General features: G+C 44.6%; 4 protein-coding genes across 6 annotated transcripts; 2 read left to right on the forward strand and 2 right to left on the reverse strand.

The window, feature by feature from the left end:
* The first annotated feature begins 13,664 nt into the window (after nucleotides 1-13,664).
* nr2c2ap (nuclear receptor 2C2-associated protein) lies at nucleotides 13,665-34,068 on the forward strand. Its single transcript, XM_078556087.1, has 4 exons — nucleotides 13,665-13,730; nucleotides 21,870-21,960; nucleotides 29,461-29,566; nucleotides 33,099-34,068. Exons 1-4 carry the CDS (start codon nucleotides 13,693-13,695, stop codon nucleotides 33,251-33,253), a joined length of 390 nt encoding a protein of 129 aa, XP_078412213.1. The 5' UTR covers nucleotides 13,665-13,692; the 3' UTR covers nucleotides 33,254-34,068.
* A 1,531-nt stretch (nucleotides 34,069-35,599) lies between these two features.
* Nucleotides 35,600-56,836, reverse strand: rfxank (regulatory factor X-associated ankyrin-containing protein). The gene is made up of 9 exons (XM_078556086.1): nucleotides 56,703-56,836; nucleotides 50,299-50,644; nucleotides 47,215-47,322; nucleotides 46,564-46,629; nucleotides 43,542-43,642; nucleotides 42,192-42,317; nucleotides 41,177-41,243; nucleotides 37,756-37,836; nucleotides 35,600-36,092 (listed from the first exon to the last, which is right to left on the reverse strand). The coding sequence occupies exons 2-9, from the start codon at nucleotides 50,627-50,629 to the stop codon at nucleotides 36,037-36,039; spliced, it is 936 nt and encodes a 311-aa protein (XP_078412212.1). The 5' UTR covers nucleotides 50,630-50,644; nucleotides 56,703-56,836; the 3' UTR covers nucleotides 35,600-36,036.
* Nucleotides 39,424-77,038, forward strand: LOC144688997 (uncharacterized). Of its 2 annotated transcripts, XM_078556084.1 has the most exons (9): nucleotides 39,424-40,411; nucleotides 62,180-62,332; nucleotides 63,335-63,440; nucleotides 64,961-65,087; nucleotides 67,684-71,121; nucleotides 72,115-72,277; nucleotides 74,603-74,762; nucleotides 75,969-76,098; nucleotides 76,837-77,038. In XM_078556084.1, exons 2-9 carry the CDS (start codon nucleotides 62,298-62,300, stop codon nucleotides 77,007-77,009), a joined length of 4,332 nt encoding a protein of 1,443 aa, XP_078412210.1. In that variant the 5' UTR covers nucleotides 39,424-40,411; nucleotides 62,180-62,297; the 3' UTR covers nucleotides 77,010-77,038. The 2 variants fall into 2 exon arrangements, with proteins under 2 accessions (XP_078412210.1, XP_078412211.1); XM_078556085.1 differs by lacking the exons at nucleotides 74,603-74,762; nucleotides 76,837-77,038 and having other exon boundaries at nucleotides 75,969-76,076.
* A 9,850-nt stretch (nucleotides 77,039-86,888) lies between these two features.
* abhd8a (abhydrolase domain containing 8a) lies at nucleotides 86,889-108,488 on the reverse strand. 2 transcript variants are annotated; one of them, XM_078556091.1, is made up of 5 exons: nucleotides 108,270-108,488; nucleotides 94,831-95,619; nucleotides 93,052-93,222; nucleotides 90,476-90,692; nucleotides 86,889-88,883 (listed from the first exon to the last, which is right to left on the reverse strand). In XM_078556091.1, exons 1-5 carry the CDS (start codon nucleotides 108,272-108,274, stop codon nucleotides 88,716-88,718), a joined length of 1,350 nt encoding a protein of 449 aa, XP_078412217.1. In that variant the 5' UTR covers nucleotides 108,275-108,488; the 3' UTR covers nucleotides 86,889-88,715. The 2 variants fall into 2 exon arrangements, with proteins under 2 accessions (XP_078412217.1, XP_078412216.1); XM_078556090.1 differs by lacking the exon at nucleotides 93,052-93,222.
* Between the last annotated feature and the right edge of the window lie 11,119 nt (nucleotides 108,489-119,607).

The raw sequence follows: 119,607 nt of genomic DNA on the forward strand, positions 1-119,607 counted from the left end.
ATTTCACCCCACTCTCACCTTCACATGGTCGATCTCGAGACTTCCCTTTCCTTCCTTGACTTCTCTGTCTCCATTTCTGGTGATAGACTATCTATCAATATTCATTATGAGCCCACTGACTCCCACAGCTACCTTGACTACACTGCCTCACACCCTGCTTCCTGTAAGCACTCAATTCCCAGTTTCTCCATCTCAGTCGCATCGGTTCTGATGATGCTACCTTCCATGATGGCGCTTCTGACACATTTTCCTTTCTCCTCAGCCAAGAATTACCCCCGCCACCCCGGCCACTGTAGTTGACAGGGCACTCAATTGTGTCCAATCCATTTCCCAACTTCTGCCCTCACCTCTTCCCCTCCCTCCCAGAACCACAATAGGGCCCCACCTTTGTCCTCAGTTTCCACCCCACCAGCCTCCATATTCAAAGAATCATCCTCTGCCATTTCCGCCAACTCCAGCATGATGCCACCACCAAACATATCTTCCCCACACCTCCCCTTGTCAGCATTCCAAAGGGACCGTTCCCTCCGTGACACCCTGGTCCACCCCTCTGTCACCCCCAATACCTCATCCCCTTCCCACAACACCTTCCCGTGCAATCACAGGAGGTGTAACACCTGCCCCTTTACCTCCTCCTTCCTCACCGTCCAAGATCCCAAACACTCCTTCCAGGCGAATCAGTGATTTGCTTGCACTTCTTTCAACTGAGTCGACTGTATTCACTGCACACGATGCAGTCTTCTCTACATTGGGGAGACTAAACGCAGACTGGGTGACTGCTTTGTGGAACACATTCACTCAGTCCGCAAGTATGACCCCAACCTTCCTGTTGCTTGCCATTTCAATTCACCATCTTGTTCTCATATTTTTGTTACCAAACAGCACTGACCCTTTTTCTGCTACTAAAACATTCTGCTATTTTGCTTTCAAACAGTGCTGATCTTTATTCTGCTATTAATACCTTCTCTGGGCCAAAGCTTTAGACTTTACTACTATCATTACCACTCCCTTTGTCTTGTGTTCCATGACATCTTTGGAATTTAAATTCTCTTGCCCTCCAACCTGTCGCTGGTTTTCTATTTTGCTCCACCTGCCCCTCCCACCTTTTTCAAAAGCATAAAACCCGTCACATTTCTACCTCTCTCCAGTCGCAGAGAAGAATCATATTGGACTCAAAACATTGACTCTGTTTCTCTTTGCGCAGATGCTGCCAGATTTGCTGAGTTTTTCCAGCATCTTTTGTTTTTATATCAATTATTCTGTACCTTTCATCTATTGTACTGTTCTTCCCTCTTTGTGAAGTACCTTGGGATGTTGCTTTTTTCTCTGTTAGAGGTGCTACTGAAATGCAATTTGATGTTTGATCCCATTCATCAAACTGAATTGACATTCCTGCATGGAATTTCCTCCATGACTGTACTTTAGATCTCTGGGTTATCGCAGTAGAAAAGATTGCTTTGCAACGCTTATGATGTTTAGAATTGACTTTCTGCTCTGCTGTGTTCTGCTTTTGCTGCATTTATATTGATTCCGCTTTTGTTATAAAAAAACTTCTTGTCAAACAAGATTGCACATCTAAAGGGCTCTTTATAGCTCAAAGGATTTGCATCTATCTAGCACCTTTCAAGGCCTTAGACTTCCCCAAAGTGCTAGACCACCAATGAAGTACTTTTGTATGCTCTTATAATGCAGAAAATATGGCAGTCAATTTGTGCACAGCAAGCTCGCACAAACAGCAATTCATTTAGTAATGTTGGTCGAGAGATAAATATTGGACAGAACATCAAAGAGAATGAACCTGTTCTTCTTTGAATAATGTTATGGGAGTTTTATCTCCCCTTGAGAGCACATGGGCCCTCAGTTAATATTCATTTGAAAAATGACATCAATAATAGTGGAATACTCCCTCAGTGTCAGCCTAGATTTTAAGCTGGAGAGGGGTTTGAACCCACAACCTTCTTCTGTTATCGTGGTTTTACCTTGGAATTCGTCAGCTTCTTGCTCTACAAGAGATCTTGCTGGAGGTAATGGTCTTTTGTTGAAAACACATTTATTTACATACAAACTGTTTACGGAGGTCAAGTAAGACCAAGACTTTGCTGGAGCTACTCTCTAAGATGCTTCACACTCACCTTCTCTCAGTGAATGACATCACTGTGACACAGCTCCTTACACACATGCTCAGTAGCTCGCATTAGAGTTAACCCTTTACTCTACACTTCTGACTCAAGAGGCCAGAGTGCTACTCTTTAAGCCACAGCTGACTTTGTGAATGGACTAGCCAGTTTCCCTGAGACATACAGGTCCTGAGGTCAAATCTCACAGATCAGCATTTGGTCAGAGCTGGGGCATGGCCCCTGACCCCAATGTCCACTGAGCTAATTGTTGGGGGCATTGGTGGGCAGGGGGGGCAGCGATAGAATTGTCCAGGGTTTCTGCTATGGAGCTACTGAGTGAATTGTGTACTTGATTATGTTGAAAGCTCCATAACCAAATAACCTGCCGTCCCCTCTACAGCTCCCACATGAAGGATAAGCAATGGGTCAGAAATGGAAGGATTGCCCGTTCCAACGGAACAACGCCCCAAAATAGTGTCTGTACCTTCTGGAGTGGGGGGGGAGGGGAGAACATGAGAGCAAGAATTTTGGGCACTTTGGAGTGAAGGAGTAATAGGCCTTGCACCACTGAAACAGGTAGCTGCTTGTTTGTTCCAGGAACAAAGGTGATGTTGTCCTTTCTGAAGGAGATAATGCAGGAACAGAAGAAGGCCATTTAGCCCCTTGAGCCTCCTTCACCATTTAGTCAGATCTGTACCTTAACTCCATCTACGTTTCTTGGCTCCGTAACCCTTAATACTCTTACCCATCCATCATTCTCAGTTTTCAAATTTTCAATTGGTGCCCAACCTCAACAGCTTTTTCTGTAGAGAGTCCCAGATTTCGTACAATCATGCGCCACAGAAGGAGGCCATTCATTCCATCATGTCCGTGCAGGCCCTTTGAAAGAGTTATCCAATTATTCCCGCTCCCTTGCTCTTTGACCATAGCCCTGCAGATTCCCACCATCCATTATGTGAAGAAATGCTTCCTGACATAATCCTGATTGGCTTGACTTTAATATTAAGGTTACGCTGCCTTGTTCTGGGTATAGCGTGGATATAACAGAGTAACTGTAACAAGCTGGAGCAAGTGCAGGGCCTACTGGTCAATTAGCCATGCAGGCTAGAGCTTCCAACAACAGAAGCTCGTGTCTTTAAGTGCAGCAATGAATGAGATAGTAACAGGGATTACTTTCCAGTCTACAACTTCTCACTCTCAGCTCCTTCCTCTCCAAACTCCTCTCCACGACTGAACTATTTTCCTGCTTTTTACCTGCACAGCCTGGATGTTGTTCTTTATTAAAGGCAATGATTTCTTCAAGACTTTCCTCAGCCATTCTGACATTTTATTTAACTCCTTAAAGTTGTACCCCTATCGCAGATTCAGAGCTCTTTGACCCCTCTCTCATTCTGTTACATAATATATTTTAGACATGGGAAAAGGCCATCTGTCCATGTAGCCTTCCTTTCCAAACCTCCCATTGAGTTCCTTTACTGTATTTCTGGAACTAACCCTCTTCCTACCAGGAATTAATTCAGTCTTACTGTGAACCCCTCCATTATCTTCCCATCCACCCTTCCTGCTAATAATCGGCCCCACATGCTATCATCCCTCCCACCCTAACACTCCTAGCTCACTTAAACATCAGCTGTGGCTCAGTGTGGAGCACTCTCACCTCTGAGTCAGAACACTATGGGTTCAAGTTCCACTCCAGAGACCTGAGCACATAATCTTAGAAACATAGACAGTAGGAGCAGGAGTAGGTCATTGGGCCCTTCGAGCCTGCTCCGCTATTCAGTATGATCATGGCTGATCCTCTATCTCAACGCCATACTCCCGCTCTCTCCCCATAACCCTTGACACCTTTAAAGTCTAGAAATCTGTCTATTTTCTTCTTAAATGTATTCAGTGACTTGGCCACCACAGCCTTCTGTGGTAGAGAATTCCACAGGTTCACCACCCTCTGAGTGAAGAAATTTCTCCTCATCTCAGTCCTAAATGGTCTACCCCGTATCCTGAGGCGGTGACCCCTTGTTCTAGACCCTCCAGCCAGAGGAAATGTCACCCCTGAATCCAGTCTGTCCATCCCTGTCAGAATTTTATACTTTTCAAAGAGAGCCCTTCTCATTCTTCTAAACTCCAGTGAATACGGGCCTAGTCGGCCCAATCTCTCCTCATACGACAATCCTGCCGTACCAGGAATCAGTCTGGTGAACCTTCACTGCACTCCCTCTATGACAAGTATATCCTTTCTTAGGTAAGGAGACCAAAACTGCACACAATACTCCAGGTGTGGTCTCACCAAGACCCTGTACAGCTGTAGTAAGACATCCTTGCTCCTGTGTTCAAGTCATCTCACAATGAAGGCCAACATACCATTTGCCTTCTTAACTGCTTGCTGCACCTGCATGCTTGCTTTCAGTGATTGGTGTACAAGGACACCCAGGTCCCTTTTGTACATCAACATTTCCCAATCTATCACCATTTAAATAATACTTGCCATTCTGTTTTCCCTGGCTAAAACTCCCAATGGCAGTACTGCATTGTTGAGGGTGCTGTCCTTTGTATGTCATTAAACCAAGACTCCATCAGTCTTCTCGGAGGCCCCTTGGCACCAGGGTGACCAACCAGCCTATATTGTACGGGATTGTCCTGAAATTTCTCTTGCTGTCGTGTATCCCGTATGATGACGTCCCAGGATGCCAGTTATACCAGATTTCTGCGGGCAGTGACTGGGGAGACTGCTGGAGCTTCCATTCGCTGCTGCACGAACATCTTTGGCGTCTGCATATGCGCACTGGATTGCTGTATTCAGCACACGCACAGCCGCAAGAGGCAGGAGGATTGTCCAGCCGCACTGAAAGAAAATTGTTCGGCGGGTGGGTGAGGGGGAGAGTCCGGGGTCCTCAGCACTGATGGCACTGTGAACACTGTCCACACACTTCAGAGTCACAGCATGTGCCTGTAGTTTCTTTCTTTCTAAGTGGTAGATTTGTCTTCAGTCTATTGCTATAGCGCTGCTTTGGAACAGGGGAACAGCACCATCATGTGGTGTGCTGAACCATTAAACAACATTACACAATGTTCGTCAGAACCAAACAGTTCATATTTGCGTAAGATTGTCTGTGTGTCTTCTCCAATAAATGGATGTGAAAATTTTGGCTATTTACACATTATATGTACAAAGTGTCTGTTTGTGTTGGTGGTAACCCGGAATGAAAAAACAGTAAAAACTGGGAAATAAGAATACTGGTTCGAACTGGCCTTGTATACCTTAAAATGTAACACAAGTAAAATCTGGGAAATAAGAGCATTGTTTCTGAACTGTTTTTCCCTTCTGGGAAGGAGCCAGGCTGCATTTGGGATGGGAAAAACATGGCCCCAGTGGCTTCCTTTCCACCCTCTCCCTCGTCTCCACGCTCTCTTAGGGTTGCCAACTCCGGCTGGACGTATCCTGGGGCACGTCGACAGAAGTTGTAATATTAGGATGTTCAGCGCTGAAAGGGTTAACGTGTGGGCCTGGGAAACAGTACCACTCACATGATGATGTAAGAGAGACACACATGACCAAGAGTCAAGAAGGAGAAAGCTCATGGCTTAGACTGAGTAACACCTGTAGCCTTGTATATCTGTAAATAGTTAACGTTCATCCAGTGAACCAGTTATTGTTCAGATATATATGTGTCTCTGCAATTGTTCCGTAGCCAGTCATAACCAACATGGAACAAAAGTGACATCCTGGAATCTCGGCAGTGTGGTGCAAGTGGGTGAGTCCATTCAGGGGGCGCATAGTCTAAAGCCCTGGACACTAGAGGGAGGGGATGGGTTTCTTGGATGCACATAAATGAATAACTATCCTTTGTGTAACTATCCTATTTGTGTAACCATCCTCGTTTAGAATTTGCTTGTTCAGGCACTGCTGCACCCGGCCGCCCGCTGGAACCACAATCAGGCAGCGGCCCTTTAAAGCAGCTGCTGCTAAATCCTCGGTCCCTCCCCGGCTCAGACCCCAGTCCCTCGGCTTGCCCCCTCACACACACACACACCCAGGGTCTCCTGAGGGGTGATCCCCTGAGCACACACACACACACACACACCAGACACGGACAAGCAGCCACCTCGGCTTCCTCTCTCTGGCGGCCCTGACCTGTTCCCTCCTGATGGTTCCCGGTATTCTAACATTTGCTGTCCCCGGTTGCGACGTTGCAGCAGATGGAAGCCGAGCCCCGGTGGAGCGAGCCGCCTGCACCCGTTCCATCCTGGGATCGCGGCCTTGCAGCTGCTTCCTGCAGAAGGGCCGATCCACGCGCCCCTCCCCCCCACCGGTTCACACTTCACTCACCTCACAGGCCAGGGGCAGCCGCTGAGCGGCCCCCTCCGAGTCCCCTTACTGAGCAAACCAGCACCCAGAGGCACGACAGTCGCCATTCCGTTACTCATGTATAATCTTGTCCACTGCACGGGAGGGCTCACCTTAACCTTCTCAGCGGGAGAAAACAGGCAGCAACGCTTATAAACCATGCACGGCCAGCATCAGTACCAGTTTACATTTTATGTCCCCGTGCTACCAGGTTCGCCATCAGTTCACCGTTTTACAATGAATGAGGAGCTTCTGTTACCAATTATTGTGCATATTAATTTTTTTAAGACGGTGCGCTTGCACACGAACAGGAGAGAGAGCACAGCCAGAGTGATTCTGTGAATAACATTTTAAGATCTCCCGGATTGCGTTCAATAGCCGCTGGGAGGTCGATGCCGATTCCTGCAGATTCCCAGCCATTCCGGAGGGTGGGCGATCCTACACTCTCATTATGTCCCCTTCACCTTCCCACAGCCTGTTCTTCTTATCCCCTCTCATTGCAATTACTATCTCTATCTCTTCCAGTTTCACCCACCCGTTCAACCAATATATCCCCACCACTTGTTTGCTAAGTTATCAGTTCACCCTTAATCCTCCATTCAGTCTCCCTCACTCATGCACCTCCCCCGCTCTCAGGCAGAATGCAAGAAGGTGAAGCCAACTCACCCTAAACCAGTTTCTCTCCACTCCTCCCCTATCTGTTTACCTCATAAAAATTGACAAAGATGTCATAAACAAAAGGACAAAGGGGGTGTTAATGGTAGTGGTATGGGCTAAAGGAGGTGCTGATAGTGGCATTAAGGTAAGAAAGCAGAATGTGATAGTAGCAGGACAAGGGTAAGCGCTCTGAAAAGAACAACACAAACAAGTGGCAGATGGTCCTTGTGGGGGTGAGGTTGGGGGAGGGGACGGTGGTGGGGAAAAAGGATTGAAAATAGGATAAAAGGCGGCGATAAAACAATGAATAAATGAATAAAAATGAAAATAAATAAAAATTAAAAATATGTGGCTAAAGAATAAAAAAATAAAAATGAATATTGAAAAAAGGGATAATAAACGGGGTGGGGATGGAGGAGAGAATTCATGGTCTGAAATTGTTGAACTCAATGTTAAGTCCGGAAGGCTGTAAAGTGCCTAGTCGGAAGATGAGGTGCTGTTCCTCCAGTTTGTGTTGAGCTTCACTGGAACATTGCAGCAAGCCAAGGACGGACATGTGGGCTTTAGAGCTGGGTGGAGTGTTGAAATGGCAAGCGACAGGGATCTCTGGGTCATGCTTGAGGACAGACCGAAGGTGTTCCACAAAGCGGTCACCCAGTCTGCAACTTTGCATTTCTACTTTGCATTTCTCTCTCTCTCTCTCTCCCTCTGTCTCATAGGGATTAGAATTAGAATTTCCATCTCACAGCTGTAAGCAAATAACACTGACCATTTCCCATCATCAACAAAACAAACTTCAATTGGCATTCTTTCTTCACAGTGAAGAAAGACAAACTGGCAGTTAAATTTGTTACCACCAGAAACCAGGGCCTGAATTTTCAGCTCGGCGGGCAGGGTTGGCGGTAACCGGGGACAGCAAATGTTAGAATACCGGGAACCATCAGGAGGGAACAGGTCAAGGCCGCCGGAGAGAGGAAGCCGAGGTGGCTGCTTGTCAGCGTCTGGTGTGTGTGTGTGTGCTCAGGGGATCACCCCTCAGGAGACCCTGGGTGTGTGTGTGTGTGTGTGTGTATATGAGGGGGCAAGCACAAACTGGGGGGAAAGACAAACTGGCGCCTAAATTTGTTACCACCAGAATCCAGGGCCTGAATTTGCACCACGTCAGCCGGGCGCGGTCAGCGAGCCCGGGAGCAGTCGGGAAACAGACCGCCGACCACAATCAGCCCCTGACCGCGGTTTCATGCTGGCTGGCCAATTAACGGACAGCCAGCATGGAATGTGCGTTGAAAAGCTCAGCGCTGCCAGGGTAGGGCCGGGAGGAGGAGGGGGGGGCGATGATGTTTTCTGCGGGCGAGCGCTGAGAGAAAGCTCCCTGAAAGCAGAGGGCTGCCTCAGGGAGCTGCTGACACAAAAATCATGAAATAACGTTTTGAAAATCAGGAAAAAAAATGTCCAAGCATCACAATCAGGCACCTGGAACATGTAGATGTTAAAAAAAATGCTGTCCATAGATGTTTATTTTTATTTTATTTAATAACGGAAACCTCATCCCGCCCTTGGATGAGGTTTCATGGAATATGCAGAGCCCGCCAAGCCAATTCGCCTGTCCGCCAACTGTAAGGTTGGGCTGACCACGAAAAATCGGAGCCAATTGCACCGTTAATGGGCTTAATTGCCCTCTTAATTGTCGGCAGCCACGCTACCGACTGTTGCGCGCGCCCACTGGGCAAAGTATCACGCGAGTGCTCGATGATGTTGGGACGCTCCCCCGAGATCTCCTCGTGCGATTTTAAGCCCAATCAGGTCGGGCAGCGCCTGCCCACGGGATGTAAAATTCTACTCTAGGTGTGATTTCAGTGGCAGCCAATGATAGCACACAGGGAAGGAGAAAGACCAAAATAAACACTTCTGTTTAAAAAGTATCTTTCACAACCTCATGGCATCATTAAGCACTTTACAGCCAGTGAAGTACTTTGAAGTGTAGACACTGTTATAATGTAGGATATGTGGCAGCCAGGAAAGATGGAATCTTTTCTGACCACCTGAGAGGGCAGATGAGACCCCTGTTGAAAGGGAAAAGACTGGATCTAAGACAAGTATTTTAAACTTAAATAAGGGCAACTACGTGGGCATGAAAGCTGAGCTAGCTGAAGTGATCTGGGATACTAAGTGTTACAGAGTTGATTTTCCGAGCAACTTTTCTTGATGGAAACATTGAACTTTATTTACAAGACAGCAACAGCAGCTATGTGTGTGCAGCTAACTCCATAATTAAAGAGTAACTCTCTCCTAGAGGTTCCCCGCACTGCTAACTGATTGGTTTACACAGATCATGTGATCTTACAACACAGGTTATTCTTAAAGCTACAGTCCTACGTTTATCAGAAATATAATTACTACATTCCTCCCCCTTTAACTTTTCTGTACATTTTGTATTTGCAAGGATATTTATCTCATGACATTACAATATTTACACAGGTCATGAAATTACAAGTTCAGTCTTTCGGGTGGTTTCCTGATCCGTGTGGAACATCGTAGCTCCACAGCTTCCAAATTTTTGGCAGGAACCATAGAACCATATTCTCTGGAACCGCATTAACATCAGGTACCTCATTAGGCACTCGCAGTTCAGTGTCTTCCACTCCAACAGAGACATCGGGCATGTCTGTCCTTGGTTGACAAACTTCAATAGGGACCACAGGTTCAGCAATGGTTACAGGTGAAACATCATTTTGTTGGGGTATCTCCCTTCTTCTTAAATGGTCCACATGCTTACGGGTGATCCGGCCCTCCACTTCCATGTGATACGACAATGGTCTGGTCACAGAGCTTCCTTTCCCAGGATCCACTTTGGTCCTCCACCAAAATTCTTCACATATACTACTTCTCCAACAGTAAATTGTCTCTCATGCAAATCATGAGTCACCTTTTGGTTCCCTTGACTTTTCTCCACCTTCCCCTCCAAATTGGGAAGTATCAGCCTTAGTCTTGTTCGAAGGTGGCGCCTCATCAATAATTCTGCAGGTGTTGCACTTGCCGTACTTTGGGGGGTTGTTCTGTAGTGAAATAGGAAACGGGCAAGTTTAGTTTCCAAAAATTCACCTGTTAAGTTTAGTTTCCAATTATTCATCTGATAACTTTTTCATTTCTGCCTTAAAATTTGTACTGCTCTTTCCTCCACAGAGTTTGGTCTCGGCCTTCTTTTCTTGACTTCACTGTCGGCCAGACTTCTCTCAGGTGAAATCACAACTTGTCTTAGTTCAGTAGTTGAGCTACCCATGATTTCATTATCAACTCGCATCTTGGAAAGATCTTCGACTTTTGCTTTCAAAGCCTCCTTAGCTTCATTCAGCTGATTCTTCAGCTCTTCTGTCTCCTTCTTATATCTGTTGGCTTCCTCATGGAAACTTGAACATTGCTGCGTCTTCTCTGCCAACTGGTTCTTCAGTTTGTTCAGAGAGACAGTAATTCTTCCTGTTTCTCTTCGTAATTTTCCAGAAACACAAACTTTGACCTGAGGGAATCTTGTAGTGTGCGAAGGTCTTTCAAGAGGTTTTCCTTTCCTTTGTGAAAATCACTCACTTCATCTTGAATTCTGTCATTCAGCAGAGTCTCCTTGAATTTTTTCTGCTATTCTTCCATGTCGTTGTTTAAGGCAGTCTTCATTTCTTCAGGTTGCTGAGTGGCTACACACTCTTTTTTCATCCAATTGAGGCCCTTGAACTTTCCAGGCTCTTTCTGAAGTGCTTTGCCTTGTTCCTTTTTCAACTCAGGAACTCTGCTTCCTTTTGAAATCTCACTGGCCAATCAAGGTTAATTTCCCTAAACCAATTTCGACCTAGAAGGCCTGGTCCTTCTAGGGTTTAATACCATCACTGGTAGTTGTGTTGTTTGGTGTCTATAATAAACAGTTGCTCTGGTGATACCTTTTACCTGGATTTCTTCGCCTGTGTACATTTTCAACTTGGCAGAAGTTTGTTCCAAATTTAATTGTTGAGGGCCTTTATTTAAATATCAGAAAGTGTGTCCCCCTACTACAGTAGTAGAAGCACCAGTGTCTACTTCCATTTTTAAGGGTTTACCATTCACTTGCAGTGTGACAATTATTGGCTCTGTCTTCCCAACTTTCATGTTGAATAAGGAATAAATGCCAGAGTTGATTGTTTCTGGCTCTTCCACACTATAGACTTCATTGGACGTCGTCTGTTACCTGGAAGTCTGTTTAAGTCTCATTTTGCAATGTTTCAATATGTACCCACTTTTGTGACAAAAGTAACAGTCCATTTTTTTAAATCACCAATCTTTAGGAGTACGATTGTTTCCACGTTGATAAAAATTAGTTTTTGAATTTGCTGCTCAGCTGTTTCCTCCAAATTTTCGGTTTTCCACTTCGTGGCAGAGTCCTGGCTTTCATGCCACTTTCAGGTGACCGATCCCACCCAACTAGGAAAACGACGCCATTTTGCACGCCGTGAATTGCCTTTGAATCCCTTACAGCACTTTCCACCCAGGCGTTATTTCTAACACTTCCTTAAAATTAAGATCCACTTCAGTCAGCAATCTTCACTGAATGGCATCCTCTTGCACGCCACAGACCAAACAACTCCTGAGCATATCATTAAGGATTTCACCGAAATCACAATATCCCGTTAGTTGTTTTAATTTCCCCACGTATGTAGCAGTGGTCTCCCCCAGGGCTCTATTCCGCAAATTGAACCTGAACCTCTGCATTGTGACTGAGGATTTGGGTTGAAAATGTTGCCTAAAGAGGTCCACTAATTCACTGAAAGTCTTCGAATCAGGGGCACTGGGGGCCATGAAGCTTCAAATTAAACTGTAGATCTTGTTCCCACAAATACTCAGGAGAATCACTCTCCTCTTTTCCTCCCCCATGATTTTGTTGGCTTGAAAGTAGAACGCGAGACATTCTATATATTGAGACCAGTCGTCTGTGGCTGGCTCAAAGGGATCGATTCTGCCAAACTGTGGCATCTCGGATGAGTATATCTTTCTTTCTTTTTAATTATCTTCGATTCTCACAATCACTGGCGAGGGACAGCACCAGTTCTGATTTATCCTCGTCACCAGTTTGTTATAGAGTTGATTTTCTGGGCAACTTTTCTTGGTGGAAACATTGATCTTTATTTACAAGACAGCAACAGCAGCTACATGTGTGCAGCTAACTCTATAACTAAAGAAGAACTCTCTCCTAGAGGTTCCCACTGCCGCTAACTGATTGGTTTACACAGATCATGTGATCTTACAACACAGGATTATTCTTAAAGCTACAGTCCTAGAATTATAATTACTACACTAGGCTAGGGGATAGATCAATAGAGAAGCAGTGGCCGACATTTAAGGGGATATTTCAGAATACTCAGGATAAGTATATTCCTACTAAGAAGAAAAATTTTAAGGGGAGTACCTACCATCTGTGGTTAACTAAAGAAGTTAATGAAAGCATCAAACTTAAGGAAAAGCATATAACTGCACCAAGATGAGTGGCAGGTCAGATGATTGGTCAGAATATAAAGAACAGCAGAGAATGACTAAAAGGTTAATCAGGAGAAAGAAGTTAGAGTATGAGAGGAAGCTAGCTAGAAATGTAGAAGTGGGAGCAAGAGTTTCTACAGATATTTAAAAAGGAAAAGAGTAAGTAAAGTGAGTGTTGGTCCTCTAAAGAGTGACAGTGGGGAGTTAATAGTGGCTACACTTCAAAAAATACTTAATTGGCTGTCGAGTACTTCGGGTGTTCCTCTAAGCGCTTAATGCAAAGCATTTTCCTGCTCCTTCCAGCTTCAAAAAAAATTTAGACGCTTTGGGGCCTTTGTTGAGCAACCTTGAATCAGAAACTTACAGATTCAAGTCACACACTCTGAGTTATGGGCATAATCTGGGCTGCAGTGCAATAACTGTGGCAATGTCTATGTTGGGTTTTTTTTAATAAAGCATTAAACCGAATGCCCATCAGTCTGGATGCAAGAAAAGACCCTATGGCACTATTTTTAAAGAACAGGAACATTCTCCCTTGCCAACATCTATCCCTCAACCAACAGCTCTGAGGAAATTGATTCACAGCTCTTTACCTCAGTGCTTTGTGGAACCTTGCTGTGGACAAATTGGCTGATGTATTCATCTCCATAACAACGGTGACTAATTTAATTCATTGGATGTGAGGTGCCTCAGTATGTTGTGAGGCAGCATTAAGCCACTCTTTAAATATAAGTCCCTTGATCCTTGGATAAAATATCTTTACTTTGCTCTCTTCAACTGCAGCCCAGAAATCCTATTAATAAAGAATTCTATTTCTAACAAATTATTATTGGTATTAAAGGTTCAAAGCATATACATTTCTATTATAAACATATTTAGTTAATTTAGAACCTGCTCCTGTCTATAGTATATTAGTACAATATGGATAATGCCAGGGTTTTTGCTGTGCAGTTTGCACCCTGTGTGATTGACAAGATCACCAGGTCAAGCCTCAACCCGCTTTACGGCGCTTGCCCGAGGTGTCGTGGAACGGCTGCCAGCACCGTTGTGAATGGTCGGCGGGCGGGTCCGCTTTACGGCAAGATGGCGGAGTCGCTGGTGTGTGAGGAGACGGGATGCAGGTCAGGGCGGGGGAACAAGGGGAGATTCAGGGAGAATGGAGACCCCGGGCCCGGGGAGCGATAACCCCGAGCGCAGGGGGATCTGAGCCCAGCCCTGGGGAGGGAGGGAGGGAGGGAGGGGAACCGGCGGTTGTTTTGGGGAAGGTTTCCTGTGATTGCCAAGGGCTAGGGGTCCATGTGGTTGCTATGGGTCAATGTGGTTACTATAGAGGGTCTTTGTTGTTGCTATGGGTCAGTGTGGTTACTATAGAGGGTCTGGGTTGTTGCTATGGGTCAATGTGGTTACTATGGAGAGCGCCTGGGTTGTTGCTATGGGTCAGTGTGGTTACTATAGAGGGTCTGGGTTGTTGCTATGGGTCAATGTGGTTACTATAGAGGGTCTGGGTTGTTGCTATGGGTCAATGTGGTTACTATAGAGGGTCTGGGTTGTTGCTATGGGTCAGTGTGGTTACTATAGAGAGCGCCTGGGTTGTTGCTATGGGTCAATGTGGTTACTATAGAGGGGGTCTGGGTTGTTGCTATGGGTCAGTGTGGTTACTATAGAAAGGGTCTGGGTTGTTGCTATGGGTCAATGTGGTTACTATAGAGAGGGTCTGGGTTGTTGCTATGGGTAAATGTGGTTACTATAGAGGGTCTGGGTTGTTGCTATGGGTCAATGTGGTTACTATAGAGGGTCTGGGTTGTTGCTATGGGTCAATGTGGTTACTATAGAGAGGGTCTGGGTTGTTGCAATGGGTCAATGTGGTTACTATAGAAAGGGTCTGGGTTGTTGCTATGGGTCAATGTGGTTACTATAGAAAGGGTCTGGGTTGTTACTATGGGTCAGTGTGGTTACTATGGAGAGCGCCTGGGTTGTTGCTATGGGTCAATGTGGTTACTATAGAGAGGGTCTGGGTTGTTGCTATGGGTCAATGTGGTTACTATAGAGAGGGTCTGGGTTGTTGCTATGGGTCAGTGTGGTTACTATAGAGAGCGCCTGGGTTGTTGCTATGGGTCAATGTGGTTACTATAGAAAGGGTCTGGGTTGTTGCTATGGGTAAATGTGGTTACTATAGAGAGGGTCTGTGTTGTTGCTATGGGTCAATGTGGTTACTATAGAGAGGGTCTGGGTTGTTGCTATGGGTCAATGTGGTTACTATAGAGGGTCTGGGTTGTTGCTATGGTCAATGTGGTTACTATAGAGAGGGTCTGGGTTGTTGCAATGGGTCAATGTGGTTACTATAGAAAGGGTCTGGGTTGTTGCTATGGGTCAATGTGGTTACTATAGAAAGGGTCTGGGTTGTTATTATGGGTCAATGTGGTTACTATAGAGAGGGTCTGGGTTGTTGCTATGGGTCAATGTGGTTACTATAGAGAGGGTCTGGGTTGTTGCTATGGGTCAATGTGGTTACTATGGAGAGCGCCTGGGTTGTTGCTATGGGTCAATGTGGTTACTACAGAGAGGGCCTGGGTGTGCTATGGGTAAATGTGGTTACTATAGAGAGGGTCTGGGATGTTGCTTTGGGGAGGGTCTATGTTGTTGCGATGGGTCAATGTGGTTACTACAGAGAGGGTCTGGGTTGTTGCTATGGGTCAATGTGGTTACTACAGAGAGGGTCTGGGTTGTTGCTATGGATAAATATGGTTACTATAAAGAGAGCCTGGGTTGTTGCTGTGGGTCATCAAGGCTACTATAGAGAGGATATGGGTTGCTATGGCTAAATGTGGTTAATATAGAGAGGGTCTGGGATGTTGCTTAGGGTCAATGTGGTTGCTATGGGGAGCGTCCATGTTGTTGCTATGGATCAATGTGAATGCTATGAACAGGGATGATTTGCTCACCATGGACGATGCCGGGGTTACAGCGACTTCAAATTTAAGAACATACGGAGTAGGAGTAGCCCATATCGCCTTTCGAATCTGCACCACCATTCGATACGATCGTGCCTGGAGTTCAGTTTCAACTCCACTTACCCACCCACTCCCCATATTCCTTGATTCCTGAGAGACCAGAAATCTGCCTATCTCATGTGTAAATACATCCAATGACAAAGCATCCACAGGTGTCTGGGGTAGGGAATTCCAAATATTCACGGCCTTTGAATGAAGAAATTGCTCCTCATCTCAGTAGAGAATAATCAACCCTTTATTCTGAGGCTGGCCCCCCATGTTCTAGATTCCCCAGCTAGGGGAAGCAACTTATCTGTGTTGACAACCTGACAACCTTCAGAATCTTGCACCTTTCAATGAGCTCACCTCTAATTCTTCTAAATTCCAGAGAGTATAGGTTTGATGGACAATCCTCTCATCCCAGGAACTAATTTAATGATTCTTCACTGTACTGCCTCCAAGGCAAGTATATCCTTCCTTCAATGTGCAGGCCAAAACTGCACACAGTTCTCCAGATGTGGTCTCACCAAAGCCCTGTATCATTGTAGCAAGACTTGTTTATTTTTGTACTCCAGGTCCCTTGCAATAAAGGCCAACATGCCATTTGCCTTCGCAATTGCTTGCTGTATCTGCATTCTAACTTTCCATGTTCCTTATACAAGTACACCTCAGTCTTTCCGAACATTTAAAAGTTTCACATCTTTTTAAAAATATTCTGCTTTTCTATTTTTACCAGAGAGAATAACTTCACACTGCTCCATATCATACTCCATCTACCACTTTATAGCCTACACACAACCTGTCTATATTTCTCTGCAGCCTCTTTGGGTCCTCCTCACAATTTACATTCCCGCTTCACTTTGTACTTCCTTCGGATGACTAGGGATGGGCAACAAATGCAGACCTAGCCAGCAACACCCACATTCCATGAAAGGATAAAAAAGACTTGGTTACATTACTCTCAGTCACAGAATTGTTACGGTGCAGAAGGAGGCTGTTCAGCCCATCATGCCTGCACTAGGTCTCTGAATGAGTCTTTTTCATGTAATCGTTAATATAGATTGTAAATTGCTGAGGTCCCTGCAGCACTCCACTAGTCACAGCTTGCCAACTGAAAATTCCCCATTTATCCCTAACTTCTGCTTCCTGCCTGTTAACCTGCATCCATGCTAATAGATCACCCCCAACTCTATGAGCCATTTTCTTGCTTATTAACCTTTTGTGTGGCACCTCGTTTAAATCTTTTTGGAAATCTAAGTATACTACATCTAGTTCCCTTTTATTTACCGTACTAGTTGATTACTCAAAAAACTCATAAATTAGTCAAACACGATTTCCCTTTCGTAAAACCACATTGACTCTGTCTGATCATACTATGACTTTCTGAGTGCATTGTTAAGACTTCCTTAATAATAGCTACCAGCACTTTCTGACAACTGATGTCAGGGTAATTGGTCTGTCGTGCCCTCTTTGTTGTTTCTCTCCTGCCCTGAATAGCGGTTACATTTACTAACTTCCGATCTGCTGGGAGCATTCCAGAATCTAGGGAATATTGGGAAATTGTAACCAGTGCATCCACTATCCCTTCAGCTACCTCTTTTAGAAGTCTAGGATATAAGCCATCAGATCCTGGGCTTTTAGTCTCTCAAGTTTCTCTACTTTATTTCTGCTGTTATTAATTACTTTAAGCTCCTCACTCGTATTAGCCCCTTGGTTACCTTCTGTTTCTGGTGTGTTATTTGAATCCTCTGCTGAGACTCATAGAGGTCTATAACACAGAAAAAGGCCCTTTGGCCCATCGAGTCTGTGCTGGTCAAACAAGTATCTAACTATTCTAATCCCATTTTCCAGCACTAGGCCCATAGCCTTGTATGCCATGGCATTGCAAGTGCACATCCAAATATTTCTTAAATGTTATGAAGGTTTCTGCCTCTACCACCCTTTCAGGCAGTGAGCTCCAGATTCCCACCACCCTCTGGGTGAAAAAATTCTTCCTCACATCCCCTCTAAACCTCCTGCCCCTTACCTTAAATCTATGCCCCCTGGTTATTGATCCCTCCACCAAGGGGAAAAGTTCCTTCCTGTCTACCCTATCTATGCCCCTTATAATTTTATACACCTCAATCATGTCCCCCACTCAATCTCCTCTGCTCCAGGGAAAATAACCCCAGTCTATCCAATCTCTCCTCATAACTAAAACTCTCCAGCCCAGGCAACATCCTGGTAAACCTCTTCTGCACTCTCTCTAGTACAATCACATCCTTCCTATAATGCGGATTCCAGAACTGTACGCAATACTCTAGCAGTGGCCTAACCAGCGTTTTATACAGTTCCAGCATAACCTCCCTGCTCTTATATTCTATGCCTCGGCTAATAAAGGCAAGTATCCCATATGCCTTCTTAACCACCTTACCTGCCTGTCCCGTTACCTTAAGGGACCAATGGACACCAAGGTCCCTCTGATCCTCAGTACTTCCAGGGTCTCACTATTCACCGTGTATTCCCATGCCTTGTTTGTCCTGCCCAAGTGCATCACCTCACACTTATCCAGATTAAATTCCATTTGCCACTGATCAGCCCATCTATATCCTCAGGCTATCCTCCTCACTACTTACCACCCCATCAATTTTCGTGTCATCCGCGAACTTACTGATCAACCCTTCTACATTCAAGTCTAAATCGTTTATATATACCACAAACAACAAGTGACCCAACTTGGAACCCCACTGGACACAGGCATCCAGTCGCAAAAACACCCCTCGACCATCACCCTCTGCTTCCTGCCTCTCAGCCAATTCTGGATCCAATTTGCAAAATTACCTTGGATCCCATGTGCTCATATTTTCATTATCAGTCCCCCATGCGGGACCTTATCAAAAGCCTTGCTGAAGTCCAAGTAGACTATGTCAAATGCATTGCCCTCATCTACACACCTGGTCACCTCTTCGAAAGATTCAATCAAATTGGTCAGACATGACCTCTCCTTAACAAAATAATACTGACCGTCCTTGATTAATCCCTGCCTCTCCAAGCGTAGATTAATTCTGTCCCTCAGAATTGCTTCCAATAGTTTCCCCACCACTGAGGTTAGACTGACTCGCCTGTAGTTGCCTGGTTTAACCCTTCTTCCCTTCTTGAATAGCGGTACCACATTGGCTGTCCTCCAGTCCTCTGGAACCTCTCCTGTGGCCAGAGAGGTATTGAAAATTATTGCCAGCGCCCCTGCTATCTCCTCCCTTGTCTCACTCAACAGCCTGGGATACATTTCATCCAGGCCAGGAGATTTATCTACTTTTAAGCCTGCCAGGCCACTTAGAACCTCCTCCCTTTCTATGCTAATTTCTTTAATTATATCACAGTCCTTCTGCCTGATTTCCATACCCACCTTGTCCCTCTCACTTGTGAACACCGACACAAAGTATTCATTTAGAACCCTAGTCTTCCGGCTCCGCACACAAATTACCACTATGGTCCTTAATGGGCCCTACTCTTTCCCTAATTATCCTCTAACTCTTAATGTACTTGTAAAATAACTTTGGATTTTCCCTTATTTTACCTGCGAATGATTTTCCATGCCCCCTTTTTGCTCTCCTAATTTCCTTTTTAAGATCCCTCCTACACGTTCTATAATCCTCTAGGGCTTTTGCTGTTTTGAGCCCTCGGTATCTGCCATCAGCCTCCCTTTTTCTCTTTATCCAATCCTCTATATCCCTCGACATCCAGGGTTTCCTGTATTTGTTGGTCCCACCCTTTGCCTGTATATTAGCCCTGTACTTTCCCTATTTCCTTCTTGAATGAGTCCCAATGCTCTTGACGCAGATTTACCTAGAAGTAGCTGCTCCCAGTCCATTCTGGCCAAATCATATCTGATCTTATTAAAATCAGCCTTCCCCCAATTTAGAACTCTGATTTCTGGCCCATCCTTGTCCTTTTCCATAACAACCTTGAATCTAACGGAGTTATGATCGCTATCTGCAAAATGCTCCCCCACTGATACCTCTACCACTCGCCCAGCTTCATTCCCTAAAATTAAGTCCAGGACCACCCCCTCTCTTGTAGGACCTTCTACGTACTGGCTTAAAAAGCTCTCCTGGATGCATTTTAAGAATTCTGCTCCCTCTAAACCTATCACACTATGACTAACCCAGTTAATGTTGGGGAAGTTGAAATCCCCCACTATTACTAACCTATTATTTTTACACTTCTCTGAAATTTGCCTACATATCTGCTCTTCTATTTCTCTCTGACTGTTTGGGGAAAGGAGGGACAGACACAAAATATTTGTTCAACATCTCTTCATTCCCCATGATAATTTCCCCTCTCTGCCTCTAAGGGACTATGGTATACCAAATTTCTGCTGATGGTCATACAGAGTATGTATTAGATATCTGCCCCATTTTATTATTTCAAATAATACAAATTTAATCCTTTGCTGGGAACATTTTGTCTATCTGGCTCAGTTTATAAGTACTCCACCCAGTGTGATACCGAGCCCCAAGGAGCAGGAAGCCCCCCTCTCCATCCACACACCACCCCCACCCCACCCCACTCACCAAGCTCCATCCCCTGGCCCTGGTGAGTTAGTCTGTCTCAGCTTTGTGGTTGTGCTGAAGGCTAAACAAATACCCTTTACATCTCTGGATTAGAGAGAGAAGCTGCTTGGAGTCCCTACTCCTTGTCATCATCCCGTCATCCCTGCTGTGGAAATGACCTCTTTGAGCATTGGTGCAGGGCAGCGGGATAACCTGCTCAGTATCGCTGCACTCATTATTTTTTTAATTCATCCACGGGATGAGGGCGTCGCTAGCAAGGCCAGCATTTAGTATCTATCCCAGGTGGTGGTGGTAAGCCACCTTCTTGAACCTCCGCAGTCCATGTGGTTATAGGTACAGCCGCAATGCTAACTTCTCTGTAGCAGTGTCATACAACTGAGTGGCTTGCTAGACCATTTCAGAGGGCAGTTTAAGAGTCAACCACATTGCTGTGGGTCATGTGCAGGCCAGACCAGGTAAGGACGGCAGGTTTCCTGCCCTGAAGGCCGTTAGTGAATCAGATGGGTTTTTACAACAATACAGTAGTTTCATGATCACGATTAGCGAAACCAGCTTTTTTAATCCAAATTTACTAATGAATTGAATTTAAATGTGCCAGCTGCCATAATGGGATTTGAACTCAGGTCCCCCAAGTACTATAGCCCAGACCTCTGCTTTACTAGTCCTGTAACATTACCACTGTGCTACTGCCCCCCCAAATAATGCCCCTGAATTATGCCACTTCATCGAGGTACCAGGGGAAAAATTCAAAATTCCACACCTTTGAGGTTGGTAGAAAGTAAGGAATGTAACCCGGATCAGTAAAGCTCTTTTCTTTTTAAATAGCAATTTATTTTATTACCACCTGTGTGGCATCTTGTCACCATCACACATAACCATAGACTTGTACGACACAGAGGGAAGCCATTCGGCCCATTGTGTCAGTGCCAGCTTTTCCCTGGGCAACACTAATCCCACTGCCCTGCATCTCCCTCTGTTTCAAATATTTATTAGATTTGCCTTTAAAAAGTGCAACACTTTCTACCTCAATCAGTCCCTGAGGTAAAGAATTTCATACTGCTAAGGCCCTCTACGTAAATCTCTCCCCTTGTTCTTGGTGATTGATGGGAGACAGATTTAACCTTGACACATAATCATGATGCAGTGTGTGATTGGCAGGTTCTGGCAATTCTGTCAAAATATCCAGTTTTGGACCAGTGGCAGCTCCATGTGGAGGTGCTGTGGCTAATGAGGTGCTTTTATTTATCCAGTGAATTTAATACAGCACTTTGATCAGAGATGGGAGACTCAGCTTAACTTCAAAAAACCAGGCCAGAGGTGGGAGGAGGCTTTCCTTTGTAATGTGAGGGAGTGCTGCACTGTCAGAGGTGCCATCCTTTGGTTGAAATGTTAAACTAAATCCCTGACTGCCTTCTCAGGCGGATATAAAAGATCCCAAGGCACTGTTTTGAAGAAAAACCAGTGGTGTTCTCCCCTGGCCAATATTCAGCCTTCAACTAAGATCCCAAAAACAGATTACCTGGTCATTATCACATTGTTGGTTGTGGGAACTTGCTTTCACAAATTGGCATTCTCTGCGTTGCAACGGTGACTGCACTTCAGAAGTATTGGTGGCTTTGGGGTGTCCTGAGGTTGTGAAAGTTGCAATATAAATGCAAGTCTTTCTTTATCATTTCTGACCATGTTATCAAGCCTGCGTTCTATTCTTTGTCCACAGGGTGAGTTCTGTCCTTAACCGTGATGTGAAGCAATTTGGAAAGAAGTTCTTGTTTGACCGTAATGAGGAGACCTGCTGGAACTCAGATCAGGTAATAATTGGGGATGGATTGGGAAGAGCTGGAATCCCAGGGAACTGTTTTACATTGGCTTGCTATGTTAGTTAACTTAATTTTTTTTTAAATTTGCATTTCTGTAGTGTTGCTCACGAACTAAGGATGTCCCAAACAGTTTACAGCCAGTTAAGAACTTTGTGTTGTCACTATTGTAATGTAGGAAACACAGCAGCCAATTTGCGCACAGCAAATTCCCACAAACAGCATTGTGATAATGATCAGATTTGTGATAATGATCAGATTACCTGTTTCGTTATGTTGATTGTGGGATAAATATTGGTCAGAACACCGGGGAGAACTCCCCTGCTCTTCTTCAGATAGTGTTATGGGGTCTTTTATGCTCACCTGAGAGGTCAGACGGTTTCACGTCTCTTTTGAAAGGTGGCAGCCCCAGTATCACGTTGAACACCACTTGGAAGAAGCACTGATGATGGAAAAGGCACAGAATGTACTCTGGATGGAGACTTTGATGTCCGTCACCAAGTGTGGCTTGGAGGTACCACTGCTAACTGGTCTGGTTTACCCTGATAACACATTTCCGTAGTACAGAGAATGAGGGGAGATGTGAAAGAGTTAAATAAGGAGGAACTATTTTCAGTGTCAAGGGGGCCAGTATACAGAGGACTCAAAAATTCAAGATAATTAGCATAAGAACCTGAGCTGAGATGATGAGAATTTCTTTTTTACACAGCGAGTTGTTGTGATCTGGGATGCACTGTCAGAAAAAGTCGTGGAAACAGTTTCAATAGTGACATTCGGATAAATGTTTTTGAAAAGGATATAAGATTGTAGGCCAGTGGGACTAACTGGTAATTCTTTCAAAGTGCCAGCCCAACCATGATAGCCGACCTGCTGCCTTCTCTGCTCTGTGATTCTATTCCGAAACATCATCACTGCAGCTTCTGTGGCAACCACCAAGAGGCGCAGGAGAGCAGCCGAGCTTTGACCCACTTCGGATCTTAACTGAAAGGACACAAATCATGTTGTCAGTCATATAACAGAAAATGCAGAACAAGTCAGGCAGACACTGAAAAAGAAAAGGCAGTTTAATGTGTCCACTTTCCTCAGAATTTAAAATTGAAGGATAAATAAAGAGTGGAACAGAAATTTTTGAAGTTTGTTGACCAAATTGTTATGCTTTCTCAAAGTTTCATACACCTGCCCAAACTGGCGCTCATGTTTGGCAGCCCACACAAATCAGTTGTTTCCAGTTTCTCTGTGGTCTGTTCTGTTTTGAATTTAATTAGCCTGGAGGTTTAGAAAGAGCTTGTAGCTGTTCTCCCACTAAGTTTCAAATCCTAATCCAAACACCTAAAATCTGTTTAGATCAGCAATTTGAGATGTTTGCAAATTAATGAAGATTATTAGTCTGCGACCTGATGTGTGGTACATACCTGAACAACCTATGAAGACAAAATTCTGGACACTCCTACAATAAGAGATGGCAGACTGAGCTAAACTCAATAACTCACAGACCCTTTTATTTAACAGGACATTCTTAAAACAAGACATTTTAAAATTTATTCATTCATGGGAATGGAAGCATTTATTGCCAGTCCTTGTCCAGAGAAGGTGGTGAGCCGGTGCAGTCCGTGTGGTGAAAGGTATGGAATTCCAAAATTTTGTCCCAGCGGCAGTGAAGAAACACAATATATGCTCAACTTAGGAAAAGTATACTTCCTACCTCTCCCTCTGAATTCTCGCTGCATCAACATCCTGTTTTGAGGCCCAATTTTTTTTATTTGCCTTTGTTCAGAGGGCATTTAAGAGTCAACCGCAAGAGCTACCCTTACCTGGCCTGGAGTCACCTGTAGGCCAGACCAGGTAAGGATGGCAGATTTCTTCCCCTAAAGGGGCATTACTGAACCAAATGGGTTTTACAACAATCAGCAATGGCTTAATGGTCATCATCAGACATTGGATTTCAGATTTTTATTGATTCATATTTCACCATCTACCATGGTGGGATTTGAACCTGGGTCCCCAGGGCATTACCCTGGGTCTCTGGAATACTAGTCAATGACAATACCACTATGACACTGCCTCCCCTTATTGCAAGCATCACTCCCCAACGGTATCTTACTTTGCTTCATTTTAAAGATTCATTACATCTAGCTCCAGTCTTGGTTCAGTGGGTCACACTCTCAGTCAGGAGGTCATGGATTCAAGTCCCACTCCAGAGGCTTGAGCACAAAAATCTAGTCTGTGGCACCGAGGGCATGCTGCACTGTTGGAGGTGTCAGCTTTTGGAAGAGATGTTAAGCTGAGAACCCATCTGCCCTCTCAGGTGGGTGTAAAAAATCCCATGAAATTACTGTGAGTTTGGTGTAAAATCTAGTACTGCTTGCTTGCAATTTAGCATTTTACTTAAGTGTACTGGTTTTAAGTTTTAAGTTTCTTAGAGGCTTGGGCAGAGCTAGTCAAGCAATTGAAACCCTCTGCTGGAGAGCAAGTGAGATCAGCAAATTAAGTAACTGGCCTAATATGGTTCTGTAACTGCCAGATTCATCTGAACCTCAAATATATAAATTATTAATTAATAATTAGGTGCCCTGTCACGGAGTGCACTGGCACAGAGTGGAAGTACTGCGAGTTTGGTGAGAAGGGGAGGGAGCTGCTCATTTCTTTTTCTTTACCTATCTTTCTCAGCCTGCAGGAGACCAGGATTTGAAAAGCTGCACGAGGGCTGAGTTTTGAAAACATCCAAGAGCGACATCACAGGAGAAACAAAAATTCATTGGTTGGCGAGAAACTGCAATTAGGTCTTTGTGTAGCTGAAAATTAGAAAACACATTCTTTTTAAAAAAGGAGTGACTTACATTTCAGTAAGAAACACAAGCAATAAGGAAGTAAAATTAAGTCAAAGCCAGGTAAAATAAAGTAGTGCAAGTAAACCAAAGTAAAGTAAAGTTAACATAAGGAAGATAAATTGATGCCATGGCAGGACAGCTCGGTCGTGTGGAAAATGTGCCCTGTCGTATGTGGGAAGCCCTGGATGCTACTGCAGTCCTAAGCGACCACATGTGCAGGAAGTGGCACCAGCTGCAGAACCTAGAGCTCCGGGTTTCGGAGCTCGAGCAATGGCTGGAGTTACTGTGGTGCATCTGCGAGGCTGTTTTGGATACTGGTAAGGGTGTTGTTTCCTCGGAGGAGTGCACTCAGAGCCAAGTCGGCACCACCGACGGCTCTGCTGTACAGGAGGGGAGGAAGAAAAGGGGCAAGCAGAAGTGAAAGGGGATTCATTAGTTTATGGAACAGACGGGTGTTTCTGTGTCCTTAGATGTGATTCCAGGATGGTGTGTTGCCCCCCTGGTGCCAGGGTCAAGAATGTCACGGAGTGGCTGCAGGATATTTTTCTGGGGGAGCGTGATCAGCCAAAGGTCATGATCCATGTTGGTACCAATGACTTAGGTAGGAAAGGGGATGCGGCCCTGAAAGCAGATTTTAGGGAGCTAGGAAAGAGATTAAAAAGCAGTAATCTCAAGATTACTCCCAGCCTCACATGCTTGTGAACATAAGAATAGGAGAATTGAGCAATTGAACACATTGCTGGAAAGCTGGTGTAGGAGGGAGGGTATCAGATTTCTGGCATTGAGACCAGTTCTGGGGAAGGTGGGACCTGTACAAGCCGGACAGTCTACACCTGAACAGGACTGGGATGAATATGCTCACGGAGAGATTTGCTAGTGCTGTTGGTTTGGGAGAGTGGGGTTTAAACTAGATTGGCCAAGGGCTGGGTACCTGAGGGCAAATTGAGAGCAGCGTACGGAGATGGAGAATTAGTGAGTGACCCTGAAAGACAAAGGAAGCATAGGTTAAAAAATGTACAGCACAGAAATTAGGCAGTGTTAAAAAGTGAATATCTAAATGCAAGGAGTATAGCAAATAAAGCCGATGAGCTGAGGGCACAGATAGACACATGGCAACATGATATCATCGTTATCACAGAAACTTGGTTTAAGGAGGGGCAAAAATGGCAGCTCAACATCCCTGGATATAGAGTTTTCAGACAGGATAGGGAGGGGGATAAAAAAGGTGGGGTATAGCATTATTGGTTATTACAGCTGTGAGGAGGGATGATATACTAAGTGAAGCATCAAATGAGGCCATATGGGTTGAGCTCCAAATAGTGGAAGGGAGTTAGAAGAGCAAATATGTAGGCAAATTTCTGAGCGCAAAAACAATAAGGCAGTAATAGTTGGAGACTTCAACTACCCTAATATCAACTGGGATACAAACAGTGTGAAGGACACAGAGGGCACAAAATTCTTGAACTGCATTAAGAAGAACTTTTTCAGCCAGCACGTAACAAGCCCAACTCTAGATTTAGTCTTGGGAAATGAAGCTGGGCAAGCGGATGAAGTAGCAGTGGGGGGATCATTTTGGACATAGTGACCATAATACAGTTACATTTAGCATCATTATGGAAAGAGACAAAGATAGAACAGGAGTAAAAGTTCTAAATTGGAGGAAGACGAATTTTACAAAGCTGACAGGTGAACTGGCGAAAGTGAACTGGATACAAATACTAGAAGGGAAAACTGTATCAAATCAGTGGGAGGTATTTAAAAGCGAGATTCTACGGGTCACAGTGTATACATGCCCCCACAAAGGAAAAGGGTGGCACTGCCAAATTTAGAGTTCTCTGATTATCCAGAAGCACACAGGGTGCGATAAAGCAAAAAAAAGAAAGCTTATGATAGTTACAAAATGTTTAATACTGTAGAAAGCCTAGAGGAGTATAGAAAGTACAGGGGTGAAGTAAAAAAAGAAAACTAGGAAAGCAAAGAGAGGATACGATAAAATATTGGCAGATAAAAATCAAAGAAAACCTAAAGATGTTTTGCCAACACATTAAGAGCAAGAAGAATAACTAAGGAAAGGGTAGGGCCTATTAAAGATGTACATCATAACTTGTGCATTGATGCTGAAGATGTGGGCAGGGTTCTCAATGAGTACTTTATCTCTGTCTCCACTATGGAGAGGGATGATGCAGACATTCTAGTTAAGGAGGAGGAGTGTGAAATATTAGATACAATAAGCATAATGGGAGAGGAAATACTGGAAGGACTGACATCTTTGAAGATGGATAAATCACCAGGGCTGGATGGATTGTATGCCCGGTTGTTAAAGGAAGCCAGAGAGTAAATAACAAATGCTCTGAGAATCATTTTCCAAACCTCACTGGATACAGGCGAGGTGCCAGAGGATTGGAGGTCTGCAACCATTGTACCAATATTTAAAAAGGGTGCAAAGGATAGGCCAGAAAATTATAGGCCAGTCAGTCTGACTTCAGTGATGGGAAAACTACTGCAGTCAATTCTGAGAGACAGGATAAAGTTAGTTAGAAAGGCACGGGTTGATCAGGGATAGCCAGCATGGTTTTGTTAGGGGGAGATTGTGTCTTGCTAACTTAATACAATTTTTTTGAGGAAATAACAAGGAGGATTGATGAGGGTAGTGCAGTGGATGTTGTCCATATGGATTTCAGTAAGGCATTTGACAAGGTCCCACATGGCAGACTGATCAGAAAAGTGAGATCCCATGGGATACAGGGGAAGGTGGCAGGTTGGATCCAGAATTGGTTCAGCAGCAGAAAACAAAGGGTAATGGTCGATGGATGTTTTTGCGAATGGAAAGCAGTTTCCAGTGGCGTTCCACAGGGCTCAGTGTTGGGGCCCTTGTTGTATGTTGTAAATATTAATGATTTGGCCCTTAATGTGGGAGGCATGATTGGGAAATTGTGCAGGTGACACAAAAATTGGCCGTGTAGTTGATAGTGAAGAGGATAACTGTTGTCTCCAGAATTATATCAATGGTTTGGTTGAGTGGGTGAAAAAGTGGCAAATGGAATTCAATCTGGAGAAGTGTGAGGTAATGCATTTGGGGAGGGCAAACAAAGCAATGGAATACTCAGTAAACAGGAGAATATTGAGAGAGGTTGAGGAAGTGGGAGACTTTGCAGTGCATCTCCACAGGTCCCTGAAAGTAGCAGGAAAGGTGGATAAGGCAGTAAAGAAAGCATATGGAATGCTTTCCTTTATTGGTCGAGGTATAGAATACAAAAGCAGGGCTGTAATGCTGGAACTGTATAAAACACTGGTTAGGCCACAGCTGGAATTTTGTGTACAGTTCTGGTCACCACATTACAGGAAGGACATAATTGCTCTGGAGAGAGTACAGAGGAGATTTACAAAAAAGGGCTGAAAAATTGCAGCTATGAGGAAAGATTGGATAGGCTAGGGTTGTTTTCCTTAGAACAGAGGAGGCTGAGGGGTGACCTAATTGAGGTGTACAAAATTATGAGGGGCCTGGATAGGGCAGCCATGAAAGACCTGTTTTCCCTACCTGAGGGGTCAATTACCAGGGGGCATAGATTTAAGGTTTTCTTTTCTTTTCCCACTTATTTCCATTATTTTTAAATCTATACCTGTAATGCCCTGTCAGTCTTTCCACCCCACCCCCACTAGAGCTGTACCTTGAGTGTCCTGCCATCCATTCTTAATTAGCACATTCTCTTGGATAATATCACCACCTTCAACACCGCTTTGTTCCTTTGTCTGTGACATCTTTTGATTATCTGCTCCTATCACTGCTTGCTTGTCCCTACAACCACCCCCCCCCCCAACCTTAAACCAGCTTATATTTCACCCCTCTCCTAATATTACTCAGTTCTGTTGAAGGGTCATGAGGACTCGAAACGTCAACTCTTTTCTTCTCCGCCGATGCTGCCAGACCTGCTGAGTTTTTCCAGGTAATTCTGTTTTTGTTATAGATTTAAGGTGATTGGTAGAAGGATTAGAGGGGACATGAGGAAAATCTTTTTCACCCAGGCCTCTGGACTTCATTGCCTAAATTGGTGGATGAGGCTGAAACGCTCAACTCATTTAAAAGGTATCTGAAATGCCTGTAACCTGCAAGGCCTTGGACCAGGTGCTGGAAAGTGGGATTAAAAATGAGCGACTTTGTTCTTTTTTCTCTTTTGTTGGCTAGTGAACGATGGGCTGAATGGCCTCTTTCTGCGCCGTAGCTTTTCTATGGTTCTAATGTTGGAAGAGTAGTGTTCTTTCCAGCATCTATCACTCAATAAATATAACTAAAAGCCAATTAGCTGGTGATTGTTACATTGCTATTTGTGAGAGCATGTTGTACCCAAATTGGCTGTGAACCTTTCTTATATTTACAACACTTCAAAAATATTTAATTAGCTGTGAAGCGCTTTGGGACGTCCTGAGGACGTGAAAGACACTATAGAAATGTAAGAATTTCTTTCTTTAATTGATGCATTTCTGATTTGTTTTCTACCAGCTCTGAATTATTAGTTTACCTTGCTCTTTCAGTCTCGGCCTGCTCTGCAGTATTGGTTTTTATTATCAAGACTTGTGCATTTGTGTGTGTGCGTTTTTTTTGTCTCTATTTTCAGTGATGCTTTCTGTGTTTTACCCCCACCAACCCCCTACCCCTGCCATGTCTTAGGGCGCCTGCCAATGGGTGATGCTCGAGTTCCCTCAGACTGTAAAGGTGACTGAATTACAGCTCCAGTTCCAAGGTGGATTCACAGGCAGAACATGCAGACTCGAAGGTAAACTCGGGCTGAACCATAATCATATCCAGTCTCTCATGAAGTTCAGCATCTCAGCCGGGCCTGATTCTGCCATCAGCTGACGGCCTCACATCACAGCATAAGTCCCTGGACAGAGAGTGGGAGCAGTAACACCAGTTTACTTGGTCCACCTGTCTCTCTATCCCAGAGTTGCTGAGACCAAGGAAACACAGCAGTCAATTTGCACACAGCAAACTCCTACAAACAGCAATGTGATAATGAGCAGATAATTTGATTTTTGTGATGTTGATTGAGAGCTAAATATTGTCCAGGACGCCGGGGAGAACTCCCCTGCTCTTTTTCAAAATAGTGCCATGGGATCTTTTATAGAAACATAGAAACTAGGAGCAGGAGTAGGCCATTCGGCCCTTTGAGCCTGCTCTGCCATTCATTTTGATCATGGCTGATCATCCAGCTCAATAGCCTGCTCCCGCTTTCTCCCCGTACCCTTGGATCCCTTTCGCCCCCAAGAGCTATGTCTAACTCCTTCTTGAAAACATACAATGTTTTGGCCTCAACTACTTTCTGTGGTAATGAATTCCACAGGCTCACCACTCTCTGGGTGAAGAAATTTCTCCTCATCTCAGTCCTAAATGATCTACCCCATATCCTCAGACTGTAACCACTGGTTCTGGACCCCCCACCATCCGGAACATCCTTCCTGCATCTACCCTGTCTAGTCCTGTTAGAATTTTATGGGTTTCTATGAGATCTCCCCTCATTCTTATGAACTCCAGCGAATATAATCCTAATCGACTCAATCGTTCCTCATATGTCAGTCCCGCCATCCCAGGAATCAATCTGGTAAACCTACACTGCACTCCCTCTATAGCAAGTACACCCTTCCTCAGATAAGGAGACCAAAACTGCACACAATATTCCAGGTGTGGTCTCATCAAGGCCCTGTACAATTGCAGCAAGTTCCTGTACTTGAATCCTCTGGCTATGAAGGCCAACATAGCATTTGCCTTCTTTACTGCCTGCTGCACCTGCATGCTTACCTTCAGCGACTGGTGTACAAGGACACCCAGGTCTCATTGCACCTTCCCCTCTCTCAATTTATAGCCATTTAGATAATAATCTGTCTTCCTGTTTTTGCTACCAAAATGGATAACCTCACATTTATCCACTTTATACTGCATCTGCCATGCATTTGCCCTTCAGCTTGTCCAAATCACACTGAAGCATCTCTGCATCCTCCCCACAGCTCACCCTCCCACCCAGCTTTGTGTCATCTGCAAATTTGGAGATATTACATTTAATTCCCTCATCTAAATCATTAAAATATATTGTGAATAACTGGGTCCCAGCACCGATCCCTGCGGCACCCAACTAGTCACTGCCTGCCATTCGGAAAAAGACCCATTTATTCCTACTCTTTGTTTCCTGTCTGCCAACCAGTTTTCTATCCATCTCAATACACTACCCCCAATCCCATGCACTTTAATTTTACACGCCAATCTCTTATGTGGGACTTTGTCGAAAGCCTTCTGAAAGTCCAAATAAACTACATCCACTGTCTCCCCCTCATCAACTCTACTAGTTACATCCTCGAAAAATTCCAGTAGATTTGTCATTACTGACAAATTTCCCTTTCATAAATCCATGCTGACTCTGTCCAATTCTGCCACTGTTTTCCACGTGCTCAGCTATTAAATATTTTATAATGGACTCTAGAATTTTCCCCACTACCGACATCAGGCTGACTGGTCTGTAATTCCCTATTTTCTCTCTGCCTCCTTTTCTAAATAGTGGGGTTACATTAGCTACCCTCCAATCTGTAGGAACTGTTCCAGAGTCTATAGAATCTCGGAAGATGACCAACAATGCATCCACTATTTCTAGGGCCACTTCCTTAAGTACTCTGGGATGTAGATTATCAGGCCCTGGGGATCTATCGGCCTTCAATCCCATCAATTTCCCCAACACCATTTCCCTACTAATACTGATTTCTTTCAGTTCCTCCCTCTCACTAAACCCTGTGATCCCCAACATTTCTGGTATGTTATTAGTGTCCTCCTTTGTGAAGACAGAACCAAAATATGTATTTAGTTGGTCAGCCATTTCTTTGTTCCCCATTATAAATTCCCCTGTTTCTGACTGTAAGGGACCTACATTTGTCTTCACCAATCATTTTCTCTTCACATACCTATAGAAACTTTTACAATCAGTTTTTATGTTCCCTGCAAACTTACTCTCGTACTCTATTTTCCCCTGCTTAATCAATCCCTTGGTCCTCCTTTGCTAAATTCTAAACTGTTCCCAATCCTCAGGTCTGTTGTTTTTTCTGGCCAATTTGTATGCCTCTTACTTGCATCTAATACTATCTCTAATTTCCCTTGTAAGCCATGGTTTGGCCACCTTTCCTGTTTTACTTTTGCGCCAGACAGAAATAAACAATTGTTGCAGTTCACCCATGCGCTCTTTGAATGTTTGCCATTGCCTATCCATCATCATCCCTTTAAGTAACGTTTCCCAATCCATCTTAGCCAACTCGCGCCTCATACCATTGTAGTTTCCTTTATTAAGATTCAGGACCCAAGTCTCAGAATCAACTACATCACTGTCCATCTTGATTCTATCATATTATGCTCGCTCATCCCCAAGGGGACTCGCACAACTAGATTGCCAATTATTCCTTTCTCGTTACACAATACCCAGTCAAGGATGGCCTGTTCTCTCGTTGGTTCCTCAATATATTGGTCCAGAAAAACATCCCATATACACTCCAGGAATTTCTCCTCTACGGTATTATTACTAATTTGATTTGCCCAATCTATATGCATATTAAAGCCACCCATAATTACAAATATTCCTTTATTGCATGTGTCTCTAATTTCCTGTTTAATGCCATTCCCAACAACACCACTACAGTTTGGGGGTCTATATACAACCCCCACTAACGTTTTTTGCCCCTTAGTGTTTCTCAGCTCTACCCATACAGTTTCCACATCGTTGGAGCTAATACCTTTCCTCACTATTGCATTGATTTCCTCTTTAACCAGCAATGCAACTCCACCACCTTTTCCTTTTTGTCTGTCCTTCCTAAATACTGAATACCCCTGGATGTTCAGTTCCCATCCCTGGTCACCCTGCAGCCATGTCTCCGTAATCCCGACTATATCATACCTGTTTACATCTATTTGCGCGGTTAATTCATCCACTTTATTGCGAATGCTCCTCACGTTAAGGCACAAAGCATTAAGGCTTGACTTTTTAACATTACTTGTCCCGTTCCCACTATTTTTCACTGAGGCCCTGTTTGATTCTTGCCCTTGATTTCTCTGACTATCACTTTTTTTACGTCCACCTGAGCAGGCAGCTGGGAGCCCGGTTTAACATCTCACCTGAAAGACGGCACCTCCGACAGTGCAATGCTTCCTCAAGACTGCACCCGAGTGTCAGACTTGGTTTTTGTTTATGCCACAATCTCAACAGCATTACATTTTTCCATGGTTGTACACATATTGCAACTGGCTCCATGACTGAATTTATATATCTTGTCTCTTAGGTGGCAGAAAGGAAGCCAATTTGGTGAAAATTGCCGACTTCTACCCCGAAGACACAAATCGCCTACAGATATCCTTCAGAGACTTTGAGGCAGTAATAAGTGATTTAGCAACACAGTTAATTTTTGTGTGTTATGATCTTTTGTGTGAGGACTAGGGCTGCCACTGGAGGAACTTAAGAAATTGGAGCTGGACTAGGCCATACGGTCCCTCAAGCCTTCTCCAACATTCGGTAAGATCATTGCTGATCTTCTACCTCAAGCTGACTTTCCCAGGCCTTCCCAATATCTCTTGATTCCCTTAGCACCCAAAAATCTATCAATTTCAGCCTTGAATAGACTCAACGACTCAGCATCCACAGCTCTCTGGGCTAAAGAATTCTAAACATTCAGAAGCCTTTAAGTAAAGAAATTCCTCCTTATTTCAGTCTGAATGTGGGCCGCGTGGTTGAGTTTAAAACACTGGATAGTGCTTTTACCCACACATCAATCAGCTGTGCTCCAGAATTGTTTTTTAATGAATGAACATTTACATTTCTGGACACTGGAAGGAAGTTTGCTAAATTATTCTTCCTCATATAAGTTGTATTCTTCCTTAATCTGCAACTCACAGATTCTCCATCCGCGAGGAATCCATTGCTGATAAATTAAAAATCATATTTGAGAAAAGCACGGACTTCTTTGGAAGAATTGTTGTCTATCACCTTGATGTTCTTGGTGAAAAATTGTTGTAACGTATCTGATTACACTCGCCTACTGGAGAATAGAAAGCAGCTGGAGTTGGGGATTCCCAGTCATACTATCAGTGCCTCGTGATGTATAAACTCTAGTGTGATGCATTGCCTGGTTTTCGCTAATTCAGACTGAAACTTGCCTTGGATCAGTGAGACGGGAAGAATTTTCTTTTTGACAAAGATACAGAAAAAGTGGCTGGATTAATGGTATTGAAAATATAAAATAGCACACATTTTTATCACAGTTTATCATACCTGATGTGTTTGGAAATTAATTTGCTTTTGGAATCCAGTGACCATTAGTATGGAGGCAGCATCCTGCACAGCATTGTCCCACAAGTAGCAGTAAGATTAAGATAATGTGAATCTCTGTTTTGTTATTGGATGTGGAATGTTGGCTGGAGAACTCCATGCTGCTTCTCCACAATACAGAAAAGGGCAGTGGGATTTCTTGCATATCTCTTGTACGGTCCATTTTTAATTGCTCCTTTTGGACTGAAGAGTTAATTTGTTTATAACCTTTTCTCTCATAGTTCAGTTCTCTGGCACTTCTCTGAATCTAGTGACCGTTCTCATTATAACCACTTAACTCACAATATATTCTATTGGTAAAGTAGAGCTTATCTCTTTTAAGCTAACTTATATTTGTAGAGACATATCCTAGGATCAGTTAGAGGCTCATTACTATCAGGCATATTCAGAGGTCAGCTAGAGACTAATTGCTCCTAGGCCACACCCAGAGATCAACTGGAGACTTAATTGCTCCTAGGCATGCCCAGGGGTTCTGAGGCCAGTTGAAAAGACTCATAAGACCATCTTGGAAGTAATTTCCACAGACATGACCACCTATGTGTTTTCATCAATTCAGATTTCTCACCATACATAGTGTTGCCACATCTGTTAAATCCTGAAAAACACAGTGAACAATATCTAGGCTTCAATTCTTGGTTCAGTTGGTAGCACACTCAGCTGAGTTAGAAGATAATGGGTTCAGGCCCCATTCCAGGATGTAAGCAACATATTCTAGGCTGCCACTTGGGTGCAGAACCAAGGGAGAGCTGAATTGTCGGAGGTGCCATCTTTTGGATATGGTGTTAAATTGAGGCACCATCTTTTTGTTCAGGCGGACATCAGCAATCTCATGGTAGTATTCCAAGAACAGGAGGAGTAATGGACCCTTGACCAACAACAATAAAAACTGATCAGATTTTATTTCATTGGCGGGATCTTGCTGTGCACAAATTGGCTGCTACGTCTGCCGTGAGACAACAGTGGCTCTGAACTGCTTTGAAACATCCTAGGACCGTGGTTGCAGTATCATTATAGTTATGTTAGACTAGTAATCCAGAGGCCTGAAATAATGACCTGGAGAAATGAGCTCAAATCCCACTACAGCAGGAAATTAAATTCAATTAATGTAATAAAATCTGGAATAAAAATATAGCACCGGTAATGGTAATCATGAAAGTATCAGATTGTTGTAAAAATCCACCTGGTTCACTAATGTCCTTTAGGGAAGGAAATTTGCTGCCCTTTCCCTGGCTGGCCTACATGTAACTCCAGACCCACAGCAGTGTGGTTGACTCTTAACTACCCTCTGAAATGGCCAAGCAAGCCATTCAGTTGTGATCAAGGTTGCGCAATAGATACTGGCCTTGCCAGCGATGCCCATATGCTGTGAATGAATAAAACAAACATAGGTCTTCCTTTGACCTTTTGATACTGATGATAATTGACTGGAAACCATAACAAAATCACAAGACAGAGAGATCTTGAAAAAAAAATCAACTTTTATTACATTAAAAAAATAAATTTTTAAATGTCTTGTTTACATTTTGGAGATCTGCAGGCGACCCACTCCCAAACAAACCCCAGACTGACTGGTGCAGTTTAGTCAGATGCCAGCCCCAGTTTAAAGAGCAGTTTACTGTAACTGTTATGGTCACATTAGTGACCAGTCCACCTGTTTGTTTTGCCATTCATTCAAAACCACCTCCGGCTGTTTCCTATGACCTTGCAGGCCTATGGCCTGTTGACTTTATTTTATGTATCAGATAGGGCGGAGTAGGCCTCAAAAGCCTCCACTGCTGTCAATAAGCTTCTTCATGCTGCAGAGCTCAGGTAGGTTGTAGGGCAAAAGGAAAGCCTTGACTAGTGTTTGCTTACTGGCCCCACTGAAACGAGGCTGGTTCCATTGCTTGTGCCTTTTAATCTTTGTTGTTCTGAAGCAGCTTAAGTACGTGGTTTTCAATAGCTTGTTGGACTAAAACACAAATAATTAACATGTGAAAAGGATGTTTTTAAAAATATCATGAACAAGAACACTATCCAGAAGTATGTTCAGTCTTTGAGAGTGTTCAAGACAATAGATTTTTGACCACTAAGGAAATTGCAGGATAGGGGGTTAGGGTGGGAAAGTGGAGCTGAGGTGGAAGATCAACCACGATCTTATTGGATGGCAGAGCAGGCTTAAGGGGCCAAATGGTCTACTGCTATTTCTTATGTTTTTATACTTTAGCCCCCCCCACCCCCTTGCTCCCTTTCTTAGAGAATTAACATAGGAACAGAAGTAGGCCATTAAGCCCCTTGAGCTATGTTCCGCCATTCAATTAAATCAAAGCTGATCTGTCTCTTAACTCCATCTCCCTGCCTTGGTTTCATAACCATTATTACCTGTCCAAACCAAAACCAAAGAAAACCTGTCAACTTCACTTTTGACATTTTCCAGTTGACTCCCAGCCACAACAGCACTTTGGGGGTGGAGAGTTCTGGCGAAGCTGGCAACACATGCTCACACTCGACTCCAGTCTGTGTCACCCTCCAGGCAATTCACATAAGTGACCATTGTTAATGTGTTAGTCTTAGCATTTGATGTCAGTTATTCAATTATGACCACCTCAGCTTAGCCTTAAAATACCCACACTACACACACACACACACACACACACGTCCCTTCCAAAACTGGATAGCAACCAGTCACAGAAGCCCTGGTTGATTCTCTCCTCATTTTGTTTGGCCCAGACCTATCAGTTAAGAACATAAGAACTAGGAGCAGGAGTAGGCAATTCAGCCCCTCGAGCCTGCCCCGCCATTCATTACGATCATGGCTGATCTCATTTCGGCCTCAGCTCCAATTTCCCGCCCTCTTCCCATAACCTTTCAACCCATTACTAATTAAAAATCTGTCTATCTCCTCAAGTTTATTCAGCGTCCCGGCATCCACTACACTCTGAGATAGTGAATTCCACAGATTCACGACCCTTTGAAAAAAGTAATTCCTCCTCATCTCTGATTTAAATCTACCACCCCTTAGCCTAAAACTATGGCCTCTCGTTCTAGAATGCCCCACAAGGGGAAACATCCACTCTGTGTCTACTTTGTCTATCCCCTTTAGCATCTTATATACCTCAATTAGATCTCCTCTCATCCTTCTAAACTCTAGCGAATATAGGCCTAAACTGCTCAATCTCCCCTCATAAGACAAGCCCCGCATCTCTGGAATCAATCTAGTGAACCTCTTCTGAACCACCACCAGTGCAACTACATCCTTCCTTAAGTAAGGGGACCAAAACTGCACAGTACTCCAGGTGCAGTCTCACCAATGCCTTGTACGGTTGCAACACTTCCCTATTTTTATACTCTATTCCTTTAGCAATAAATGCCAAAATTCCATTTGCCTTCCTCATTATCTGCTGTACCTGCATACCAGTTATCACCTAGACCATTAGTAGGGCATCACAGTTGAAAGTCGAGAAACCCTGAACCCTTCATTTCAAACCATCGCAAATGCAGCCTCTAGCTGGTAGACAGTGGGTGACTCTGCATGTAGAACATGAATTTGAGTCTTCTGGAAGGGAGAGGGAAGAAAACTGGGAGGGGGGAGAAAAGAGGATGTCAAGGAGCTGAAAGAAATGATGAAGACTTGCCTTTTTTAAAGCCTAGAGCTACAGCCAGATCCATAGGACTGTAACCAGAGTCTGCCTCCATTGTTAAATCTGCACCTTTGGCTGTTGAAAGAGAGAGAAACAAAACTACCATTAGACTCAACAGCTAAATAAATCTGCACATTTGCTATAAATCCCTCTAGGAATCATTGTTTTCTTCAGTCTATTTGGGATGAACATTTAAAATTAAGGTTATGAAGGGAATTGACATTGACTTCTATGCTGAAGGTTTTAAATCCAAGGGAACTTGAGCTAAAATGATGACAAAAGAGGAAAATTGGACAGAACTTTAAACGCCAAGTATCATAGAGTTATGGAATAAATTACCAAGGATCTTCATTGAAGTAGGGCAGGATAAAAAGGGTTAGGTGTGTTTCTGGAGAAACGTTTTAAGGGACTTGGGGAGCGACTCCCTCCATAAATTCCAACTGGTACAAAACTCTGTAGCATAAATCCTGTCCCACATGAAGTCCACTGCTCCCCCCATCCCCACTCTGCCAACACATAATTCAAACGCCTTGTCATTATGGCCTCCCCTCAACCTCCAACCTTCCCCGTCTCAAACTGCCATTGCCAACTCTACTCAGATGTATTCCTGGAGGCGTCACCACATACAACACAAGAATTAGGAGCAGGAGTAGGCCATTCAGCCACTCGAGCCTGCTCCACCATTTGATAAGATTGTGGCTGATCTGATTGTGGCCTCAACTCCACTTTCCTGCCTGCCCACCCTGCTGTAACCCTCGATTCCCTTGCAGATCAAAAATCTATCTTGAATATATTTAATGAATCAGCCTCTACTGCTCTCTGGGGAAGAGAATTCCACAGATTAACAACCCTATCAGAGAAAAAACTTCTTATCTCATTCTTAAATGGGAGACCCCTAATTTTTAAGCTGTGTCCCCTGGTTTTGGACTCCCCACAAGGGGAAATATCCTCTCAGCCTCCAACCTGTCAAGTCCCCTCAGGATCTTCTATGTTTCAATAAGATCAGCTCTCATTCTTCTAAATTCCCAACGGGAATAGGCTCAACCTGCTCAATCTTTCCTCATAAGATAACCCCTTTATCAACTGAATCAGTCGAGTGAACATTCTCTGAAATGCTTCTAATGTTATTCTATCCTTGAGTAAGGTGACCAAACTGCACACAGTACTCCAGATGTGGTCTCACCAATGCCCTGTGCAAGTGTAGAAAAACGTCCCTTTTATACTCGATTCCTCTTGCAATAAACACCAACAACACCAGTATACCAACTTTTTGTGATTCGTGTACCAGGACACCCAGATCCCTCGGTACCGTAGAATTCTGCAGCCTCTCTCCATTTAAGTAATATGCTGTTTTTCTATCCTTCCTATCAAAATGGACAAGTTCACAATTTCCCACATTATACTCCATCTGCCAAATTTTTGCCCATTCACTTAACCTGTCTTAGTCCTTCTGTAGACTCTTATGCCCCCTTGACTACCTGCTTTTAACAGGTCCGCTCCCACACTCCTGCCATTGGTCATGTAACGTCCATCCTCACAGTGCCCCACCTTCCATCAGAAAGCCAATTAACTGACAGTCAAGAAACAGCCAAACAGGCATTTTCCTGATATATTAATTTTAAAACATTTTTTAATTCCCCTGTGATTTTTTCTTCTGGGTGTTGCTGGCAGCAGTGACCTATAGGTTAATCTTTAATTTTTGGAGATTCCAGGGCAATCCTGAGACTCCTGAACACCCCCTTTCCTCCGATTCCAAGCTTCTCTGAATCCACTTTACCTTTCCTCCACCCATTTATGGCAGAACCTTCAAGCACCTTGGACTGACTCTCACTGATACTCAGCCCTGAAAATTTGACCTCTTCAAGTACATGTCCAATTGGCTTTTGAAAGTTACCATGAAGTCTGATTCCATCACCTTTTGAGGTAGTGTGTTCCAGATCATAGCAGTCTTCTCACTGAAGAAATTTCTCCTCATTTTCCCTCTAGTCCTTTTCCCAATTATTTTACATCTTTGAGCTTTGCCAGAGTCACTCCCTACTTGACCTAGTAGGATATCTCATACTTTTGAATATCTCTAATAGGTCTTACTTTGACCTTCTCTGCTCTGAGGAGAACAATCTCAGCTTCTCTAAACTCTTCACGTAACTGAACGCCATCATCCTAGTAAACCTCCTCTGTACCCTCTCCAGGGCTTTGACATCCTTCTTCAAGTGTGATGCCCAGAATTGTGTACACAACTCCAGCTGGGGCCTCAATGGAGGCTTGGAAAGGTTTAGTATGACTTCCTTGTGTTTTTATATTTAATGCCCCTATTTACAAAGCCAAATATCCAATACACTTTCTTAACAGACAAATCTATGATTGTCAACTTGCCCTGCTACCTTCAAGGATTACTGAGTATTCTTCTCAGGTCCCTCTGCTCTTGCACCCTCTCAAAATAGTAACCATTTAGATTATCCTGTCTCTCCATGTTGTTTCTCCCAAACCAAGTCCCACTCCAGGGCTTGAGCCCAAAAATCAAAGCTGACACGCAAGTGCAATACTGAGGGAGCACTACACTGTCAGAGGTACTGAGATGTTAAACCAAGTCCCCATCTGCTTGCTCAGGTGGATATAAAAGATCCCATGGACCCATTTCAAAGAAGAGCAGGTGAGTTATCCTTGGTGTCTTGACCAATATATATTCCTCAACCAACTTCACCAAAAACAGATTACCTGATCATCATCACATCGCATTGCTGTTTGTGGAAGCTTGTTGCAGGTTGCAAATTGGCTGCCATGTTTCCTATATCACAACAGTGACTACACTTCAAAAGAAAAAGTACTTAATTGGCTGTCAAGCACTTTGAGATGTCCAGCTGAGATTGTCCAGTAACAAAAAGTGTTAGATAAATGGAAGTTTTTTTTTTAAATAAGTGCATCCCTTCATTCTTACCCATATTAAACTGCATCTGCCATGTGTCTGCCCATTTCACCAGTATGTCCATGTCCTCCTGAAGGCTGATACTATCCGTTTCGCTATTTACTATGTTGCCAAGTTTGTATCATCTGTAGACTTTGAAATTGCACTCCCATGCATTATCTAACCTGGCAACATATGATGCTGCCATTAGTTGCAATTACCTTTGAAGTGTCATCTCTGTTTCTCTGCAGCCACTTATACTCAGTAAAGATTCCACAAACAGCAACAAAACGAGTGACAGCTTCAGCTGCTTCTTTTTTCGGTGATGTTTCCTGAGGGAGGAATGTTAGTCAGGACACTGGGATAACTCGCTCTGAAAGCACTTCAGTCCATGGGTCTACAAATGCAAGCTCAGCACTCCCAAATCCCACTTCACCCAATGGTGCCACCCTTCCCCCTGCACCCCCACCCATCCACCCCCCCACTCCCTGTCCCTCACCAAATCAGACATACCCAGTAGAGCTTCCACACACTTCACATGATTTCCATGCACAGCATACAGTAACGGAGTTCCTCCATTCTGGGGAAAGCACACAACAGCTTATTACATGCTCAGTACAATGGAGTCCAAGGAGACACACAACTATCCCCTTATTGCAAAGGTGTCCCAGTTATGATCCAATGGGCTATCATAAGTGCATTAAAGGGGCAGCTAGATAAACACATGAGGGAGAAAGGATGGGATTTTTTAATGAGATGTCAGCGTCACTGGTCAGGCCAGCATTTATTGCCCATCCCTAGTTGCCCTTGAGAAGGTGGTGTGAGCTGTCTTCTTGAACCGCTGCAGTCCATGTGGTGTAGGTACACCCACAGTGCGTTGGGAAGGGAGTTCCAGGATTTTGATCCAGTGACAGTGAAGGAATGGCGATTTATTTCCAAGTCAGGATGGTGAGTGACTTGGAGGGGAACTTCCAGGTGGTGGTGTTCCCATGTATCTGCTGCCCGTGTCCTTCTAGATGGTAGCAGTCATGGGTTTCAAAGGCGCTTACTAAGGAGCCTTGGTGAGTTTCTGCAGTGCATCTTGTAGATGGTACACACTGCTGCCACTGAGGGGTGGGAGGAGTCTTGTATAGAGCATAAACACCAGCGTAGACCAATTGGGCGAAATGGCCTGTTTCTGTGCTGTCAGTCTATGTATTATATCTGACTGCATTTGGCATACAAATACTTTGGCACTTGCCCTCAATTTGTCCGTGTAACCCAGCATTAAATTCATTAACTAGTATGGGCTGATTCAAACAGGTTTAACTGAACATGGGAAGTAGCCAAAGAACTTTAAATTTACCGTTATTATAAGTTTTATATGCACAGCCCAAAGACAGAGATGCCATGTTTAACAGTCTTTGCTGTTATAAGGTGGAGTCCCACAGCAACATCATTTCCAGGCATATCCCCACACCCCGCAGAAGCCCCCACACAAAAGCCAAAAGCATAAAAATCAGGCAGTCTAGCTCAAATATAACTTTACCCAGTCATAAATGTTGACGTCCACTCCATGGTCAAGGAGCAGCAGGACAATGTCGGTGTATCCCTGGATGCTAGCCAGCGACAGCGTGCTCTCCCGCTCCTTTGCCAGAGTGTGTGGGTCAGCGCCCTGTGACAACAAATAAATAACAGCGCTGACGTCAAATAAACCATTTCATCCAAGACTTTCTGTCTATTCATACGGAGAAGTTATGTGTTGGGATTATAATTTTTCTCTCCTTTTTCTCATTGATGTACAGTTCCATTGGGCTTTTGCAGTGTCCTGGTTTCTCACCCAATTGGCTATTCTTTGTCTGTCTGTGTGTCAGCCTAGACAGTTATTCGACTGTATAGTGCTTCACAATCAAACCTGATCCTGTCCCACAGTTTTCTCAGGTACTCTGTCCAGTAGGATTACTGTCGCAGTATTGATTATAATTAAAAGTAATGGATCATTGTGCTCACTAATGCATTGATAGTATTCCTACTGTAGTTCCTGGACCGTGAATGAGTCTGGGGTCTTCTTGGTCTGAGTGGTTGAATAGTACACTGGGCACTACTATTAGCCATTGCACTGTTAGCTGAACCAACAATGGTTTAATTCTATCTGATTGGCAGCATGATGGACAGGAGTGACACACAGATGATCCTGAGATCCTAGTCTTGGCTGTTGGGCTGTTGGGGAAGCAGCAAGCACAGTGTGGGCTTGCTTTCGCAAGGAGGGAGCTCTACCCTCTGTCCCTGACCTGCAACTGTTTAATACTGACACTTGCCTGAAATGGGAGGTGTTCTGTTCTTCAATAACAACAACTTGTATTTATATAGCAATCGAACATAGTGAAAGGTCCCAAAATCCTTTGCAGGAGTGCTATCAAAGAAGTTTTGACACTGAGTCACATAAGGAGGTTTTAGGGCAGATGTTTTAAAGGAGATGGAGAGATTTAGATAGAGAATTCCAGAGCTTAAGACCTTGGCAGTTGACAGCATATCTGCCAATGGTGGACGATTAAAATCGGGGATACTCAAGAGGCCAGAATTAGAAGAGGGCAGAGATTTCGAAGAGTTGGAGGGCTGGAAGAGAATTACACAAATGGGGAGGGGTGTTGGGTGAGGCAGTGTGAGGCCACTGAGGAATTTAAAAATAAGGATGAGAATTTTAAAATCGAGGCATTTCTTATCCGAGAGTCAGTCAGTGTCTCCAGTGTCTCAAATTAATTAGCGCAAAATTTCACAAAACAATTTTTTTTTAAAGTAACTCCAGCATTGCAAATGTCTGCACCTCCTTAATGAATGGATAAGATTGTCCTTTGAAAGCAGCACAGTGAAAAACCGGATAATGTTCCCTCAGTCTCACCATCTGGAGCAAAAACTTCACAACAGCTATTTCTCCAAATGCTGCCGCCCACATTAATGGTGTAAAGCCTCGTTCGTCTGGTACGTTGAGCAATGAGCTCCCTGTAAAATGGAAGAGAGTGTGAGTGAGCAACAGCATTTTATGGAAGTTAAAAAGCCGTTTGTCCATCCAACCTGTCCACACCCCATTGTCTTCACCATGTCAAATGAAACAGCACTTATGATTGGAACATCACATGATTACTATTTGCTATTGAGATTACAAAGAGAGAGAGCAAGTGTAACATATATACATAGATTTATGAATAGAAGTAGGCCATTCAGCCCCTTGGGTCTGTTCCGCCATTCAATTAGATCATGCTGATTTGTAGCTCAACTCCATTAACCCACCTTCGCTCCTGTTGCTAAGAAATTGGAGTAGGTCATGAGTTCCTTGGAGCCTGCTCGCCATTCCACGAGATCATGGCTAATCTTCTATTCCAACTCCATTTTCCCACCCTAACCCCTATTCCTTTGCACCCAAAAATCTGTCAATCTCAGTTTTTCATATTTTCAATGACTGAGCATCTGGAGCAGTGCACACCAAAGATTCACAACCCTCAGAGTGAAGAAATGTCTCCTTATCTCAGTCTTAAATGTCCGAGCGCTTATCCTGAGACTGTAACCCCACCCCCTAAGCTCTCCAGCCAGGTGAAATGGCCTTTCAGCATCTACCCTGTCAAACCTTCTAAAAAATCTTATGTTTCAATGAAAAAACATAAACTCCAGCAAATATAGAAATCAGTGGCTCAGTGACGGATTAATATACATTTGAATTGGGTAGGATGGAGAATTGGGCCCAAACACTCCTTTCAAGTGAAGCAGCATTTCACTTGCATTTCCCCTAACTTAGTCTACTGCATTCGTTGCTCCCAATGCGGTCTCCTCTACATTGGAGAGACCAAACGCAAACTGGGCGACCGCTTTGCAGAACACCTGCGGTCTGTCCGCAAGAAAGACCCAAACCTCCCTGTCGCTTGCCATTTTAACACTCCACCCTGTTCTCTTGCCCACATGTCTGTCCTTGGCTTGCTGCATTGTTCCAGTGAAGCCCAACACAAACTGGAGGAACAGCACCTCATCTTCCTACTAGGCACTTTACAGCCTTCCAGGCTGAATATTGAATTCAACAACTTTAGATCTTAAACTCCCCCTCCCTCCATCCCCGCCCCGTTTCTTCCCCCTCCCCTTTTTTTTCAATAATTTATATAGATTCTTCTTTTCCCACCTATTTCCATTATTTTTAAATCTAAAACTAAAACTTTGTTAGTCTTTCCACCCCACCCCCACTAGAGCTGTACCTTGAGTATCCTGCCATCCATTCTTAATTAGCACTTTTCTTAGATAATATCACCACCTTCAACACCTCTTTGATCCTTTTGTCTGTGACATCTTTTGATTATCTGCTCCTATCACTGCTTGCTTAACCCTACAACCACCCCACCCTCAACTTCTCTCTCCCCCCGCCCCCCACCTTAGACTAGCTTATATTTCACCTCTCTCCTAACTATACTTCAGTTCTGCCGAAGGGTCATGAGGACTCGAAACGTCAACTGTTTTCTTCTCCACCGATGCTGCCATACCTGCTGAGTTTTTCCAGGTAATTCTGTTTTTGTTTTGGATTTCCAGCGTCCGCAGTAGCTTTTAGCAATTGGTTTTGTTGTTGGACTAGTGTATCTGAGGCCTGGACTAATAATCCAGAGGATGTGAGTTCAGATCCCAACAGGGCAGTTTACAAATTTAAACGCATGAAAAAAAAACTGTAAATATTAAGTTGGTATCAGTAAAAGTGATCATGAATTTGTCAGATTATCGTAAAAACCCAACTGGTTCACTGATGTCTTTCGGGAAAGGAAATTTGCCATCCTTACCCAGCCTGTATCTAGCCCCACACCAACATGGTTGATTTTTAAATTCCCTCAACAGCTGTATTGAAGCCACAAGTTCTGGTTCAAGAAGAAAACCCACCGTCACCAAAAGGGCAATAAATGCTGGTCTTACCAATGACACTCGAATGCTGAGAATGTACAACAATGAGAATAGAATCTGCTGAGAGCCCCACCAGCTTAAAGAGGTTTGTTTTATTCTTTCATGGGATATGAGCGTTAGAATTTGATGCCCATCACTAATTGCCCTTGAACTGAATGGCTTGGCAGGCAATTTCAGAGGGTCTGGAGTCATGTCACTTGATCAGGTAAGGATGGCAGATTTCCTTGCCGAAAGAGCATCAGTGAACCACATCAATCACAGTATTTTTACCGTGCAGGGGGCCATTCAGCCCATCGAGTCCGCACTGGCTCTCTAAAAGAGCATTCCACCTAGTCCCACTCCCCTGCCTTATCCCCGTAACCTTGCACATTCTCTCTTTTCAGGTAGCAATCCAATTCCCTTTTGAATACCTCGATCAAACCTGCCTCCACCACCCTCTCAGGAAGTTTTTTCCAGACTCCAACCACCCTCTGGGTGAAAAAGATTTTCCTCACATCACACTTACTCCTTTTGCCAATTATTTTGAATTTGTGCCCTCTAGTTCTTGATGTTCTCCAGTGGGAACAGTTTCCCACCATTTCCCCTGTCCATACCCCTAAGGATCTTGAATACCTCTATCAAGTCTCCTCTCAGCCGCTTTTTCTCCAAGGAAAACAGTCCCAACCTCTCCAATCTACCCTCATAGCTACAGTTCTTCATCCCGGGAATCATTCTTGTGAATCCCCTATGTACGCTCTCCAATGTCTTCACATCCTTCCTCAAGTATGGCGCCCAGGACTGGACGCAGTACTCCAGATGATAGTTTCATGGTCACCATTACTGATAGCTAGTTTTCAATTCCAGATTTTATTGATAGATTTTAAATTCCACCAACACGTGTCCATTTGAACCCATGTCCCCTGAGATTTAGCCAGGGCCTTTGGACTACTAGTCCAGTGACAATACCACGACACCACTGTCTCTCCCTGTAGACCAGCTCAATTTCCATTGCTCACCTTGCTGAAGATGTGACATTAGTTGGACCAGGTCTCCCTGAGCAGCTAGCTGATGAATTGATAGTGCTGTAAAGGGAGCAAGAAAAACTTTTGTCACATTGAGTACAAAACGTCTAGTGGAAGAAGTGGGGTGGGGAGGTGCTTCCAAATTGTATAAATGGATCTGAATTCCTCTCCTCCGGAACTTTCTTCCTTCAGATTGAGGTATGAGTTCAGCCCAGAATGTTCACTCGAGTCTCTGATCCCTCTGATAGCTGTGTTCTGTGGTTCAATGGGTAGCACTCTCTAAGTCAGAAGGTTGAGAATTTAAGCTCCACTCCAGAGACTTGAGCACAAAATCTACACCTGAGTGCAGTACTGAGGGAGTGCTGCACTGTCGAAGGTGCCATTTTTGAATAAGGTGTTTAACCGAGACCCCATCTGCTCTCTCAGATGGATGTAAAAATCTCATGGCACTATTTCGAAGAAAAGCAGGGGAGTTATGCCTGGTGTCCTGGATAATGTTTACCCCTCAACCAACACCATGACAGAAAAATTATCCGGTCATTTTAATATTGCTGTTTGTGGGAGCTTGCTGTGTGTAAATTAGCTGCCGTGCTTCATACCTTACAACAGTGACTATATTTTTAAAACATAAGCCAGGGTACTCACTGTCCAGGTTTGCTGGGAGTGATGAGATCTCGTTCCCTCGCTGTCTGTTTGTGAGCGTCGTGGCATACTTGTATGCAGGGCTGGATTTCTCTGGAAGCGAAAATTGTTCTGGGGAAAGAGAAACGATCCATGACAGTTAGTACAATAAGAACGTTGTAATATAAGATCATCAGAAACAGCAGCAGGAGTAGGCCATACAGCCCCTCAAGCCTGCTCCACCTTTCGGCACGATCATGGCTTATTTTCTACCTCAACTCCTTTTCCTGTTTTATCCCCAAATCCCTCGATTCCTTTAGATTCCAAAAATCTATCGATCTCTGTCTTAAATACACTCAACGACTGAGCATCCAGTGCTCTTGGGGTGGAAAATTCCAAAAGATTTATGGGGAGGTGATGGTGTAGTGGTATTGTTGCTGGACGAGTAATCCAGAGGCCCAGGGTAATGCTCTGGGGACCTGGGTTCAAATCCCACCGTGGTAGATGGTGGAACTTGAATTCAATAAAAATCTGGAATGGTTGTAAAAACCCAATTGGTTCACTAAAGGAAATCTGCTGTCCTTATCTGGTAGAGGCTACATGTGACTCCAGACCCACAGCAATGTGGTTGACTCTTAAATGCCCCCTGAAGTAGGGCAACTAGGGTTCAGTAATATATGATGTCCTGGCCGGTGACACCCACATCCAATGAATTTTTTTTTTAAAAAAAGATTCACAACCCATTGAGTGAAGAAATTTCTCCTCATTTTGGTCTTAAATGGCTGACCCCTTATCCTGGAACTATGACCTCTAGTTCTAGACTCTCCAATCAGGGGAAACAGTCTCTCAGCATCCACCGCCCTGTCAAGCCCTCTTAAAAATGTTACACCTTTGAATTTCACCTCTTATTCTTTTAAACTCCAGATAATATAGGTCTACCCTATTCACAGGACAATCCTCTCAACCCAGGAATCTCTTCCCTGTTCTTTTCCTGTGTGACATAACTCTAAACGTATGAGCTTGAACTGGTGAACATCAGCGGGCTATTCAACCACGGGGAGCATCACAGCTAACTATATGCTGTCCTCAACCAACCCCACACGAAAGCACCTTCCAGGCAGGATGGTAAGGAATCCAATATTGTAAACAGCACTGGTTACTTTCTGGTCAAAAATTCTGTTCGATAGTGACAATGCTCCATCGATAGAATTTCCCGTTAAACAGGTAGCCAGACTCCAAAGGGGTGAGAGGGCCCGTGACCCCTATGTAGATCCTGACATGCGAACGTACAAAATAGAAGCAGAAGTAGGCCATTCAGCCCCTCAATAAGATCATGGCTGATCTGTTTGTGTTTCAAGTTCCACATTCCCGTCTACCCCCAATAACTTTTGATTCCTTTGCCTAACAAGAATCTATCTATCCCTGCCTTAAAAATATTCAATGACCCCGCCTCCACCACCTACTGAGGCAGAGAGTTCCCAAGTCGCACAATCTTCTGGGAGAAAAAAATTCTCCTGATCTCTGTCCTATAAGGACAACCCCTACTTTTAAAACAGCGCCCCCTACTTCTTGACTCGCCCACAAGAGGAAACATCCTTTCCACGTCCACCTTGTCGAGAACGTTCAGGATCTTATAAACTTCAATCATATCCCTGGCATTTACACTTGGCATTGAGTGGGATCAGGGTTTATAGCCAACCTGACCATGTGCCATATACTGGTAACATCACGCAGTCACTGTGCGCAGACACAAACTTGCCAAAACATTACCGCTTCAAGTTACTCAGAACTTGCTCATTGTTGATTATTGTAACAAATATACAAATGATCACACATTCAAAAAGACCCTAGTTGTCGGCTGTGGCAACATCCAACTGTGGTAACAGACAGGCATCACATTATTTTAGGGTCGTGGATATTAATTTCGACTTTAGACAATAGTTTAAAACGGGTTATATCAAATCAACTGCCCTTTAATACAGCTCTTGGATTTTCTCTCCCATCGACATTAATGGGAATGAATATCAGAAGAGATATTTAGTGTAGTTGATTCAATATAGCACATTTAATGTGCAAATCCCCCACTGTCTCTCCTACCTGTCCCAAGATTCCACTCCTTGGGTTAACTACTCTTTGTGTGAAGACTTTATTGTAAATCAGCCTTTCACTAGTTTGAAGCTGTAGTTCTTTCCTGTCAAGAGTTCAATCTGAAGCACTGTTCAAGATTTACCTTTTCCATTTCATTTAACATCATAGATAAAGGCAAAATACTGCGGATGCTGGAAATCCAAAATAAGAACAAAAAGTGCTGGAAAAACTCAGCAGGTCTGACTGCATCTGTGGAGAGAGAGAGACAGAGTTAACGTTTCGAGTCCGTACGACTCTGCATGAGTCCATATGATGGTTCTGAAGAAGAGTCATACGGATTCGAAACGTTAACTCTGTCTTTCTCTCCACAGATGATGTCAGACCTGCTGAGTTTTTCCAGCACTTTTTGTTTTTGTTTTATTTAACATCATGCCTATCACTGTAAGATTATCTCAACACCTCCTTACATAGAGTTTTGCAGCACAGAAACAGGCCATTCAGCCCAACTGGTCTTTGCTGATGTTTATGCTTCACACATGTCTCCTACCCTATTAGCAGATCCTTCTATTCCTTTCTCCGTCATGTATTAATCTAGCTTCACCTTGAATGCATCTATACTATTGACTTCCCCGCAGTAGCAAATTCCACATTCTACTTCTCTGGGTAAAGAGGTTTCTCCTGAATTGCCTATTGGATTTATTAGTGACTATCGTTTATTTGTCTTACCTGCAAGTGGAAACATCTTCTTTACCTCTTTCCCTCTCAGACCTGTTAACAAATTATAAGACTTCCATCAGGTCAGCCAGCCCTCAGCCTTTTTTCTATGGAAACGTACACCATCCTGTTTGATCTTTCCTGATTGTTATAACTTCTCAGTTCTGGAATTTCAAACTTTAAGGGCCCCAGCTCCTCCTGTCATTTCCTAAAACTCCATCCCCTGACACCAAGGATCAATCGCATGACTCCACTCTTTCACTAATGGGCGTTGCCTTTCACTAAGGTGCTTTCCTTGTGGCTTACCATTGGATAGTATAGAGACTGCTTCAAGGTCAGATGTCATTTGATCTTGCTCCTGTTCTTGAGTGTTTCCAACATTGAGTGTTATAACTTGTTGCAACTGATCATTGACCTGCAGCGTTGCACACTTTATCTGGATTATGTTGCTTGGTGCAACCTCCACTGCTGGTTCTTTCTTGCCGGTCTTATTCGAAGAAGTATTCGGGCTCCTATTGTGGTCTCCATTATTGCATTGCAGTCGTTCATCATGTAGTTCTTCCCTAGCGATACCTTCCACGACTCTTGTGGTTCCACCACCCTCGCTGTTGTGGTCACTTCTTTCCTCTTCATCCATTTTGCTCTGTATCCTCTGAAAAGGCAGCATGGAAACAAGAATCTATAGTCACACATTGTAAAAGCCTCTGGTAACAAGGGTATTATTGGTAAGTTTTTGTGTTCAACAAGCATTTGAGGTATTCCCACCCCACCCCGCCAACCCCCATTATTGTTTTGGGAGTTACTGTCACCATTGCATTTCCACATCAAGTATAACACAAGTCAGATTGCAAGTACCACCTTCATGTGTCCTCTGTGCGCACTCTTGCATCTGAGCCAGAAGGTTGTGGCTTCCAGAGACTTAAGAGAGACACTTGTATTTATATAATGAAAGTCATTATATTTATATAATGACTTTCACAACCACAGGTTGTCTCAAAGTACTTTACAGCCAATGAAGTACTTTTGAGTGTAATCACTGTTGAAATATGGGAATTTAAGAACATAAACAAAATCTAAGTTAATACTTGCAGTGCAGTACTGGGGGAGTGCCACACTGTCACAGGTAGGGTGCCGCCTTTCAGATGAGACATTAAACAGAGAGCCCTGTCTGCCCCCTCAGGTGGATGTAAAAGATCCCATGGCTCTGTTTCAAAGAAGAGCAGGCTGATGTCCTGACCAATATTTATCCCTCATCCAGCATCAGTAAAACAAATGATCTGGTTATTAATATATTGCTGTTTGTGAGAGCTTGCAGTGTTCAAATTGACAACTGCATTTCCTACATTACAACAGAGATTCAACTATAAACAGAAATTCATTCATTGTGAAACATTCTGGGATGGTCTGAGGTTGTGAAAGGTGCTATATAAATGCAAGTCTTTCTTATCTTTAACTTTACCCAGCGTGTAATCACAGTTGCCTATGGCAGTTCTGTAGTTCGAGAATCCAAACAAAGGTCCCTTTCAAGTGTGTTTTTTTATTAATTCATGGGATGTGGGCGTCGCTGACTAGGCCAGCATTTATTGCCCATCCCTAATTGTCCTTGAGAAGGTGGTGGTGAGCTGATTCTTGAACCGCTGCAGTCCATGTGGTGTAGGTACACCCACAGTGTTGTTAGGAAGGGAGTCCCAGGATCTTGACCCAGCAACAGTGAAGGAACGGCAATATATTTCCAAGTCAAGATGGTGAGTGGCTTTGAGGGGTACTTCCAAGGTGGTGGTGTTCCCATGTGTCTGCTGCCCTTGTCCTTTTAGATGGTAGTGGTTGTGGGTTTGGAAGGTGCTGTCTATGGAGCCTTGGTGAGTTCCTGCAGTGCACCTTATAGATGGTACACACTGCTGCCACCGTGCATTGGTGGTGGAGGCAGTGAATGTTTGTAGATGGGTGCCAACCAAGTGGGCTGCTTTGTCCTGGATGGTGCCAACCTTCTTGAGTGTTGTTGGAGCTGCACTCAACTAGGGAAGTGGAGAGTATTCCATCACACTCATGACTTGTGCCTTGTAGATGGTGGACAGGCTTTGGGGAGTCAGGAGGTGAGTTCCTCGCCACAGGGTTCCTAGCCTCTGACCTGCTCTTGTAGCCACAATATTTATATGGCTAGTCCAGCTCAGTTTCTGGTCGATGGTAATCTCCAGCATGTTGGTCATGGGGGGTAGTGTCCGCGGCCTAACCATCTTCCGCTGCCTCTTCAATGACCTTCCTTTCATCATAAGGTCAGAAGCGGCAATGTTCATTGATGATTGCACAATGTTCAGCAACATTCGCGACTCCTCAGGTACTGAAGCAGTCCATGTCCAAATGCAGCAAGACCTGGACAATATCCAGGCTTGGGCTGACATGTAGCAAGTAGCATTCATGCCACACAAGTGGCAGGCAATGACCATCCCCAACAAGAGAGAATCTAACCATCACCCCTTGACATTCAATGGCATTACCATCATTGAATCCCCCACTATCAACATCCTGGGAGTTACCACTGACCAGAAACTGAACCGGAATAGCCATATAAATACTGTGGCTACAAGAGCAGGGCAGAGGCTAGGAATCCTGCGACGAGTAGCTCACCTCCTGACTTCCCAAAGCCTGTCCACCATCTACAAGGCACAAGTCAGGAGTGTGATGGAATGCTCCCCACTTGCCTGGATGAGTGCAGCTCCCACAACACTCAAGAATCCAGGACAAAGCAGCCCGCTTGATTGGCACTACATCCGCAAACATTCACTCCCTCCACCACCAATGCACAGTAGCAGCATTCTGTATAACAAGGTGCACTGCAGGAATTCACCAAGGCAGCACCTTCCAAACCCACGGTCACTGCCATCTAGAAGAACAAGGGCAGCAAATAGAGAGGAACACCACCACCTGGAAGTTCCCCTCCAACTCACTCACCATCCTGACTTGGAAATATATCGCCATTCCTTCATTGTCGCTGGGTCATAATCCTGGAACTCCCTTCCTAACAGCACTGTGGGTGTACCTACACCACATGAACTGCAGCGGTTCAAGAAGACAGCTCACCACCACCTTCTCAAGAGCAACTAGGAATGGGCAATAAATGCTGGCCCAGCCAGTGAAGCCCACATCCCAAGAATGAATAAGAAACAATTCAGCGATGGTAATGCCATTGAATGTCTGGAAGGGATGGTTAGATTCTCCCTTGTTGGAGTTGGTCATTGCCTGCCACTTGTGTGGTGCAAATGTTACTTGCCACTTGTCAGCCCAAGCCTGGATATTGTCCAGATCCTGCTGCATTTGGACATGGACTGCTTCAGTGTCTGAGGAGTCGCAAATGGTGCTGAACATTGTGCAATCATCAGCAAACATCCCCACTTCTGACCTTATGATGGAAAGAAGGTCATTGATGAAGTAGCTGAAGATGGTTAGGCCTAGGACACTACCCTGAGGAACTCTTGCAGTGATGTTCTGGAACTGAGATGATCGACCTCCAACAACCACAACCCATCTTCCTTTGTGTTAGGTATGACTCCAACCAGCAAAGTTTTCCCCCAGTTCCCATTGACTTCAGTTTTGCTGGGGCTCCTTGATGCCACACTTGGTCAAATGCTGCCTTGATGTCAAGGGCAGTCACCATTACCTCACCTCTGAGTTCAGCTCTTTTGTCCATGTTTGAACCAACGCTGTAATGAGGTCAGGAGCTGCATAGTCCTGGTGGATCCCAAACTGAGCGTCAGTGAGCAGGTTATTGCCAAGCAAGTGCCAACTGATAGCACTGTTGATGACCCCTTCCATTGCTTTACTGATGATCGAGAGTAGCCTGATGGGTCAGTAATTGGCTGGGTTGGATTTGTCCTGCTTTTTGTGTACATACCTGGGCAATTTTCCACATTGCCAGTTAGATGCCAGTGTTGTAGCTGTACTGGAACAGCTACAACCCTGGTATTATGAAATGTCATGTCCATAAGACATTAGAGAGGTCATAAACTGTTTAAATCAAACTTTACTTTTTCCTTATATAAAAATAGACATTGCTGGACCAAAAAAAAATGGCCTCTACAGGTCACATGATTTGCAATTTGGCAACAGTTCTGGAAAGTTCCAACAGTAATTACAGGACAAAGCTCAAACCTCATCCTTGTGGAGTCTGACACCTATCATTGTGTGGACCCATTAAAATCAATGAAACAGGGGAGCAGCAGACGGTCTGTCTCACCAGCCTAGACTTATAACAGAGGGCCATCAAAACTTGTTATACCTCCAGAGCACTAATACACCATCTATCTCCTAAGGTGAACACTGGATTTTGACCAGAGGCATAGAAACTGATTGTTACCCTGAAACTGACTCATCAGTGGGTAATCGCACATGCTCCTTTGGCCTTTGGAAAGTTTTAATGACCCTCAGGTTAGTCTGCTGTTAACATCCAGCCTATCAACACCAAAGCCGGACTCCAGGCTGAAAACAAACCCTGCCTCAAGTCTAAACCTCCTCGAAACCTGGTTCTCTGCAAGATTCCTGCCATCGCCTGTAGGATTAAGTCTCTGTATAGCAACCTCATCTTGCTGTGACATCACCAACTTTAAAGGAATTCTGCAACTCATGCTTTCAGCTAGCTGAACCCACCTGAACCTTAACTCCTATGTGAAGGTACCCTCAGTGGATTCTGACATTCACGGGAATTAATATCCATATCTTTGGTTCGTTTTAAAAAATTATTCCTATTTGTAAAACACTTTTCTTTCCTATTTTCCATCTTGTGTGTGTGTATGTAGTTACAACGACCATCCCACAGGTTTGAATGTAAGAATAAACAATACTTCTGATTTAACCCTAAGGAGAGTTTGCAACGAGTTACTTTAAAATTGACTTCACAAACAGAGCTCTGAAGAGTCATACGGACTCAGGATGTTGGCTCTGTTCCTCCCTCCACAGATGCTGCCAGACCTGCTGAGTTTTTCCAGCATTTTCTGTTTTTATTTCGGATTTCCAGCATCCGCAGTATTTTGCTCTCATTCACAAACAGTGTGTTTGGGGAAACACGTCACAGCCCATTTCAAAAAATTAAAACACCTCTACTCATGGACAGGCAGCAAGAAAAAAATAAAGGAGTTCAGTTTGCCTATCTCCCCTGTCCGAAACAGAATCCTTGCCATTGTTTCTATTGTCCTCCATCTCCCTAGCTTTGGTCTCCTTATTTGAAAAAGAGTATAATTGTGTTAGAAACAGTTCAGAGAAGGTTCACTCGACTCATTCCTGGAATGAAGGGTTTACCTCATGAAGAAAGGTTTTACAGGTTGGGCCTGTACCCATTGGAGTTGAGAAGAATGAGAAGTGGTCTTATTGAAACATATAAGATCCTGAGAGGATTCGATAGGGTGGATACCGGGAGGATGTTTCCTTGTGAGAGAGACTAAAACTAGGTGACTGAGTTTAAAAATAAGGGGTCTCCCTTTTAATGAGGGGATGAGGAAAATTTTTTTCTCTGAGGGCCATTAGTACATGGAATTTTCTTTTCCAGAAAGCAGTGAAGGCTGGGTCATTGAATATATTCAAAGCTGAGTTAGATGGATTAGATAGATCTTTGATAGGCGAAGGAGTCAAGGGTTATGGGGGACAGACAGAAAGTGGAGCCGAGGGCATAACCAGACTAGCCATTATCTTATCGCATTGCGGAGCAGGCTTAGAGGCCAAATGGCCTACTCCTGCTCCTAAGCTCAATGTTCGCCACACATACAGCAGCTTCAGAAATTCACAATCCTTTACATGGAGGCCAAGCATTTCCTCCTAGCTAAACTCAATCAGCAGTTCTTACATCTACCCATGTAGTTACTACACAGTTGGCGGTTAGTCCATTTGTGCACCAGTACACTACCCTGGCCGGTTTAGGGGTGATGTTCACTTATCTTGATTTAAAAACATATATTTAGATTGCACCTTTAACATTATAAAACATCCCAAGGTGCTTCACAGGAGCATTATAAAATAAAGTGTGACACCGAGCCACAGAAGGAGATATCAAGTCACTTGAACAAAAGCTTGGTCAAAGAGGTGGGTTTTCACTGAATTAAAGGAGGAAAGTGAGGCAGAGGTTTAGGGCGTATACTTCAGAGCTTGGCGCCAAGGCAACTGAATGTGCGGCCACCAATGGTGAAGCGATTAAGTTCAGGTTGCTCAAGAGGCCAGAATTAGAACAAAAATCGTTGACATTTCAGGGGTTTGTGGGGCTGGAGGAGATTAGAGATAGAGAGTGAAGAGGGATTTTAACACGGGGACCACAGAACATGTTTCATACCTCGCTGAGACTTTTTAAGACTGAGAAACCTCAACATAGTTTAAATGGATTTACATTCTGCTTTGTGATTATTACCCTGACTTGTGACATTTTGTCAATGCTATCAAGCCAGTACACACCTTTCAAAACACATTTCCAGCAGCTTTCTACTAAATAATTGCAGACTGTGAATCTCAAGAGCACAGAATGATGCAGACATAAATCTTTGACATTGATAACCGTGTTGTAACAATTCTGAACATGCAAACTATTTGACAACTGCAGAAACTCAAAATGCATCTCTGAATTCTGAAAATGCTATATCTCAATACAGTATTCCAAATACATTCAACCTTTCACCCAATATTGTTCCAATTAAAGCACTTTTTAAGAATATTTTTTTGAAATGCATGCACAGTACCTTGTAATATAAGGAATCTTTGCATTCAACTACAACATGTACTGATATAATGCAGTGTCTCTGAAAAAGCTGTTCATGTACAGCAGTGAACACTTCCCTACCAAAAGTGAAAGTAGCTTGAAATATCCCACAATGCAACTGAGCAGATTTTAATGTGTGTATTTTCTTGCAAAATCATCAATGTGATTCCCTACAATTTAGGCCTATCCAGAAACATATAACACATCTTTCCACTGCTGCACTGCACTGCACTATTTTCCCCTTTTCACCCCCTCCAAGACGGTCCACCTCTCCTGATACCAGCCATGAATGACAGCAGGAGAAACCAATCAACACAACGCTTTTATGTTGCAACCAATACAGACCCAGCAGAGATGAGACTTTAAAGGTCGTTGGGGTGGTAAATGAGGGTTTTTTTTTTAAAAATCAAATCTTATTTCCTATGTGAAACAACAGTAGTTATTTTTAAAAGCAAATATTTATAGCATGCAAATATACTACGAAAGACATTTATAAAAATATCTTGTAATTTGATGCAAACAAAGGTATTTTTGGGCTTTGCAAGTGAGACCTGGGACATGTCAATCAGACACAACCAATGCCAACACTGGGGGGGATCACATATTTGTTTCTTTATTACTTCAACAAATGCCATTAATCTAATTGTTCTATACATTTGTGGTAAATATATTTACGTTCTACATTTGTTTTGAATGTTTAGCTGTTTTATTTTACTTCTGTTATATTAAAAATTATTGTGCGTGCTCCCCCCCACCCCCACTTATATTACATTGGCCGCGCTGGGTTCCAGGAATAGGGAAGGGGCGGGGACAATGGGAGGCAGTCTGATGGGCAGTGCACTGAGCCAATGGGCAGGCGGGGCCGGGAGCACCTGTAATTTGATTGGGTGATGAGGGTGCGATGGGCGGGGCTAGTCGTGCCGGTGTTGCAGTCGGCGGTGGCGGCGGGAATGGTTGAATGAAGCTGGGAGGCGGTGGCTGCTCCAGCCCGGGGAGGATGAGCAGGGAGCTGTTGGCCAGGCGCTTGCACTGGGCTATAGAGGAGGAAGATGTTGAGTAAGGGTCTTTATATATGAAAAGCAATGTTAAACACCATTGCCCCTGGTGCATCTAAGCAAGTTTGGGCTTGTCCTTGTTGGGGACTGTCCGGCAATGGCTATGCTTTTTGCAGCTCTTTTCCTTCATTTCACAGGCTGTGAGCTTCGCTGGCTGGGCCAGCATTTGTTGCCCATCCCTAATTGCCCTTGAGAAGGTGGTGGTGAGCTGCCTTCTTGCAGTCCCTGTGGTGTAGGTACACCCCCAGTGCTGTTAGGGAGGGAGTTCCAGGATTTTGACCCAGTGACAGTGAAGGAACAGTGATATATTTCCAAGTCAGGATGGTGAGTGGCTCGGAGGGGAACTTCCAGCTGGTGGTGTTCCCATCTATCTACTGCCCTTGTCCTTCTAAGTGGTCGTGGGTTTGGAAGGTGCTGCCTAAGGAACCTTGGTGACTTCCTGCACTGCATCTTGTAGACGGTACACACACTGCTGCTACTGTGCGTCGGTGGTGGAGGGAGTGAATGTTTGTGGATGTGATGCCAATTAAGCGGACTGCTTTGTCCTGGACAGTGTTAAGCTTCTTGAGTGTTGTGGGAGCTGCACTCATCCAGGCAAGTGGAGTGTATTCCATCACATTCCTGACTTGTGCCTTTGTAGATGGTGGACAGGCTTCGGGGAGTCAGGAGGTGAGTTACTCGTTGCAGGATTCCTAGCCTCTGATCTGCTCTTGTAGCCATTGTATTTATATGGCTAGTCCAGTTCAGTTTCTGGTCAATGGTGCCCACCAGGATGTTGATAGCGAGTGATTCAATGATGGTAATGCCATTGAACGTCAAGGAGCGATGGTTCGATTCTCTCTTCTTGGAGATGGTCATTGCCTGGCATTTGTGTGGTGCGAATGTTACTTGCAACTACCCTGAGGGACACCTCCGGTGATGTCCTGGAGCTGAGATGATTGACCTCCAACAACCACAACCATCTTCCTTTGTGCTTGGTATGACTCCAACCAATAGGGAGTTTTCCCCCTGACTCCCATTGACTCGTTTTGTTAGGGCTCCTGATGCCACTCGGTCAAATGCGGCCTTGATGTCAAGGGCAGTCACTCTCACCTTACCTCACCTCAGGAGTTCAGCTCTTTTGCCCATGTTTGATCCAAGGCTGTAATGAGATCAGGAGCTGAGTGGCCCTGGCAGAACACAAACTGGGCATCAGTGAACAGGTTATTGCTAAGCAAGTGCTGCCTGATAGCACTGTTGGTGACCCCTTCCATTACTTTACTGATGAACAAGAGTAGACTGATGGGGTGGTAATTGGCCGGGTACAATTTGTCCTGCTTTTTGTGTACAGGACACACCTGGGCAATTTTCCACATAGCTGGGTAGATGCCAGTGTTGTAGCTGTACTGGAACAGCTTGGCTAGGGGCGCGGCAAGCTCTGGAGCACAAGTCTTCAGTACTATTGCCGGAATATTGTCAGGGCCTATAGCCTTTGCATTATCCAGTGCCTTCAGTTGTTTCTTGATATCGTGTGGAGTGAATCAAATTGGCTGAAGGCTGACGTCTGTGATGCTGGGGACCTCCGGAGGTGGCCGAGATGGATCATCCACTCGGCACTTCTAGCTGAAAACTGTAGCAAACGCTTCAGCCTTATCGTTTACACTGATGTGCTGAGCTCCTCCATCATTGAGGATGAGGATATTTATGGCGCTGCCACCTCCAGTGAGTTGTTTAATTATCCACCACCATTCACGACTGGATGTGGTAGGACTACAGAGCTTAGCTCTGATCCGTTGATTATGGGATCACTTAGCTTTGTCTGTCACTTGCTGCTTATCCTGTTTGGCATGCAAGCAGTTCTGTGTTATAGCTTGACCAGGTTGACACCTCATTTGTAGTTATGCTTGCTAACTGGCATGCCTTCCTGCATTCTTCTTTGAACCAAGGTTGATCCCCTGGCTTGATGGTAATGGTAGAGTGGGGGATGTGCTGGGCCATGAGATTACAGGTTGTGTTTGAGTACAGTTCTGCTGCTGATGGCCCACACATCTCATGGATGCCCAATCTTGAGTTGCTAGATCTGTTCGAAATTTATCCCATTTAGCACAGTGGTAGTGCCACACAACACGATGGAGGGTATCCTCTATGTGAAGGTGGGACTCTGTCTCCACAACGACTGTGCGGTGGTCACTCCTACCGATACTGTCATGGACAGATGCATCTGCAGCAGGCAGTTTGGTGAGGATGAGGTCAAGTATGTTTTTCACTCTTGGTGGTTCCATCACCACCTGCCGCAGACCCTGCCTAGCAGCATATGTCCTTTAGGACTCAGCCAGCTCAGTCAGTAATGGCGCTACTGAGCCTCACCTGATGATGGGCATTGAAGTCCCCCACCCAGAGTACATTCTATGCCCTTTCCACCCTCAGTGCTTCCTCCACGTGGTGTCCAACATGGAGGAGCACTGATTCACCAACTGAGGGCAGGCAGTATGTGATAATCAGCAGGCGGTTTCCTTGCCCATGTTTGACCTGATACCATGAGACTTCATGTGGTCCGGAGTCGATGTGGAGGACTCGCAGGGCAACTCCGTCCCGACTATACACCACTGTGCCACCACCTCTGCTGGGCCTGTCCTGCCGGCGGGACAGGACATACCCAGGGATGGTGATGGTGGTGTCTGGGACATTACCTGTAAGGTATGATTCCATGAGTATGACTATGTCAGGCTGTTGCTTGACTAGTCTGTGGGGCAGCTCTCCCAATTTTGGCACTCACCCCCAGATGTTTGTAAGGAGGTCTTTGCAGGGTCGACAGGGCTGAGATTGCCGTTGTTGTTTCCGGTGCCTAGGTCGATGCCGGGTGGTCCGTCCGGTTTCATTCCTATTTTGAGACTTTGTAGCGGTGTGTTACAACTGAGTGGCTTGCTCAACCATTTCAGAGGGCATTTAAGAGTCAACCATGGGTCTGGTGTCACATGTAGGCCATACCAGGTAAGGATGGCAGATTTCTTTCCCTAAAGGGCATTTGTGAACCAGATGGGTTTTTACAACAATCACCATCAGACTTTTAATTCCAGATTTTTATTGAATTCAGATTCCACCATCTGCTGTGGTGGGATTCAAACCCGGGTCCCCAGAGCATTACCGTGGGTCTCTGGATTACTAGTCCAGCAACAATACCACTCCGCCTCCCCCGTCGATTCCTGCATTTTTGCACCTTACTTGGGGACTGCCCCTCAACTGCTCTCGCTTTTTCCAGTTCTGTTGAAAGGTCAACAACCTGAAACGTTAATTCTGCTTCCCCCCATTCCCCACACTACCTCCCCTGACCACAGATGTTTCCTGACCTCCTGAGTGTTACCACCGGTTTCTGTTTTGATATCAGATTTCCAGCAGCTGCAATATTTTCCTTCCGTGTCGGTTTCTGTATTTGGAGTCCTATTTAACTTCCAACCACATCATCTCCATTACCAGGACCACCTATTTGCGACCTCTGCATCATCACCCGTCCCTGCTCCTGCCTCAGCTCATCTGCTGCTGAAACCCTCATCCATGTCTTTGTTGCCTTCAGCCACACTACCTTAATGTTCTCCTGGTTGGCCTCCCATCTTCCATTCTACATAAACCTGAACTTGCCAGAGGCCTACTGCCCGCACCCTAACTTGTGCAAACTCTGTTACCCGTCACCCCTATATCTGCCACGTTTGATCTCAGTCCACGCATCACCTCAATTTTAAAATACTCCTTGTTTTCAAACCCTTCCATGTCCTTGCTCCTCCCTAGCTCTGTAACTTCTCTAGCCTTACAACTTTCTGAGATCTCTGCGTTCCTTCAATTGTGGGCCTTTGAGTGTCCCTGATTTTAATCGTTCCACCATTGGCGACTGTGACATCAGCTTTTTTTTTAAATTCATTCATGGGATGTGGGCAACACTGGCAAGGGCAGCAATTTTTGCCCATCTATAATTGCCCTTAAGGTGGTGGTGAGGCACCTTCTTGAACCGCTGCAGTCTGTGTGGTGTAGGTACTCTGTGGTGTAAGCTCAGGAATTCTCTAAAGCTCCTTGCAGCTTTAGCTCCTTTAAGATTCTTCTTAAAACCTACTTTTTTGACCGAGCTTTTGGTCACCTTCCCAAGTATCTCGTTGTGTGGCTCAGTGTCAAATTTTGTTAACACTCTGTGAAGCAGCCTGGGATGTTTCCTGCATTTAAGGTGCTATATAAATGCAAATTGTTCACGTGCATCAGCTGAGGACGGTTTGAGACTGGACTGTGATGTCCACACTTATTTAAAGAGTTTGCCAGCTCTTAGTGTGAGGCCCTTTAGAACCGATCTAATAATCCTTCACCGATGTTCCAATCTGTATTGCTCTGATGGTGGCTGTGAGCTGATTTTATCCCACTTACTCTTATCTTTCCTCCCCAGCTCCTTAGAGAAGTGGTTGAAGGGGAGCGCCGATCCCAACCTGGTTTTACCTGAGGGAATAGCAGCTCTACATTTGGCATCTGGGAAGGACACAGAAGGTGGAATCCGCTGTTTAAAAATGCTAATTCAGCATGGGGCAAATCCGAATGTCAGGTTAGTGACACTTTGTAGTCACCTATGTCACCGGGCTGATTTTAGTGTGCAGGTTTTCAAACTTAGGCCCTAAAACTCCATTTTCAATGTGCTCATCGTTTTCCTGTTGCACTGCACGAACAAACATTTTTATAATGTTTTTCACTGAATCACTGGGACCTTTTCCTGAAACTATGGCATGGAACATGTCAGCACCTGCGGGGGGTCCCCAGGAGTGTGTCGGTGCTTGTATGGTGGGGGAGTCTCCGGAACCGTTTCAGTATTTACAGGGGGTGTTCTGGGAGTGTGTCAGTATTTGTGATGGTGTTGGGGTGGGGATGCATACTGTACACTTTAATATTATATGACCTGGTTTTGTATAATTTTAGTAATCTTGAATTGTACTATTACCAGTGACTGGCCTGTGTCCACCAGTGTTGTAACCCAGTGTTATACAGTGACTGGCCTGTGTCCGCCAGTGTTGTAACCCAGTGTTATACAGTGACTGGCCTGTGTCTACCAGTGTTGTAACCCAGTGTTATACAGTGACTGGCCTGTGGCCGCTAGTGCTGTAGAGCAAAATCCTTGTAACACTGAGTTATGTTTGTAGAGACCATTTTATTCTTTCATGGGATGTGAGCATCGATGGCAAGGCCAGCATTTATTGCCCATATCTAATTGCCCTTGCACTGAGTTTCTTGTTAGGCTATTGCAGGGATCAATTAAGAGTCAACCACGTTGGTATGGGCGTCACATGTAGGCCAGACTGGGTAAGGATGGCAGATTTTCAGATGGATTTTTTTTACAACAAATGATGATAGTTGTTTTTACTAGCTTTATGTTCCAGATTTTTCATTAATTGAATTTAAATTCCACCAGCTGCCACTGATGGGATTTGAACCCATGTCCCCAAAGCATTGGCCTGGGCCTCTGGATTACTAGTCCAGTGACATTAGCACAACAATCTAATGAGGTTGAAAACTATTGAAATTCAATTCTTGCCCAATCTGTTTCATTATATAGATCTACTGAAGATCTCACTCCCTTGCACGTAGCTGCCTCCTGGGGGTGTGTCAAGAGTTTGAAACTGTTGCTCAGAAATGGAGCAGACCCAACTCTCCTGGACCAGGTAACTAAGCAAAGTAACTGTTCTTCTATACAGACTGATTTGTGTTTCTCTAGATTCCCGATAGCCCAATTGATCATGGGTAGTGTCAACCTGTGCTGTGCATTAAAGAAGAAAGAACTTTGTATTTATGCCCATTCCCAGTGGCAGGAGGATCATTTAGTAGAAGACACAGATTTAATATCATTGGCAAAAGAGCCAGGGTGGAGGTGAGAAATTATTTTGCACAGCGAATTATGATGATCTGGAATGTGCTGCTTGGAAGGTTGACAGAGGTAGATTCAATAATAACTTCCAAAAGGGAACTGGATAAATACTTGATGGGGAAAATTTTCCAGGGCTATGGGGAAGAGCAGTGGGAAATTGGGCTAATTATATGGCTCTTTCAAAGAGTTGGCCCGGCCCCTCTGTACTGTCGGATTCTATAATTATGTAGCACTTTACACGGCCAGGAGAGGTAGCAAAACGCCTGTCAATTTTCTTTTTTGAAGTGCCATGGTTTTTTTCATGGTGGAATTGTTACAGTACAGGAGGAGGACGTTTGGCCCATTGTGTCTATGCCAGCTCTTTGCGAGACCAACTCAAGTTGTTCCACTCTGCTAATTCCATTCCCCTGCCCTTTCCTGCAATTTTATCTGTGCAGATAGTTATCCAATTCCTGGTTGAAGACCATGATTGAAGTTGCCTCCACCACACTCCCAGGCAGTGCATTCCAGATGCCAACCATTCCCTGCATAAAAACGTCTTTCCTCATGTCGCCTCTGGTTCTTTTGCAGTCATCTTAAATTGGTGTCCTCTGGTTCTCAACGCACCGCCCACGGGAACAGTTTCTCCCAATCTACTTTGTTAAGGCCCCACGTGATCTTGAACACCTCTCCACCTTCTGTCCTCTAAGGAGAACAGCCCCAGATTCTCCAATCTGTCTTTGTAACTGAAGTTCCTTATCCCTGAACCATTCCTGAAAATCTTTTCTGCACCCTCTCTTAAAGCCTTCACGTCCTTCCTAAAGTGCGGTGCCCAGAATTGGACATTATTCCAGTTGAGGCCACACTGGTTCACTATAATTTCCTTGCTTTTGAACTCTATCCCTCTATTTATAAAGCCCAGGATCCTGTATTGTAGGAAATTCCACAGCCAGTGTGCACTGAGCAAGGTCCCACAAACAGCAATGGGATAAATGACTAAATATTTGAAGATTGATGAGGTAATCTAATTAGGATGTTTGAAATGATAAATGTAGAAGACGGATACAAAGCAGCTACTTCCTGTGATGGATTCTGAAACAAACACACGCAATCTTAAAATTAGAGCCAGTCCAGTTAAGACTGAAAATAAGAATCAGTTCTTCATGTGAGAGGGAGTGGAAATCTAGAACTCTCTTCCTTCCCTCAAAAAGACTATCAGAGACAGCAGTTTGCAGGAAGTTTAGCTATATCGCAGTATTTGTTTGATCTGTCTTTGCTGTATCCTGCAGTGCATCATGTGCAACACGAGGTCAATCTCTGTTTGGTTTTAAAATCTAGGATGGACTGAGGGCAGTGGACTTAGCTGAAGAGCAAGGAAATGTGAAATGTCGTCAGATTCTGCAAGCGTATCACCGCTACACTCTGCTGGAGGATGCAAGGGAAGACCCTCCCACATACCAATATGGTCAATTCTCTCTCATAATTGTTTTCAACCCTTTAGCAGATGGTTAATGGTTACTTGTATAATTTGGTGTGTATGAGCCAGGAAGATTCCAGGTGGTCCATTCCCCAGTCTGCCCTGTCATTAACAAACCGCTCAGCCCACTGTGGGTGTGTTTCATTTGGCCTCCGTATCCTCAGCAACTGAGCATTATGGCACTACAAAGTATCCACAGCACAGAAATAGGCCATTTGGCCCAATTGATCCATGCTGGTTTTGGTGCATCACATGTACCTCTGCCTATCTTATTTCATCTAACCCCATCAACATATCCTTCTATCCCTTTCTTACTCATGCTTATCTAGTCTCCTCTCAAATATATTTATGATATTCACCTCAACCAACCCCAGGGCAGAGAGTTCCACATTCTCACCATTCTGGACAAAAAAATGTTTCTCCTAAATTCCCTATTGGATTTATTAGTGACTGTCTTATATTTATGGCCCCTAGTTTTGGTTTCCTATCTTCCCTCCATTTACCCTATCAAACCCTTTCATAATCTTAAAGATCTCTCGGCTTTCTTCAATCTAGAGAAAAGAACCCCAACCTGTTCAATCTTTCCTAAGGGTATACCTCTGTTTAATGGGGAGGGGGAGGGAGGTTTTGAGGGTGGAGGAGAATCAATATAGGGCCATCACCATCATTATACCATCCCAACAATGTAACTTTGTCCCATGCTATTAAGTCACCATTTCCAAGGCACCTCGACTGCTCTGTGGCCTTCTTTAGTGACATTACCAACTTGAAGGTGGATTATGGGATGATGTAGCACAGGAGGAGTCCATTGAACCATCATGTCTGTGCTGACTCTTTGGTAGAGCTATCCAATTAATCCCACTCCCCTGCTCTTTCCCAATAGCCCTGTAAATTTTTATCCAATTCCGTTTTGAAAAAAACTACTGCTTCCGCTATCCTTTCAGGCAATGCATTCCAGATCAGGACAACTCGCTGTGCATTTAAAAATGGTTTCTTCATGTCACCTCTGGTCGTTTTGCCAATCACTTGTTGAGTGTTGACCCATGACAATTCAACACTAATTCACATAAAATTGGCGAGCTGTTTCTGAGAGTTGGAAGAATGGTTGGTGTGGGAAATGCAAAATCTTACACTTCAGGAGAAGATACCGTCCTGAGGTGTTTACTGATCCTTCTGCCACTGTAAGGCAGTTATTGCGGTATAATCTGGTAGCCACTGACAATTGAGCTGAAAATGATCCAGGCTCATTTTGCTTTGGGCAGTCAGCCAACAGAAAGACTTTGGCTCCATCCACCTAAAATTGCAGTTGGCTGAATGAAAGATTGGTCTTTTTTTTCTTTCGAAGGGCCGACCTTTCACAGGAATTTTTTTTATACGTCTGTAATAATTGCACGGAAACTGCCATTTTTCCCTCTTTCCATCTGAGCTGATTTAATTTTATATCATTTGAGCTTTAAATTTTAATTTTAAAAATTCAAACATTTCCCGTTCATTTTATTCCACCAATTAAAACCTGTGTCGCTGCTGTCATCAGCGACTTTCCCCCCACCCTTTTATGACACTAGATGAAGTCGCAGCTTCTCTCTTTCCCCCAGTACTTGAGCAAAGCCCCACCTTTTTGGATTGGGTGACCGGGCAGGTGGGGGGGGGGGGGGGGTTGACAACAACAACTTGCATTTATCTAGTACCTTTAACATAGTAAAACGTCCCAACACAATTCAATGGAGTGATTAACAAACTAAATTTGACAACGAGCATGAGGCAGATAACCAAAAGCTTGGTCAACCCATTTGAACTCATCATCCGATGCCCTATTCATGATTATTTGTCATTCACGAAAGTTTTCAAGATGTTGTGGGGGGGTACAGGATGGGGTGGTGTTAGAAGGGAGCGGGGGTTACAGAGATGGTGGTTCATTAAGGGACCTCAACAATAAATCATATCATTTGTTAATGAGCAATGGCAGGAGAATTTAGAGTTGAGTTAAATTCTAACAGAAGGAGAAAATGTGTCGAACCAAGAGTTTGAAATCCAAGAGGTGCCAAGCCAGGCTAAATTCTCCTTTCTCTCAATTTTTCCCCCTCTTCTTGAGGAGGGGAGAGAGTTAGGGAGACTCATGCACCACTGCAGTTCCATTAGATGATTGGAGGATGTTCCTCCTTGCGGGGGAATCAAGGACTAGGGTACACAGTTTAAAAATAGGGGGTATCCCATTCAAGACTGAGATGAAGAGGAATTTCATTTCTCAGTAGGTCATTAGTCTTCAGAATTCTCTCCCACAGAGCACAGTGTGGGGGGGCTGGTTGAATATATTCAAGACTTGAGTTGGACAGATTTTTGATCTACAAGGGAGTCCAGAGTGATGGGGGGCAGGCAAGGAAGTGGAGTTAAGGCCACAATCCAATCACTCATGATCTTATTGAATGACAGAGCAGGCTCCTTGAGCCTGCTCCTCTTATTTCTTATGATCTTATTTGTCCCTATCCAGAACAAGCAGAAAACAGCATGGGTTTAGGCGGGTCAGATGAAGACCATTTATTTTGAATGTTACTAACTGCTTGGTTGATCTTTTGGTTTCTTGCAGTCTGCTATCGAAGAGTCAGGAGGGATTTTCATTTCTTTGCTGATCCAGCTGAGCTCGGCATCACAGAGAGCCACAAGACGGACAAGCTTCCTGGAAGGAGTCAAGAATTTCATCCAATCAGCGGAACCCAGCAATCCTCAACCCACAGACAGCTGGAGTTTGGCATCACTGACTCCAGCAATGTCAGTCAACAGCCAAGTGGCTACTCAGCGAAAGTAAACCTGAGGAGTAACCCTTTGGGAGAAGATACATCGGTATGGTCTGAATCACCATGGCCCAGGTCCCAGTCAGGAACAATGAAACCACGGGGACCAGGACATCAAATGGACATTGCTGAGGACAGGAGTAAACACCACATTGTTGGTGAAACTACAGAACTGACCCTTGACAGTTGTGTGTTGTCAAGTACTCGTGTGTCTACCTTTGGAAAGTTTGAAGAGCAGACTTTAAATGAATTAAATACTGCAACTGACTCCGATGAGGAGCATACACCAGCAGACCAGGAGCTAACTCTTCAGGACAATGAGAGCTTTCTTCCTGTGTCTGCTACCCAGCCCCCTCCAGCCCTGAGCCAAAGACTGAACACCTCAATTGATGATGAGAGCTTTCTGCCTCCATCTGCACCCCAGCTGTGTCCAGTTGGGAACTGTGGATTGAATAACTCAACTAATCATCTCCCTGAAGCCCAGTACTTCCCAGTTGAACCTCTCCAAGCTCAGCGAGCAACAATTGGTTTGTATGAAGAGAAGGAAGTCTTCAAGGATGGTGATGCTTTCGTTGACATAGAGTGGCTCTCTGAATTGGATTGTACCTGCACTTCAAAGGAACGATCTCAGTCCAGTGAATCTCTTTCAAACACTATGCTTGACCATGCCAAAGACAAAGGATTTTGTGATTCTGAGCTTTTAGTAAGACCATCTAGAGGCAAAGGCATTGACATAACTTCACCAGATCATGTCTATGTATTTGAACACAGAAATTCGACTGTTCTACATAACAACCTGCATAAAGACACTACGATTCTCCTTGAGGACACTTTAGACTATACCATGGGGACAGTCAATGATGGATACCCTCCATATGCTGACATAGCCCAACATAATGGTAGTGATCCCAAAGCTTCAGTCTCGATTTCGTGTTCAAGCAGCAGCCTATTCTGTAGCTGCGAAAGTGGATCTGGGGTTTTCCCCAGCGCAGTCGGGAACCTCGGGCCTACAAGTCACACGCAGCCGGTTCAGGAAGATCCAATGAGCCAGGCGGACACAGGCCAATGTTTAGTGCAGCAAACTCCTTCAGGCAGGAACCAGGACAAATCTGCTTCGGAGTCTACAGGTGAGATTGCAACAGTTAACACCCAGCTGATACACACTAGAGATATACAGACTCTTCCTTTCAAAGATTCCCAGTTCTTTGAGAAAATGGTGAAAGATTCTCCTTCGCAAAGGAACGGCGAGCAGCCCAACTGCAATTCTCCAACTCCTCAAAGGCAGTGTTGCCACCGCGATGCAAGTCTTTCCCATAGCATCCTAATCAACCCAAGTGACAATGACATTGTACACAGCTCGCGTGCAGGATCCACCTGTGCAAACAGCTATATCGACGAGGGACAGATAAATGCAGTCACGTGCAACATGAAGCAGCAGGCAATGCTCAATGGTGAAAATGAATCAAGCCTGGAGACGTTCACAGCTGCAGAAACAAACAATAAAAATCACAAGTGTAATCGAGGGGATCAGTCTGTGGTAGAGCTTGTTTCTGCCAGGGGCTGTATAGAAGATGGGAATTTTCCAGGTTCGTTGATGCTGTCTGCCAAAAAATCTTCGTCTTTCACTATCCATGTCAATGATCCAAGCCTTGGGACACCATCTAGGGATTCTGTTTCCATTAACAATAATGCAGGAAGCAAAACCCAACCGAGTTTAGATGAAGAATATTCATCAATTGAGGACGAGAAAGAAGGTGAAGGTGGCTCGGGGTTGGAAAAGTTACTAAAGAACATCACGTTAGCAACTGAAACAAAGCAGTCGCAACTCAGCAACGATAGATTGTCACCTTTTGTTACTCCACGCACCAAGAGTCGATTGGCCAACTCCTCGTTAAGAAGTTATGATCCTTCACTTTTCGAGCAAACACTTGCCCTGCCAACTAGAGTTAGACGAGTCCGCAAACAGCAGGTGGAAGATACTGGAAGCCCATCTGGTTGGTTTGGTTCACTCAGCAATGGATCTGCTGTTTCCCAGGGTGCAGAGGATGAAGATGAAACTCGCTCCTTTCCTCACTCTCCAGATGATAAAGATGCAGATTTTGACACTGTTCCCTTTATCAGACATAATGATCATGAGAAATGGACTGTCCCACCATTGGCAGCTTTGCGCCCAGACCCAGAACTTGCAAGCTTTGACACTGTACCATTCCTAAATGCTAATCATGAAAAAAGAACAGCCCAACCTTCATCGCCAACGCATGATGCAAACAGCAACAAACACCCCCTCAGCTTGAAAAGTGTAACTGAAGCCAGCGTAGGAAGCCAGAAAGCACCATTTCCACATCCTGTGAACCCCAAAGAATATGGAGATACCAACCGAGATGGCTGTTTTTGCCCACCCATCAGGCAGTCCGCTACAGAGGTGGTTCAACCTGATGTGAAAGCCAGTGACGACAGTCAGATGAGATCCAATAAGCCTTCAGGGGAAGGTGATACCACATGCTCTCCCGAAGATAATGACTTGCGAAGTGAGCTGAAAGTATCAGAAAGAGAACGGGAATTGTGTGATGCTGCAGAGTTGCCTAGGCCTTCCTCTCTGCGTCTTAGTCCGGTGCCACTAGCTGGAGAACCCGAGGCTGAGAGCGAGGCCTTTCCCCAAAACAGCAACGTGTGTGAAAGCACCAGGCTGGAGGATGCCACTTTGCAACTGGGAAATAGGGACCGAAGGTGTAGCTTTTCCAAACGGTCTATTGAAGACCGCCTGTCAAAAATACCAAACCACAATGCCGAATGGCAAAGCCTTTTGGGCAGCCTTGACCTCCAGCTTTCTCCCGGCGGTCGCCCAGTTAACAGCAGTGTAAGCGAGACGGTGGAGTACCTTTACACTGACACCGAGGAGGGCCATACCTTGATAGAGCGCCGTTACCCTTGCAAGGACACAAGCTTTGAGAACCTGAGCACTTCAGGCTCTGAGGAGACAGTCATCTATGACTGGAGGTCCTACACGAACAGAGAGGCCTGTGCCAAGGAGAAAGAAAACCTGCCATCTGGCGATGGAGTGCCAAAATTGTCTCCGCGCCTCCTGCTCTTATCTAACAGTCAGATACGAAGGCAGCTTAAAGATTACGGAGAAGACCCTGGACCAATAACAGACTTTACCCGAAAGGTTTACCTGCGTTATCTGGACAGGATTGGAAAGGAGCCCCTCCCCAGGAAGCCACAACAGTTTACAAGTAAGTTGGGGAATTGAGTCTTGCTTGTAGATTGTTGTCACAGCCCAGAAACATGCCCAAGGAATGACCTCTATGTCTGTCTAATATCTACTCTAATTTGCCCAACAGAGGCATAGAAAGCTCGATATACGTAGACTGCAATCATCCCCTATAATGTGTCATGGGTCAACGGATAGCGCTCACCTCCAGAGTCAGGAGTGGGGCTTGAGCTCCTCTCAGACTTGAGCAGATAATTCAGGCTGATGCTCCTTGCACAGACCAGAGGGAGTGCTGCACTTTTGGATGAAACGTTAAACTGAGGCCCTATCAGCCCTTTCACGTGGACATAAAAACTGGATTCCACAGCACTATTTGAAGAGCAGGGGCATTCTCCCCAGCATCCTGGTCAATATTAATCCCTCAACAAGCATCACTTGTTTTTTTAAAAAAGCACACATTATCAGATCATTATCCCCTTGTTTGTGGGAGCTTACTGCGCACAAATTGGCTGCTGCATTTCCTGCATTACAACAGTGACGACACTAACAGTGTAGTTCATTGGCTGCAAAGTTTCTTATACGTAACTAATTCAACTGGTCAAGTAAGAGAGATCTCGGCTTATGTGAATGAGAAGTTTTTTCTCTTCTGTTAGTTGCTTTCATAGATTTGCAGTGCAGAAGAAAGCCATTCAGCCCATTGTGTCTGTGCCAGCTGAAGGAGAAATACCTAGTCTAATCCCATCTTCCAGCTCTTAGTCCGCAGCCCTGTAGGTTACAGCACTTCCAAGTGCAAATCCAAATATTTTTAAATGTGGTGAGGATTTCTGTCGCTGCCACCATTTCAGGCAGAGTTCCAGACACCCACCAGCCTTCCGGTGAAAAAAAAATTGTCCTTGACTCCCCCCAATCTTTCCACCAAATACATTAAATCTATTTCTGTAACTGCAGTGGAAATCTTACATGATGCAAATATCAGTGCAGCCTCCACCTGCTCACCTTGTTTTCTGTTACACAGGTTACAGTCCAGAGCTCTGTCAGAGTCTGGAAACGTTTGTCTTCCCAGACTGCAGTCAGGAAGAACTAGCTTTAGTGCAGCAATTTGATCAGCCTGACCAGAATCGCAAGTGGAGGGAGGGCCTCCTCAAATCCAGCTTCAATTACTTACTCCTCGATCCCAGGTACAGTCTTATGCTGTCTTCAGATTTAAATCGCGTGGAGAAATGTTCATGCTTGGGGATGAAACAGGGATTTGTTGCCATCAAACACTCCCAGGACGGGTACAGCACGGGGTTAGATACAGAGTAAAGCTCACTCTGCGCTGTCCCCATCAAACACTCCCAGGGCAGGTACAGCACAGGGTTAGATACAGAGTAAAGCTCACTCTGCGCTGTCCCCATCAAACACTTCCAGGACAGGTACAGCACGGGGTTAGATACAGAGTAAAGCTCCCTCTACACTGTCTCCATCAAACACTCCCAGGGCAGGTACAGCACGGGGTTAGATACAGAGTAAAGCTCCCTCTACACCGTCCCCATCAAACACTCCCAGGACAGGTACAGCACGGGGTTAGATACAGAGTAAAGCTCCCTCTACACTGTCCCCATCAAACACTCCCAGGGCAGGTACAGCACGGGGTTAGATACAGAGTAAAGCTCCCTCTACACCGTCCCCATCAAACACTCCCAGGACAGGTACAGTACGGGGTTAGATACAGGGTAAAGCTCCCTCTGCACTGTCCCAGCAACTTAGCCCCAACCTCAGAACTAACCAGTATGCAGATTGAGACTGTAAACTGGTTCAACGTTAGAACCCTTGCGGTGAGCGTTTCAGTTGCTCGGGTGGAGCTGAGATGAAAACGCACTGTGCACCATCCAGCCCCAGGTTTCGAGTTGATGCATGCATTGGAACTGCATCATTGTTGGTTCCCTTCCTGATTTAGTGGATGAATCCTGGTGAGGATCTGAGCCCCTCGACCCACAAAATCCAACAACCTGAGTCAGATTTGTAACAGGCATGCTGATCTCGAACAAGATTATGGTCAGCTCACTATATTGAATTGTAGATTGGTTACAGCACAGAATGAGGCCATTTAGCCCATTGTGTCTATGCCAGCTCTCTGCAAGAGCAGCTCACCCAGTCCCAATTCCCAGCCCTTTTCCTGTGGGCCTGCAAATATTTCCTATTCAGTTAATTGTCTAATTCCCTTTTGAAAGCCTCAATTGAATCTGCTTCCATCACCCTCTCAGGCAATACGTTGCAGGCTCTGACCACTCGCTACATAAAAAGCTTACCTGCATGTTATGGTTGGCTGTTCTGCCATTCACTAGGTGTCCTCTGGTTCTCGATCCTTCCGCCAACCAGAAGTTTCCCTCCCCCTACTCCGTCCAGACCCTTCATGATTTTGAACACCTCTTTCAAATCTCCCCTCAACCTTCTCTTCTCCAAGGAGAACAGCCCAACTTCTCCAATCTATCCACACAACCCAAGTTCCTCATCCCTGGAACTAGTCCCTGGCGCATACCTGATTTTAATCGCTCTGCCGCTGGTAATCATGCCCTCAGCTGCTGATACCTCAAACTCTGGAATTCCTTCCCTAAACCTCTCTGCATCTCCGTCATCCACTCTCTCCTCCTTTAAGATGCTCCTTAACATTACCGATTTGGTCAACTGTCTTAATATCACCATACATCACTCAGTGCTCAATTATGTTTGAGAACACCTGTGAAGTGTCTTTAGGTGTTTTACGGTGTTAAAGGCGCTATATAAATACAAGTTGTCATTGATGGTGATTGGTCTGACGCTCTATTTCCAAAGGTGAAGTGACCGGTTGGCGTTTTATTTTTTTTGCCTTGCGATTCCTATTTTCCTATTCTGAGTTTTTACAGATCTACGATTTGGCGGGAGGAAAATGTTAATTTTTTTTTTCAACTACAGATTAGATTTGTAAAACACAGTGAAAGGATATAAACTCTTGTGAATTTTCCTTTCGATTTACCTCTTATTATTTGCCTTCCTCCATCCTCTCCACCCCCCTCCTCCGTCCTCTCCACCCCCCTCCTCCATCCTCTCCACCCCTTCCTCCGTCCACTCCACCCCCCTCCTCCGTCCACTCCACCCCCCTCCTCCGTCCACTCCACCCCCCTCCTCCGTCCACTCCACCCCCCTCCTCCGTCCACTCCACCCCCCTCCTCCGTCCACTCCACCCCCCTCCTCCGTCCACTCCACCCCCTTCCTCCGTCCACTCCACCCCCCTCCTCCGTCCACTCCACCCCCCTCCTCCGTCCACTCCACCCCCCTCCACATCCACTCCACCCCCCTCCTCCGTCCTCTCCACCCCCCTCCTCCACCCTCTCTTTCTCCCCCGCTCCTCCGCCCTCCCTTTCTCCCCCCCTCCTCCGCCCTCCCTTTCTCTCCCCCTCCTCCGCCCTCCCTTTCTCCCCCCTCCTCCGCCCTCCCTTTCTCCCCCCTCCTCCGCCCTCCCTTTCTCCCCCCGACCTCCGCAGGGTCACCAAGAACCTGCCAGCCCGGTGTCACACATTGAGCTCTGCAGAGTGCTTCCGCACGTTTGTCAGCTCCATCTTCTATGTGGGAAAAGGGAAGCGTTCCAGACCCTACTGTCACCTCTATGATGCTCTGACGCATTTTAAAAATAACACTAATCAGGTAAACAGGACAGAGTGGATCTTCAATTGATTTGCTTTAGATTCATAAGATTCTACTTCAACAAAGTATTATGAATGTCTGAATCTTTTACTTGTTGGTGGAGAGCATGTGGACTTTGCTATTGCCCTGCATTCCATGGGGGGGCGGTGGTGGTCACTGGGTTGTGATTGGTGCAGGGGGAATCTTGCGGCTGATGTTTGTAGAACCCTCAGCTGATTGCTGGGATTGAGGGGGGGTCCGGGGCGGTGGTGCTGGTGGGGGTATCATATCATATGAAGAAAGGTTGGGCAGGGTCTGTGCCCATTGGAGTTTAGAAGAATGAGAGGTGACCTTATAAACATATAAGATGCTGAATGGACTTGACAGGGTGGAACGCTGAGAGTGTTTCCCCTTGTGTAGAGACTGGAACTAGGGGACACAGTTTAAAAATAAGGGCTCTCCCATTTAAGACGGAGACGCGGAGAAGTTTTTCCTCTGAGGGTCTTGAACCTGCGGAATTCTCTCCCTCAGAGAGCAGTGGAAGCCGGGTTAGTGAATATTCTTAAGGCAAAGTTAGATTCTTCACTAACAAGGGAACCAAAGGATCAAGGGAGTGGGAAGGAAAATGGAGTTGAGGCCACAGTCAAGTCAGCCAAGATGTTATCAAAAGACAGAGCAGGCTCAAGGGCCCGAAGGGCCTTCTCCTCGTAATTTGTATGTCCCTGGCCCTGGGCACTGAGGTAAGGTTGACGTTTATTACCCACGCTCCCTTTGAGTGTCCTGTTGAGCCCCCTCAGAGAAACTTTAGGAGTCAACTGTACTGGCATGGGTCTGGAGTCACATGGATGGCCAGACTAGGTTAAGACGGCAGGTTTCCATCCCTGAAGGACATTGGTGAAACTAGTTGGGATTTTAACTACAGATCAATTGACAGATCAGCCACAATCCCATTGAATGAAGGAACAAGCTTGAGGGGCTGAAGAGTCTCCTCCTGTCGTTAACAGCTTCATAGTCGCTTTTATTGATACCAACTTTTTTATTTCCAGTTCTTTATTTTAAAAAAAATCTATATCCAAATTCTCAATTTGCCACAGGGAAGGGATTCGGATGCGCAATCTATAGATTAAAAGTCCAGGCCAGATCACTGCCCAGTATTTTGCAGGTTAACCTGTTGTTAAAACTGTTATTCGTATGTGCTCAGCTTTCCTCCTCCTGCCCCACATTCAGGTGAGTGCAAAACTGAAGCAGATTCTGGATATCTGGGAGAGTGGCCAAGGGGTGATTTCTCTGCATTGTTTCCAGAACGTTATTCCTGTAGAGGCATACACCCGGGAGGCATGCATGGTGGATGCGCTGGGTGAGTCAGAGTGTAATTTTACAGCATGTATTTATATCTTACTTCTGGACTTGACTATTCCAATACTCTCCTCGCCAGCATCCTTTGTGGACATGAGCTCATCCAAAACTTGGCTGCCCCATATCCTAAGTCACACCAAGCTCCTTTCACCCATCACCTCTGTGCTCATGGTTAAGCGAGGTCTCGGTTTTAAAATTCTCATTCTTGTTTTCAACCCGTGGCCTCGCCCCCTCCCTATCTCTGCAATCTCCTCCAGCCCTAGAACTGAGTGAGATCTCTGCGCTCATCCAATTCTGGTCTCTTGCACATCCTCGATTTTTTTATCACTCCGTCATTAGCAGCCGTGCCTTCAGTTGGCAGGCCCTAGGCACTGGAGAAGCTTTGCTAAATCTCTCCGCAACGCCACCTCACTTCCCTCCTTTACGACACTCCTTAAAACTTACCCCTTTGATTATGTTGTTGCTGAGTTCCCTATTGGATTTATTAAAAGCTGCCTTACGTTTACGGCCGCTATTTCTGATCTCACCCGCATGTGTAAACATCTCCACGTTTACCCCATCAAACCTTTTTGTTATCGTAAAGAACCTCTATCGATCACCCCCTCCGCCTTCTCTATTCTAAAGAGCTTGAGGCTGGTCACCCTATGAAGTGGCTGTGAAGGACTTTGGAGGCCACCCTGGGCTGGTGAAGCACTGGATTAATGTGAGTTCTTTGTCTTGTTTTTTTTATTGGCTCCAGGCCTGCAGATGTTGACCAACAAGAAGCGCGGGGATTATTACGGTGTTGTTGCGACCTGGCCGATGAAGCGACGCCGACGGCTGGGGGTTCACATGCTCGGCCGAGCGTCGCAGATCTTTCTGGCAGAGGGGGAGCGGCAGCTGCGTCCGGCCGACCTCAGGATCGGGCAGTGAAAGGCGGGCAACGCATCAGACACCCCCCCCCCCCCGCCCCCGCTGCCCAACAAGTGGCAACGCCTGTCACGCAAGCAGCTTCTTTCGAATGAACCTCTGAGGCAGGCTGGCTCTGCCCTCTTCACCTAAGTGGGTATCAGTTAATGGGGCTCAGCACCTGCACCCCAGATTTCAACAGATTTGCTTCCTAACAATGCAACCTCTTAGTTGGCGCGCTAGCATTCTACAGAGTGGCAGCATGAGCACCCTCATGCTTCTGGTCATGGACCTTGGTGTCCAGGGGAGGGGGGTACTCCCATCTCCTCCCCCCACATGCACACACACACACACGCACACAGGAGGGTGAGAGGGGTTGCTGCCATACAATTCACCGCCCATTTGCTCATGGGCACCTCCTGCTGGTGCATTCAAGCATTACATTGCACAGAGACGTTGAGCTTGATTGGCTGGGCACTTTTATAAATAGTGCAGCTCACCAGAACTTGGGGAGAAGGGGTATAAACTGTGAGGAAGCAATCTCCATCGGAAGAAGTTTCCCAACCCTTACCCTTTTCTCAAAACTGCATTTATTTCTGTGAGGAGCTTTCTCTGTCCTGCAGCTTCCGAGTAGCTTGTAGCAGTCACACCCCTGGCCCTGGTTATCGTGAAAGCCCATCTATATACAGGGGGGCTCCTGTGGGGTGACTGACTTTTCCCTCCCTAGGTGTGCCTGCCTTTCCCTCAATATATATGATCCACGATCGAGGAATATTTTTCTGGGGAAATAGCAGGTGAAAACCTCTTCATCATGCTCTGTCACAGTGGATTAGCTAAAAGGTACAACCTTTCCCTATCCTATACTTTTTACCGTAACTTTTTAACGCTGTTTTTAAAATGCTGCCTTCTGTTGACGTCCAGAGGGCTGTGGTTGAGCCGTTCCTGAGCCCGCAACTCTGTCGGTATCTGGCAATAAGATCCTCCCAAATGCTCCGGGTACCAGTGTCTTTGATGTCTCAGAATCCCATGGTTCTGCTGGAGTCTGTAACTCCTCTGAGTGTTTTCTTCCAACGGTCTGACCAGGTCTAAATTGATTAAACAAAAGCATATTTAAGGTTTTTTTTTTTCTTAAGATCAATAAATATAAAATAAGTTGTCCCAGTGGTTACGGTACCAAACTGGCCATCAGACTTTGGGAGTTCAAACTCTGCCGTGATGAGTTGGGATGTAGAATTGAGTGAAATTTGGCGATTTGTGAGCTAGCAACAGATTAAATGACCATGAGAGGTTTTTTAAAAAAAAAGCAACTGTATTTTTACACAGTGAATGTAAAATAATCTGGAATGCGTCACCAGAAATGGAAACCGTAGTAATTTTCCAAAGGGAATTGGATAAATACTTAGGGGAAAAAAGATTTGCAGGGGCTGTGCAGAAAGAACAGTGGAGTAGAATTAAATGGATTGCTCTTTTAGAGTGCTGCCACAGGCACGATGGGCCGAATGACCACCTGTGTTGTATCATTCTATGATTCTAATGCCCTCTGGGGAAGGGAACCTGCCATCCTTACCCATGTCTGCGCTTTATGTAATTCCAGTCCCAAATCAATAGGGCAACTACAGGTGGGCAAGAGGGCATAGATTTAAGGTAACTGGCAAAAGAAGCAGTGGAGATAGAAGGAGAAACTTTTTTGCGCAGCGAGTGGTTAAGATCTGGAATGCGCTGCCTGAGAGTGTGGGGGAGGCAGGTTCAATCAAGGCTTTCGAGAGAGAGTTGGATGTTGTTTGAAAAGGAAGAAGTTGCAGGGGAATGGCACTAGGCGCATTGCACATTCAGAGAGCTGGTGCAGAAATGAAGGGCCAAATGGCCTCCTGCGCTGTAACGAATCTGGGATTTTTGTGATAAATGTGACCTAGCCAGTGAAACCCCACTTCCCAAGAACATATCTATTTATTTTCAAAATGTGATTCTTTTAGTAAGTTAAAGATAAGAGAAAGTTGAAACACACAATGGAGATTTTTCTAAATTTAACCATTGACCTTTGATGTTGCACATGACTTGGGAAGCACGTTAGCTGGCATCCAGATCCATGGGCATTCACATCTTCTTCACTGAAGCTGGATGGTGAGTGTGAGCAGGCTATTGGGCAGTGAGGGATAATAGCTGAATTTCAGCCTGACATCCACACGCATAAACTTCTCATAAGGAGTCACTGGATCACAATCCAAAGGTGCAGCTCAGCTATGCTGGGTTTTTTCTACTGCCCACCCACCACTGACACTAGTTCAAGAATTCCGATGCCAACTGCAGTGCCTCAAACCTTGTCCCTGATGGATTACTGCGTGGAGTCGATCATTAATTGACTAAGGAGAGGCTCCAAAACCAATTGTATTTCTGTCCTGGGACCCTTTCTACTAGACCAGTAGCCTATCAGCGGTAGCATTTATTTGAAAGGACTCAAACCACTCATTGACAGAAACAGACGGCATATTGAATGTTGTCCCTTCAGACCTGCTGCTCTTTATTGATTTGTAAGTAGTTCTTTCAAAAACTGAATGTTTCTTTTAAAAAATAATCATTGTACCTTTTGAGAAGAAAATTAGAAATTGTCCAAAAAAAAATAAAGATCTAGATAAGTTTGCTTATTTATATTCCAGACCTGGCTTTGCATCTACCTGTTCATTTTTTTTTAAGATTGGTTTAAATGGATTTTAACCTGGTTGATTTTTTGATAATCTTTTGATGTGATGTTGCTTTCGGTCATGCTGCTGCCTCTCATTGTGTTCAAAGCAGTTAACTCTAGTTGAACTCTGAGGGAAGGTAAAAGTTTCTTCACAACACGTACATAAATCTCCAGCGGGCGTATCAAGATTTCCTATGTTAGAAGTTTAAAACTTCTTGATGACTTTTTTCCAAGGTCACTGACTTGGATTTTTCATGTGGAAATACCTTTAGTCTGCAGAGATTAAAATAGAATTTGACATAACCACTGTAAAGCAGTGGTGCTGAATATTTTGCATAAAACATGGCACTCCTTTGTGGTTCTCTCCCTCTGTCCCTCTCTTCCCCCTTTCCCTTTGGTGTGTGTGTATCTCTCCTACTCTGCCTTATCCTCTTTCCCACCCTCTTTCCCGCCCCCCTTCCTGCTCTCCCTTTGTGTCTTGCGCTGTCCCTGCTTCCCATCTGCCTTGTGTGCTGTTCTTCTATCCCCTCTCTCTTGTCCATTGTGTTGAAGAAGAAACCAGTTTTTGTGTACAGAATGGGCATTAAATTTGGGAAGATCCTTTCCAGTCAGGGCAACGGAATTGTGAAGTGAGTTATGCGAGGCAAGTAGTCCAGGATTTATGGGGAAGCTGGAAGTAAAGCACATGCTGCCCCTCGGCCACATCATCTGAAAACACAACATAAGGTTCCACGTGTATACTGACACCCAGCTTTATCTCACCACCACCTCTCTTGACTCCACCCACTGCCGAATTTTTTTTTATTCGTTCATGGGATGTGGGTGTTGCTTGGGCTAAGCCAGCATTTATTGCCCATCCCTAATTGCCCTTGAGAAGTTGGTGGTGAGCTGCCTTCTTGAACCACTGCAGTCCCTGTGATGTAGGTACACCCACAGTGCTATTAGGGAGGGAATTCCAGGATTTTGACCCAGCAACAGTGAAGTGACAATAATATATTTCCAAGTCAGGATTGTATGTGGTTTGGAGGAGCAACTTGCACATGGTGTTGTTCTCATGCACCAGCTGCCCTTGCCCTTCTAGGTGGTAGAGATTGTGGGATTGGAAGGTGCTGTCTGAGGAGCCTTGGTGAGTTCCTGCAGTGCATCTTGTAGATGGTACACACGGCTGCTACAGTGTGTTGCTGGTGGATTTATCACACTGCTTGTCCAAAATCCAGTACTACTTGAGCAGAGAGTCCCTCCAGCTAAATATTGGGAAGGCCGAAGCCAATGTCTTTAGTCCCTGACACAAAGTCTATTCCTTTGCTAGCCACTCCATCCCACTCTCCAGCAACTGCCTGATGCTAAATCAGACTCTTTGTAACCTTAGAAACTATGAGCTTCCCACCCGATATTCCTTCCATCACCTTTTTCCACCTCTGTAACGTGTCCAAGTCCACCCCGTCTCAGCTCATCTGCTGCTGAAACCCTCGTGCATGCTTTTGTTCCCTCCCGCCAACTATCATCTCCCCTCCAGAACATTGAGCTAGTCCAAAACTCTCTGTGTATACCCTAACAAATCATGTCCTGTTCATCAATCATACCTGTACTCGCTGACCAACATTGGTCACAGTCCTTTGAGACCTTTTATTTTTAAACTTTCATCTTGTTTTGAAATCAGTCCAATGGTCATACCTTTGTGTTATTCTTTTAACTGGGATGTGGGTGCCATTGGCAATGCCAGCTTTCATTGCCCATTCCTAATTGCCTTTGGAGGCCATGACTTGCAAGGCCATTTCAGGGGCCAGTTAAGAGTCAGCCACATTACTGTGGACCTGGACTACACATGTAGGCCAGATCGGGTAAGGACGGCAGATTTCCTTCCCTAAGAGATAGGTTTTAACAACAATCAACAATAGTTGTCATGGTCACCATTACTGAGACTAGCTTTATATTCCATATTTATTAATTGAATTTAAATTCCACCAGCTGCCGTGGTGGGATTTGAACCCATGTTCCCAAAGACATTATTTTGGGCCTCCAGACTACTGGTCCAGTAACATTACCATTACGTCACGATCTCCCCAATTCTAATCCACTGTCGGTGCTATGCCTAGGTCCCAAGCTTAGAAATCCCCTATCTAATCATGACTACCCCTTTCTCCTTTTAAGATGCTCCCTAAACCTACTCGAATGACTAAGCTTTTGGTCACCTGCCCTAATATTTCCATACCCCTAGCTCATGCTCCTGTGATATTTTCCTATGTTTAAGGCACTATATAAATACAAGTTGTTGGAGAGAGGACAGATTGGACAGTAACTAGCACTTTCACTCGAAGGGAATGTGGGTTTGAAAATTGTACAGAATATTAAAGCCTTGTTTCTGTCTCATGTCGTTCCAAACCCATTTTAAGCTGGGAGCACGGGGTTAATGAATTCACCTGTTGGCAGGTGGATTGAGGATTGAGATCTATCAAAAATAATTGAGTTCTAGAGCCCCAGTGCCCTTTCCCTGTTGTTCTTCGTAAAATCCTTGTGCTCTTTCACCTGCAACCTCACCTCATCTTCCATATACATGCCCATTAGGAAGAAACCCATTCAGCAGTAACAGAATTAGGAAGCAGCATTTGTGTTGAATTCCATAGAGGCCATTCAGTCCAACATGTCTTCTAGTGTTTGTGCTTCACGTGAGCTTCCTCTCACCTTGTTTCATCTAATTCCCATCAACATATCCTATTCTTTTCCTCCTGTGTTGGGCACAGTTTGGTAAGCCTTATTAAAGTATTTGTAGTCTTGGGTAATTCAACAGTAAGTATATAACTACTGGAACTATATACGTAGGTACAGTGGAGGTCCAAGCTAGGAGCTGTCTCCATGCTTGCTTCTACACACTGCTCTGTCCAAGACTACACTGACCCCTCGGTGCGGGTCATATTATCTTAAATCATTGTGTGGGCAATCTGTACTTAGTCCCATATTAACCCTTTATGTGCCAGACCCTTATACTACATTTTTTGCCTCAACCTTTCCCTGTGGTGTCAAGTTTGACATTCTCACCACTCTGGGTAAATAAATTCCTCCTGAATTCCCTATTGGATTTATTAGTGACTAAATTATGTTTATAGCCCTTGGTTCCTATTTCATCTACATGTTTTAAACATTTTTGCAACATCTATCCTATTAATCCCTTTCATAATTTTAAAGACGCCTATCAGGTGACCCCCTCAACCTCATCCCAAGGGAAAAGAGCCTGTTCTAACTTTGCTGATCATTATAACGTCTCAATCCTGGTATCATCCTTTCAAATCTTTTCTGTACCTTCATAGGTATTTACACAATGCAAGAACTGTATGTTGCAATTTATGGTGCATTATTCAAACACACGTTGGGAGCAGATGTTATTATTTATTAAACTGTTTCCAGTTTTATTCCACAGAGTGACCACGATAATACAGAATCATTAATAAATTTCCATAGATTATTTTTGTTCCCTCACTGTGTGACATACAGGATATGTTAGTAGTGAGCATTATAGCAGGTAGTAAGTACATAGCTCCTTCACTGAATCACAAAAATATATGCTTATATATGTATGTACATATATATAGAAATATAAAGAACAGTGGGGCAGCAAACTTGGTGCAAGACCACAGAAAGTTCAATAATTCTTCTGGGGTTTGTTCCCTGCCATAACAACAGCAAAGTTAAATACCGGAAATAATTAAACCCCACTAAAGAGACTGCAGAAGCTGAGGGTGTCCCCTTGGAACCGGAAGGGAAAAAAAAATGAAAGGCTTCTATTTCTGTAGCCCCTTTCCCACCTCAGAATGTTACCAAAGCTAGAAGGAGACTTAATAAAGACTTGTGTTCAAAATTGTGCAGGGTTTTGATAAATTAGATAAACTGTTTCCACTAGCAGAATGGTCAGTAACAGGAGATGCATTTAAAATAATTGGCAAAAGAATAAGAGGGGAGATGAGAATGTTTTGACGCAACAATGTTATGACCTGAAATGCACTGCCTGAAAACAGATTCAATAGTAACTTTCAAAAGGGAATTGGATAACTAACTCAAAAAGTAAGATGTTTGCAGTGCTATGGGGAAAGAGCAGGGGAGTGGAATTCATTGAAACGCTCTTTCCAAGACCCAGCACAGGCACAATGGGCCAAATGGCCTCCTGTTCTGTATTATTGACAAGTGCGTCAAACAAAATCCTCCATATTTCAAAGTTTTGCCAATGCGCTGTGGAAAAGGAAACGTCCAGTGGCAATGCCATGGCCGAAGGCATTGCATGGATCCATGGTCTGACATTGACTGGTTTATGACGGTGTGTGCACCGACAGAAATGATTCCAGTCACAATAGCATCGACTGGGATCTGGTCATGTTGAATTGTCTCAACTACTACAGCACGATTGAGGCAGTAAAGTTGCGGGAAAGGTAAATATGGAAAAATACTTCAAACTAAACCATGGGGTCAAACTGACGGAAGGCAAATTTAGGACTGATTTCAGGAAATCCTTGAAACAGAGCAACCCACACACACAATAGATTTTTGATTATGATAAAGGGAAAAACCCTGTGATGGATTAAGGAACTGCTATTTGACCTTTCTAGTTGGATGAGCTAAGATGGGCTGAATGGCCTTCCTCCTCTCTGCCGTGTGTGTGAATGTACTACTGTAAATCTCTTTGGGGTGAAATCGGAGGGAGGCTGGGAACGCAGAGTCGGCAGAATTGCTTTTGCCGCCCAAGACACACCTGATGGTTCTATTGAAATCGACGGAAGTGACTGTTGGGCAAGTGGATGAGGGGCAACTGATGTATTACCGCCCGCTTTTGTGACCCTGCCTGTGCTCAACTTCGAAGGTGTTGAGTCAAAGAGAGAAGACAGTGTTCCTCAGATACACAGTAAACGTATCAACACGCCTGTCTGCCAACACTCAGTGAAAAGATCACCCATCCCAAGTTTGAGGGCTTTTTCTTCTCAATATTGTGTTCATCAAGATGAGGGATGTTTGTGTTGTGGGAGGGGGTGGTGGTGGTGGTGGGGGGGGGGACGGGACACGGGGATAGGGAGCTGGCTGGGGAACAGGAAAACTTGACATCTGAACAGCAACTATGCTAACACAGCACAGAATTGAATTCTCATTTAGAGAGTAGTTTATTCTAGTTTATCTGTGGGCAGTAAAGCTGGTGTCTAGATTGTAGAACCCCCCACCCCGCCAAACCTTCCAGTGGAATGAATATCCAACGGGTTTTCAAATGGACTGAGATCCCCCTCCCACAAGATTACAGCCCCAGTGATGATGAAAAATTCATCCTTCCTGTGACACTCCCAGCACAGATAAACCAGAATAAAGTCCCACAGATAAACCAGAATAAAGTCCCCCTCTTAATCTGATCCAACTCCTCAGCCCGAACCTCAGGGCAGCTCAATTACCACACCCGCCCTGAAGTATTTCCATTTTCCCTGCAGGAGTTTTCTAAGTGAGAATCCAGTTCCGTGCTGTGTTAGGGTAGTTCTGCGCTGATGGCCCCAGGCCCCGGAGAATCTCGCCAAACCGTCCCATCAACCGGGGCTGGGATTGAATGTGGCTCCCAGCGGAGGCGAGTTCCAGGTCTCAACCAGAACATTAAGGGCAACGAGACCCTGGCAGGACAATGGCCAGAGAGTCAAACTTGGGAGTGTTGCATTGCAGACCCATCGAATCCTGGGAATTCTTTGCCTATCTGAATCTCCAACTCAATGGAATGATGCATGAGTTAGAACGGAGTGCACATTAACTTTTAGAAATGCGTAAAAAGTAACAAAATATATGATCTGTGTTAAAACATAATGTACATATATGTTGCACGGTACCAAGCAGGCATAACAGTCTATTAGGGGGACATGTCAGAACTGGTGATGAGTAACAATAAGCTTGCAGTTTACTACAGACGGAGGAAGTGGAGATCGAGAGAAGCGATGATCTCCAGAGCCTGTGGATCCTGGGGAAGGAAGAGTTAAAAGATTAGAGGCTGCTGTGAGTCGGCCTGGTTTCAGCCCAGTGAAGGCGGTGGGGTGGGGGGGGATTGGGAATGTACAGAGCGGCAGGTCTGAAGCTAAGAAAATTGCTACACATGGGGGAGACGGAACCAACAAGTGGTTTAAAGGTCATATATTTGCTCAGCTCCTGAACCGCCTGGATGTAACAAGGGCAATTAATCAGGCTTGTTCAAAAGCCTGTACCACATTTATGAAACAAAATGCACTGTTTGCAAGGAACCTTGAACAGTTTTGCAATAACATATTTGATCTGAGATCCTACCAATCAAAAATCTGTCTATTCACCCCCTCCTAAATATCTTGAAGGCTATGCAGACTTGCCCCATGGGACAGCTCCTCCAGTATTTGCCACTTCCCCTCCCGCCTGGGCCCAGAGAACATATATACCGGCAGGCAATTCCACTATGGGTGGCATCACACCCGATCCCAACCCTGTCCTCAGCTGATGTCTGCTTTTTTCTAGTCATTGGATAAAAATCAGGATTAGGAGCCCTGGCTGACTGACCTTCCCCTCCCCTCCCTGGCCACAGACGCTGGCAGTAGCACTCTGTCAGAAATCAACAAACTCGGGCACAGAGCTGGGATTGAATGTAGGATTTTCTTCCGGATTAGTATTCTGCCTTCAGCCATTTTAAGAGGCGGCTGGCGATTGCCACACCACTGTGCTCGGTGTGAGCCAGCTGCGTGTTCCCTGAGCGTCAAGGAGCAGCAAAAGGGCACTAAATACAAGGGACCATTGATCTCACAGGCTGTGCAGAAAAGCAATCCCACCCAGAGCTGCGATCCTGTAAAAAAAAAATCAATTGAAACGCCTTCCAAATCCATCCCACGCCTCCCAAAGTTACCTGGGTAATTCAAGCACCAATCTACAGATGGTTGCAACCTCTCATTTGAACACAGTACAAAATAAAGATAAAACATTTTTAAGGTCTTCTTGTATGCACAGAATATTACTTTTTTTTTTCCTGTAAAACAGAACAAATGCATCCATTACACGTGTAATGGTGTAAATTCTAGATACCAGCAGTTCTGTACTGAGAATCAACACTTAATTCAGGTCAAACCTCATTCCAGGCTGGATTTCAAACTATCACACACCAGTGTACTGATGTCTCGTCTCTGGATTCAGTGAATGTACCCTCATATTTCCATTTTGTACCCATTTATTTCTTAAGCAGTAGATGTTTGGTGCACAACAATTGTTATTACCAATTGAGATTTATGTTACAAATAATTAATCTTTCTTTCCTAAAGTGTTTTTTGTCCACCCCTGCATGTTTTACCCTCAATTCTAGAGATGAATCTAACATTAAAAATCACAAACAAATATATGGATAATAGATACTCAGGAGTGAGATATAGGTTGGACTCTAATCCAGACGCCCAGGTGGTTTATATATAGAATTACAGATACTTGAGAGTTAGTTACGCCAGAGTTTAATCAAGGGATTTGAGTGGTTTATATTTAGAATAATAAATACCCTAGCATGAGTTACTGGCTGATATCTAATTGAAAGGTTCAGGTGGTTTATATAGACAATAATGTGTCTGGTATAAAAACAGAAAGTGCTGGAAAATCTCAGCAGGTCTGGCAGCATCTGTGGAGAAAGAAACAGAGTTAATATTTTCCATGGATCCATCATTTTTTATAAAATAATGTATTCTGTGGAATTAGTGGGGACCAATATTTCCATGTTAATATATTTTATAACATTGTGTATAATAGAACTAACAGTCCATATTACATAATAGTACTCACTGAATTTACACTATAAATAACTAACGTACTGTACATTATATAACAGCACATTTCATCTGTCAATGTAAAATGCAAAATAACAAGATGCAAGGATAGTCATGTTGCATCAGTCTGTACGTGTTCAGGATGCAACTGGTCTCTGTTTTTTGGACAGTTCTTGGACAGTTGCGACAGTGATCAGGAATTGAGGATTCTGTAAAAAGGTCAGGTGCCCAGACCAGCAGAAAACCAGAGCAAAGCAAGCCAAATACTTCAAAAAGCTTTGAACGACAAAAAATAATTGCAATCTCATTAAAATATGTGTTAAAATATGATCCCCATGTGCAAAGGGTGGGGTTACAATCTCCTGGAACGCAACATCCCAATTCTTCATGCTTCCCTTCCCCCTCTCCCATCCACATTCAACATGCAAATAGCAGAACAACCAATTACAAATGTGACTGGATTTCCACACCAGCGACTCAGGTCTACAAATTTTATGCATTACTAATGTGGCCGTTGAGTTCCCCAAGGAATAGCAGAACTGGTGTTTTTGACCCATTCTCTTGACCTCCTGGATTGTGGTGCTCTCTGGTTGGCTTGGAGGTTTCATCACATGACCTCCTACCACCCTGCCCCTTCCGCCACTGGCCACCCAACCTTTCCATCCTCATGAAGGCCCACCTTCCCCCTGGCCAACTGCAAAATGAACAGACTCGTCATTACGCCATTGGGTGATTCTTTGCTGTCAATCAAACAGCCTTGCCCTCCCACTCCCCATCTGCAATACTTTAAATAAACAAAAGTGCTTAAAAAAAAAGAGAATTAATGTATTTAATGGCCACTTTGATTTTCTTCCAGGATTGCTCGCAGCTGCTTCCTGGAGTTAATCTTCAATTCCTGGAGACCCCAGTTCAATCCTCAAGACTTGGCAACCTCAGGTTCTCCCATTACACTACGTGAAGCCTTACTCTTTCTGTTAATGCTGTTTCAAATCATGTGGTGATTTGTTTCTTTAAAAAACTACACAACTGATGAAAAAAAACACCACATTTAGCTGCCATTTATCGAAATATACATTGTACAGGTTTTCACTCTTGGTGCCAACACACAAAGCCTAGGTTAAGGCCCAGGCGCAGGGTAAATCCTCTCGACCGCTTCAACATAGCTGCATATCACAAACAGCCTCAAACTGTTAGAATCTCTGACAGCTTCCTTCAATCGGCACATGAACAAAGCCACTTTTCCCAAAGTTTGCGGATAAATTGCTGCGCTGCCGGCATTCTTTACTTGTTGTTTTCTGTCGTCCGTTTGGTCTCCGCTTTCTCGCTCGCTGTGATCTCCGGTTCCCAAAGCAGGAACTCGTGCAGTAATGTGTTCACCGTCTCTGGACACTCCATCATTACCATGTGACTCCCCTCATCGATGACTTTCAGGAACGCAATCAGCAAGATCTGATTGGTAAAAGTATCAGGGATTAATCGAGCGTCATGTTTAAACAGGCACACTGTCCCTTCAAACCAACAGTCCGTCTTACCTTAGCTTTTTAAAAAATTTATTCTTTCCTGGGAGCTGGTGCAGACACGATGGGCCAAATGGCCTCCTTGTGCACTGTAAAAATTCTGTGACGTGGGCGTCTCTGGCAAGGCCAGCATTTATTGCCCATCCCTAATTACCCTTGAACTGAGTGGCTTGCTGGGCCATTTCAGAGGGCAGTTAAGAGTCAACCAAGTGTGGAGTCACATGCAGGCCAGGCCAGGTAAGGTTGGCAGATTTCCTTCCCTAAAGGACAATAGCCAGCTAGATGGGTTTTTACGACAATCGATGATATTTTCATGGTCACTAGTACTGAGACTAGCTTTATACTACAAATTTATTTTAATTGGCTTTAAATTTCACCAGCGAGCATTAGCCTGGGCCTCCAGATTGTCCAGTGACATTACCACCATGCCACCATTCCACCACCCCCCACCACCCCCTCCACCCCGTGTCAGGCAGATGATCTCTGGTTCTTTAGGCCCTTCCCAGGTGGGTGTGTTTCATGGCTCAGTCTAATTAGTAAGTGATGGGAAGCTTTTTAATCATGTTCTGGGACAGTGCTCCCATTACACATACCTCCCAGCCTTAGATACATTCCAGCTGGAGTTTCTGGGGAGCCCTCAGGAGTAGAAACTCTGAGTGATCAGGACCCTGGGGCACTTAAGTGAATTGAAGTACCTCGCCTGTACCAGCTAACTCAACCAGAAACTGGGATTCGGCCTGGGATCTTCCAGTAAAGCTCAGACCCATGCTAAGCAGTGCACGCACTGATTTATCCGCTGGGCAAACATGAACACAGGAGTGGGAGTAGGCCATTCAGCCCCTCACATCTATTCTGTCATTCAGTTGGATCACACCACAACAATTTTCATGCACTTTTAACATGGTCAAAAATTTGGCACTGAGCTAAGTAAAGGAGTCATTTGGACAGGTGACCAAACGTTTGGTCAATGAGGTAGGTTTTAAGGAGCATCTTCAAAGAGAAGATGTAGAGAAGCAGAGAGGCTTAGGGAGGCAATTCCAGAGTTTAGGACTCTGGCTGCCCATGGCGGTATGAAGGATATGGGGGTTGGGCAAATGGCCAGAATTGTTGGAACACAGAGATCCCAGAGATGATGGGACTGAAGGAGGTAACAGAGCTAGCAAGAGGGCAAAGCCAGCAAGGGATTTAACGCATACACAAAAATTTTTACATCGAGACGTTTTTAGACTGGGAGCCAATGCAGGTCAGTGAAAACAGGAGTGATGGCTGAACAGGACTTAATGTGAGTTAAGAAAGAGGGCAGCAAAGCTTTGGATGAGCTCAAGTTCATGAAGGGTAGATGGCAGCAGCCAGGCCAACAGTAGAATATTCAAGCCCGGAGGTAAAAGTGTGGATGAGGGTTTCAGCAGCAGCTAGGGGCAGACAGGGGAAAAGATCGTGGAAGTGGAAGCAGATCATGGCTGATTCTGAGTATGTAAAAAGTCAGGGACAACAACTTGACTGAAATGAAAAAGAGTTTGTTACCTCGGCCATGCGCTGGTCTTCATCCACAGGGACGAACTTGTCGTGCATTCCGTGCACCAACAGGACAGGCACTGTCAGCTCAGCATGGTACACCTCATCACCTTCAGGCCAGTACTGTCCACTCATCATTGCCCGCAGCACAAAGGAAGTCACCTTGAATGCATTCCCTTCCTTTAACATTTGCTTCTCTTTCGCTCCCTGTCGTGCAAACGCCGCTCTAACGAGACACCAGAAAAATGTAAAGAAGTCACAGATCGATTAACAGACAGTACGAGCAAATTTCTCACAGCCTCGTCTATTACTTCTCTAGAAAAAAGACAGGACCAGAACCGAGAACTAACTATCAAGGAAGGCAGAACTGACTGGGGCTCTTTTTTTTAAAATTTATTCACGGGATGTGGGCTTCACTGGCTGGGCCAGCATTTATTGCACATCCCTAGTTGCCATTGAGAAGGTGGTGGTGAGCTGCCTTTCTGAACCGCTGCAGCCCATGTGGTGTAGGTACACCCACAGTGCTGTTAGGGAGGGAGTTCCAGGTTTTTGACCCAGCGACAGTGAAGGAACGGCGATAGATTTCCAAGTCAGGACGGTGAGTGACTTGGAGGGGAACTTCCAGGTGGTGGTGTTCCCATCTATCTGCTGCCCTTGTCCTTCTGGATGGTAGCGGTCTAGAAAACAGAATACATGGGATGTGGCCTAATTGAGGTCTTCAAAATTTTGAAAGGGTTTAATAGGATAAATGTAGAGAAGATATTTCCAGTGTTGGGAGAGACTAGAACTAGGGGCCGTAAATATAGATAGCCACTAATAAATCTCATCAGGAATTCAAGAGAAACCTCTTTACCCAAAGAATAGTGAGAATGTGGAACTCGCTCCCACAGGGAGTGGTTGAGGTGAATAGTACAGGCACATTTAAAGGGAAACAAGATAAACGCATGGAAAAGAAACGAATAAACAGATAAGGTTAGATGTAGAGGGATGGGGGAGGCTCATGTGAAGCATAAACAACAGCATGGACACTTGGGCCAAGTGGCCTATTTCTGTGCTGTATATTCTATGTAATTCCATATAATGAGTTAATGAATATAGGATTTGTTAGTCACACTCTCACCTCTGAGTCAGAAGGATGTGAGTTCAAGCCCCACTCCAGAGACTTGAGCATAAAATCCAGGTTATCACTTACAGTGCAGTACTGAGGGAGTGCTGCACTGTCAGAGGTGTCACCTTTTGGATGAAGTGTTGAACAGAGCACTCTCAGACAACTGTATAAAAAAATCCCACTAATTCAAAAAAGAGCAGGGGAGTTAGGGGAGTTATCCCAATCTCCCAGCCAATATTTTTCGATCAACTCACATCACTAAAAGAACAGATTGTCTGGTCATTCTGAGAATGATGCCTGTGGGAGCTTGCTGTACACTATTTGGCTGCCATGTTTCCTACATTACAACAGTGACAACACTGCAACAGTGCTCAATTGGCTGTAAAGCGTTTTGAGCGTCCTGAGGTTGTGGAAGGCACTCTATAAATGCAAGCTCTCTCTCTGATGGTTAGCATCTAGTGGTCAGAGGTGGTAACTACACTGTGACCGCTGACATAGCAAAATTGAATGGGAAGTGCTGAAGTAGCAATTTACCATGAAAAATGTGAGCAAAAAATGTGACAACAGGGTGCAAGGTATCCCAGCTAAGCCTGATCATATCCACATCCAACATCACTTTACAGAGAGGTGGTCACTAGAATAGTAAATATTTATGCTGGTTGATCAGCCACACTGAAGAACAATTATAGCAGCCAATGCTAATCACGAGGAGCAGTAAACAGGGGAAGGACAGTAACTGGGCCTTTCCTCATCCTGGAAACTGCTGCATTAGTTTTTTGTGAGATATCTTTGTGCTAGGGAATTAATCCCAGCTCAACCTCCAGGTCAATCCCTTTCTTGTGACATGACAGGAGTTTACTTCCATTTTCTATAGGAGTCATCCTGTGGCCTTTCCAAAGTTAGTTGGCCTCGCAAAGGTTAGGTTTTGTGCTGTTCACTGGACTGAGTGCTGCCCAAACCAATCTCACACAGACCTCTTTACAGCTACCAAACAGACAGGGTTTTTCAACCTAAGATAAAAGCAAAATACTGCGGATGCTGGAAATACAAATTAAAAGCAGAAAATGCTGGAAAAACTCAGCAGGTCTGGCAGCATCTATGGAGAGAGGAACAGGGTTAACGTTTCCAGTCCGTATGACCCTTCAGAGCTCAAAAAAAGGGTTTATCAACCTCCCAGGGGACACAGCACTGAAAATTGTGAGAAAAATCATAAAGGGATTTTTTTTTAAAATTTGCTTTTTGTTCATTGATTATAACAATTATCGGTGATTGGAAGAAAAGTCATTTGGAGTTGGCAGTATGTGTGGTGAAGCCTGCAGGAATAACACGAAGCAACCCTACTGGCAGAGGAAGCTTCCGTCTTGTTAGACCGAACCTGGGTCCCGCAGATAAAGGGTCAAAGTGGAACTCACTGCGCCGCCCAGCTCCTACAGTATTGCTTTGAAAGCATCACAACATTTAAACAGCTTGCCCTTACTTGAGGAAGCTCCAGACAAGACATGGTGAGAGGCAGTGTAGGACACAGGTGGGCAAGTTGAAGATGGAGCACAAACTGGGCTCCAGGGCAGTTGGACCTCCTCCATTTATCATCACCACCTTGTGCACTTGATCCGGATACTCGTGAGCCAGAAACGTGCAGAATGAAACCCTACAGAAGAAATATCTCCGATAAGAAGCCAGTCATACAGTGCTGGGATACATGAGAAACTGCGCCTGAGATAGACCCCTTCCTACCTTCAACACCTTTCTCCCCATCGCAACCTTCCTTATATATTCCAGCAATACTGCTCCAGTTATAAATTCCTCATGCGCTATGCTCTCATCCTTTGTATCTGAAAAATGTGTCAGCTGTGGTTCAGTGAATAGTAAAAGCAAAAAGCTAAAAGCTACTGCGGATGCTGGAAATCCAAAACAAAAACAGAATTACCTGGAAAAACTCAGCAGGTCTGGCAGCATCGGCGGAGAAGAAATCAATTAACGTTTCGAGCCCCTCCCTTCTTCTAACCATGCTTCAGTTCTGCCGAAGGGCCATGAAGGCTCGAAACGTTAACTGATTTCTTCTCCGCCGATGCTGCCAGACCTGCTGAGTTTTTCCAGGTAATTCTGTTTTTGTTCAGTGAATAGTAAACCTTGCTTCTAGATCAGACGACTGTGGGTAAAACGCCCAGTCCACAGACTTGAGCCCCAAAAATCTAGACTCACGCTTGAGTATAGTATCAAGTGGGTGCTGCACTGTCAGAGGTGCTGTCTTTCATGATACCATTCAGGTGGATATAAAAGATCCTATGGCAATAATCTGAAGAAGAGCAAGAGTATTATCCCTAGTGTCCTGAGGACATACTTATCCCTCAATCAACACCACTAAAACAGGTAATTTAGATTATTATCACGTCGCTGTTTGTGGGATCTTGCTGTGCAAATATTGGCTGCTGTGTTCCCTACACTACAACGGTGACTGCACTTCAGGAGTACTTCATTGGCTGTAAAGCACTTTGGGATGTCCTGAGGTCATGAAAGGCGCTATATAAATGCAAGTCTTTCTCACGCTGACGGATGCTCGTGCTACCCGTTGCACCCTCTCCTATCGAATCCCAGGACATCAAAATGGTCGAACTGCTCACCTTACGCAGCCTTCCCCCAAGACCTGATCTAGGCTTTGGTTGTCAACTGACCTTGCCTGTCCAGTTCTGATAGTGTTCTGAAATATTGCATTTAGCCCTTCTGGGTTTTTCAGTGAAAATTGAAATTGTGAAGCAGATGCACTGGAGGTCATCAGCATTCAAATAAAAAATAATTTTTAAAAGTCAACAGAAATCGCGGGTCCTTGTAACAGATTTCAAAATCTTTTCAAAGAGTGCCCTATCCTCTTCTTTCACTTTTTCCTTCTCCCCTGCAGACACTGACATGCAGATTTCTACTTACATTTGACTGTCCTCCAATTTCTTAAGGCATGTCAGCCTGGACACTGATGCTCAACTATGGGAGGCATCACAGTTGACCATGACCTTGTCCTCACACATGATGCGGGTGGTGGGTGGATTGTGTATTTGGTGGCAAGGGGACTGATTAGGAACAGAGCATCAGCTGACTCTGTGATGCCTACATCCACGGGCACTGAGGCCAAACACAGCCCTCTTATGGACAACTCCCCCTCTCGCTAACCCTGTAAAGACTCAATATGACTCAGCACCAACACCAATTGGCGAATTTACCCACTGGAGGGGGTCTGAACTTAAATGGGTCTTTCTAAACATACCCATAAGAGTGTCCAATCAGGATATTGCGTTTCTTCCCATAGCGTTTGAAGATGACTCTCATGTCCTCTGCAAGAGCGTAGAAAGTGTAAGCGGCGCCGATCTTTGGAGCAGTGCTGGAGCCGTGCCCAGCAAGATCTGGGGCCACCACCTCGTAACCCAGCTTGCCAAAGAAGTCCAGCTGCTCTTTCCAAATGTCCAGCGAGCCTCCCACACCATGGATGAAGAAGAGAGCCACATCAGAGTGGATGCCCTTACAGCTGGTGATCCGCTTCTTGCAGTCGATCACAACCATCTTTTTCGGTTTGCGTTTGCGCCGCTTGGCCATGCCCTGCTCTGGGACAGCACCGCCATTGACGCAGGCGCTGGCGCTGGTGGCCTGGGGCGATGTGACATTGGCATCAGAGAGTTCGATCTCCACCGTGCTGCTGGGGTCAGTGTTGCCGTTCTGGCAGTGCAGGATCTCGGAGCGAATGACATCGCCGAGGTTCTCGATCACCACCTGCCCGTTGCGATAGACAGAGATCTTGCGCTTGCAGTGTACCACGCCTTTACCGGATACCTCCTCTTCCTCCTCGTCTTCCTCCACCACCACTTTCTCCTTCTTCTCTTCCTCTGCCGGTGTTCGGCTCGGCATGATGTGTTTGACTCGCAGGACCCGGCCAGGTTTCACCTCAATGTAATCGTAGCCATCGCTAGACTCCACACTGTCAATGGCTCCCACCACATTCAGCGTTCTGCCGGTGATGCAGCACATGATCCCATCAGTTATGCTGGTCAACATGTTGGACCTTAGAAGAACAGAAGATCAGAGATAGAGACAACATTAGCGAAGCTTTTCAGACTTTCTGCCACCATTCCTGAGAGTAGCCAATTAAACAAAGGCAAGGCTTCCTTTTTATTCAGCTTGCAATTCTATGAATATAGGAGCAGGAGGAGGCCATTCAGCCCCTCAAGCCTGTCCTGTCATTCAATAAGATCATGGCTGATCTGTGACCTAACTTCATATACCCACCTTTGCCCTGTATCCCTTAATACAATTGGTTGACAAAAATCTATTAATCTCAGAGTTAAAATTAACAATTGATCTAGCATCAACTGCAGTTTGCCAAACAGAGTTCCAAATTTCTACCACCCCTTGTGTGTTTCTTAATTTCAACCCTGAAAGGTTTGGCTCTAATTCTTAGACTATGTCCCCTAATTCTAGATTCCCCAGCCAGTGGAAATAGTTTCTCTCTATCGCCCCTACCTGCTCACCTTAATATCTTGAAAACTTCAATCAAATCCCCCCCTTAACCTTCTAATTTCCAGGGAATTATTTTTGTCATAATCTCCTCATAATTTAACCCATGGAGTCCAGCTATCACATCTCTTCTTGATGTCCCATAGCACTTTACAGCCAATGAAGCACTTTTTGAAGTGTAGTCACTGTTTTCTTGTGGTGAAATGCGGCAGCCAATTTTGCACACAGCAAGATTCCGCAAACAGTCATGAAAGAAATGATCACAGCAGCTGTTTTAATGTTGAGGGATAAATGATTGGCCAGGAGACCAGGAAGAAATCCCCAGATCTTCTTCACATAAGATCCACAAGGGCCTCAGTCTCACAACTTATCTGTAAGATGGCACCTCTGACAATGCAGCACTCCCTCAGTATTGCACTGAACCGTCAGTCTAGATTAAATGCTTAAGTCTCTGTGGGCCTTGAATCTACAACCTTCCGTACTCCAGGTAAAAGGCTACTGGCTGAGCCACGGCTGACGCAGAGTTAGGGTGGTTTGATGAAATTTTGGCTGAATTTTCGCTCCCTTAAGTCCAAAGAATACAGACTTTAATGTTACTGGTTTAGCCGTTCATTGCCAGATCTGGTAGAATCACATAAAACATTACAGGGTCCTCCTGTCCTTTGCCAAAATAGGGTCATCCTGGATTGCAAAGATAACCATCCCACCCCTATCCCTAACCCAGCTTCTCTTTTCAAACATCTTCTTAAACCACTATCTCCTCCCCTTCTACCCCCAACATGTACCCAATTATTCCTGGGACCACCTGTTCAGCTGCCTCAGCCACTTTTCTCTCACCCTAGTCTAACAAACCAATTTTCCCCTGGAGCTTTCTGCTTCCTTACCCCTGGATCCACATCTTTCCCGAGTTTGTCTCCTATCTTCCCTCATGCTTTCTCCAAGCTCATCTTGTCCATGAGACCCAACTCCTGGTCTTCCCACCAAAAGACTAGCCACCCAACTTTCCCCTCCAGTTGATGTTATTACCGAGATCCTTTCTTCGGGTACTGTCCTCCCCTCCTCCCATTCAAATCCGATTTCCTCACCCACTCCTCAAAAAACTCTTGTACTTTCTCTCCAACCGACCCATCCAAAATTCCTATTCCTCTCCAAAGTTCTTGAACGTGTCATCACTTCCCACACCTGTACCCGTCTTTCCTAGGACTCCATGCTTGAACCCTATATTCCCTCCACCACAAGGACCTGCTGCCACCTCCATAACATTGTCCAACCCGGCTAATGCCTCAGCCCATCTGTTGCATCGCACCTCACACCTTTCACCCTCTGTAAACTTGAGCTCATCCAAAACTCTGAAGTCTTACATCATAACTCGCACCAAGTCCCATTCACCCATTATCCCCTGTGTTCACTGACCTACACGAGCTCGCAGTCTGGCAATACCTCAATTTAAATATTCTCACCTTTTTTCCAAATCCCCTCACCCCTCTCTATCTCTGTAATCTCCTACAACCCTCCAAGGTTTCTGCAATCTTCCAATTCTGGCCTCTTGAGCATCCCTGATTTTACTCACTCCACCAATGGCGGCTGTGCCTTCAGCTGCCTGGGCCCTAAGCTCTGGAATCCCCTCCCTCGACCTCTCCATCTCTCTTATCTCTCTCCTCTTTTGAGACACTCCTTGAAACCTATCTCTTTGGCCAAGCCTTTGGTTGCCTGCCCTAATGTCTCCTTATGTGGCTCGGTGTCAGATTTAATCTGGCAACACTCCTGTGAAGCACCTTTCTTGCATTAAAGGTGCTATATAAATGCATGTTGTTCTTGTTGCTGAAGCTTTATAAACTGACGACTGTTCAGACATCTGAACACACCAAACGGCTTCCAGTTAAACCCTTATATGGGAAATCCAGCAACGAAAGCTGGACTTTCGTCCTTAAAGGTTTGTACACTCGAGCATTCCAACGCTCCATCCTGTTTCACATGATACTGCAGCCCAGATGTTGCTGCCAGTGAACTCTGTCCTTTAATTCATAATTCATCTCTCACTTCACCCACATCACTGAAAGCTACTCCATCAATTATTTATGCAAGTTCCCTCACAAACTCTGTGATTCAGCAATAAAAGGAGATGCTAGGTTTTTTTTTTTCCCTTTTTGTACTTGCAATCAGGGAAGAGGGCGGACACAGTCTCCCACCCACTGCACAAATTTTGCAGTCCAGTATTCCACATTCTTCCAAATATATACTTCATTCGTAAAATTTGTAAAAGAGCATTTCAAATTGGAAACTACAGAAAGTGCAATAGAATTCAGCTTTTCTCAAGGCTGCATGTTCCATTCTGAGGTGCCTCAATATAAACTCAGTATTCCTGGTATTCGCAATGGACATTCCATGTCCGGCAAACAGCCCAAGGGGTTCTACACTCAGTGCAGCCCGGCTGAAAGGCCTCAGGCCTTTCTCCATTGCGCATTAGTTTTTTTCCTAATTTTTCCAAAAATGTAACTTATTCGAAAAGTTTATAGAAGTACATTACAAAACATTCCGACTTGAAAATCGCAGAAAGTGCAATAAAATTCGATTTGTCTCCATAGTATGTTCTTCTCTGAGGTGCCTCAGTATAATTGTAATATTCTTGATATTTACAATGTACATTCCATGTCCAGCATGCAGCCCAAGGAGTTCTACAAATTTTCAGGCCCCTCGGAGCACTACGGCTGAAAGGTCTTAGACAGCAACCTTTCCCCATTGCGCCTTTGCAGTGGCTGCCCCAAGCTTTAGTTCCCTCAGCACGTCGTCCTGGACTTGGAATGTGCCAGTCCGCAACACTCGGTCAGGGACAACTCTTCACCAGCAAGTTTCGGGCAGATCAAAGAGCGTCTTTCACCGAGTTGATGATCCTCCAGCTGCAGTTGATGTTTGTCTCGGTGTGTGTCCCTGGGAACAGCCCGTAGAGCACAGAGTCCTGTGTCACAGAACTGCTCGGGATGAACCTCGACAGAAACCACTGCATCTCTCTCCAGACCTTCTTTGCAAAGGCACATTCCACAAGGAGGTGGACAACAATCTCTTCCCCATCACAACCATCTCAAGGGCAACGTGTGGAGGGGCTGAGGCTCCAGGCATGTAGAAAGGATCTGATGGGGAGGGTCTTTCTTAACACCAGCCAAGCTATGTCTTTGTGCTTGTTTGAAAGTTTTGGCGATGAGGCATTCTGCCAAATGACATTGACAGTCTTCTCAGGGCACCAGCTGACAGGATCCACCATCTCCTATTCCCACAGGGCCTCGAGGATGTTACATGCAGACCACTGCCTGATGAACTTGAGGTCAAAGGTGTTTTTCTGCATAAATTTTTCGACAAGAGACAGGTGGTACAGCACAGTCCAACGCTTGGAGCGTTCCACAGCAACATGGCCATACCCATCCTTCGCAACACCGGGGACAGGTAGAACCTCAGCCTGTAGTGACACTTGCTTGATTCAGCCACACACAAAGGTGGCCATCAGGATGAGGGTGATGTTAGGTGCATTATTTCCCCCCATTTATCTAAAGGTTTACAGATCGTATCCCTGAGAATATGGTCCATTTTCGACCGCCAGATAAAGCACAAGAAGGCCTCTAGTTTTATTTCCCTTTAGCTGCTCCATAACCCCCATCTACCCCTACTAAAGGCTCTGACACTCACTGCGCTATCAACACCAGGAGCCAATCACTTCAAGTTCATGGTTGCCAACTTTTGGCTGGGCACATTCCTGGAGATTTCATCACCTGACTGACCTAGAACAACTCCGCCCCCACACTCCTGTCATTGGTCACCTCGCACATCAATCATCATGGCACTTCGCCTTCTCACAACCAATCAGAAAGCAGGGAGATGATTCTAGACCTCGCAATAAAACAGCGTTTGTTCTCTACTTCCAGTATTATTTATAACTTGCAAACAAAAAAGTTCAAAGAAATTCACCAAAACACAAACCATTTTTTAAATGTCCCTAAGAATTGTTCTCCCAAATTTGTTCACAACATGCCCTGGAGATTAACCTTTAATTCTTGAAGCCCCTAAGACAATCCTGGAGGTTTGGCAACTCTAGCTCAATTCCTAGGCCAAAACAAAGGCAAAATACAGCAGATGCTGGAAATCTGAAATAAAAACAGTAAATGCTGGAGATACTCAGCAGGCCAGGCAGCATCTGTGGTGAGAGAGAGGCAGGGTTAATGTTTCAGGTTAATGATCTCTCATCAGAATCATGAAAAGGTAGCGATTGAATGGGTTTTAAGTAAGTATGGGGGTGGGGAAAGGGGGAGATGGGGGAAAGAATGAAAGGGAGGGTCTGTGATAGGGCGAACGGCAAGAATGGTTAACAGATCAAAGGGCTGATGATGGGAGACACAAGGGGATGGTAATGGTACAAGTTAAAAAAATCAAGTGATGGGTCCAGAAGAGGTGTGAATGGCAACACCAGAACTATTACCAGCACCTACTGTCTGGAAAATTGGGAACAGGGCTTACAATTTGAATTTGTTGAAATTAATGTTGCGCTGTAACAATTTCAGATCACAACCATTGCTGTTACCATTTACACTTCCTCTAGTCATAACTTTGTTCCTTTACTTGTCCAGTCACCATCTGCTTTCACATTGCACCATCATCCATTTTATCATTTAATCACTCCTGCCTTCCACTCCATCACATCTCTAACCATTTCCCAGTTCTGATGAAAGGTCATCAACCCGAAACGTTAACTCTGTTTCTTTCAACACTGATGTTGCCGGACCTGCTGACTATTTCCAGCATTTTCTATTTTTACTTCAAGTTCAAGGCTATCCTCTAAGTCTGAGCTTAGACCATGAGTGCGTCTGGCCCATCTGACCATTGAGGGCATCTCAAATTAAACCCAATTCCGGCGATCAAATCCAGAGCCTCTTTGTGTGGTTCATACCACAAAGGCTGGGATCCAGTGAGCCATTAGGACAAGGTTCCTTGAAAACAAATGTAATCATTTCCCCGCACTCCCTTCATAGCCCCACAAGAGGGCAGACTGGAGAGAGACACAGAGAGAGAGAGAGATGACCTACTCCCAGACTCTGCCAATTTTATTCTGGAGTTAGCCAACTGTGAGCCCTTCCGTGTGATATGAGATCCGAAGCTCAGTGGGGGGGGGGAATTATATAATTTTAGAGAAGGCTGAGAGGTGACCGGATGGAGGTCTTTAAGATTATGAAAGGATGCAATAGGGTAGCTGCAGAGAAGATGTTTCCACTTGTGGGGAGAGCAGAACTCTAGAGGCTGTAAATATAAAAAAGTCACTCATAAATCCAACAGGGAATTCAAGAGAAACTTCTTTACCCAGAGAGTGTTTAGAATGTAGAACTCGCTCCCACAGGGAGTAGTTCAGGCAAATAGCATAGATCCACTTAAGGAGAAGTTGAATAAATGCATGAAGGAAAAAGGAATTGTAGGTTACACTGATAAGAGTGAGATGAAGTAAGGTGGGAGAAAGCTCATGTGGAATATATGTACCAATATACGAACATACAAGTTAGGAGCAGGAGTAGGCCACTCGGCCCTTCAAGCCTGCTCCACCATTCAATAAGATCAAGGTTGATCTGACTGTAACCTGATGCCTACCCTGATAACCTTTCGCCCCTTTGTTTATCAAGAATCTATCTACCTCTGCCTTGAAAACATTCAAAGACTCTGCTTCCACTGCCTTTTGAGGAAGAGAATTCCAAAGACTCACTGCCCTCTGAGAGAAAAAATTCCCCCTCATTTCTGTCTTGAATGGGCAACCTCTTATTTTTAAACAGCGACCCCTAGTTCTTGATTCTCCCACAAGAGGAAACATCCTCTCCACATCCACCCTGTCAACAGGCCTCAGGATTTTATATGTTTCAATCAAGTCGCCTCTTGCTCTTCTAAACTCCAGTGGATACAAGCCTAGCCTGTCCAATCTGCCCTCATGAGATGACTCGCCCATTCCCTGTTTTAGTTTAATAAACCTTCTCTGAACTGCTTCTAATGCACTTAAATCCTTCATTAAATAAGGAGCCCAATACTTTACACAGTGCCCCAGATGTGGTCTCACCAGTGTCCTATACAACTGATGCATAACCTCCCTACTTTTATATTAAATTCTCCTCGCAATAAACGATAACACTCTATTAGCTTTCCTAATTACCTGCTGTACCTTCATACTAGTCTTTGTGATTCATGCATTAAGACACCCAGATCCCTCTGCATCTCAGAGCTCTGCAATCTCTCAACATTTAGGTAATATGCTTCTTTTTTATTCTTCCTGCTAAAATGGACAATTTCATATTTTCCCACATTATTCTCCATTTGCCAGCTCTTTGTCCACTTGCTTAACCTATCTATGTCCCTGTGTAGCTTCCTTATATCTTCCTCACAACTTACTTTCCTACTTATTTTTGTATCATCAGCAAGTTTAGCAACCGTTCCTTCGGTCCCTTCATCCAAGTCATTTATATAAGTTGTAAAAAGTTGAGGGCCCAGCACGGATCCCTGTGGCACACCACCCATTACATCCTGCCAACCAGAGAAAGATCTGTTTATGGCCACCCTGTTTCCTGTTAGCTAGCCAGTCTTCTATCCATGCCAATTTATTATCCCCTACACCATGAGCTTTTATTTTCCACAATAATCGTTGATGTGGCACCTTATCAAATGCCTTCTGGAAATCTAAGTACAGTACATCCACCAGTTCCCCTTTATCCACAGCACATGTGACTCCTTCAAAGTACTCCAATAAATTGATTAAACATGATTTCCCCTTCACAAAACCATGTTGACTCTGCCTGAATTTTTCTAAGTGCCCAGCCGTAACCTCTTTAATAATAGCTTCTCACATTTTCCCTATGAGAGATGTTAAGCTAATGTAGACCAGTTGGGCTGAGTGGCCTGTTTCTGCACTGTAAATATCATGTAATCTCAGCCTGGATTTTGTTGGCATACCGCAATTGCCCAGCGGGCACTAGGCTAGGGAGAGGGGAAAAAAATCAACCAGGGTTCCCAGTCCTGGAAACAATTCCAGTCATTGTATTGATATCTCCAGCTGCCTAGAGACATGCACAAAGGCCAAAGGCTTATTTCAGGATCCGGCGTTTACCCCATAGGATAGCAGTAACAATCTGCGATAAGAACCACATTGCTGAGATGGGAAACAGCAATGTACCAGATCTCGACACTGAATGTAGCAGTCATGACAAAACACCTTCTGATGTAACAATTACAGGGCTACGGCGAAAGAGCAGCACAGTAGGTCTAATTTGATAGCTCTTTCAAAGAGCTGGCACAGACAGGATGGGCTGAATGGTCTCCTTCTCTGCCATAAGATCATATGACTTGGTACTTCAAACACTGACCATTAATCTCTGAGCCCTGGACGAACAACCACAGTGCTGTTAGGGAGGGAGTTCCAGGATTTCCACCCAGCGGCAGTGAAAGAACAGCGATATAGTTCCTAATCAGGATGGTGTGTGATTTAGAGGGGAACTTGGAGGTGATGGTGTTCCCATGTATCTGGTCCTTCTAGATGGTAGAAGTTATCAGTTTGGGAAGCACTGCTAAAGAAGCCTTAGCGAGTTGCTTCAGTGCATCATACTGCTGTCAATGTGAACTAGCCTTATCTTGATGAGCAGAAAATGAACTTTAAATATAAACATTTGTATATTGCATGTTCCACAACTTGTAGGCTGTGCACTATATAACTAACACACTGGGAGCTGAGATAGGGAGTTGGGATTCACAAGAGAATTAGACACCTCTCAATACATGTCTAACAGTTTCCCTATCTTCAAATCAATCTAGGGGTTTTAAATGCCTTGTGGTGCACTCTCATACTGGCAAGCTCAGTGTCCCCATCAACAACATAACAATCTATCCCATCTTCGCTCTTACTGACTGGCCCATAGCCAAGGTATACCTGCTCTGCAGTCCTGCTTCTGGTCATTACAAAAGGCTCCACCAAGCTGAGATCAGCTCTGGCCGAATATTTCTTAGGCTCAAGGCCAGATATTTTCCTCCTGGGATAAATTATCCTCAGGTAGCCAGGTGATTACATAGTTGTACATTTGCCAATTTCCACACTGACCCCTTCCCCCTCTCCAACCCACTTGTGAACCCTCTTTCTTGTTAATTTTCTACAGATTCATGCAGCTTTTCGGAACATCTCCCAAACAACCATTTTTCCTGTGTACGTCTGGCAGAGAGTGGCTGGTAGGCTATTTGACTGTGAAGCCATCGCACCCAAGCCAATCCTGTCTTCACCCAACATGGACATATATGCACCTTTGAGTGGGGAGTAGGGGTGATAGGGGGAGTCAGAAACTAAATATTAGAGACAGAAACTTTGACTGAGGTTTCTCTCTGTAGCCCCAAGTGTGTTGAGTCAAGCAGTAATGGCCCATGGATTTGAATCACTGATGGGAGCTTTGCAACCACAAAGCTCCTTGTCGCCTGTGTTCTGTGTCACTGAGCTATTCAAGCACAGACTCAAAACTGTTAATCAGGTCAATGCTTCTGCAGAATACAAGACAGAACCTACGTTCCCTCCAACATGGAATTTAAATTTACATGCTAATCTTTCCCCATTCTTATACAGTATTCAAAATAAATCAACCAATCATCAACCAGATATATGCAAATTTCATGTAAAATCTTTAGGAAGGATATATAGCAGGCAACTCATTAAGTACAGCTGTAATATTTCATGTGTGTGGAGGCACACAATAGTATGATTCAAAATTATAACATTGATACTGCATATTTAATGTAAATTCTGTCTTTCTTTTGATCTAAAACTCCTTCTCCACTGTCTCCATCAAACACTCCTCCGGCAGATACACAAGGGTTTGGATACAGAGTAAAGCTTCCTCTACACGGAACCCATCAAATACTCCCAAGGCAGGAACAGCAAAGGTATCAGATACAGAGTAAAGCTCCCTCTACACTGTCTCCATCAAACACTCCCAGGACAGGTACAGCACAGGGTTAGATACAGAGTAAAGCTCCCCCTACACTGTCCCCATCAAACACTCCCAGGACAAGTACAGCATGGGGTTAGATACACAGTAAAGCTCCCTCTACACCGTCCCCATCAAACACTCCCAGGACAAGTACAGCATGGGGTTAGATACACAGTAAAGCTCCCTCTACACCGTCCCCATCAAACACTCCCAGGGCAGGATAGATGATGACAGATACTACATATATGGATTATACAACAATATTCAGTCCTTAGCTTCCCTTAATCACTAAATATGCTATTCTGCACAAACTTTTCCTCCTGTATCCTCATTGTGTTCTTGCCAAGATTCCCAAGTCCAAAAAGCTATGGAACCCCTTACCCCCGCCTCTTCACACTTTATCAGCTGAGAGGTTAAACTGAAGCCCTGTCTACCTTCCCAAAGAGATGTAAAAGATTCCATGACAGAATGTTGAGGAGAAGCAGAGAGATTCTCCCCCAGTGTCCTGGACAATATTTATTCCTCAATCAACATTGAAAACAGATTATCTTGTCATGATCAGATCGTTTTTGTGGGACCTTGTTTGCAAAATCACAATTCCTACATTGCAACAGTAACTGCACTTCAAAATGTACTTCATTGGCTGTTACAGGGTTTTGGTACATCCTGCGGTTGTGAAAAGTATTATATAAATATAATCCATAGGCTTTTAAAACCCTATGTTAGCATGGTCTGATCAGTATAATTTAATTAACCTTGTCGTCTCTCCTAATCATTCCAATACTTGTTTATATGAAACACACTGTGAAACTTGACTCCTCATCTTTCTCAATAATAACAAATTGGTACTGATAAAAGAAAGATTTCTTTCTCTGTCCCACAGGGAAGTAAATGGTAAGTTCAAAATTGGCTAATCATTTAGTCAAAGAAGTGTGACACCAATACAAGACACCATCTACAAACAGTAAACCAAGAAAGTTCTTCTGAAAGTATCTTTTACAATAGTGACTTAAACTATTTCATTGGTCGTAAAGCACTTTATGATGTCCTGAAGTCATGGACGGCACTAATGAATGCAAGATCTTTCTTTGTTTTGTTCTAAAGCTCCCTCTACACTGTCCCGATCAAACACTCCCAGGACAGGTACAGCACGGGGTTAGATACAGAGTAAAGCTCCCTCTACACTGTCCCCATCAAACACTCCCAGGACAAGTACAGCACGGGGTTAGATACAGAGTAAAGCTCCCTCTACACTGTCCCCATCAAACACTCCCAGGGCAGGTACAGCACGGGGTTAGATACAGAGTAAAGCTCCCTCTACACTGTCCCCATCAAACACTCCCAGGACAGGTACAGCACTGGGCTAGATACAGAGTAAAGCTCCATCTACTTTATCCCCATCAAACACTCACAGGGCAGGTACAGCACGGGGTTAGATACAGAGTAAAGATGCCTCTACACTATCCCCATCAAACACTCCCAGGACAGGCACAGCAAGGGGTTAGATACAAAGTAAAGCTCCCTCTACACTGTCCCCATCAAACACTCCCAGGACAGGTGCAGCACGGGGTTAGATACAGAGTAAAGCTCCCTCTACACTGTCCCCATCAAACACTCCCAAGACAGGTACAGCACGGGGTTAGATACAGAGTAAAGATACCTCTACACTGTCCCCATCAAACACTCCCAGGACAGGTACAGCACGGGGTTAGATACAGAGTAAAGATACCTCTACACTGCCCCCATCAAACACTCCCAGGACAGGTACAGCACGGGGTTAGATACAGAGTAAAGCTCCCTCTACACTGTCCCCATCAAACACTCCCAGGACAGGTACAGCACGGGGTTAGATACAGAGTAAAGATACCTCTACACTGTCCCCATCAAACACTCCCAGGACAGGTACAGCACGGGGTTAGATACAGAGTAAAGATACCTCTACACTGCCCCCATCAAACACTCACAGGACAGGTACAGCACGGGGTTAGATACAGAGTAAAGATACCTCTACACTGTCCCCATCAAACACTCCCAGGACAGGTACAGCACGGGGTTAGATACAGAGTAAAGATACCTCTACACTGTCCCCATCAAACACTCCCAGGACAGGTACAGCACAGGGTTAGATACAGAGTAAAGATACCTCTACACTGTCCCCATCAAACACTCCCAGGACAGGTACAGCACAGGGTTAGATACAGAGTAAAGATACCTCTACACTTCTGTTGTTTGGCTCAGTCCCTATCTCAGAAGGGCGCCCCCTATTGCACTAGTGTAACATTTCTACTCGCCATATGATTCTTTCTGGTAGCCTCACTGATGAAAACTGCCAATTTGGAGCCAGAATAGGGTCAACTTTATGCTATGGCTGCATGTCATTTAGAATTGGCTTGAGAACTGGCTGCGTCCAATTTACACCAAAAAGGGTTTTTTTTTAAGACGGTCACGCTGATAATCAAATATTGGGATTTTTTATCGTTTGCAAACTTTATTTCCGAACTACACTGGGGACCAGCACAGATTTACAGACACGGATTTGAACTGATTCAATATCATTCCTTGAACATGGCTGCATGTGGGAGAGCTTTCGCCCCTATCGATTTCTCAATGTACATTCACCCCCGTTAAGGTTATACCTGGGAAAAGGACATTATTGGGTTTGAAATGTCCAATCTGCCCATTCAAACGGTCCTTCTTAAAATACAAGACTTGCTCGGTTCAATGGCAAATATTTCTGTTGTTGCTTTTTTTTTTCATATTGCAGGTATCTTAATCCCGGGAGATTTACTGCATGGCGTTTTAATCCATTTAATCGCCAGAGAAATCGACGTTGCTTTACAGGAGAAAAACGCCAAAAATGACCTAAAACCACAATAAATGTACAAATCGTGCTTATGATGTGAATGAAAAATGCGACAGCATCGCAGGATGCACGAAAATGCAGGCTTGTCAATGAATTATACTGAGGTTTTATATTTTAATAATATTCTCGTCTCGAATTCCAAGATGCAATTTATTTTTGGATATGCAATTAAAAATTGCATCGAGGTTTTGGCGCTATCGGGTCAATGACAAAGATGTGGTGCAGATTCATAAATGTCCGTGGATATAGGCTCGAAGATGAAGGGAGCAACGCGTTGAACCGACTGCATAGCTGAGGAATATGCACAATACCTAAAAAGCTGCGTTAAAAATATAAAATATGATATTTCCCCCTTACCTCATTCATAAAAGCAAACTCCGGACGCTCTTCAAAGAATACAACTGCACGTATTCTCATTAAATAAATGAATGCATTGAAATGTTGCAACGCAAAATGACAAAGTTTCTGCGGTTTTTGAGTATTTTCCCCCTCCAGTTTGCTGATTTACATTGTGTCACTCTGGATTGCAATGCTTGCTACATGGGTAAGATGTGTTGGGGATACTGTATCTCTCTATCTCTCCTCCTCTCGGTCTTGCTCCGCTGAATATTGGGTCTCCAGGTTATTTTCAGGATGTCTCCCCGTGTCCTTGATCGCTGTGTAGGAAGAGTCCAATCAGCTCTTTGCCCGTGCCCCCCTTATATTGATTGGCACCTCAAGCAGCCAATAGAGCGGCTCAATTCCACCCCCCCCCTGCCAATCACAACAGCTCAGCCAACCAGCGCCGCCTGCACCAGGCGAGTTTGGTCGGGGAGCTTGGTGAAAATGCGTCAATTGTACTGTGCAGACTTGCTTGCATTTTACCTGCCTGTCCAGTTATCTTCAGGGAGCTGTGATTTGACATGTGTCTCCCCTACCTGACCTTCTCCTCTCAGCTCTGGAAGGCACTGACATCGTGCTGGGGCACGGAGCCGTTCAAAGTCATGAAGGGTTTTGCTCGACCAGATCTGGAAAAAACTATTTCCAATGGCAGGAGGAGCTGTAACCAGAGGGGGCACAGATTTAGGATGATTGGCAAAAGGACTAGAGGGGGGCAAGAGAGAAAGCATTATGTAGCTACCTCGACTACAGCCCCTCACACCCCGCTTCCTGTAAGGACTCCATCCCATTCTCTCAGTTCCTTCGTCTCCATCGCATCTGTTCTGATGATGCCGCTTTCCAAAACAGTTCCTCTGACATGTCTTCCCTCTTCCTTAACCGAGGTTTTCCACCCACGGTGGTTGACAGGGCCCTCAACCGTGTCAGGCCCATCTCCCGCACATCCACCCTCACACCTTCCTCTCCCTCCCAGAACCATGATAGGGTCCCCTCTGTCCTCACTTGTCACCCCACCAGCCTCCGCATTCAAAGAATCATCCTCTGCTATTTCCGCCAACTCCAGCATGATGCCACCACCAAACACATCTTCCCTTCACTTTTCACAGGGATCAGTCCCTCTGGGACACCCTGGTCCACTCCTCCATCACCCCCTACACCTCAACCTCCTCCCACGGCACCTTCCCATGCAACCGCAGAAGGTGCAACACCTGCCCCTTTACTTCCCCTCTCCTCACCGTCCAAGGGCCCAAACACTCCTTTCAAGTGAAGCAGCGCTTCACTTGCACTTCCCTCAATTTAGTCTACTGCATTCGTTGCTCCCAATGCGGTTTCCTCTACATTGGAGAGACCAAACGCAGACTGGGTGACCGCTTTGTGGAACACCTTCAGTCTGTCTGCAAGCATGACCCAGACCTCCCTGTCGCTTGTCATTTCAACACACCACCCTGCTCTCTTGCCCACATGTCCGCCCTTGGCCTGCTGCAATGTTCCAGTGAAGCTCAATGCAAACTGGAGGAACAGCACCTCATCTTCCGACTGGGCACTTTACAGCCTTCCGGACTGAATATTGAGTTCAGCAACTTCAGATCATGAACTCTCTCCTCCATCCCCAACCCCTTTCCAATCCCCCTTTTTCCAATAATTTATAACATTGTTACAACTATATCTTTTTCTTTTCCCACCTATTTTTAAATTTATTTCGATCTATTGTTTCATCTCCACCTTTTAGCCCATTTTGATCTATTCCCCCCACCCCACCCCCACTAGGGCCATCTGCCACTAGCTTGTCCTGCTTGCTACCCTTAATGTCCCTATTAGCACATCCTTTAGATAATATCACCACCATCAACACCCCTTTGTCCTTTTGTCTATGACATCTTTGGCAGTCTCTACTTGGCCTCCACCTATCACTGGCCCTCTATCGAGCTCTCCTGTCCCACCCCCTTCTACAATTATATTTCGTCTCATTTCTATATGTCTTAGTTCTGATGACGGGTCATACGGACTAGAAATGTCAACTGTATCCCTCTCCTCAGACACTGTCAGACCTGCTGAGTTTTTCCAGGTATTTTTGTTTTTGTTCAAGATTTCCAGCATCTGCAGTATTTTGCTTTTATGTAGCGGCTTGTTGTGATCTGGAATGCACTGCCTGAAAGGATGGTGGAAGTAGAATCAATAATAATTTGCAAAAGGGAATTCAAACGGGACAAATTATACTTGAAAAGGAAAATATTTACTGGCCTGTGGGGAAAGAGCAAGGGAGTAGGATTAATTGGATCGCTCTTTCAAAGGGCTGGCACAGACCCAATGGGCCAAATTGCCTCCTTCTGAGCTGCATCATTCTGTGGTTCCAAGATTCCATTCATGCTGGTCAGAACCCTGCCTAAGTGGCTGTTCCTCACCTTTGAGACCAGATTTTGAATGTCAGCAGGGCACCTGGAGTGCTGTGCACTGCTTTGGTCTCCATACCCTAAAAAGCACATACTTGTCCTAGAGGGAGCACAATGATAGCTTACTGGACTGAATCCTGGGATGCAGGGATGTCCTACAATGAGGGATTGAGTGGATTAGGCCTTTATTCCCTGGGGTTCAGAAGAATGAAAGGTGGTCTAATTGAAACAAACTCCTAAGGGGCTCAGCAAAGGAGATGCTGAGAAAATGTTTCCCCTGGGAAGCTAAAACGCAGGGTCACAATCTCAGAATAAGGTATTGGCCATTCAGAACTGGGATGAAGAGAAATTCTATCATTCAAAGAATTGTGAATCTTTGGAATTCTCCACCCCAGTGAGCTGTGGATCCTCAGCCATTGAGTAGATTCACGCAAGAGGTTGATAGATTTTTGGACACTAAGGGAATTAAGGGATATGGGGATAGTGCAGGATTTGAGATTGAAGATTTGCCATGACCTTGTTGAATGTGGAACAGGTTTGAAGGGACAACTGGCTGACTCCTACTCTTATTTATTATGTTTTGTTTAACCATGCCTGACAGTCACTCAATATCCACATGTTCCACAACAAAGATCACCAGTTTGCAACCGGGAAGAGAAGCCTGTTTGATCTCCCCTCACCTGTCTAAGGTGTTGCTGAAAGTAATTGTCCCCTCCTTCTCACTGGCCAGCTGGGCACTAACCATTCAACACAAACCTCCCCGCTCTGGATGATACAGCTACTCCCTGGATTAATATAGCTTTGAGGAGAGCTATGGATTGCTGGATCTGAGAAGATAATGAAGAAGAAAGACTTACATTGAATTATAAGGAATGGTACAGCACAGAAACAGGCCATTCGGTCCAACTGGTCCATGCCAGTGTTTATGGTCCATATGAACCTCCTCCCACCCCTTTTCATCTCCCAACGACATGTGCAGTGCCTCATATCCTGCTATTGCTTTCTCTCTCATGCATTTATCTAGCTCCCCTTAAATGCAACTACACTATTCATTACTCCTTCTAGCGAGTTCCACATTCTCATCATTCATTGAATAAAGGTATTTCTGAATTCCCGTTTGGATTTATTACTGACTATCTTATATTCAAAACCTCTAGTCTGGTCTCACTCACAGTGGAAACATCTTCTCTATGTCTACCCTGTCAAACCCTTTCATAATCTCAAAGACCTCAATCAGGTCACCCCTTTGGTCTTTTCTTTTCTAAAGAAAACAGTCCAGCTTTTCTGATAGGTATAGCTCCTTGCAATTATATAGCACCTTTCATGATCTCAAGATGCCCCAAAGTGATATATGGCCAATGAAATACTTTTTATTGCTGAAAAAGAGACATGCTGTCAACATTTTTTATCTTGTACACATCAGGACAGATTTGCAAGAATACCAAATCTCAAAGGGAAAAACAATTTCTCCTGAATGGGAAGAGGGTGCTGGTTGGTTAGCAAGAGGATTCTGATTGGTAGAGGCATTGCCATGGAGAACGCACCAGGAAACTGTTAAATGCCAAGCTTTAGTTTAATTTCAAACGCGGCAGGTCAACTCTACTTGGCCGAGGCACTGCCATGGGGAATGAACCAGGGAATGGCTGTCCATCAAGCTTTTGCTTAGTTGAAAAAGGCTCAATGCATGGACATGTTTTTTTATTTGTTTGCAAAGGACAGGGCCCTGTGTGAGAATATTTGTAGCTTCTAGAATGCATAACTGAGCCACACTGTGAGCCCAACTGATAATCTTAAATTGGTTGTCTGTAATTCTTAGGACTTTTTAACAAGTGTTGTGCAATCACAGAATCCCAACTAATGTTGAACACAATGTTCTGAGTTTTGCAAGCACTGGCTGGTTGGGTACGGTCAGTCCTTTACCTGTTGCGAACAGCTGAAGGGGTGTGCTGTTTGGTACGATCCCCCAGTAATTGAGAAGTCCAGCCTACACACCTGTCATCACGCCAGCACTGAAATTCATATACCACATTCCTCATTTATGTGGTGGGCTTGATGGCAGCATCCTGTTAGTGGATAATGCCATTTGTGTTGATACTGCAGTAGGCAGCATGAAACGGCTAGCTTCACCTGTTGCCCAAATTTCTGAGACACCCTACTCTTCCTGGGTAACCTGAGGTAGACTTTTCAGGACTGAAAATAGTGGTCTTAGTCCCATTCATGAGTTTACGCGATATACAGCGTGAAAAGATCTGATCGGGGTAGACATTATCCCACAGGATATCTTTGATGTGCCCTATTCCGGCATCAAGCTTGCACGGTGAGCAAATGGCTCGGGCCCTATTTACGAGGTTGCCAATAAGGCCAATCTTTTAGCACGTGGAACTGTAGGAATCCCAACCCGTACATTGATGAGTGAAGGTGGGCTTGCGGTTGACAGTAGTAGAGAAACCAATTGGCAGATTTCTCAACTGGCACGTCAAGGGAAGGGAGCTCATTTGGCTGCTCCATTTCAAAGGTGAACTTGAGCACAGGATAGCCCCCATTAAGGTGCAGAAGGAAATTCTTACATACAGCTGCACATTCAAATCTAGCAAACATAGCACCTACATATCAGAAATATGCTAGGGATAGGAGGTTAGGTTTAACTCCATTGAAGACTCATTTCCCATGGAAACCAAGAAAGATGTTGGCAAGAGCTGGGCCTAGAGGGGAACCCATGGCAACACCATCTATTTAGGTATCCATGGCGTTGTTAAAAACTGAACTCAACTGTGGAAGTTGTTGAGTCCATAAGCTCAATGAATACAGATTCAGACAATGGCAGTGCTTTCAGGTCATGAAATAGTGACGCGGTACAAATGTCTGTCTTCCTTGGGTGGTACATTAGTGAATAGGTTCGTCATGTCGAACAAGCACATGGACACGGTCTTGCTATCGATAAGCAAGTCCTGTATGATCCTGTATGAAGCTTTTTTTAAATTAAAATATGGTTACTGTTGTAATGTTATGCTATCATATACATTCCTAGAATCCAACGCTTTCTGTATACCATACATTCATCTCTCTGAGTGTATCAGTTCCTCTTTTACCTTCACCTATCTACCTAGTAATGTTCTGGCAAACTTTCCAACAACCAAAATGAAAGCAATAAACAATGAAAATACATTGCAAAGCAGGCAGTATCTGAAAGATTATGGCTAGCATTTTGGTAGCGTTTTTCATAGACTCCTGATAGCTGCTGCAGCATTAAATGGGTTTCCTCTTTTCACTTACAGGCAGCATAAATTTCAGATATTTTCACTTTTCATATTTTATTATTTCATCTATCCATGAATCTACCCTTCTTTCTTTGTACCTGTTTAAAATTCTGTCTTTCAATAAATCAAAACATGGATCCATCTGAGAACATGTCTTTCTATCGATAAATCTACCTATGAATTTACCTAACTACAACAACAACTTGCATTTATAAAGCTCTTTCAATGTCCTTTAGGGAAAGAAATCTGCTGTCCTTACCTGTACTGGCCTACATGTGACTCCAGACCCACAGCAATGTGGTTGTCTCTTAAATGCCCTCTGAACAAGGGCAATTAGGGATGGGCAATAAATCCTGGCCTAGCCAGTGATGCCCACACCCCATGAATGAATAAAAAAAATGTAGTAAAACATCCCAAGGTGCTTCACAGGAACGACTATCAAACAACATTTGACAACAAGCCACATAAGGAGATTTTAGGACAGATGGCCACAAGTTTGGTCAAAGAAGTAGGTTTTATGGAGATTCTTAAAGGAAGAGAGAGAGCGGGAGAGAAATGGAGAAACAGTGAGGTTTAGGAAGAGAATTCCAGAGTTTAAGGGGCTGGCCACCTGAAAACAATGGACGAGCTATTAAAAACAGGGATGCGCAAGAGGCCACAATTGGAAGATCGCAGGCAACTCAGAGGGTTGTAGGGCTACAGATGGTTTCAGAAAGGAGCAGTAAGACCATGGAGGGTTTTGAAAGCAAGGATGAGAATTTTAAAATTGATGCGTTGCCAATATAGGTCATTGAGCACATGGGTGATGGGTGAACTAGTTAATTATCTTTTTATGTATCTTAGATTTAGCTAGCTTCCTGACTCCCTACCTGTGTATCTATTTATTCATCTATCTCCTCTCAGCATGTGGGGGAATATTCACTCAATGGAAAATTCCAATCCCTGAGGATGCATTAGTTTCAGCTTTACTGAGCTGAAAAACAAACTCAGCAGCTTGCTAATAACCCCAGCATGATCCTCCAACCTTCTCGAACCCTTCAATTGCTTTAATCTCTCTCTTTCTTTGCAGCCTGTTGCATCAGCCCAGTCTGAATCTTTCTATGGCAATCACAGAATCGTACAGCTTAAAAGGAGGGTATTCGGCCCATAGCCTGTACTGTCCCTTTGAAAGAGATAACCAAATAGTCCCACTCCCCGATCTACCTGCATGTCGGTGGTGGTTCAGTTGGTAGCACTCTCACCTCTGGGTGAGACAGACTGAGGATTTATAGTTCTATTCCAGAGGCTTGAACACAAGACCTAAGCTGACCATCCAGTGCAATACTGGGGGAGTGCTGCGCTGCCAGATGTGCCATCTTTTGGGTTAGATATTAAACCAAGACCTGTCTCCCATCTCAGGTGGATGTATAAAATCCTATAGTGCTATTTAGAAAAAGAGTATGGGAATTATCCCACATGTCCTGATCAATATTTACCCCTCAATCAACATCAGATAATGACCAGATGATCTGGTCATTAACACTTTGCTGTTTGTGGGAGCTTGCTGTGCACAAACACTGTGTCTCCTACCAATGCAAGATGGCCACACAAGATGGCTGCCGATACCCGTCTGTGTGCGCACACTTACTCGCGGATGCGTGGAAAACCAACACTGTCATTTGCCGGAGACACAGTGCCAGTTGGATCGTATTCAGGTCCTGAAGCTGCTCATGCAGTTTTCTGAGCCCCGCAGCTGGGGCGGTGGGGTGGTCAGGGCATGGCCTCCTCACTGTTTCTGAATCTCCCGCTCTGGAGCCTCTCCCTCTTAACCTGGGCCCGTCACCGGGAAGAAGCCCCGCAGCTGCAAACGCAGGATAGGGAGGTTGTAATCCTGAATTGCAACCGTCCCCCGGGTTGGATCAGAAGCCTGCCCTCCCTCTCCATCCCGATCCCCGGCTCCATTCCTCCCCTCCACCAATCCGACTCGGAGAAGGTGAGATGAGCATCTCTGCCCCTGGTCACTGTCTACTCTGTCGCACGGAGTAAAACAGTACGACTGCACATGCACGGCGTTGGCAGCCAAGGCAGCCGTGTGCAAGTTGCTTGCTGTGTTTCCTGCGGTACAAGATTGGCTACGTTTCAAAAGTAGTTCACTAGCTGCAAAGTGCTTTAGGATGCTGTCAAAGGCGCTATAGAAATGCAAGTCTTTCTTTCGTCACCCTGCAATTCCTTCCACTCTGAGTATTTATCCAGTTGTCGTTTGAAAGTTAATATTTAATTTGCCTCCAGCATCCTTTCAGGCAGTGCATTCCAGATCATAATAATATAATATATTATTGCAGTGAGCTTGCTATTTGATGAATTGCTTTTGGCAAATAAAAAGTTAATTTAGGAGAGTAAAACAAAACCCTAGTTTTCAATCTCTGCCTCACTAACAGAGGGACAGTACCCGCTGTGAAACCAATTTCTGGCATTGATTTGTGTCCACTGGCATTTTGCAGTCATTTAGCCTGGAAGGTCATTGTGCAAACTAATAAGAATGGGCATTCAATTTTCTTCATATTTAAGATTTTAATCAGACATTTACTTTAAAATCAAACAAATGTGACATGAGCTCTTCCCATTGGTGGCTCAGATGGGAAATGAAGCTCCATCTGAGGTGTATCAAGTAGGCATTTGAGGGTTCAAGTGCTGCTCGGTCAGTGCTCAGGTATCTGACACGAACAGGGCACAAAACGGTTCTCAGTCAACCTGACGTAAGGAGGGGGATAGGTCATCATTGCTTCTCACTTTTATTCCCCCCCCACCCCCCACCCCCCACCTCCCAGCAGGCTGATGACACTTTCTTCGGTGCTGTAAGATTCTATGGTTCATGCTGTGATACTAAGTAATCACGGGGCAAAAGGGAGGTAGGAAATAAATACAATAACTACCACTAGAGAAAAAGTACTAGGGAAACTAATGGGACTTAAGGTCGATTAGTCCCCTGGACCTGATGGGTTGCATCCTAGGATATTAAAGGAAATAGCTGCAGAGATAGTGGATGCACCGGTAGTAATCTTCTAAGAATCCTTAGATTCTGGAAAATCCCAGAGGATTAGAAAACTGCCAATGTAACACCCATTATTCAAAAAGGGAGGGAGGCAAAAAGCAGGTAACTATAGGCCAGTTAGCTTAACATCTGTCAGTGGGAAAATGTTAGTCTATTATAAAGGATGTAATAGCAGAGCATTTAGAAATGCATAATATAATCAAGCAGAGTCAGAATGGCTTCCTGAAGGGGGAATCATGCCTGACAAATTTATTAGAATTGTTTGAGGAAGTAACAAGCAGGATAGATAAAGGGGAACCAGTAGGTGTAATATATTTGAATTTCCAAGAGGCGTTCGATAAGGTACTGCACATAAGGCTACTTAGTAAGATAAGAGCCCATGGTGTTGGGGGTAGTATATTAGCATGGATAGAGGATTGGCTAACAAATAGACGACAGTGAGTTGGGATGCGGGTCATTTTCAGGATGGCAACCTGTAACTAGTGGAGTGCCACAGGGATCAGTGCTGGGGCCACAATTATTTACAATATATATTAATGACTTAGATGAGGGAAATGAGTGTACTATCACCAAGTTTGCGGATGACACGAAAATAGGTGGGGAGCCAAGTGGTGAGGATGACACAAGGAGCCTACAGAGGGATATAGACATGTTAAGTGAATGGGAAAATCATGTCAGATGGAATATAATGTGGGGTTACAAAGTGTGAGGTTATGCACTTTGGCAGGAAGAATAGAGGAGCTGAATATTATTCAAATGGAGAGAGACTGAAGAAAGCTACAGCACAGAGGGATTTGGGGGTCCTTGTGCATGAATCCCAAAAAGCTAGCATACAAATTGAATAGGTAATAGGTAAGGCAAATGGAATGTTGGAATGTTGGCCTTTATTTCAAAGGGAATGGAGTATAAAAATAGGGAAGTCTTGCTAAAATTATACAAGGCACTAGTTGGATCACACTGAGAATACTGTGAACAGTTTTGATCCCATTATCTAAGGAAAGATATACTGGATTTGGAGGCAGTCCAGAGAAGGTTCACCAGGTTGATCCCGGGGATGGAGGGATTTTCTTATGAGGTGAGGTTGAGTAGGTTGGGCCTGTACTTATTGGAATTTAGAAGAATGAGAGGCGACTGTATTGAAACATATAAGATTCTTAGGGGGCTTGACAGGGTCGATGCTGAGAGGTTGTTTCCCCTTGTGGGAGAGTCTAGGACCAGAGGGCATAATCTCAGAGTAAGGGGGCACCCATTTAAAACAGAGATGAGGAGGAATTTCTTCTCTCAGAGGGTAGTCAATCTGTGGAATTCTTTACTGCAGAGGGCTGTAGAGGCTGGGTCGTTAAGTATATCCAAGGCTGAGATAGACAGATTTTTAATCAGTAAGGGAGTCAAGGGTTATGGGGAAAAGGCAGGAAAGTGGAGTTGAGGATTATCGGATCAGCCATGATCTCATTGAATGGTGGAGCAGACTCGAAGGGCCGAATGACCTACTTCTACTTCTATGTCTTATGGTCTTATGGCCACAGCACAGGCACAGGCCATTCAGCCCAGGTGTTTCTCCTTTCTCCTCCATGTGTTTATCGAGTTTCCCCTTAAAGGCATGTCGTCTATGCATCTTAATTACTCCAGCCAGCAGAGTGTTCCACATGCTCGCCACTCTCTGGGCAAAGACATGCTTCACAAGGTTAGGATGTGCTGATGGGGTTTGATAAAGCAAATATAGTGAGGGAGGAGACTCGTATCAGGCACAAACACCTGAGCTGAATGACCTGTGTCTGTCCTGTAAATCCTACGTGTTCTATCTCAGCATGAAGCTTTCATGAATCCTACAGCATAGCAGGAAGCCATCTGGCCCATTTTGTCCGTGCCAACTAGAAATCTCAAAAACAAATCCCACTGCCTGCTGTCTTCTCGTGGCCCTTGTATCTTCCTCTGCTTCAAGTACTTATCCATTTTTTGTTTAAAAGATATCGCGGTCTCTTCATCTATGTTTCTCCGTGGCAAAACATTCCATGTTCTAAAAACCGTCCGTAGAGAAATCTATCATGATCTTCCTCTATGACAATTTAAAAACATGGACACTGAATTTGAAACCAGAGGAAAACACCTCTGCTTCATAATTAAAATACATCTCAATTAAATCCCCTTTTAGCCTCTCCCTGCTTCAGAGCAAGTAGTCTCAGTAACTCAGTGTTTACCTGCATTTGCAAAACCTTAAGACAATGAAGGCAGTTCATGCCCAAATGAAGAAAGACCTGGACAACGTCCAGGATTGGGCTGATATGTGGCATCTAATATTCACGCCACACAAGTGCCAGTCAATGACCATCTCCAACAAGAGAAAACCATGACCAACCCTTGACATTCAATGGCGTTACCATTGTCAAATTCCACACCATCAACATCCTGGGGGAGGTCATCATTCACTAGAAACTCAACTGACTGACCACATAAATACTGTGATTACAAGAGCAGTTGAGAGGCTGGGAATTCTGCAGCAAGTAACTCACTTCCTGACCCTACAAAGCTGTCCACCACCTTCAGAGTAGAAGTCATGAGTGTGATGGAATATTCTCTCCTTGGCTGGATGAGTGCAGCTCCAACACCACTCAACAAGCTTGATGGCATCCAGGACAAAG

This window comes from Cetorhinus maximus, chromosome 13 (assembly GCF_964194155.1).
Source record: "Cetorhinus maximus chromosome 13, sCetMax3.hap1.1, whole genome shotgun sequence".
Taxonomy (NCBI): Eukaryota; Metazoa; Chordata; class Chondrichthyes; order Lamniformes; family Cetorhinidae; genus Cetorhinus; species Cetorhinus maximus.

What these genes read in the sequence shown, in the direction of transcription:
- nr2c2ap (XM_078556087.1), top strand. Translation starts at nt 13,693, where the DNA reads ATGGCGGAGTCGCTGGTGTGTGAGGAGACGGGATGCAG. An exon ending in CCTGCTGGAACTCAGATCAG is followed by an intron (nt 21,961 to 29,460) that starts GTAATAATTGGG and finishes GCCATGTCTTAG; the next exon opens with GGCGCCTGCCAATGGGTGAT. An exon ending in CAGAACATGCAGACTCGAAG is followed by an intron (nt 29,567 to 33,098) that starts GTAAACTCGGGC and finishes CTTGTCTCTTAG; the next exon opens with GTGGCAGAAAGGAAGCCAAT.
- rfxank (XM_078556086.1), bottom strand. Translation starts at nt 50,629, where the DNA reads ATGGATGAAGAGGAAAGAAGTGACCACAACAGCGAGGGTGGTGGAACC. An exon ending in GTGTGTGGAAGCTCTACTGG is followed by an intron (nt 37,837 to 41,176) that starts GTATGTCTGATT and finishes CTCTTTCAACAG; the next exon opens with CCAAAGGTGCAGATTTAACA. An exon ending in AGCTCTAGGCTTTAAAAAAG is followed by an intron (nt 36,093 to 37,755) that starts GCAAGTCTTCAT and finishes TTTGTGTTTTAG; the next exon opens with TCCAACAAGCTATTGAAAAC.
- LOC144688997 (XM_078556084.1), top strand. Translation starts at nt 62,298, where the DNA reads ATGCTAATTCAGCATGGGGCAAATCCGAATGTCAG. An exon ending in TACTTACTCCTCGATCCCAG is followed by an intron (nt 72,278 to 74,602) that starts GTACAGTCTTAT and finishes CGACCTCCGCAG; the next exon opens with GGTCACCAAGAACCTGCCAG. An exon ending in TTAAAAATAACACTAATCAG is followed by an intron (nt 74,763 to 75,968) that starts GTAAACAGGACA and finishes CCCCACATTCAG; the next exon opens with GTGAGTGCAAAACTGAAGCA.
- abhd8a (XM_078556091.1), bottom strand. An exon ending in CTTGTCTGGAGCTTCCTCAA is followed by an intron (nt 90,693 to 93,051) that starts GTAAGGGCAAGC and finishes GTGTCTCGTTAG; the next exon opens with AGCGGCGTTTGCACGACAGG. An exon ending in AAGACCAGCGCATGGCCGAG is followed by an intron (nt 88,884 to 90,475) that starts GTAACAAACTCT and finishes TTTACCAATCAG; the next exon opens with ATCTTGCTGATTGCGTTCCT.